Here is a 143,420-nt window from a genome sequence, read left to right as displayed (position 1 = left end):
TCTTCTGCAGACTAAATAATCCCAGTTCCCTCAGCCTCTACTCATAAGTCATGGTCTCCAGCCCCCTAATAATTTTTGTTGCCCTTTGCTGAACTCTTTCCAGTTTTTCCACATCCTTCTTGTAGTGTGGTGCCCAAAACTGGACACAGTACTTCAGATGAGGCCTCACCAATGTCGAATAGAGGGGAATGGTCACTCGATCTGCTGGCAATGCTCCTACTTATACAGCCCAAAATGTCATTAGTCTTCTTGGCAACAAGGGCACACTGTTGACTCATATCCAGCTTCTTGTCCATAGATTCATAGATACTAAGGTCAGAAGGGACCATTCTGATCATCAAGTCCGACCTCCTGCACAGCGCAGGCCACAGAATCTCACCCACCCACTCCTACAAAAAACCTCACCTATGTCTGAGCTATTGAAGTCCTTAAATCATGGTTTAAAGACTTCAAGGAGCAAAGAAGCCTCCCTCAAGTCAACCCATGCCCCATGCTACAGAGGAAGGCGAAAAACCTCCAGGGCCTCTCCAATCTGCCCTGGAGGAAAATTCCTTCCCGACCCCAAATATGGCAATCAGCTAAACCCTGAGCATATGGGTAAGATTCACCAGCCAGATACCCAGGAAAGAATTTTCTGTAGTAACTCAGATCCCATCCATCTAATATCCCATCTCAGGGGATTAGTCCTATTTACCCTGAATATTTAAAGGTCAATTACTTATCAAAATCCCATTATCCCATCATACCATCTCCTCCATAAACTTATCAAGTAGAATCTTAAAACCAGATCGATCTTTTGCCCCCACTGCTTCCCTTGGAAGGCTATTCCAAAACTTCACTCCTCTGATGGTTAGAAACCTTCATCTAATTTCAAGTCTAAAGTTCCTGGTGGCCAGTTTATACCCATTTGTTCTTGTGTCCACATTGGTGCTGAGCTTAAATAATTCCTCTCCCTCTCCTGTATTTATCCCTCTGATATATTTATAGAGAGCAATCATATCTCCCCTCAACCTTCTTTTAGTTAGGCTAAACAAGCCAAGCTCCTTAAGTCTCCTTTCATAAGACAAGTTTTCCATTCCTCGGATCATCCTAGTAGCCCTTCTCTGTACCTGCTCCAGTTTGAATTCATCCTTTTTAAACATGGGAGACCAGAACTGCACACAGTATTCTAGGTGAGGTCTCACCAGTGCCTTGTATAACGGTACTAAAACCTCCTTATCCCTACTGGAAATGCCTCTCCTGATGCATCCCAAGACCGCATTAGCTTTTTTCACAACCATATCACATTGGCAGCCCATAGTCATCCTATGATCAACCAATACTCCAAGGTCCTTCTCCTCTTCTGTTACTTCTAATTGATGTGTCCCCAACTTATAACTAAAATTCTTGTTATTAATCCCCAAATGCATAACCTTACACTTCTCACTATTAAATTTCATCCTATTACTATTACTCCAGTTTACAAGGTCATCCAGATCCTCCTGTATAATATCCCGATCTTTCTCTGAATTGGCAATACCTCCCAGCTTTGTATTATCTGCAAACTTTATTAGCACACTCCCACTTTTTGTGCCACGGTCAGTAATAAAAAGATTAAATAAGATTGGTCCCAAAACCGATCCCTGAGGAACTCCACTGGTAACCTCCCTCCAACCTGACAGTTCTCCTTTCAGTAGGACCCGTTGCAGTCTCCCCTTTCTTATCCACCTTTTGATGTTCATATTGATCCCCATCTTCTCCAATTTAACTAATAATTCCCCATGTGTCACGGTATCAAATGCCTTACTGAAATCTAGGTAAATTAGATCCACTGCATTTCCTTTGTCTAAAAAATCTATTACTTTTTCAAAAAAGGAGATTAGGTTGGTTTGGCACGATCTACCTTTTGTAAAACCATGTTGTATTTTGTCCCATTTACCATTGGCTTCAATGTCCTTAACTAATGTCTCCTTCAAAATTTTTTCCAGGACCTTGCATACTGCAGATGTCAAACTAACTGGCCTGTAGTTACCCGGATCACTTTTTTTTCCTTTCTTAAAAATAGGAACTATATTAGCAATTCTCCAATCATTCAGTACTACTCCTGAGTTTACAGATTCATTAAAAATTCTTGCTAATGGGCTTGCAATTTCAGGTGCCAATTCCTTTAATATTCTTGGATGAAGATTATCTGGGCCCCCCGATTTAGTCCCATTAAGCTGTTTCAGTTTCGCTTCTACCTCAGATATGGTAATATCTACCTCCATATCCTCATTCCCATTTGTCACGCTACCATTATCCCTAAGATCCTCTTTAGCCTTATTAAAGACTGAGGCAAAGTATTTGTTTAGATATTGGGCCATGCCTAGATTATCTTTAACCTCCACTCCATCCTCAGTGTTTAGCGGCCCCACTTCTTCTTTCTTAGTTTTCTTCTTATTTATATGGCTATAGAACCTTTTACTATTGGTTTTAATTCCCTTTGCAAGGTCCAACTCTACTCGACTTTTAGCCTCTCTCACTTTATCCCTACATGTTCTGACCTCAATTAGGTAGCTTTCCTTGCTGATCCCTCCCATCTTCCACTCCCTGTATGCTTTCTGCTTCTTCTTAATCACCTCTCTAAGATGCTTGCTCATCCAGCTTGGTCTACAACTCCTTCCTATGAATTTTTTCCCCTTTCTTGGGATACAGGCTTCCGATAGCTTCTGCAGCTTTGATTTAAAGTAATCCCATGCCTCCTCTACCTTTAGAGCCATAAGTTCTTCAGTCCAATCCACTTCCCTAACTAATTTCCTTAATTTTTGAAAGTCAGCCCTTTTGAAATCAAAAACTCCAGTTGCAGATTTATTTTTGTTAATCCTTCCATTTAGTTTGAACTGAATTAGCTCATGATCACTAGAGCCAAAATTGTCCCCTACAACCATTTCTTCTATGAGGTCCTTGCTACTCACCATAATTAAATCTAAAATGGCATCCCCTCTAGTCGGTTCAGCAACTACTTGATGAAGGAATCCATCAGCTATCGCATCTAGGAAAATCTGAGCCCTAGTATTATTATTACTAGCACTGGTCCTCCAGTCTATATCTGGAAAGTTAAAGTCTCCCATGATCACTCAGTTTCCATTAGTATTTACTTTATTAAAAACACTAAAAAGGGCTCTATCCATATCCAGATTAGATCCCGGAGGTCTACAGCACACCCCAAGCACTATCGTAGGAGAGGCTTTACTAGTTATCTTCCCCAATGTAATTTTTGCCCAGACGGACTCTGTCTTATCCATTGCATCGCTTCTTATTTCTTTACATTCTACCTCATCATTGATATACAATGCTACTCCACCACCTTTACCTTTGTTTCTGTCTTTCCTAAACAGCACATACCCTTCAATACCTGTAGTCCAGTCATGACTACTATTCCACCATGTTTCTGTTATCCCTATAATATCTGGTTTCACTTCCTGCACCAGTAGCTCTAGTTCCTCCATTTTGTTACCTAGGCTCCTCGCATTGGTGTACAAACATCTTAATTTTTGCTGTTTGGCCTCGCTCACATTTTGTACCCTATTAGGCACAGTCATTCTACAGCCAGTATAACCTATTACACTAGTATCCACACCGCCCTCGCTCCTTATATACATTCTCCTACCCACGGCTGTATCCTTTCTTACTTCGTCTTCTTCCCTCTCAATGCTAAAATCTGGCGTGGAGATTACATCTCCCAACCATCTCCCCCTAATTCCTAGTTTAAAGCTCTCTTTATCAGTTGTGCCAACCTTGATCCTAGAAGTCTATTTCCTTCCCTACTCAGATGAAGTCCATCCCGAGAGAACTGTCCTCTGTCGGTGAATACCTCCCAGTGGCCATACATCCCAAAGCCCTCCTTATAGCACCACTGCCTAAGCCATCTGTTGACAGTCATAATCTTGTCACACCTTTGTTGCCCTTCTCTAGGAACAGGCAGGATCCCACTAAAGATCACCACTGTAACCCCTAGGTCCTTTTCTGCAAAACTGCTGCCTAGCCTCTTGGTCCCTAGTCTGTAGCGGTGCATGGGATTCTTCCATCCTAAATGCAGGACTCTGCACTTGTCCTTGTTGAACCTCATCAGATTTCTTTTGGTCCAGTCGTCTAATTTGTCTAGGTCCCTCTGTATCCTGTCCCTACCTTCCAGTGTATCTACCACTCCTTCCAGTTTAGTGTCATCTGCAAATTTGCTGAGGGTGCAATCCTCCAGATTGTTAATAAAGATATTGAACAAAACCGGCCCCAGGACCGACCCTTGGGGCACTCCACTTGATACCAGCTGCCAACTAGACATGGAGCCATTGATCACTACCCATTGAGCCTGATGATTTAGCCAGCTTTCTATCTACCTTATAGTCCATTCATCCAGCCCATGCTTCTTTAACTTGCTGGCAAGAATACTGTGGGAGACCATATAAAAAGCTTTGCTAAAGTCCAGGAATAACACATCCACTGCTTTCCCCTCATCCACAGAGCCAGTTATCTCGTCATAGAAGGCAATTAGATTACTCAGGCATGACTTGCCCTTGGTGAATCCATGCTGACTGTTCCTGATCACTTTCCTCTTCTCTAAGTGCTTCAAAATTGATTCCTTGAGGATCCTGCTCCATGATTTTTCCAGGGACTGAGGTGAGGCTGACTGGCCTGTAGTTCCCTGGATCCTCCTTCTTCCCTTTTTTAAAGATGGGCATTACATTAGCCTTTTTCCAGTTGTCTGGGACTTCCCCCGATCGCCATGAGTTTTCAAAGATAATGGCCAATGGCTCTGCAATCACATCCGCCAACTCCTTTAGCACCCTCGGATGCACTGCATCCGGCCCCATGGACTTGTGCTCATCCAGCTTTTCTAAATAATCCCAAACCACTTCTTTCTCCACAGAGGGCTGGTCACCTCCTCCCCATGCTGTGCTGCCCAGTGCAGGAGTCTGGGAGCTGACCTTTGCATGGAGACAGAGGCAAAAAAAGCATTGAGTACATTAGCTTTTTCCACATCCTCTGTCACTAGGTTGCCTCCCTCATTCAGTAAGGGGCCACACTTTTCTTGACCTTCTTCTTGTTGCTAACATACCTGAAGAAACCCTTCTTGTTACTCTTAACATCCCTTGCTAGCTGCAACTCCAAGTGTGATTTGGCCTTCCTGATTTCACTCCTGCATGCCTGAGCACTATTTTGGTAACAGAGTTCCTATGGTATGGAGGGCTCTGCCTTGGGGTGAATCCTTAATTAATTGGATGGTTTTTTACAAACATGGTTAAAACTGTGCGTGATGTGCATCTAAAAGATGAACCAATTGGTATTTTCCTCTATATAATGTTGGGCCAGATCCTCACCCTGGGGTAATTCAATGGGTGCCAATTTACACCAGCCAGTGATCTGGCCTATGACATCATTATTTTTCCCCTACATTATACAGCCTATAATTAGACTTATAATGAAGATATAAAGGTGCTTAGTTATGACACTGCTGAGTATGCTCAAAAACTAAAAGCAAGAGGTCGGTAAATAGTTATTCAAACAGAAACATAGACTTTTACGTAACTCTTAAGCAAACATCTGGGATGTATTAGCAGGAGTGTTGTAAGCAGGACACGAGAAGTAATTCTTCTGCTCTAATGCACACTGATTAGGCCTGAACTGGAGTATTGTGTCCAGTTCTGGGTGCCACATGTCAGGAAGGATGTGGAGAAATTGGAGAGAGTCCAGAGAAGAGCAACAAAAATGATTCAAGGTCTAGAAAACATGACCTATGAGGGAAGATTGAAAAAAATTTGGTTTGTTTAATCTGGAGAAGAGCAGACAGAAGGGGGACCTGATAACAGTTATCAAGTACATAAAAGGTTGTTACAAGGAGGAGGGAGAACAATTATTCTCCTTAACCTCTGAGGATAGGACAATAAGCAATGGGCATAAATTGCAGCAAGGGCGGTTTAGGTTGGACATTAGGAAAAACTTCCCATCTGTCAGGGTGGTTAAGCCCTGGAATAAATTGCCCAGGGAGCTGGTGGAATCTCCATCACTGGGGATTTTTAAGAGCAGGTTGAACAAACACCGTCAAGGATGGTCTAGATAATACTTAGTGCTGCCATGAGTGCAGGGGAGTGGACTAGATGATCTCTCGAGGTTCCTTCCAGCCCTATGATCTTATGAGGAATGATATCTGAGGCTACACCAGATTTTTGTAATTATACGTTTTATTGATTTTGTAAAAAGGAAAATGATTTTCACAAAACAAACTGGAAAAAAATTATAAGAATAAAAGTTAACATTCAAAGTTTATGGTGTACTTTTACACCACCATTGAAAAGCCAATTAATAGCTCCTCTATAGAGGAAATAATTACTATAAAATTGTTTTCCCCCCTTTTATAAATAAAAAAAATTATAGGTTTAAAACAACATAGAAGTTATATAATAACTAAAAAAGTCAGTCACCTTCACCACTAATAATTATATTGCAAGTAATGTACATTCTTTTTAACAAGGACACTGTCATGTAGTTTAGGGCCAAAACTTAGGTGGGGGGAGTTGTTTGTTTACCAGACTTTCAACAAAAGCAAACATGAATAGTGTTTGTCAAAATGTTTTAGTTGAATTAAACTCATTTTTGTTCAGATTTAAACATTTCCCGGCAACGTTTCACTCTAAGCTGTACAGCACAGACCTACTGCAGGAGAACTAGAAAGCAAAACTGCTTAGCCTGTTTTCATTTGAGGGAAATGCAAAAAAATAAACAAACAGCATAAATTGCACTAAGAAGAAAAGTTCCAAGCCAGGAAGGTTCTTCTCCCCAAAGTCGGAGGGCGTTTGGTTACATTGTTTTGTTCTAGAAAAAGGGAATCAGATAATAACAATGACTGAGATTCTCAAAGCAGCCTAGGGCACATAAAACATATACCTTCCACTCAGATTAATGGAAGGTACTTGTCTAAATCCCCTAAACTGCTCTGACAATCTCCACCAATTATTTTCAGCTATTGTTGGTAGCACAATAAGCACGAACATTAATAGCACAAGCAATATTTTTAATAGTATGATGATTTCTTATGACAATGTCGTGCTTTAAGGAGTACCTAAGCTTAGAAAGAGAACAGTCAGTGAATTACAGCAATATGTCTTCCAAGTATGTGGCATGGCACATCCTGGGTGCTCCACTTATCTTTCCAGCCCTCTGCCTACTTGTCTCTGCAGCTGAAGTGGCTCTCCACATGCATTACCCCGACCCAGAGAGGAGTGTCTTCCCACCTCAAGTTAATTATAAGAAATTTTGAACCAGACACTGTACATGCGATGTGCAGCTGAAATGGCATTTTTGCTCAGACCATGCTCCTTTGAGATCAGGCACAGAGGTGAGGTGCCGGGATCCCTGTTTTTGAGCATGTGTTGCCTGAGGAAGGCATATTCCCCTGTTTTTGCAGAGACAGGTAATGCTGCTGTTTATTTTAGGTTTTCCCCTTCCCAAAGTTGCTGAGTTCAGCTGATGCTTTCAGCTTGACTCAGAACCAAACAAATGGCACTGGACAGGTAGAAAAATCTTCTTGCCATCAGCTGGGCTGCGCTTTGGCCACTGTGTAATAAAGGACATTTGCTGAATGTAAAACTGTCATTTTGGAGCATTCTATGGAACTACTCACAAGCGTGAAGTTAAGCACGTTTGTAAGTGCATTGCTGAATTGGTGCTAAATATCAGAGATTTGCTACACAAACTCATCACATAGCATGAAATTCACCCTGTGCACTGGCAGCACAAGATCTAAGCGCCATTTAAATCCCATCAAAATAGTATGTTAGCGGAATGTAAGTGATGCACAGACATTGTGTTCACCTTGTGCAGTTGGGTGAATTTCATCTCTAGTGCCTAATCTTTCTTCATGAGGAGGGAGAAAATATAGAGCGGGGCTAATCTGTAGAGTCAGTTGGAAAATTGTATTTACATTTTTCACAGAACAGTTTTCTGGTTTTTTTTACATGCAAAACTGGAAACCAATTTTTTTCTCAGATTTTCATCAAAAACTTGGACAGAAACAAAAATCTTCCACAAAATTTCTCATTTAGTAACAAGATTGTTTTTCCTTCAAACATTTTTTGAATGACAAATTTTAACCAGCTCTATTGATCAGCTTTTTCCATATTTTGAAAGGGTGGAATTGCCTAGATGCTACTTGATTGTTAACATTTCTAGTGTGTGCTAGATGAATTCCTGTTTTAGTCATGCAGATTACTACAAATGCTACCAGCAGGTTGTAAATTTTGATCATTGTAAGAATATGGGATGCAGTCTCAAAGTATAAAACACTTTTTAAACTAGCCTCATTGGTGAGGACAATGCAGTTATGCTGATTTACATGAGCTGAGGATCTGGCTCCTACTGTTCTTGATCTTAGAGATTACTGCAACCTGATATTCAAGGTTGAAAGCTTTGCAGCACAATTGTTCAATTTCATGGAACAAGGAGTGTATAAAATGCAGTGCTACCACATCATGGTAGATGCTTTGCAAAAAGAGATTTTGTGTTCTACATGCAAAATTATTTTGCACCATGTGGGCCACCAGCAATTTCCATTTGTACCAGGTGAAGACCTGGCTCTATACCTGTAAGGTTAACAGACCATCTTTTCTCCCATTTCTCTATGAAGACTTCACCTGAGGAATCTGATTAATAGGTTGCTCCACAGCAAGCTGGTTCTCAAACACACAGCACGATTTATAACTTCCCACAATTCTTGCGTGAAAATTTGCCTCATCCAACTTATGCCAAATATCTGTTTCAATGTACACATTGTATGGGTCATTTGAGTGCTCAAGCTTTTTGGAGCGGATGTTGCTAAGCATTGTTCCAAATGTGAAAAAGCCAAAGAAACCAAGCAACAAGAGCACATAGATGATTTCCAGATTGTCACTGGGTTTTCCAGCCTGAGAAGATGCAGAGTTATTTGTCTGGTCTACATATTCTTGTAATAATTTGGAGAGGAGTGAATTCAGTGCCGTATCATTAGACAGCGTTGCCATCTTCTTCCGTCACTCTTTCCTTTCTGAAGTGGTGATTTCTAGAAAAGCATAAAAACCAAGTACACTTTTAAAACCCAATGTGGCAATAATTCTGTACAATTTATAAATATTCTGTCTGTCTTCCTTTCTTAGAGAAGAAAACTATTTCATGGGAGAATGCTGAACTTAGAAACAAAATATTTCAAACCATATCATCGGCTGGTGTAAATTGGCATAAATCTATTAAATTCAGTGAAGATGTATTTAATTTCAATTTCCATTAGCTGAGGACCTGTCCCTTCATGTGTAAATTTATAGTAATGTTTATTATGTAAGTACAAACATCCTAAATAAATTACTACTGCACTCTCTGTCTGTTTCCCCACTGTGGAAACAGTAGGTGACAGAAGAGGCAGCAGCCTCCAGAGCAGGAGCTCCTAGGGGTTGGTGATGAAAAGTGCTTCCCTACCTCCAATAAAACAAAAACCTACCACCCTCCTGTATTTTCCACTAAATGCATCCGATGAAGTGAGCTGTAGCTCACGAAAGCTTATGCTCAAATAAATATGTTAGTCTCTAAGGGGCCACAAGTACTCCTTTCCTCCTGTAACTGATTCACAGAGCCCTTCTCAAAGAAAGCCACCATGCAGCTGTGAATTTTGCTGGATGGTTAAGCTGACCTCTGGTGGCATACCTGCAAATCAGGAATACTGCCATATAGAGTGCAATCAAATCACTTTGGCACCCGGAATCAAAGATTTTTGGTAATCAATTCTATTTTGATTGAGAGTTTTACACAAGAAGCTTAATGATCAATTTCCCCTTTAGAGTCTCAACACCAGACATCCTGTGCAGTAAATCCTTTCAGTGGATAAGAACAATGTACCAGGATTGCAATACCCAAGTCTCCCTAACCAGACAATATAACTGACATGTCACTTTAATCTTAGTACAATGCATAATTTAGCTTTTGTAATAAATTAAAACAAACATTCCCGATCGTATTATGCCCTTAGACTTTTTGAATAGCAGGTATTGTAGTTCAAGGTGACTTCACTGACAGTAATCTTGTAATAAGATAGGAGCTGTCAGTTCTTTATACAGTTTTAATGATATGAAAACAGAGTGGTTCATTTACACAGGCTCTTCTGATTTAAATGAGGTTTTTTTAACCATGTACTGTATTTTATTCACTTACATCAAGGGTAAAATTTGCTCCTGGGCAGAAGGCCAGCACAAGGTTTATGCAGGTCTTACATGCTACTTGAACTTTATTTTGAGGGCTTAAGTAGGACTTGCGTGATGCATAGATCTTGTGCTGGCCCTCTGCACGGGAGTGATTTTCACTCCAAACACTCAATTTAGGAGTAATGGCACTCAACTATGTGCTATCTTGTGAGGCTGGTTTAAATTTTCTGTTTCCAAATAGTTTATGACTAATGCTGGGCATATTTGTTGTGTGAAAGGTTGGGGTTTTTTTGGTGAAAACTGCAGATTCAGTGACACCAGAACCTTTGCAAATTCATGTCAATTTTGTCAAATTCTTTTGCCTGAAAAGAAAACCCAATTTTTTATTTTTTTGATCCAAAAAAACCCCAACACAAGTTATGATGTTTTTATTTGAAATGACTTCTACCCTCCACCCCCGCATTTTCCTTTAACTTAAAAAGGAAACAATCCAAAACAAAAAATGGTCAACACTGAAAGAAAACATTTGAAAACAGGTTGTTTGATTCAAAATGATTGTTTCAACTTTTTGATTCATGAAAAATTTCAAAACATTTCTTTTCAAATTGACCAAAACCATTTTTTTAATTGCCAGCAAACAGAAAAATCTGTTATTTACCCAGCTCTCTATATGACGTCTGTAAACAGAGATGCTATGGTGCCCTGGAAATGAAAAAAAAGAAATGGATCCTATGATTCTTTGTCCTTTATAAAAACCGCATTCATTTACCTGAAATATAATGCTATGAAAGTGAATGAAACGAAACACTAACACAAGAACAGTATGTTGGTTTCAGCACTAGAATTGTGTGAACCTTTTGCTATGAAACCCCAAACAGTGCAACATTTCCCCTGGGTTTGAATTCATTGGGTACTTGACACTCAACTCAAGTTTGTAAACATTTTGGAGAAAGCAGCCCCAGGAACTCCTGCACCTCACATTTTCTAGGAAAGATTAATGGTTTCGATCAAACCACAGGAAATTTGATGATTTCAAAACTGAAATCAGACAAAAATTGGCCGTTTGGGTTGCTGGGTGGTTCAGGTTGCTTCTGAAATTTGAAAGTATGGTTCAGTTGAGATGTGAACTGAAACAAAATGCTTACCATCAAATTTCACGTAGCAACAGTATCTTTCTACAGCATAGGAGCCCTCTGATTACCTTTTACAACACAGAGAAACTGAGTTTACCCTTTGTTTGACGAGGGTCCAAATTTTCTGCCCACAAGATGGAAAAATCTCCCTTACAAAATAATACCCAGATCCAAATTATTGCTTTAGACAAAGGATTCTGACAGGTCAAATTTACTTACAGAAAATTACGTCTTGGTAACTTGAGCTCAGCAGGCTAAAATACATTCACATTTCACAGCTGTGGACAGATTCTTTAAAAGCAAAAAAGAAAAGAAAAAAGGAAATTGAAGCCTTTCTTGGAGATAATTATTTCTACAAACTGGGTGGGAAGTGCATCAGCATTCTGAACACTGTAAAATGGAAAGTGCCACCCAATCAAATTAATTAAAAAACAAAACAAGAAATAATTTCCTTGAATCTCCCAGCTGACCATTCATTCTGGAGAGCTATTTAACTATTTGCTAATGTAAAATATTAACATACATGAGCAACCTTTAAGGACTGATCCGTTAACTTAAATGGGTTGGGAGCCCTCAGCTAATTTTCCTCCTACACATGACAATGCTTCCAAGATAACTGAACTTTCAAAGTAAACATAGTGATGGATTTGTAGAACATGTGTGTGAATTTTTAAAAATTGTGTGAGGTGTGTGTGAACTACTGCATATTACATTTGGACATTGTGTACACTTACTCCTGCTCCACTGATCTACAATGGATGGGCATAATGGACAGTTCAAAGATAGCTGTGCAAGTATAATTGTCAAAGATAAATTTGATGGACTACTTCCATTCTGGGTGGGTAAGAGATAAATGAGGAGTTTAGGAAACCCTTTAAGTCATTTATTATTGGTGTTTAAGTCATTTATTATTGGTTCTAAAATGCCAGCGGGATTTTGGATTCAGATAGAAAGACCGTTAAGAAGGGTCAGAGGGTGATACTATATTGAGACATAAGAATACAAGGCCTAATTCACTACTGCATCACTCCTGTTTAGCACTCGTGTAACTCCACTGAAACCAGTCAAGTTGCACCAGTGTAAAACTGGTGTAATGCAGTGGTGAATTAGGCCTACAGTTTCAATTCCTTGGTGGTCCTCACACAAGAATCAACCCTTGTATGTGGCAATAACTCTAGTGACTACTGTGGAGTTGCACCAAGGCTGAAATTGAACTTCTATTCTTTCATGCTCTGTTTATTCCCAATATGGGCGTCTTGTCACTTTTTCTCCAAATCCTGGCCTTACTGTGTAAGGAAATGAGGGATTCTCTCTGAACTTTCTCTTTGAATCAAGAGCTAAATTTCATTCCCTCAATTGCTGCTTGATGTAGGTACAAAAATATCCCTAGCTGCCACTTTGTTGACTTGATTTCCTCATGTGTGCAATCAGCTACATCTCCAATACCTTTCAAACATTTCAACCTCACTTCAATTAAACACAAATAAACTAGCACCCAAGCACCTGCTAGCTGTCATTCTGACAAGAGGTGTCATAGAGCAGGCCTTGCAGGAAGCTCATACAGCACTTCTGTCGGTGAGAAAAGCAGGAGAGTTTGAGGGCAGAGTTCCATCAGTTTCAGTGTGTTTTAAAATATTTATTTGTAAATGTAGCACTATTTAAAACAGAAGGAACCAGAGCCTCAGCTTCTATAAATCAGCGTAGCTCCATCTGACTTACATCAGCTGAGGGTTTGGCCCAATGTTTCCTTTCTCTATTTGTCTGCAGATATTGTTGGGGATGATTTAAATTGAAGGCTTTTCTACACTAGGATTTTTTAAACCAGTGTGCTGCACTGGTGCAAACTGTGACTTGCACTGGTACAAAACACCCTTGTGGACAAGGCTTTAGACAGTCAGTATCCCCTTTCCTTATTCAAATGTACACTGAACTATATTCACACTGCTCAGTTCTCCCTACTGCCCTCCAACAATCTCTTTATCTGCATGTACTACCTAATTATCACCCAATTAATTCTCTCTGGCCTAGACAAGAGCCCTGTCACCTGTGAAGCAAGAATGGGAGGAGATGGGAGAGGTATATTAATGGTGGAGAAAATTCTCCAGAAAACTAAAATTGCTAAATAAGCATCCAATGGCCACTTTGTTCTTGATTTGTATCTTCATCCTTTGGGGGCCTATTACCAAAGAGAAATTAGCCTGAAGTGGAAAATGACAGATATATGGGAAGGAAAATATCAGAGGCGGTTCTCTGCCTTTCAAACTAGTGCTTGAACAGTTCATGTAGCAAGCCAGAAAGTTGGTAAATAAAGCTTTCAAACCACCAGGATCCCTTTGTTTAAAAGTATATTGCTTTTCAGTGGAGTGATCACAAACAATCTCCTGTAGCCATGCAATTGCAGAATATGGGCGTTAGACGAACCAGATGAAAAGCCATTACCCACAAACACATGGAGCTCAGCACACTCTGCAACTTGATGGAGATCCAGATGAATTGTCCATGTGTGTCTCAGGGTTCCCACCTCCATGACAGGAGGCTGCTGAATGCTGGTTTGAAGACTGCCCATGAACACACCTGGTTCCAGGCCTTTCAAATGAAAGTTCAAGTACAACAGTACCATAATAAATTGTCTCTGATTTCTATCCGTCAGTTCATTACCAAATATAAGCATGTGTGACTATGAAGTGGCTGTGCTGAGAAATGAAAGACAGTCGAACCCTAATTCATCCCTAAAAGCATAGTTACAGCTATGTGAGATACACACAAGTACAATGTATACCACACAACTTGAAGGGTTCATTTCAACATGTCAGTATTCCTTTGCAGTGTATAGTCTAAATGTCTCATCTGGGTAGGTGATTCTGGCAGGCTCATGCCTGATCAGAAAGCATGCATTCCAAGGAACAAATGCTGAAAAATTCTGTGTGGCCCAATTCCCTTTTAGGGTTGTCACTCAAGGAGAGTGAGCCTATTATAATGGTCATAAAAGGACCTGATCTTGCACCTGTGATGTCCCGGGGCTATTGAAATTGGCCATAAAGTGGGCAGGATTGGGGCCAACATTTTTTTAAGGCTCCCTGTGCTTTCCTGTGCGTGCTGAGGTTAGAAAGATTTTCATAGTGTGTGTAATGTAGACACAGATGACTGTAGACACAAATGCCTGATCCTCAACTGGGTGTAAATTGATGCGAATCCCTTCAAGTCAATGGAACGAGGATGATTTACACCAGCTGAGGATCTGCCCATATCTTTCCTGCCGTAGGACCGTCAGCCATAGAAGCCTGCCCTGGAACTCTCTACAGAAGTATTTGTCTTCTGAAAATACAGCACTGTCGTAATCTTTTCATGGAGTGGTTGGGGGCTGAAAACCTGTGTGCCAATCCAACATATAGACGTTAGCACTGCCCTTTGTCCATAATCACGCCCATAAAATGTCTTGCCACAGTACTGTCCTCATCCGTTATACATAATTGTAACCAATTACATCAGAGTGAAAGTGGTTCTCTTTCCTGGCCGTTCACTCAGAGAGAATGCTAGGGTGAGCAGGTTTCTGGAGAGTGGATGTTCCACAACTGAGCCCCCATTTTTTTCATATGGCTTTTAGAAATGTATGCAACAATCTGGCATCCAGAGTGCCAAGATCCCACCAGAGACAGAACAGAAACAGGTAAAGTTTACTATGAACAAATGCTGGGCGTAGTTAGATATGTGTTTACATATCATGGTGTTGGGCACAAGAGAAACAGCCAAGATAGAGAGGGCACATCTACACAGCAGGGTTCTTTCAGCAGTGTGCGGTGTACACACACATTCAGCCCTCAGCAGAGGCATAAATAGCAGTGTAGACGGTAAAACACGGATTAAGCCAGTGGAGTAAAGACATCCTGAAGGGTGTGAGCATGTAGCTGGGGTACATACCCTACATGTTCTCTACTCACCTCCCGTCTACATTGCTATTTTTAACAATGTAGAGTTGCTCTGCTGCCCATTGATGGACCCTCTCCCCTCTACAGGGAAAGGCTCTGGCTATGGGGGGGACCACAGGGAAAGGCTGCTAGCTCCCCACTGCTGAATCCCCTCCCTGATGCAGGGAACAACTCCAGCGGGGGGAAAGGCTCTGGCAGGGGAATAGACAGCGGGGAAAAGGCTGAGCCTTTCCTTGCTGCAGTGAAAGGCTCTGAGAATGGGGAGCAGTTGATGCCTTTTCCCCACTGCCTCCCTATGCCAGAGCCTGTCACTGACTCGTGTAGCTGCACACCATGGTGTGCCTTTCACATAAACTACATAGCTACCTGTAAACTACACACGACCAGAAGTGGTGTGTAATGTAGACATAGCTTTAGGTAGGTTTATGCTTCCACTCCTGTGGAATCAGACTGTTTTCTTCAGCCACACAGATACAGAAGAGCTAGGCTAGTTGGCTTTTTCCTTTACAAAATATTATGTTCATATGATTACAAGATAGAAATTCAACTCCCACTTCACACATACGTTATGACAGCCTAAAATCATGTGCACAGTGTTTGTCCCTCCAGATCTAGCTACGCTGGGCTGATGTGCAACACATGGACTGCAAAGTGCCAGGCTGACCCCTGGCTCCATACAAATAAACAATAACAACATCAAGTTAAAGACCTTCTTCCTTTTTATTCACCTCCACAAATTGCTTTGTGGGAGGCGTATGTGAACTGTGGCTCCTGTGAGCATTATTATTTCCCCCACTCTCACTCCAGCCCCTTTGCACTGAACTTTATTTTGCAGTGCCAGCCTGTCTTAGCAAAATACAGTCAAGACTCAGGATTCCAGCTACTGCTGAGAAAAACAGAAGCAGAAACGAGTGAGCTCTGGAGACATCTAGGGCCAAATTCGTCCCCAACTTCACTGGGGTCAGAGCAGGGGAAAATTTGCTCCTAGTTCCTATGGGGGCCCTGCAAAAAAAAGTCCTGAGCAAGCACATCTGCCCAGCTGCTTGCTCTTCTCTTGATCTGTACAAAGGCTGAGAGGCAAACAGGAAAACATGCAAACTCACCAGGTTGTGCAGCTGGAAGAGGCAGGGAGCCTGTGGTCTGGGTGCTGTAAGATAGATCCTCTCACTATGAGCATGAGTGGGAGGCAACCTGAAGTCTGGGTGTTGGGAACCAGCCTCAGATTATGTATGTATGTGGGCGGGAACCTGCGATATGGGCACCTGGAGCCAACCTCAGACTGTGAGTACGGGGGACAGGGAGGCTGGGGACAGCTCTGTGCAAGAGCTGGGGGCTGGCTGGGCACGGAGGGCAGGTGCCCCAGAGACACAGCATCCCAGGGGACAGCAGATCTTCAGCAAATGAGTTGCCTCCTCTCACAAAGTAAGAACGGGGAGTGTAACTTGCACGTGGTACAACGCCCAGCACCTGGCCCTAAGAACACTCAGCCCTTGGCTCCCTTGCCTGTACCCAGGGTTCCCCTGCTCCTGGGTAAGCACCCCTAGGGCAGCCACACAATGACTCAGCCTCCTTCCTTTCATCCTATCTTCAGCACATTCTTCCCCACCCCACAGTCACCCACATGCCTGCTCTCCTGGCATTGTCCCCACGCCCGAAGACACACCAGACAACTGACTCCACAGGTCCTGCACACGCTGGTGCATCTATCAAAATTCCTTTTAACGTACTTCATCCTGCAGCCCTCACAGCCCGCTCCATTCCCCCTGCCCCACACCTCTTTGGAGTCTGAAGTAGGGAGAGAGGACAGAAGCTCAGAACAATCATTCTGATGCTCTCGGAATATGGCTCATTCTTCAGTTGCATTATAAAGTCTGTTACAGGTCGTTGCTTAGCTCTGCATTGATACACTGAATGAAACATTTTGGGAAATAAAAATCATCTGCAAAATGGCTGATATAAATGCTATGACTTTTATAGACATCTCGGTCCTGTGAGACCCCTAGAGTAGACATTGGCATTATCCTTCAGTCTTAAAGGGAGAGAGAGCCACTTCCAGCAATTGCTCCTTAAATCAAACAGACACATGCAGACTGTGGTGTGGAACACACTATTTACTTTTGCTCATTATGTGAAAAAGGTTTGCTATCCAGGACTGAGGCGTGTCTATTTCCACTGGATAAGCAGAGGGAACATTTGGCTGGCAGTCATTACTGCCTGAAAGGCTTCAGTGCCTATGTGAAATGAAGGGACGAGCTCAACTGGATAGCTTCCATGAGCCCTAAATTCACTTTTAAAATATGATTAAATGTGGCAGAACATGCCCTTCATACTCCCTAAATGCCCGTAACAGATACATCTGATAAGTCTCCCAGCATGTGCCAGCTGATAATAACTTTCTGTCCCCAAGAATTCTGATTAAAGGTAGTATAGGTTCCAAAACAGAAAATATTGCATTAATAATAAAATTACCAGCTCCTACTTCCTTTATGTAGTTGTGTTTGTTATTCATTGTACATATTCCTTCAAAATTGAGTGGTCCTTGTAGCACGATTGGACTACCGAAGAGTCTGGAACGTGACCAGTACTTAAAATGAAGGAATGAAGACTAACACATAAGCATCTTGAAATACTTCTCACACATCCTTGCCAGAAGAGTGGAGCACATTTTTCCCCCATGGGGTGGGAGTAGACACTAAAATATACCTCCTGTTGGACTATTGTATCCTGAAGATGAAGCAAGTTTTTCAAATGAAAAGAACAATAATTGCTTTAATGCACCACTTAGCATTCATATAATGCTCCCCATTAAGGGTCTGTAAAGCACTTTACAAACACTAGGTTTCAGAGTAGCAGCTGTGTTAGTCTGTATTCACAAAAAGAAAAGGAGTAATTGTGGCACCTTAGAGACTAACAAATTTATTTGAGCATAAGCTTTCATGAGCTACAGCTCACTTCATCGGATGCATTTGGACCCGATGAAGTGAGCTGTAGCTCACGAAAGCTTATGCTCAAATAAATTTGTTAGTTTCTAAGGTGCCACAAGTACTCCTTTTCTTTTTACAAACACTAGTTAGTTAAACCTTGCAGCATCCATGTGAAAGATAGGGATGGGATGTATTATTACCTCCATTATACCAATATGTGAATGGAGACTGAGGTGGGTAAGTGACTTGGCCAAGTGCAAAGAGTGAGTCAATGGTAGAGCTCGAAATATAAGAGAATCGGTCACACACTTCCCTACTGTAACTACACGACAACACTGCCTCTAGTCAAAGTAAGACGACTAAAAATGCTACAGAAGTATGTGGTAATGAATCACGTCCCTCATGTGTTGAGTTCTCTTCTGGATGAAGGTGAGTTACTTACAGCTAGAGCTGAGTGAAATGTTTTGACCAAACCTTTTTGGGGTGAAAAATGACAATTCAAGGCAACCGAAACATTTTGCATATTTATGTCAACTTCACTTAATTGTTTCAGTCAAAAAAACCCAACCAAAAAAAAAATTCTGAAAAAAAAAAGTTTTGTTTCAACATTTTCAAAATGTTTTGGTTTTTTGATTAGAAACTACTCTTGTTTTGAAATTTCCTTAAATTTTATTTTAATAAAAATAAATAAATAACTAATAATAATAAACCTTTTAAAAGTTTGAAATGGAAACAAACATTTCATTTGACTCAAAACAATTTTTTAAAATTGTTTTGGAATTGCCAGCAAACCAACAAGTCAGTTATTCACCCAGCTCTAGTTCCATCCCCTCAAAGTCAGAATCCTCTCCAGTAAGTTTAAGTGAATGCAGAGGAACTCAACGAAGAATGTTAAGGTGAACACTATGGCTCCTTAAGGAAGAAGTATGGTATTTGGTAACCAAGTCAGTAAATCTTCACTGACAACAGTACACAGATATAAAAAAATCAACGGGCTATGTAAACATGTACAGAAGGTGACAGCCTGGATTAGTAATCAGCTGCATCTGACTCTATATTATTAGACTGCTAGAGCAATGGTTCTCAGCTGGGGTACATGTACCCCTGGGGGTACGCAGAAGTCTTCTGGGGGTGGGGGTACATCAACTCATATAGATCAGTGTTTCTCAACCTGAGTGTTGTGACCTCCAGGGGGTTGCGGGACAGGTTTTTGGGGGGGGGTTGCAAATGCAGAGCCGGCGTTAGGGCATGGCAAGCAGAGCAATTGCCTGGGGCCCCGTGCCACCAGGGGCTCCAAGAAGTTAAGTTACATGCTTCAGCTCCAGGAGGCGGGGATCAGGCTTCCAACTCCTGAAAGGGGTACAGTAGTCTGGAAAGGTTGAGAACCACTGTATGCCAAAGGGAGAGTTGCAAGAAAAGAGATCAAAAGAGAATACAAAAGATTCAAGAACAAAGATGAGAAGTATTAAAGAAGAGTGTACCCAGGCAGATAGTGACAGAAGAGAGCAAAAGGACAGGCATTGTGCTAAGGCATGGCATGTGGGGGTTGAGAAGGTGGGGGGCAGTCATCTGTCATAAGGTGGATGCCACCAGAAGAAAGGTTGGGAAACAATGTAGTGGAAGTAGAACAGCTTGAATATCTGAGTGCAGTACAGGATTCTATTTATGTATCTTCCTTGTTGGATAAAATATTTGTGATACAAAGAGAAAAGAACGAAAACAGTTTGCGATGACTGTTTGCATCTCATGGCTAGAGATCTGTCTTCAGCTGCCTAACCTGACTAGGCACATTCTTTAAAAATGACTAGTCAGTTCTGAGGTGTTAGTTGATGTGGAGGAACTCATTTTCCTAAGTGACATATTGGAGACAGGACTCACAAACCACATGCCAATCTTTGGTGATAGAAAGATGCATTTTTCTGGTTAATCCAGTTAAATCCTGTCACTTGTACTATCTGGCAGACTGCCTTTCTGGCCTAGGTTTTTATCCAGTGTCTGTCACTTTACTAGGTAAATGCCACACAGCAATTAAAGACAGCATGAAGCATGCCCTAAATGTACGAAAAGGGCGCTAAAAGGAAGGTATTTCTCGGTATCTCTGTTGGAATCACTAAATCGTCAAGGCTTGTTTTTCTCATGCCCTCTCCAGTAGAAAGACCAATGTGTTCTGATATTTGCAATACTATTATTGAGATGAGTGAGGCACCTTGAGCCTTGACTACAGATGGGCCCATGAGCACTACAACAGGGACGTGATTTCTAAAGCATGGTGCACATGAATTGGTCCGTGTAGACCCTGTTGGTGTGCACTAAACGTTCCCTAGCGCCGATTAAAGCAGCACTGTTTCAAACATGCTGAGTGGAGAGTTGGCTAAGCTAGCCAACAGGAAATACTGAAGAGAAGTATGAGGCATAAGCCCTTCAAAGAGAGATTGGGGCCTTAAGTCTGAGCCGGAGGGAGGTACCTGTCTCCACTCAGGATTCACAGCTGTGAACCCTCTCCTGGAATTTTGCACCTAAGCCCTTTGTCGCTAAACTCTGAAGAGGAGGAGCCCTCCTCCCGCACCCCTTATCATCTTTAACTCAGTGCTTAAGGCACTCACCTAGGATGTGGGAGACCCTGGTTCAATCTCCTGCTCTGTCTGATGTGGGGAAGGGATTTGAACTTGGTTGCGAGGCTTATGTATTGTTCCAGGGTAGGCCTCTCGCAGTCTCACCTACTGAAGTGGTTTCTCTGGGTATAAATAATTAAAAATTGTTGGAGCAGGGGTATTGTGCAGCAGCAGCACCCGCACCTCCTCCTCCCCCCTTTGGCCTGTGCGGGGCCTGATCTGATAGGGAGCTTCTGAGCATGCCTACCAGGCTGGGCTCCCCAGGTGAATTAGGCAGGGGAATGCCTAGTTTGAAGAATTCCATTGTGGTTCAGGCATCAGCTCGCTGCCTGGGCACCTAGGCTAAGGTGGCTGTGTACATACTCTCTGGCAGGTTCTCAGGGGACTTTATCAGTGGAAATTTAAGCACCTAGGGACTTAAGGCACCTACAGGGTTAGGCAGCAACTGAGTGGGAGGTTCTAAATTTTGGAGTTAGGCACCTGACCTGGCAGTTAGGCACTTAACTCCCTTTGGGGATCTAGCTCAAAATCTCTATAACCTACTGGGTCTGCAAACAAGCAGTGTTTTCCTTTTCTTTAGTACACCCTATGCAGTAGTGACATGCTGAGCAATGGGATCCATCAGATCAGTCAGATGCTGCCTGTTTTAGAAGATTGGTCAGTAACATTGCACAAAAATCAAGGCTTTGCAGCTCTTTCAAAATTGCTTGCTGGGTTCTTGCAAACAAGGTCAAATTGGCCCTCGCTGTCACCCTCCTATAAGCAGCACTGAGCTGGTGTATGGAATAACAACTTATTGTTTGGGGCATTTTCAGTGTCTATCAGAAAGGTTAGTGAAGGACTTGCTCCAGTGGCTTTTGTTAGCAATGAAATAATGAATCATGTAGTTCATGAGATTGCTATCTTTGGCATAATTCCCATGCATCATATTATATTAAACCATTATTATCACTATAAAATCCTAGGAAAATCAGCTGGAAGTGATGCACCTCTTGCCTCTATTTATAATGCATATGTAGTGCAGGGCCCAGTGGCCAAGAACCTGAGTTGTAGCCCAGGATTTCTCAGTTTGGCTCTGGAAGCGGGGGAGAGGGGAGGGGAGAGGGTGAGACAAAACTAGTTCTAAGGCACCTTTGTACTATCTTGCTCCTGGACCGATCTGTACCAACCTAATCCTCCAGATCACACTCAGAGAAAATGGACTGGCCTGTTTGATCCTGAATCTTCTTGACTGGACAAAGTCCAGATATACTTCTCTCCGTCTCAGTCCTGCATTCATACATCAGGAGTACTTTTGTAAAGTGTGTTCAATTGCTGGTTCATATTAAATGCCAACCTCAGTGACCATAGCTTGAATCCCCCTCCTCCTTGCCAAATTGACCTAGATTATCACCTTCTCCACAAATATAAATCCAGTAACTCCAACAGCTGTCAAATCCTATGATACCCCAAGCTATTAGATCTTACCTTGATCCCATCCCAGTGACTATCTACAATCACTACTCCAATCTACCTGGGACAGGCCTGGTAGATTGGAGGTCTCGGAGGGAATCCAAACACCAGATAGATTGGAGGATACATGCAGGCATTCCCATCTTGGTGGTTTAATGAATTCTTAGAATTTAAAAGGATTACATTGCACACTAAGGAATTTAGTGTAGTTCACACCAATGAAGGGCTTGTAATAACTACATCGCTGGTGTGAATTAAATTTCTTAGGATGTGGGATTTGATCACTCACACACACTGCAACAGGCTCATTGGTATTTTGCTTGAGGCACTAGCACAAGAAAACTGAACTAAGTTATTTTATTCTCTTTTCATGTATTTAAAAGTAAAAGGAAATCAAATGCAAAAACCTAATGTTAATGAAACATTAATGCTAATAACTTAAACATATATCTCAAAGCATTTAAAAGCTACGATCCCCACAGAAACATCAACTCAGTAACATTGAACATACACTCGTATCAGAGATGGGCCAGAACAAAAGCCCCAGGTAAGGATAGTGTTTGCACCAGGACACACTCTCTCTCTCTCTAATGAATATGCATACCAAATCTGATCACACTGAAATTTAGGACAATTTGGATTAGAATTTTAATCCTCCCCCTACCACTAAATTTCACATTCCCAGTCTTTGATTCTCCCCGCTAGAGAGAGATCAAATATTGGTTTGGGCCCATCCCTAGCTAGTCATTTGAATTGCTTGTTCATTTCTCTTCTTCCCTTCAACCCTAACACTTACTGTAACATCTGTTTTACCAACATTGCCTCAAGCTTCTCTCCAACTTCATCCTGGCTTCTCTCCAATCTGGCTTCTGCCCATTTCACTCTGTTGAAACTGCTCTCACTAAGGTTTCCAACAATCTCTTCTTGGCAAAATCTCAGGGTCATAAGCTTCAACTTCAGTGCAAACATACAGAAGTGTCTGGTGGTTTTGAGTGATCAGCCTATGGCAGTTTAAAGAGACCTGATTTTTTGAAGGACCTTCACACCAGCCCTCTGAAAATCAAGATCCTTTAATTTGTCTCAAATTATAGAACCAAAAATAGAATCACTAAGAATCATGAAAATAACTGCTGAGATATTAATACACTTATTGACCTGCCAATATTCCAACATTAATGTATGCTCATCAGATTCATAACAACAAGGACACCAATCAATCAAATTCCTTCCCCATAATCCTAGGTCCTTGAGCCACATCCTCCTCTACCACACTACAGGCAGGGGTGGAAAGGGAGGGGATGGGGACAGGGGGAGGCGAGGGGGGAGGGACAGCTTGCTTGACTACAGAAACAAGTTAACTATCACAGGCCAGATCCTCAGCTGGTGTACATTGGTATAACTATATTGAAAAGCATGCTGATTTACACCAGCTGAGAATCTGCCTCAACCTTTGTAATGATTCACAGATTGAATCTCCAGCTTAGAATGGACTGTTTAATTTAAAATGTGTTTAAACCTGAGCAAATTGTACAATCTGTTTGTAGTAGCTTTCACTGTCCATAATGTGGGAACTGTAATTCCCTCTCCCCTAGATAAGCGTGCGTTTTAGATGCCAATAGAGACGTGCATGATAGAGCATTCAATTTTTATGAAGAGCCAGATGTGTCATCCAAATCAGTGATCATTTATTTAATGATGAGACAGAGAGAATCTGATTTAGAGGTGACTGATGTTACAGTTTATACTGCTGACAACTCATCCTTTAACTGGTGGGAAGACTGTGCCACTAACTAGAAATTAAAATGCATTCAGCAGATCACTTGAAAGCAAACTGCAGTTATTGGGTATTGCAGAGCATGTGCTGGAGATCCCCGTATTGAACCTTTGAAATACAGTTTCAAGCAGCTCTACAATACGAGCTCTTTGGGGCCTGGGCTGTCTTTTTACTCTGCTTGTATAGCGTAGGCCTGGAACCCAAGGATCCTTGATTCATTTTCCTCGGTACTACTGAAAATCCAGTTAATAATGGAATAAGAATAAATATAACTGAACTAAAACTCACACTGCGATGGAACTCTGAGACCACCATAAAGTTCTCAGACACATTTCTACACAGGAGCTGAGTCTTTTTGAGCAGTAGATTGCCTGATTCTGACCTCGGAATCTGTACTTTTTGCAACTGGGACAAGAAGATAGCAACCAAGTTGAATGGTCTTTGCTCCATTCTGAGTAGACAGGTAGCCATCTCACAATAACTACTGTTGTGACTGGCAGCTGCAACTGCAACTGGTCAGCTCAGCAGAGGTGCAAGGACCAAACGGGGCTAATTATTTGTACAAAATTAAAATTTTAAATGGTGCTTTCCCCCCCCCTCAAAGGAGTACAGACCGGCTCCTTAAAGAGAGCCCTTTTTAAAACACGCAACACATACCAACACATGTAGAGGACTTTTGGTTAAATTGGTAATGGTAACAGAGCCAATCCTGTCTCCTGACCAAGGTAAAATCCCAATAAAGCTGCTCGGATTTTTGCCTGAGGCGGTGTGCAGGAGGGAGTCCTCACTTCCGAGTATGCTGTTTTGGATGTGGAATTTCATCGTAGAGCAAATATTGTTTCTTCCCTCTCATCCCAGGAGGAACTCACTTTTTTCTGCAGCAGTGCCCCTGTCTCCTGGGAATGGGAGAATTCAAAGAGTAGACTAAGGAATTAGAGGACTACGGAAACAGACTAAGGACATACGTTTGTTTCACTGCCTGAAGGGTAGGTGGTGAAACACTGTAGAATTTCACTTTCTAAAATTAGACCAGTTTCTCTACTCATCCCAAACTCCACTCAGTGCAAAAACAGAATGGGGAAGGCAAATGCAGTTTTATACCACCTCACCTCCCATATTCTAAGCCCAGACCTCAGCTTAAGTAATAGCAGCCTCAATGTCCTAAAGGGACATTCCACTGCTAAATCCCCTTCTTCTCCTGACGCACCTCCAACACCTATGCTGGTGACCTTGGGAGCATATAGGCCACTCCATGTCACTCAGGGTATTCCTCAGATGCTGATTCCCACAACTAGACAGCTGCTTTATGCCACTGAAGCTGCTTAAATGGTACAAAATGGAATGTGAAACCTGTCCCATTCTGTTTTGTCATGACGGTGTTCATTTCCAATGAAACATGAATATATATTTGCTTATGTTAACAAATCTAATACACAGTAGAGTCCTCAAGGCAGAAATTTCTCAGTGCTGCAGGTCAGGGTGTCAGTACAATGGCATATAAGGTCAGGCCAGTCTGCACTGTGCTTTGGATTTGTTTGTTCAATCAACTGCTTGCCTTTCTGAGCATTAGAAAAACAAATTAAAAAATATCTAAGAAAAAAAAGATTGCTTCTCAGATCACCTCACATACACTCTCATTGTTATTTTAAGGAGATGACCAGAGCTGTACTCTTAATAATACACCACAGAGATCCCATCCAACTTCCTACACTCACACAGAAGATGCCTCAAGACTACAATTATCTCAGACCTTGTGCTAGCTGACACATAATGGCACATGCATCCAACCACCTCAACAACATTCATTCTGTTGAAATGTGCACAATACTCACATGTGCTAGACTAATTTGTTCCCCCTTACACCTATCCAGAAGATTTTAGGTGTGTAATTCCTCCCAAGAAACCATTCAACACAATCTCCTTCTTGGTGGTCTTGAGGTTAGGTTCCAAACAGGAACTGAGAAGAAGCGGGTTCAGTTCTTAGCTCTTACACAGACTTCCTGAGTGATCTTATTCATGTCACTGAATCACTCTGCCTCAGTTCCCATCTGTAAAATGGAGATTACACTTCCACATATCACAGAGGTTCTTGAAAGTTAAACACTTTCATATATATCAGTCGCTCAGGTACTACAGCAATGGGAGCCATATAAGACACTAGACTGACAAATAGATTTTAACATGGCTCCTCCCCTACTAATACCGAAAAACAAAATAGTTTGCTCGCACCTGTTACAATCTTAATATATTGAGAGTACAGCCACATTTTTCAGTTTGGTGCTTGAAGTAAGGTATCTAAATACCTACATAGATACTTTAACATGTGATCTGAGTTTCAGAAGTGCTGATCTCTCACTTCAGGAGGGGCTGTGGGGTGCTCTTCAATTCTGAAACTTGGGCAACTTATTAAGTGTAACATTTTCAAAAGTGTTTATGTGTCTCAGGAGCTGAAGTAACATTGAAAGGCAATGGGACAAGCTTCTAAATCCCTCAGGCATCTGGAGGAAAAAAATTAAAAAACGCTTAAGTAGAGATTTAGGTGCCTAACTTTGAAAACTTGGAGAAAAATATATATAGGTATCTTAAATTCAGCATGGCTAAAACAATGCCTCATATATTTACTTGGGAGGATTTAAAGCCACTCCCTGTGGATCTATCATAAACCAGCTGATCTTAAAAGACAAGACCTTTTAAATCAAAGTTGACACACTGACAGCTACTTTAGGTTTGTGGGGTAGAGCTCCATATTTTAAAACTGGGCTTCCAGTAACATTAGTTAACACAATGGAAAAAACAGCTTTGCAAAAAAACAAAAAACTTGAGCTCATTATGGAAAGATTTTTAAAAAAAACCCTCAGTTCATTGATTTAAATAAAGTCAGTAGAGCCATCAGATGCAAGCTGCAAAAAACAACAGATATAGAATTTGAGTATTTGGTCTATCGTCATGCAGCGTTTTGGCTCATTAAACCCCAGAGAAGTTATGATAGTGAAACAAAGACCTTGCCTTGGTTATATCTAACATCCCATCTGTAACTGAAGTATGCTACCCTAGAATGGGAAGGGCAATGAACTCCAGTTTCCATAGTGAACAAGCGGTGATCAGATATCACCCTCTATACAACAAAAGGGCAAAAATAATTTATTACATTCATAATGGAATCAGCAGGTTCTCAATGTCACTGACTCAAGGAAATTAAATTGTTTGTTATTCTTCCCACCACACAGTTTCAGTACATTAACACAAAAAATGGATCTCAGGGATTACGAATAAAACCGTGGCAGAAAGTTCCCAAAACAGAAAGGCCATCAGGGAGGAGGCTGTGGCGTATGGTCATAACCTCCCAGGGGGCAGGGCCATAGAGGATTGCATAGCTTGGAGAGTGGTGGTTCTGACTGGATAAGAAGTGTGGCCAGGGCAGGGGGATGAGGTGGCCTTCGTGAAATTCATTAGCCAGTTCAGACCACTAATTCTGGAGGTGGAGTAAGCCCTAAAGAAAATGAAGAGAAATAAGGGCATGAACATAGAAGAAACATCCAAAACATACTTGAATTTATGGCTATGATGTTAAAAAATGTATGCAATTATAACACCGGGAAAGGAAAGATGGGAACAGAATCAACGAGGCTTAGACACCCAAAGACTTCTTGGCATAGGAATTCCTTTTAGTGTTGATGATGGGCCCGATTCCATCAACTCCTATTGATTTCGATGGGAGCTGATGTGGCTCACCACCTCCGAGGAGATGCTCAGTTAATCATAGGAAAAGGCCCTATATTGTGGAAACTCCCACCAAAAATTACTAACTCTGTGTGGGGGGGGCAGGTCAGGGAGGAGATGGGGAGTGGTAGTGGTAGGGGAGGAATGTTCTGTGTTCTGTTCATACCATGCCAAATTGTGAAAGAGACATGGGGAAACTTGAATACAGTTGGAGAGGGATTTCACTTTTCATAAACCTGCTAAAAAGTCTCAGAGTCTCTGTATGATTTAACATATTTGATGTCGTGTATATTTAATTCAGTTTAGTGGCCACGTGCACCTTGAACGACAAGCTTAAGATGTACTTTCCAAGCTTTATATTTGTGACCTTTTATCTCTCTCCCCTTTTTGCAGGTTCCATTTCTCTTTTCTAATGGGAGCACTGCCAGACTCTCCTGAATGTTGGAATGCATGAAATGCAGATCCAAACATTAGGTCTTGGGCCAATCACTTCTTCCAATAACATTTGCTATCCCCACCCCTTCTCCCACACATCACATAATGAGCAGCTGTGTGGTAAAAAATCCAGGTGGCCAAAGTATTAGAAAAATGTTACTTCCGCAAAGTAAGTCCAATCAGAATAGATTCCACTGTATCCAGAAGTCTATAGCTGTGTAAAGGTGTGACCTCTTAAAAAAAAAAAAAAGCTACACCTGAAAATGTGTACAGACCAATATTTTTTCAATGAACCATGGAGAACTGTCATATCACCCTATAGGCGAGGAATTCAAAAACAATGACACTGCTATATTATGACTAAGGTGTGGGAGCTTTATTTTGTCACGCAGCTAATGTCAATAATACCAAGATCCTAGTAGGTTTTAACTGCTCACCTTTGTCAATATGTGCTTTGACTAATAAAAATATCTAGCATGTTATTTTCTCTTTATTTCACTAATACTGGATTTTTTGCCTTAACAGTATTAGTGAGGAAATTATTATAACGCTGATGGCCGAAACATTGTGGAAATCTTTGCACTTATATTTAATGCATTGTATTGTTTGTGTATTGTTGCTCAGTACATTCAAGTCTGCATTTAAATTGTGTTTTACTTGGCTCAGTGTCAGTAATATAATTGAAAATTGCCAAGTTAGAGACAGGGATGTAGTAAGACAAAAATACACTGATAGTCCTCCAGGAGAAAAATTCTTTGCCACATTTTTCAGTCCCTTCTAGAGGTGACTATTTATGATCTGAAGAGCTTGTTGAATTATTAATTATGAATAATAACCTTAGCCACTTTTTATGTAGCAAATGGTTTGTGAAGTGATCTTCATTTGTATTTATTATTCATAATTACCCACCAGATAGATTGAATGAACAATTTTCACCCAGTGGGTTTTGCAAAATGGTCACTTTGACTATTTATCATTAACTATTCGTGCTGTGTGGCCAATTAAGTCACATCATATTCCCTCTGTTTCCTGACTGGATAATTGAAACAATTTAAATAGTACAATAACAAATAAATCACTTCCTACATACATTCATAATTACATCTATGAAAACTGCTATATTTATGATTTTTTTCACAAATACTTGGCAGTTGTCTGACCACTCATAATGGCTAATAGAAGCTCTCAAATGATAGTGAGCCAAACAGTGCTTTCATTCACAATTTTTAAAATTATTCACCCAGTCCATAAAAGGAGCATTATGTGTGCATGTATCTCATAACTGATTTGATCTGTAGCACTACATGTTGCTGTAAGAGGGCAGGACAGAGTCCTAAGGACATTATTCTGCCAAAAATATTCCTTGGGTAGTACAAATCTGAGCACGTAATTCAGAAGAAAGTAGCACATATATAACTTTTTATCTAGTCCGTGTCAACGGTATTCAGTCACCAGGTTTTCTGTTTGTTTCTTTGCATCACAGAAATATATATATTCTAGTATCTATTGGGAAATCCACAAGCACAAAAAGGGATGCTATCAGAGTGAAGGAGAAGGGTCCTGTCCAGTTGTGCAAATTAATAAATGCAAAACTTTCCCCAACGAGTCAAATCAAAAGATGAAAGCTACCCTATACATGGCACTTTAACTTATGCAACTGGGAGGATGTGGTGCAGTAGGTAACCTGAGTTCTCATTGACCTTGACTTCATTATCACGGACGTCTTTAGAAAGGATGTACTGTTCTTTTTTAAAAAAACAAAACAAAACAAAACTTTCCAGTGAGGCAGAAGTATGCTTTTCTTCAGCAGCAGCCATGCATACCTTCCTGTTCCAACTACTTTTCTCTTGAACAAACATTTAATGTGAACAGTCCCAGAAAATTACTGCCCTTCTGAAATGTCTGAGATTCTCTCTATTTCTTATTCACTGTCCCACAGCAGTGATACAGAGCGGGATTTCCCACTCCGCTTTGAGTTTTCTGAACCAACTTTGTACGCCAGTAGCTTCTTCTTTGAGGCGTTGGAATTGATGTTCCCTACTTTAGCATACTCCAGGGGCCCTGATGTCCCTTTACACCAATTTTACACTGATCTAATCCCATTATCTTTAGTGGAGTTATTCCTGATTTACAATGCCGTAAGAAAGGAAAGACTTGGGTATAGGAGTGTTGCCTTGAGGTGTGGCCAGACTTTATGCAGACATAGCACCAACTAAACTGAGGAGGCAGATGATACCAGAAGTAACAGCAGCAGAGATGCTAGATACGTAAGCAGGTACAGACTGTCAAAGCAATTCATTTAATGTATTCTATAGGCTCAATCCTTAGCTGGTATACTTTGGGATTCTTAGAGACACAGAGAACCTCATAGTGTGTGGACTGTCTTATTCCTTGAATCCAGGGAAGATACTGCCACATATCAAAAGGGCAACACTAGTGAAAAACCATGCCTCAAGAGCTTGAAGTGGGTGTCCTTAGTCATCAGAATGATACAGTGCAATTCAGGAATAGCTCACATTTTGCTCTAGACCCAGGTAAGTGAATGGCTTGCAGTGCCTTTTTCCATGTATGGCTGGACAAGAGGTAGTGACCCTTCTTGCTGTGATCATCCATGTCTTTGTAACCTCTAGGACAATCTGCTGCAATGTGCTTTGCTGAGGTCTTCTCTTTAGGTCTACCCAGCATCTTCAGCCAGTGAAGAGTGCAGTTGCTGGCTCATGCTGTGATAAGCACACAACTCTGTGCTGACGCATTCACACTAGCTTTCTGTTTGCTTCTGGATACCATCTGAGGTGTTGGAGATAATCATTAAATCTTTGTTTGGGCTGAGATCAAGTGGCCTAACAGGGTGTCTCATGCTAGATCTGACCATGACAATTATTGTTGGGTGGGGGATATTCTTGCCTGCACTTCCTGTGATTGAACATTCCACTGCTGCTACCAAACACTCTCAGTGAAGGGTTAGTGCATTGGGAGCTCATTCCCCCGGGGGTTTGCAATAGCCATTTTTAATGGACCTCAGGGCACTCTGTAAAGTGCATTTACTTGGTTTGGCTTTTGGTTACACTTTTCAATGAGTGTCTGTAGTGGGTGCATCTTGATTCCTGACTCTTGGGTGCAGTGGTAATCCTCTGGCTACCCCCAATTGGATACCATTTGTGAAGTTGACTTTTAGTTTAATGTTGGCTTTAGTAACAAGTTGCTATAACAATAGTGTGTGTGTGTGTGTGTGTGTGTGTGTGTGTGTTTGGTGGGTGGGTGGGTGGGTGGGTGGGGGAAATGAAAAACAAAAATATCCATCACCCAATAAATAATTAATAACAACTTCTCAATTAGGCACAATTGAGTGATTTGTCCAGGCTCAGAGAATGGATATAATGTTGATTCCCTGGGGCTGAATCATGAGATAATCCCAGGAACTACAACATCTAAAATCTGACATTTGGCATTCCACCCCACTTCCTCTTTCTCAATAGGCCCTCATTCAGTTCATGCAAATGGAGGAAGAAGTTTGTGCAATCTGTAAAACAGGACAAATTGAAATCTAAAAACAAGATGTTGTAAAATTCATGCATTGTTTGCTGCTAAATCTTTCTATGGGAAATCTCATTGATTGGTTATAGTTCTTCTGAATAGCATAATGAAAACCATTTATGATAGGGCTGATAGCTACTGTCTCCAGCGATGGTCTAAAGGGACCTGGTAGCCCAATAAGGATGCAGCTGATTTAATCTTGATCACAGCAGACAGGAAATTGCACCTTCTCTAATTTTCTAAATCCCCTTTTTATGCCCAGCAGAGATCATGAACGGGCTGTTTATGGGATCTCCTGTACTGCAACTGCTCTTTGGAGAGATTTTTCAGTAAAGTGGAAAAATAATTGTTTGGGGCAATGCATTTTTTGGGGGGTGGGATGAGATGGGGGAGGACAAACACCTTCTCTTCCAGAAGATCCAGCACAAGGTTTTATGACACTTCTCCAGGGGATCAGCACATGTATGAACCTCCATGGAGAAAGCTTTAGATTTCTTTGGTAAAGACAAGTATTCCCTTGTAAAGAAGCCCAAAACACTGTAGCACAGATTCTCCATTGCTCCATGTGGCAGCAGTATTTTTGAGATGTCTAGGACTTTGCCTTCCCCTTGTGTAAGAGTCAGCCTAAGGATTGCTGTAATTTACACTCAAGCTGCAATGGCACCCTCTATGGGTCATCCCTCGGCTGAGAACATTACTCATGCTGGTGTAATATGTGCCTGATCTTGCCATTCACTGCTGAGGTTAACAGAACTAGGATCCATGTGAACCAAATATTTCTCAGGTCAGGTTTCATTCATTTTGGTCCACCTTTCTGCCGCAGAACCAATGGACATTTTTGTTTAATACTTCTTTGAGATGAAGTGCGTTGAGTGAGCTCATGTACTTGGCTCCTCTTTATTTGAGAATTAAATCTTGTTTTTGCAATTGTGAAAATCACACGTGCTCCTGTGCTGTAGGCAGAGCAAGTTTTTGCCAGGGCAAACTCTTATCTTAGGACAAGTAATGGATACTCAACTGTTCCAGGCTGATTTTTAAAGTGACTTTTTGTTCGTCAGAAGATGTTTAAGGCTCTCACCAAAGAGAAATATTTTAGTTACTATAAGTGTCCATCTTTGTTAACCCTGCAGCCAATCTAATTCAGGCTTGTCAGTTTTCATAAGATTTGCTCAGTGCTTGAGCGAGAGGCCCCATGTAAAATGGAGACAATCCAGGATCTAGTGTTGGTGAATCAGCAGCTGGCACTTCTCTCCAAATCAGAAAGAATATAATGCCTCAAGCAAGATGTTAAGGGGCTCTGTGCCCCTGGGAGGGCCATTTACTGGAAGGTTCTGTGAAACCAAGCTCTCCCCATAGGTGGTCATTTGAGACGCCTGACACTTCTCACACGAGTGCTAATCCCATGGCCAAATTTAAACAAGGGTAATTGCATTCTGCTTCTCTAAAATGCTTGCTGTAGTTTCACCAGAAATCATTCTTTACTTCCGCTACTAAACACTGTGGTGTAGTGTTTGTGAGGCAGAAAGGCTATAGGATACAAGTGGTAGGTAAGTGATCTCTCTCATGCACTAGACTGAAGTCTATAAAAACATTTTGTGCTTTGTCACGCTGAAAGGTGATACAGAATTTCTAAACCGCTGTAATTACCATTTTGCTTGCTTTGGTAAGTAGAATGATGATAATATTCTTAAAGCTATAGAACTATCAAAGTGTGTGTCCATCTATATATTAAAGATCAAAGCCAGCTACAGAGAAGTGAAACTTGAAGGCTTAGAGATGGACAGGTCAGAAAAAAATTTAGACCATATAAATTCTTTACATTTTTCAATTTAAATAAAAGATTGCTGATGAAGTAATCTCATGTGTACTGCCTATCTCTGCAGGTGGCCCAGGGCAAAGAAAGAAAAGAAATGGGGAAAAATCCTTAATTATACGGGTCTACTTTGCCAGTCTAGGCTGACTTGCAACTGCACTTAAGCAGTTTCCACATAGCCACCAAGGTCAAAGAGCATAACTCAGAGCTACAGGTTAACTCATTGGTAAAGAACATAAGAATGGCCATACTGGGTCAGACCAATGATCCATCTAGCCCAGTATCCTGTCTTCCGACAGTGGCCGGTGTCAGATGCTTCAGAGAAAACAAACAGAATGGGGCAATTTATCAATTGATCCATCCCGTCGTCCAACCCCAGCTTCTGGCAGTCAGAGGTTTAAGGACATCCAGAGTATGGAGTTGCATCCCTGGCCATCTTGGCTAATAGTCAATGCTGGACATATCCTCCATAAACTTATTCTTTATTCATAAACTTATTCTTTTTTAAACCCAGGTATACTTTTGGCCTTCACAACATCCACTAGCAATGAGTTCCACAGGTTTACTGCATTGTGTGAAGAAGTACTTCCTTATGTTTGCTTTAAACCTGGTGCCTATTAATTTCATTGGGTGACCCCTGGGCAAATAAATTATTCTTTGTTTCTGTGGCAGTTCTGGGAAAAAAATGGTTTCACGTCAAACTGAATTTGAAATTTTTCAGAGTTTTTGTTGACTTGCAAAAGTCTCTTTTGGGTCTGCTCCAGAGCAGGAATTTGAACCTGGCTCTTCCACATCCCATGTGAGTGCCCTAACCTCCAGGCTAATGGATATAAAGGGGAGGAGGGCAGCAGCATCACCACTTTCACCATCTCTTCTTCCCCCTCTGAACATTTTGTGAATGGCAGAAACAATTAATGTCATATTTGCAAACAATTACATGTCAGCCAAAACTGCATTTTTCATCCAATAAACGATTCATCCAAACACTTTTTTTACCCAGCTGTACTCACTAGTTCATGGGATGAGCAGCCCAGAATCATTTTACAGTCCATTATTTTTGAAAGCGGTGGAAGAGACAATTTAGACAGCTTAAGAACATTGGAGAAATGCTTCATGCCAACACAAACTGCAGCACGCTAGAGCACCCATTTCCTCCATAAAGCAACTAAAGTAGATAAGACCATCAAAGCCTGGATACGCTCTCCTAGTTACTGGGTAAACGACACCTGTGACCCCACTTGTGCTTTCTGGGCACACTCCATCGAGGTCCAGGCTCAGGCCATCTCCTGTCTCTTGGGATGAAATCATGTGATTTTCCCACTCTCAGATGGGCCCTAGGTTGCAGTCCCCTGTGATCAACCATGTTTGCCTCAGCAGGTCTGACATAGGCATAGACCCTGAAGTTCTGTTCCCTCTGGGGTAATGATTATGGGAACCATTGGCCAAGCATCCTCCTTCAAGCAAAGTATTTAGAACAAAAGCATTTCAAAAAAATAGGTCTTAAAATCACATAAATAGACTGTATGCAGGTTTACCTTTTCCCTAAGTTTTACTGTACCCTGGACCTTGGAAGGTCCAATTCTTTTAGACTCCTCCAGCCTGCTTGCCTAGACAGCTTTTGGCAAATGATCTCCCTAGCTCCCCTCAGAAGGGCTTCTTAACTGTCCTGTGTTCTTTTTGTCTCCAGGCTCCCATTCTGCCAAAATAACTGTGCCACTTCAGCCAGAAGCCTTGAAGTATAAGTCCCCCTCTTCCCTTCCCTCCCCTCCTCTCCCAACAATGTGCTGGGATGTTCTTATTTACCACACCATTGTGCTGCCTTCCTGTACAGTCCCAATGGAATTCAAGCATGATAGGCAAACAATAAACATTCCCTGACTGCCCCAGTTTAAGTTAGATCCATACAGTCATACAGGAAATTCTAATGCCCACTGCAGTAATACAGTAACTTTACCTCACTGGCCAGGCCTCTGATCATACTCGTACCATTCTTACATGTTATATATCAGGGTATATCAACTCCACGTCTGTCACAAAGACTTCCATGCAAACATGTAGAAAAAACAGATTTTGTGGATTGCCACATGCATTAGAGACTGACTTATGTTCAGACCCCTAGATAATAAGGCCCCTCTGACTAAAGCAGTGAAGGATATCACTGTGCAAAAGCGCATATGGTAAAATAGTTAGAAATGGCAAAAAGAGGTCAGGCAACAAGAGACTGGAAGCACTTACAAAGAGAGACTTCCAAGTGAAGAGGTACAATGTGTGGGTGAGGCAGACAGACAGAGGGAGGTGTGAATGGGGGTGGACAGTATGAAGAGAACCATACCCGAGGAATGGCAAACCAGTGCACAAGTGCAATGAAACCCAACTGGCCAAAAGAGGCATGAGAAGGAATTGCAGGAAGGTAGGTCAGTGGGAACATGCCTGGTACACCAAAACCACAGCTAAACTGGTTGTTGCCCATTGGGTCTTTCTGAGGGACTCAAGTGCATGGTGAAGCTGAAAAAGTTTAACTGTTTTATTAAAATTTATAATAAAAATAGGAGCAACTCGCATCACAGAGGAAACATTCACAAAATGAGTAGAGTCTTCCCCTGAGACAGAGAAAACTCTAGTTATAATCAACTGCATAGATGGCAGAAAAAATTACAGAGACTTATCTGTGGCTCGCTCCACCTTTAAGGGCATACCCTACACAGGCATATGTAGCTTTTATAATCAGTAGGTCTTCTGTATATAACTTGTTAGGTCAGACAGCAGCCAGAACAATAGATCTTGTAAGAGGAATGTATGGAGCTTGTGGCATATTTGGCAAGAACCTGTTAAAAGAACTTTTAAAACAAGCAGGTAAGATCTTACACTCCCCGAATGACCTACCGAAGAAAGATATAGCAGGGTTAATGAGGACAGAAACAAATGAGAGAGTAGTGAAAAACGGAATGGTACACACCTATGATGCCACTTCTGAATCTTGGAACAGGAGAGGTGGCACAGCTTAGAGGAATGACTATGGAACTAGGAATCAGGAAAGTAAATGAGGCAATCTTCTGCATGACATTGCTTCAAAGCTGACAGGGCACAACAGTGTTTTCATTCCTGGTCACAGCCAGGGGTTTCTGGAAGGTTCCTCTATACTCCTACACAGCTCTTGAAATATAAAGCAAAAGGGTGTGGTCTGACCCAGAAAAAGTGAAGGTAAATACAGGAACTCTCACCACCAATAATACCTCCAAGATGAAATGGATGCTAAGGATGATAGATTATTTCAAGTGATATTTGTCAGAACTACCTATTATTAGACAACTCCCCTATACCGGATCAAATAATTAAAAGAATTGAATTGAACTGGATTAAAATTCAAGATCAAATGGAGTCATTTTTAAATGGAAAATGGAAGCATTTTTTCTTTACAGATAAATATTGCTATAAGAAGATGGTTGAAAAATAATAAATATTACTGAAGAGAATAACTGTTGGAAGTTTCATCTTTCCTATGGCCATGGATGACTCTGACCTACATGGAAGCTGCTACTTCCAGAAAGTGAGAGCAATAAGGATGTGCAGAAACTTATTCTGCATAAAATTCAGTGAGAGAAGGTGACCACTTTGAACAATGTTTATAAGACCCGTTTCAATCTATAATTTCTTTTAAACAAAGGTTTATTTTAAATTAACTTGGTTTTGTTCACTTTATAGGCAGATGGCTCTGGTGATGATCGGTGAGGTTAGATAATCAGCACCTTCCCATACCCCTGGAATACTTCTTTCTTCCTTCCCTGATTCTTTGGCAATTCATCCGTCTTCCCATCATCCCCCAACCCAACTTTGGCCTCTATGAGACTCATTCAGTAAAGTCGTACTGTAAATACCATAGATGAGATTAGTTTATGGACTTGGTTCTCCACTCCATAACACCAGTATATACTCCAGTAAAGTCAGTCTAGTTACACTGGTGGAATGGAATGGAAAGGCAGGCCATATTATGTGATGATGGATGAGTTTAAGAGCAAACAGGAAGAGGAAGGAAATCAGAGAAACACCAATTCTCAGGAGGAAAGGAGGAGGCAGTAAGTAGATTAGGTTAATCTTTAGCACCCAGACCCCATATCTGCGTGCAAAGCAATGAAACATTTTTTAAAATGTTAAGAAACAAAAAAGACATTTGCCAATGTATTTTTTGTAACTATCTATTGAAACTTGCCTTTAAAACAGCATGCAAGGTGTCTTGCCTTTTCCCCACTAAATTCTGAGCAGAGTGATTTTCACATCACCACCCCTCCTCAATTGTCCTCATTGTCTGGAAAGATAGTCTCCATAGACATATTTATTGATGATTACATTTTTAAATGTCTATGCTGTTGTTTTGGATAGAATTCTATTCTATTGCATATAGGTCCAAGCATACATTAAGCAACATGATTAACATCTGTCATGTATCTGTTCTCTCGTCATCTCCTTAGGAGAAAAGGTGTGCACAGTGGAGTGTTGTTTTGGAATTCTTTAAATAAATGCACACATACACATACACACAGAGCTGTGTGTTTATGTTAGAGAAGGATAAGGTCCCAGAATGCTACTTTTACTTAGAGTGAAAGGTAGTGACGTTTGTGATGGTTTCCTTTAAGTATATGAAGACCACTTTCCTGATACTCTTATTCACACAAGCAGCCCTATTGAAGTCGATGGAACTACTTGTGTAAGTACTATGAACCATGGGTATGTGGGGCAGAATCAAGCCACAAAAAAGCTGGGGTGAAGTGCTGGCCATTGACTTCAGTGGTGCCAAGCTTTTATCCCTATAACCACTTGGTACCAGCATAGCATGATATCCACAAAACAAAATTCATGCCAAACCTCACAGTTCAGCCTCGTTGTTTTTCAATGCATCCCACACCTCTTCTGTCATCTGTGTGTGTTGTCTATTTAGATTGTAAGTTCTTCAGGGCAGGGACTTGTCTTACTTATCTATAAAACCTCTCACACACTTTGGGCTTTATATAAATAGAGGTAATGTGAATAATTAATTGATTTAAGGTACAATAAATCTTTAATACTTTTAATAAACAGGACACAGAGTTTCTATGAAGTGCCACAGGCTGCAGCTCTGCCTAATGACATTGTAAAATGTCCAGACATGCTGTGAGAAAGATTGTGGCAGATACTCTACCAGAAGTCCACTGGGATGTTTTACTGCCAACCATCTAGAGACAAAGTCCAGGCCTATGTTGGTGTTCTTGAAAGAGACAGACCAGCTCCCCTGCAAAGCTGGAACAAATATGAGCAGTATAAATGGCAAAGAAGAATGGCTAGCCCATAAGTAACATCCAAGCATAGCCCAAGAATTTTATGCCAGCTCACTAAACTAAATGGCCTGATGGCAATTCACATACTGCAAATTATTCTCAAAACCCACCTCTCAGCATATTGGCCTGGCACTGGTGCAGACATAAAAGAAGAGGTGGAAACCTATTAGGAATGCAGGTTCAGCAGAGGGTCTGAGAAAAAGGAACCATTCCTTTCAGCTCAATTGCTGGAAGGCCTATGGCAGAGAAGTGCCATTACACACCTACAGAACCTACTGATTATTTTCTGAGATTTATTGAAATACAGTTACTATAAACCATCAATGAGAAGGTAAAAGGCACCTTTGGTTATTCTATCATGCTTAAAGAAGCTATCACTGGAGATGGTCAAAAATGGGAATGGCCATCCCAGGGGAAATTCCAATAATTCAAAATGTGTGTGTTAAAGCAGAATGAAAAGTTGAAATAGCCAACATTTTTGTGAAATGGAAAGTTCTGAAAACTTTCACTTCATAAAATGTCCAAATGTTTTGTTTCAATATTTTTGGTTAAAACAAAATGTTTTGACAACTTTGAATCAAAACGTTTTTGGTCTTGAGTAAGTTCAGTGGTAACTGGTGTCCTCCTCAGATCTGCTCTATTGTCTCTTGGTAGTTCTAGCCTGAATGCCTCATGCCCCTGTTCTCTGTAAACCAGACTCCCTGGCTGGATTTTGGCTTTGTGTGCGTGCGCAGGTGCACACACACACACACACACACACAATTTCCTTTACCATAAGCAAATTCATGTCTAAGCAAAATGTGAACCTAAGAACATTTAAGTCAAATTTTTGACTCCCAAATCAAAATGGCCTTGAAATTAAACAAAACAGATCTGTCCACCCCTAAATCAGACTATACACACTCTTCTCTCTGGACACTTAAATAAAAGGCTGTTGCTGAACTAGTTTAATATGTCCTACCCCTATACATTACAAAAATAAGGGTGGGGCATATTCTGTTTCCTAAATGGTGATTATAGCAGGTGGCTGGCAGTCACATCCTCTAGACCAGAGGTGGGCAAACTATGGCCCGCGGGACCATCCTGTCCGGCCCCTGAGCTCCCAGCCGGGGAGACTAGCCCCCAGCCCCTCCCCCGCAGCCATGCCACTGCGCGGGCAGCGCTCTGGCCCGCCTCTCCAGCCGGGCAGCGCGGCTTGCGCCCGCCCATCTCCCAGGCTTTCCAATAAACCTGTCCTGCTGCTCTAAGTGGCATGATAAAGGGGCAGGGAATCCTGGGGGGCAGTCAGGGGACAGGGAGCAGGGAGCGGTTGGATGGGATGGAGGTTCTGGCAGGGGGGACGGTCAGGGGATGGGGAACAGGGGGGTTGGATAGGCAGGGGAGTCCCGAGGGGCCTGTCAGGGGGCGGGGGTGTGGATAGGGGGCGGGGCACTCAGGGGACAGGGAGTGGGGCGGGGGAAATTGGATGGGGGTAGAGTCCTGGGGGGGCAGTTAGGGACGGGGGTCCCGGGAGGGGATGGTCAGGGGACAAATAGCCGTGGGAGCTGGATGGGTTGGAGGTTCTGACGGGGGCAGTCAGGGGTGGGAAGTAGGAGGGGCCGGGGGCCAGGCTGTTTGGGGAGGCATAGCCTTCCCTACCCAGCCCTTCATACCATTTTGCAACCCTGAGGTGGGCCTCAGGCTAGAAAGTTTGCCCACCTCTGCTCTAGACTCTCCAGCATTGATTTACTGTGTAACATTGGGCAAGTCATGGTTTTTGGCTTAGTTTCCTGCCCCCCTCTCTCTCTCTCTCTCTCTCTCTCTCACACACACACACACACCCCACCACCACCACCCTCATGTGCAAAATGGGGATAATAATACCTCAGTCTGAAGGGTGATAGGAAGATTAAATTGTTGTGACTGAGATTGATGCATGAAAGGTGCTGTGACCAAACAGTTTGTAACTTGTTTCTTGTGGGTTTAGCATTTCCAGGTAGCATACACATATACTACGTTAATAAAAGTAACCATCCTCAGGGAATATTGCACCTTTAAATGGAAGAGTTGAAATTAAAAATGATCATTTAAAGTTACAGATTTCCAGTGCAAGATATTTTACTCTGGAATGCACACACATATATTATAAGTAAAGTTGGTCAACATTTTTAAAATGAAAGATTTTCCCAGTGGAAAATGAGGTTTCATCAAAATCCAATTTTCTGCAGGCACAGATTTTGACAAAGAAAATTGATGGGAAAATATCAAAACTGTTGAAACATTTCAGTTGTGTGTTTCATTTCAATTTCTGGAGCCAAAACATTTCAGTTTTCCAAACTTGGCTTCCTTTTTACCTTTTCTCTCTTTCTTCTACTGGAAAAAAGCAGGGGACGTTTAAAAGAAAGGTGTGATGAAGTGGATTTTCTCCATATTTACATCACCACTTATATGTCCAATTAATTTGGCCATTGCATCTCTGGAAGGACACCATGAAATGATATCACTCAGCACATAGATTCTATCTCATTCCAATACTCAGCTTCTAGCAATTTCCCTCAGGTATCTTTACAATCACACTCTATCAGTGTCTAGAATCTTCCGGTTACTGAATCCTACTGGCCCTCTCTATCTCAACCTCCAGCTGTATATAGGTGAAGGTTGTTAACTTTCTAGCTGGATGTCCAAATAGCAGGTCCATCTTTATTATGGTAACGTCCATATGCTAACTACCAGGCAAGTTATTTAAAACCTGTATATTAGCTTTGAAACCGTTTTCCATGAGCAGTGGCATTAGGATAGTGTGACATTCACAATGCACTGACTAACAGGGACCTACTAATTTTAAGCCTACTTTGTTTGTCCTGTATGAGGAAATGGAAAAAGTGAATGCCTGTGGTTCAGCTACTGAGCCAGATATATTACACATTATTCCTTTTGTTTGGAAAGTTCTGTTTCCAAACACTTTCCAATACCCAAACTGTATTAACGAAACACATTTACCATCCAAATAGTTTCCAGGAGATCAACAGGATCTTTCCCCTGGTATGCTGAATGAGTGAGTTTGAAAGAGCTCTAGTTGGTGTCCTCTTTTATTCTGAGTGCTTATTAAGAAATAACTAGAAAGTCTCTAAAGGTTGGGAGTTTTAATTTGGTTCAAATGAGCATCCAAGAGTTCAGGTACTCCTACACAATGGGTTATTTCAGATGAGCTACCCAAACCTCCAATCCTGCCACCTCTCCCTCCTCACACAGACCCCTGTGGCACCACAACCTTCATTCTTTCTCCAGTAGGCAGCTTGGTTCCATTGCATTTTCATGAGAGAATCTCAGCAGCCTGGTACTCCTTCTAGCATAGGTACAGGCAGCCCCATTGACTCCCAAATCCACTGACGTCGTCTTCAAGTCTTACCAGGCAGCCTAATATCCAATTCTAGAATAGCAGGAGCCAGTAACTTCTCTGTTGGGACCCATGGCTCTGGCACTAATGTTTAAAAGCATTCTGGATGTTCTGGCTCTGAGAGCACTGTATTAATCCCTAGTCTTGTACAATCCCTTCTTCCCGCCATTCCCACAAGAATAATTAATCCTGCAGTAATTAAGACAGTGTCTGCACCACAAAGCGTATTTACATTTTAAAAAGCCAGAGCAGAGGATCCAACAGACTTACTAGCTTATGCTGATTCAGATCCTCCAGTCATTCCCCAGCAGTGGGATGAAGCAGAGGGAGGGACAGGAGATTGCCCATGAAGACACTTGAAGGGAGTATGGGCCTCAAAACCAAATGCTTATTGAGTTAAAAGTGTGTGTGTTGGTGGGGTTGGGGGGAAATTAGCTAAACTTTTAGACACAATTTGAAGTTACTCTTTTTGAAAAAGTAACTTAATATTTTCTGTTCAATGCTGTTGACAATATAGCAAGAAAAGCCCAACTGGCAGAATATCCACAGTTGCTTAACAGTGAGAGCTTCTGAAAGCTGAGGAGAATCACAGGAAGGGTCACGCAAACAACCAAGTCTCAAAATGTTTTGACCTGGAACTGAGGCTTGCTGGTGTGTTTTGTTTTTTTGTTAATAGTTCTTTGATGTCCTCATACAGAACTTGATCCAATGTATATTGAAGTAAAAAGATATCAGCTCTTCAGACTGAAGTCCCCTATTTATCCACCTAGCTGGTGAAGTGTTAGCAGTGCAAGTTTTCCCATTGATCAACTCCCATTGATTTTAGTGGTGGAGGATCAGGGACATATTCCCTTAATCCCCCTCTTAAAGGCCCCAGAGAGGCTCATTTTATATTTCTAATTGAGGATTGCCTGGTACAGCTCCCAACAGTGACCATTAGTGTTAGCCCTGGGTTGGCCGGAGGGATTGTTTGGGCCAATGTGAGGTGACCCGCTCCTACCTATGGACTGAGCACATAGCTCTTAAAACCCCAGCAAGAAAATGACCCTAAATTATTTTAGCGCTTTGGAAAATATGGTAGCCCCTTGGTCCGAGTTTTTAGCCAATATTTGGTGCCTTGCTTTGTTTCTGCTAGGAGGAGAAACTGTTGATAAGAGTCAGGGTTGTGTATGTGTGCAATCCTGTTTATTTACAAAGAATGTACATCAAGTCCTGTTTCCCTGACCACATTAGAACAAACAATAGAAGATAGTTTCCTTACTCACAATTTCCAGCCTGCCTATCTGGCCATCACTCTACCCAAAAGAAGCTCTCTCTTTCCCTCTGGGTCTCACTCGCACTGAGTCTCTCACTGTCTGCTCACTTTATGATTCCTTTCACACACATTCAAACAGCTGAAACCAAATCAACACCACAGCCCCTGTGTTTACAATCAGTCTCCAAGGAAACCTCTTGGGCCACATGCCTCAACTTCTATTCAGGCCTTGCCATGCTGGTCCGTGTCCTGGGCAGTGGCTTCTGGTGTTTCAGCTATCACTAAACAAAAGGGAATTTAATTGCTGAATGAAAGGTGGCTAGCATGTCCTTCAGCTTCAGCGAGGTCTGCGATTGCCCACAGATCAAAGACACAATTTCTGGAAGCCATCGGTACCTTCCAGCTTAACAATATTTTAAAAAATCATTGACTCAATACGATCATTGAGCATTGTTGACTCAGTACTACCTCTCATCTTCCCTCTCTGTGACTCCTAGTAACTGTCTGAATTACAATGCCTCTATATGGAGATGGATACAGAGCGCACACACAATTTGCTATCTATCCATTAAGCACTGACAGCAGAATGCTTTTCATTTTGATGTAGGACTGTCCCAAAAGTACTCATTTTTAGAGATTACTTTTAGATGGAAAACCATTAACCAGCTGGTTTTACTTAACCCATGTCTGAAAGAAAAAGCAGGTTGGATGAAAACCAACATACGTGTAGGAGTATTTAAATATAAGGGACAGCATGAATAATGTATTTCAGCAATTTAGGGAACTCTATTCACGTCAGAGAGCAGTCCCTTAAAATGAGATGGCCTTTTGGCTCTAACAATGTGATCTACTAAAATGAACAAAGATCTTGTCACTGGAGACGAGGAAGCTCACGATTGCTAAAGGAGCAGTGAACTTTGGCTCAATTCAGCAGTGAGTGACCAAAATTGATTGCCACCAGTGTCTGTTTGCTGTACTCTGTGAAACGAAATGAGTTTGAATTCTCAATCCACTTTTCAGTGGCTGGATGTCCTCATCGTAACTGACACCTTTAGCAGCAGCATCAACCAAAAAGTCAAAGAATGGATGGATAGGGGAGATTGAACTACCTACTCATTGCTACTGGTCAGGGCTGAGTCAGGCAGGATGGGAAAGCCAGCTCACCTGATGCCCATGCTGTAACTGCTTTGTGACTAAGCAGAGGAAAACACATGACTACTGAGCTATCATATTTTATAGACACTAATAGTCGCATCATTTGTTTTCATTTTTAAAATCTTGCAATTAACTGCTGACTATATAAATGACCAGCTGAAGTTCTATAGTTAAATCTTTTAAATAGAAAACTTGAACGTTAGGATCACTATAATGGTTTATAACTCTGCTCTAGCAGATCTGGACATGACCTTAACTTTTCACCACCAAAATGCTTCTCTCTCATCCTTCACAAGATGTAATAATGAGCTTGATGGCAAATACATTAAATACGTTGACAGCCATGACCCAGCCACTGTGGATGGAGCAAAGTATTGAAAGTCAAAAATACAGCATGCTGTAAAAAAGTTTTCCATATAAAGCAATAAAGTACATTTGTTCGCTGTAGTATCATACTAGTTTAATTTTAAAGGGACGTTGCCAAGTCAAATTTGGCCCTAGTTCTGGGCTGTGTGAAAACAAGGTCTTACAAAAGCTAAGAACAATACAAATGTTTCCAAGTGATTGTGCACATATACAGTCCACTTTAGATATGCATGTGCCCAATGCACTCGTGTTGGAGACTTTTGCCAGCAGTACCACTAGGAGACACATGTGCCACTGCTCTCCTTGTGCATTGAGCCAAAGTCAGAAAAAGGGCGTGTCTGCTGTCTCCATCTCTGTTCCTTCTTGCCACTTGTGCAGTTAGTGTCCCAACCAGCGGGAAAAGTAAGAGGGTCACAGAATGTATATGTGCACACCTCTCGAAGACCAACAGTAACTGTGGATAAATAATCACTTTTCTCCTTCACTTGATTGTGCACATTTATGTTTCACTGCAGGTGATTATGTGGCAATTCCCTTGCAGGTGGTGGGGGACTTCATATTATCTGAACAGAGACTGCAATACTGATCTGCCGAAGTTGGTATCGTTCCGAAAGACCTGAGAGAAGTCACAATGTCTGGAAAAGGTATGTATAGACAGCCATGTTGCTGCTTTGCAGATGTCTGTTATGGGAACGTTTCTCAAAAAAGCTGAGGAATTGGACTGAGCTGTTATTTTTGGTGGAGGAGAGACTTTGGCAAAATTGTAACAAAAAGTTTGATGCAGTCAGAAATCATGTGTGAGATATGCTGAGCTGCCACTGGTTGCCTTTGACTCTCTTGGCCTAGGCTACAAAGAGCCTGGGAGAGGCTCTGAATGATTTGGTGCGGCTAAGGAAGAACACCAATGTTCTGCAGACATCGAAGTGCTGGTGCAGCTGCCGGTGTCAGTGAACACATCCTGAGAGAATGGAATTATGCTGTCAAAGCTTCTGATGATGCTGGTCACACTGACTGCATTAACGATGCCAGCAGTGCCGAGCACACTGAGGGCACCAATTGCACTGATAGTGCAGACCAGATTAATAGTGCTGACTGTACACCAGCAGTTCCAGGTGTGTTGATTGCCTGGAAGATGCTGGCAAAGCCAGTGGAGCTGGATATACTGATGGTGTCCAAGAAGCTGGAATCTACAATACCAGAACCAGGTGTAGCGGGGGGTTTGGTGCAGGTAAACAAATCAAACCTCTCCAAGATAGAAAAGTCTGCAGAGTTGAAGGCACCGAGACAGGTAGGTGCTTAAGTGACAGGGCCTGCAGCAGCAGCAATGTGGACAGTGCCAAGACTGTCTGGACCAGCTGAACTGATGGCGGCAGCCCTGGTATTGATGAAGGCACTGGACTCAACAGTCCTGGAGGAGCAGGAGTCAGCAGTGCTGCTTCAAATGGAGCCAATGAGCACATATGTGCACGATGTTTTGAACCAGTTCTGGAGAACTTACTGGAGGGAAAACGTAGCTTTAGAGCATTTGTCAGCATGAGAACGCTCCGAGCACTTGGAAGAGGACAGGGGAAAGGACGACAAATGAAGTTTGTCATCTGACTTGTGTTTAGAGTCCCAAAGAGGTGGCGAGGCACTCCTTGTGGACTCAGCATCTGCTGATTCATAGTCTGAATAGCTGAAGACTGGGGAGAGGCTGACATGGTGAACTCAACCAGCTTGTTCTCCTACAAGGTTCAGCAGCTGCACATGTGAGTCTCTGGTCTCTTGATTTGGTTCCTTCTCCGTCTCCAGGTGGTGGGGCCACATAGGGCTGTCCTGGGAGAGTTGGAGAGGGCAGCAGGAGAGGTCAGCCTATCTCTCTTCTTCCTTCTGCTCTGGCACATAAAAGTCTACATATGCAACTGCATGTATAGGTACTGGTGAACAATGTAGAACTGTAGGGGAAGATTTTTCAAAGGCACATTGACAGGTGTCTAATTGCTATTGGTTTTAAATAGAGCCGGGCATCACTGCATTTTGTGCCTATGAAAATATCCCTCTTGATTCTTTCTTAATCCTAGAGCAACAGAATAGCACTAGAATCAGCTCACCTCAATGCCTCAAGAAAAAAAAACATTTTTTGCCTTTGAAAAAATATCACCATGTCAACATTGCAAAATTTCACAAGCCGTGGGGAAAAAACAGATTTCCATGACTTTTACACACTTGGTCAAAGGCAAATGTTTGCTTTTATTAAAAAAACCCGTTTTCTTCATGTCAATAAGTAAATAAACGTATTTAAAAATACATTAAGTTCAGCGTTTAAAATTTTCACATGTTGCATGGAAAACAACAACATTAAATGACACCACAAAGTGCCTTGAGAGCATCATAAAATCTTGGGCCCTGATTCTGTAAAGACCTGTGAAGGCCAAGACTATAGCAGGGTTTAAAGTAGAAATAGATACATTCATGGAGGATAGGTCCATCAGTGGCTATTAGCCAGGATGGGCAGGGTGGTGTCCCTAGCCTCTGTTTGCCAGAAGCTGGGAATGGGCAACATGGGATGGATCACTTGATGATTACCTGTTCTGTTCATCCCCTCTGAAGCACCTGGCATTGGCCACTGTCAGAAGACAGGATACTGGGCTAGATGGACCTTTGGTCTGACCCAGTATGGCCATTCTTGTGTTCTTATGACTTACACTCATGCTTAACTTTGCACACATCAACTTCAACAAGACTATTCATATTATGCAAGGTTAAGCATCTGTGTAAAATCTTTGCCAGACTGGAGCCTTGATTTTTCCCTGGTGGTATAAATTGTTTTCCACTGATTCATTCTGTCGCCAGCTTTCTCTCTTCTTCACACACCTTTGATTAGTATCAGCCTTGTGGGGCTTCTTTCTGAACCATTGATGCCCTCTCACTCACCTTTTGTGTGTGTGTGCAGTTTCCTCAGGGTAAGTATTTCTGTTGATACTACAGCAAATTGTGTAATGTTCTGCCCCTCTTCCAATAGTAAACAACTGATCCAAATTGATGGATCTTGTGATCAGGAGAGGGATAGACTAATAACATAAATAACTCTTTTAAAAAGTGTTTATTTGTCTTGCTGTGGTTTTTAAAAAAATAATAGTGGCGACTTGGAAATTTAGTCCTCAATTGCTCGGAGCCTAGGATGATTTTGGCTGATGAAAAGGCCTGTATCCCATCATCAAACACACAAACCCTACAATCTCTTTATGAAAATGCTTTTTTAATGTTAAAGATAGTTTAGAGTGCTGTAAAGAATCTCATATTTCAATGTTTTCTCTTTAAAGATGAAGTCAGGTAAGTAGAACCTCAGAGTTACGAACACCTCGGGAATGGAGGTTGTTCTTAACTCAACTCTGAACAAAATGTGATGGCTATTCTTTCAAAAGTTTACAGCTGAACATTGACTTAATACAGCTTTGAAACTTTACTATGAAGAAAAATGCTGCTTTCCCTTATTTTAGTAGTTTATGTTTAACATGGTGCTGTACTGTGTTTGCTTTTTGATTTAGTGTCTCTGCTGCTGCCTGATTGTGTACTGCCAGTTCCAAATGCGGGGTGTGGTAGCCTGGTCAGTTCATCACTCTAAGGTTCTACTATAATTAGGGTTGCCAATCCTCCAGGATTGTCCGGGAGTCTTCAGGAACTAAAGATGAATCTTTAATTAAAGATTATGTCATGTGATGAAACCTCCAGGAATATATACAACCCACACTGGCAACGCTAACTGTAATACACATTAGTTTCAGAAATGAGAAGATTCACATATAACAGTAATGCCATTCCAACCCTAACATTTCCATATGACTTAGTTTTTAGGATTAAGGACTTGCTTCCTGACACAGTTTAAACACAAACAGATTTTAAAAGCGAAAAGTCTAAACGATAGTTTTCAAAAGGAGCTTTTTTATGATTTGTTGCATCCAACACAGGCCTTGTCTTGGAAAATTCCAGGGTGCCCCAGAATCAAAACATGTAAGGCCAGTTTTCAATACTTGAAAAAATTTAGTCAGCAGCTATGAAGGGTGGCTGTTAGTTATGAGAGTTTCATGTGTACCCTGCTAAGAGTGCTATTAAAATAACCTTGTGCTTCACCCACTTTGAGGAATACAAAATCCTGAATAGGTTTGTGGATCTCTCAACATGAGAAAGTGTTCTGTTGCATCCGATGAAGTGAGCTGTAGCTCATGAAAGCTTATGCTCAAATAAATTTGTTAGTCTCTAAGGTGCCACAAGTACTCCTTTTCTTTTTGTGAATACAGACTAACACGGCTGCTACTCTGAAACCTGTTTTCCAGCAGGGTGTTAATTTAAATAAAAATCTGAGATCAAATGTTTGCGCTCTGAGAAGCCATCTGCTGTCACATGTACAGCTTCGCAGATGCACAACATGGGCATCTAATCAACTAATGAAGGAAATGAGCAAAATAGCTTGGATTTTAGTATACCTGAGAACTTGGACATCTACCAACTGAAAGTTGGCTGAAGCTGGAATCATTTAATTGCATTGCCAGAAGCCAGTCATTGCTCAGATCAATCCACAGTAGACCTGCATTGGTCTCTAATACAGCCAAATTTGCAACATGTTTATGGAGCTCCTGTAAAACATTCACATGTTACTATCAGGGCTGGAGTCAGGGGAAGACGACTGGACAGCCTAATCGAAATCTGAAAATGGGGCTCTCCACAAAGGTGCAGATTTGAGTCTATTTCTGTTATGGAATATATTTTAATAGGACCTCCCTTTGGAATTGTCTCCTCCTGAGAAAAATCAGGATTTTCCATAGCACAATGGATGATACCTCAGAAAATCCACCGGGGGTGGGAGAACACAGATAAGCTAAAAAATTTTGTCAGTGGTGTTTATGTGTACTTATATTTTAGTATATGGGTGGGAACAAGTGGCACATAAGCAGATCCCAAGCTTAGCTGTACTACAAATTCCTCAAAGACCTCTTGTTTGAAGACAGTTTCTAGAATCTGTTTCCGTTTGATTTTGAAGTTGGTACAGCCCATCTGGTGCAATATCATAAGACGTAGTCCAGGGAAATTGAGTTTGGAACAAAATACTTAGCAGCTGCAGCTAGTAAGAGGCATGCACATCAGCCAAGCTGCAGTGCAAGCAGCAGTAATCTGCCAATACTTTAAGATGTATTTACAGGAATTCCAGCACCAGCCATACAGCCTTGCTGATCCTGCAATGTAACATGGGAAGTACTGTTTTTGGGGGGCCAGCACTGCCGTTCAGATTGGCCCTGGATAGCAAAATGATAACCCCAGCTCTAGTCATCCTAGCAAATGGATGATTTTTATGCTGTTCACAGAAGTGAACCCTTGTGACTGAAGCGAGTCATACAGTAGTGCCCATGAGCTCCTTTCAGGTTCAGGGTTCATTGTGATAGGTACTGCGCAAACACATACAAAGATAGGATCCCTGTCCCAAACAACGTACAATCTCAGGGCCCAAGTCACTTGAGCACATCCCCCTTGAGTCCATCCCCATTCAGGACAGCACTTAATAGACACCTATTAGGCTTGAATAGAGACTGGGAATGGATGAGTCATTACACAAAGTAAAACTATTTCCCCATGGTATTTCTCCCTCCCACCCCACCCCCCACTGTTCCTCTGATATTCTTGTTAACTGCTGGAACTAGCCTACCTTGCTTGTCACCATCAAAGGTTTTCCTCCTCTCCCCCCCCCCCCCGCTGCTGGTGATGGCTTATCTTAAGTGATCACTCTCCTTACAGTGTGTATGATAAACCCATTTTTTCATGTTCTCTGTGTGTGTGTATATAAATCTCTCCTCTGTTTTTTCCACCAAATGCATCCAATGAAGTGAGCTGTAGCTCACGAAAGCTTATGCTCTAATAAATTTGTTAGTCTCTAAGGTGCCACAAGTACTCCTTTTCTTTTTGCGAATACAGACTAACACGGCTGCTACTCTGAAACCTAAGTCCCTTTGATCTCAATGGGACATGAGCATTTAAATGTATACTTTCCTCAATAGGACGAGAATCAGATTCTAAGAATTGTCCCAAAGTTTGAGAGAGTTTGGATCCTGAGTTCTTGATTGGGTCCATCTCTATTTAAAAGCTGATTTATTCATTTAGCCTTCTTCTTTGGTCTCTCCAGTGCAGTTTGCTCACATGGCTGGATCTGATCCCTAATTGCCTGTATTGTAGCTTAAGTTGCTTGAGGCTGAGACCTCAGTTTTGTAAAGCACATGTGCTGTGACAGGGTAATTGTATGTGAATAGCAAATAATAGCTTTTAGTGCCACAAGTACTCCTTTTCTTTTAACCTGAGTGAGTCTTCCCTCCCCCATTCCCACAGGCAGTCCACACATCCACTGAGACTCATCAGATATCATCAGCACCTTTGAGAGTAACATAGGCAAAACAATGAGTGAGGCACACCTTGCTTTCTTGTTAGCACTCTCTGAGCTACAACCTGGGGCCACATGCTGACATGTGCAATGAAACCCGCAAAGGACTGGTGTAATCTGGCTGGAGTGCTGGGGTAAGTACAGTAGTACCTTGATGATGGTGCTTATCAGGAAATGCGGTCAAAGGGCAGCTGGATTATGAGGGTGGAAGTGACTTAAGTTACTGAGCAGTTATCTTATATTGAATAAAAAGTTCAGTTATTACCATCCAGCACAACATACATGAACCATGCTCCTGAAATTAATGCTGCCCCCTCTCTAGGCTCCAGGCAGTGTTAAAGGAAGACAAGCTCTTTGCTAAACTCCTTTTCTACATAATGCGATTTGGCTAAGGGATCAGTAGCATCATGCCCATACGGCCCTTTAAATCTGTTATGTACAAATTTAGACTGACTTAAAAGTACTCTCCTTAATTAGCAACTGGACAAGTAAGCCACTCTACTGTGAGCACTTATTATATATTACACCACAAGATTACAGGGCTAGGATTGGAAAGCTTTCTTACTGACCTACATACCGTAGCTATACTATAACAGCACTAGTCTATCATTTAGGCTGTGTCAAAGTTTCCATTGTACAAACCAGCCATAGAATCATAGATTTTTTTTTTTTTTTTTTTTTTTTTGGAGTTAGAAGGGACCCACACTACTCAAGTGTTAGGGTTTTGGTTTAGTTCAGCTAAGCCTCCAAAATGTGAATGCTTACCAGAAAGCTTAGCCAAATTTTCCTAGGAGCCCAACACCATGTAGAGTAACTCTCCATTCCTGAAAGCCCTCTCAAAGTGGGACACAGCCTACAATAGCTTCAAACTTTCCCATCATCACTTTACCTTGAGTTGTCTTCTGAGAGCAGGGAGGCTTTAACCTATCCATAAGAAATGGTTACCTTTCTGTAACTGTTGTTCTTCAAGATGTTTTCCACATGTCCATTCCATTGTAGGTGAGTGCACCCTAAGCACATGGTTATTGGAGATTCCCCCTCCCCCCCAGTGGTACCTGTCAGGACAGCTTGAGCGCCCTCTGCTGCTTGCACACCACTATGTGCAGGTATAATTGGTGAAGCCACCCCCCAAACTCCCCTCAGTTTCTTCATATTGGATAGTGTCCGACAGAGAGAGGAAGGAGGGTGCGTCAAGGAATGGACATGTGCAATACCTCTCTAAGAACAGTAGTTATGGAAAGATAAGTAAGTGTTTCTTCTACTTCTGGTGATTGCACATGTCCATTCCACTGTTGGTGACACAAAGTAGATCAGTCTGGAAGTGGGCTCAGAATCTATTTGAACAGTGATTGTAGAATACCATGTCTGAATCTGGCATTGTTCTTGGATTGATGGGCTAGAGTCATGAGAAGCAAACTCGTGCACTGATGACCAAGTTGCCACTTAGCAAATGTCAAGAATAGGTACTTGTGCCAGGAAAGCAGCTGAGGCTGCGCAATCTCTAGTTGAATGGGTCAACACTCTAGCTGGAGGAGTTACATTAGTCAACTAGTAGCAAAAACAAATACAGGAAGAAGTCCTGGGGGAGATTCTGAGAGGATACTGTGTGACCCTTCACTCTGTTGGCCACTGTGACAAACAGCAGTGATGAGACCTAAATGGCTTCTTTTCCATGAGTATGAGATTGTGGAAGAAAAGTTGGAAGATGGTTTGCCTACTTAACATGAAATTTGGAGACTACTTTTGTCAGGAACATATGGTGAAGGAGAAGGTAAATCTTGTCCTTACAGAAAACCATACAGGGAAGCTTTGATACCAGTGCTCTCAACTCACCCACTCTCCTTGCCGAGATAACTGCAAATAAAAACACCACTTTAATAGAAATGACAAGTTGTAAGTAGTTCAAAGGATGGCCCCATTAACTTTGCTAGTGCCAAGTTTGGAACCCACTGGGAAAGAGGCTCTTTCATTTGTCCCTTCAGAAACCTGACAGCTATGGGTTGGGGAAAAGATCTACTATCCACTGATGGATGGAAAACTGAGATATCTGCCAAATGGACCTTGATAGCGCTAAATGCTTTGATGTGTTAGGTAAGGAAGATGGATGGGAAACACACTTCCATTTAGGCAGATAAGTCCTTCTGGTGGAAGGTTTTCTGCTTTGAAGGGTACCCTCTGTATGTCTTTAGAAGAATCCCTTTCCAGTGGTTGTAACCATGAGCATCCATGTTGTCAAGTTGAAGGCTTGCAGGCTAGGATGAAGCACGCACCTTGGTCCTGGGAAATCGTTCCTGGATCCAACAGGAGAGACAGTGGAGGCCTGACTGACAAAATTAGGAGGATCCAGTACCAGGGTGGCAGAAACCACACTGGCGCTATAAATATAATGCAAGTGTGGTCTTGCTTGGCCTTGGACAAGACTTTGAAAAGTAATGGAATTGGAGGCAGGGCATAGAGTAGAGAGCTCTTCCAGGGTGGCAGAAACCCAACTATCAGTGACCCAGAATTGATGGCACTTTCTGTAGGTCCTTGTTGCAAACAGGTCCACTTGAGGAGTCCCCCACAGCTGGAAAATGGTTCTGGCAATGTCCAGACATAGTGACCGCTTGTAGTGACCAGAGAAGGACCTGCTCATCTGATCTGCCCAAGTATTCAGCACCCATGGAAGGTAAGCAGCTCTGAGATTAAATGAATTGGCTATGCAGAACTCCTCCCTGCCTGTTTACAGAAAACGTAGTTGTGCATTGTCTGTCAGCATCAGCAGATTCTCTCCCACCATATGGGGCCGGAAGACTGAATGAGCTAGACTGACAGCTCACAATTCCCTGACGTTTATGAGAGTCTTCAGATCTTGAGAAGACCACAGACCTTGAGTCTGCAAGGTCCCCATGTATTCCCACACAATCCAGGGATGACACATCTGTGATTAAAGTGAAAGTTAGTTGCGGGAGAATGAAGGGAATCCCTATACAAACTCTCAGAGGGTCTGTCTACCAGTCCAGAGAAGACAAAACTAATGTTAGTACGTAAACTGTCCTGTCCTGACAGATGAGGACTCCAGGTATACACTGATGCTAGCCATCCTTGAAGTTTTCTGAGGCATAGTCTGGTGTGTTGCACCACATGGGTACGTGCTGCCATGTGCCCCAGGAATCTATGGCAAATGTGCACTGTGGTGACAGGATGTGCTTTTAGTTTTATGATTAAGCACTGCAGCTTTTGGAACCTTGACTGCAATAGAAATGCTCTGGCTTTCATAGAGTCCAGGACCACTCTGATAAATTCTATTCTTTGCACCTGTTTCAGATGGATTTGTCCAGGTTAAGCAAGAGCCCCGGGGCATAGAAGGTGGACTAGATGATGATCATGCTGGACAGCACTTGCAACTCATACTAGCCAGTCATCTAGGCAAGGGAATCCATGGACCCATAATTTCCAAAGATACACAGCTACCGCTGCCATGCATTTTGTGAAAACATGAGGGGCAGCTGACAGGCTGAATGGAAGTTAGGGCTGCCACCTTTCTAATGACTGGTCACTGGACCCCCGAGGCATAGGTGCCAACTCCCTAGCTTAGCAGCTACCGGCAGCCTCAGTGCCTCCCATCTGCCGGAGGCCCCACCAATCAACTCCTCTCCCTCCCTCCCAGTGCCTCCCGCTCACTGCAATCAGCTGTTCCGTGGTGTGTAGGAGGTGCTAGGAGGAGGGGGAGGAGCAGGCAGAACTGGGTGTAAGAGGCAAGGCAGGGGTGGGAAGAGATGGGGCAAGGACTTGGGAGAAGGGGTTGGGTGGGAGCGGGACCTGGAGTGGAGCAGGGCGTTGAGCACCCCTGGGGCCCAATGAAGCTGGCACCTGTGCCCTGAGGCACTCCCCCCTGCTCCACCTGTTCCCCCAAGACTCCCCGCCCCCCCCGCAGACAAAAGAAACGGACATTAGACTTGTCAAATGGCACCCCGCCACACAAGCCAAAACCTGGCCTGTCCAGGTGAAAACTGGACTGGTGGCAACCCTAATGGAAGTACTGTGAATTGGTAACGAGTCCCCCTTACCATGAACCTGAGAAATTTCAGTGATTGTGGTGGATCATCAAGTGAAAGTAAGCGTCCTTCAAATAAAGAGCAGCATATCAGTCCCCTTGTTCTTGGGAAGGAATAATAGAAACCAGTGGAACCCTGCCAAATTTTATTTCCTTCTGGTATTTGTTTAACTCTCTTGAATCTAAAACAGGCTTGAGACTGCCTCTTGCTTTAGGGAGAAAGTAGTGGGAGTAAAACGCTCCCTCCGCAAAACAGAGGAACTTCTTCTATGGCCTCCACCTAAAGGACAGCCTGTTGGGGCGGGAAAGTGGGGATAGGAACAAACTGAGGGAGTATCCCACTTCCACAGTGCTTAAGACCCACTGATCTGATGTGATGAAAGTCCAAGCACATAGGAAGTAGGATAGATGATTGGCAAACATTGGGGTAGGAACAGATGGTACCATGGGGGAGTGTCACTCACTGCCCCTACAGCCTGATCTGATGAGGAAGAGGATGCAGCAGGATGCTGAGTCAGAGCTCTATCTATCTCCTGTGATGGCAGAACTGCTAGAGTGGCTTCTGCTTGCTTGGTACTGGTCCAGTTGTGACTATCAGCGGATATTACTTGTGGTGCTGATGCTCATGGTGAGATCTCAAGGAGACCAACTGAGGTGGGTGAGGGAATGTCCTGGCAGGAGGAAGGAAACCCTACAGGATCTAAGAAGGCCATTGACAGTCTTGGAACCCATTCTTGTGTGGACCATTAGCCCTTAACAGATGACCATTGCTGAGTCTGCTGTGAGTTCCATGGCCCACAAGAGGCTGATGGAGGATGTATGTCCTATCCAGTTTGAGACACATATTACCCAGTCTCTGACACAGAGAAAAATGATGACTCCAACTGCTCTGATAACAGGGCAACAGACCCTGTCAGTACCATAGAAAGACAGCCAGAGCCCAGAGATGGTGGAACCAGCCAGACCATCGACAGTTTCTCTCTCAACCATACCATCTTCTGAGGTAGGGAAAGTGTAGATGGCATTGGTACTGCATGCTCCAGAAGAACAGAAGTAGGAGCCTTAGGTATGAGTATTGGCTGGAAACCTTCCTGCTCCGCAGGGGACATCAGTACCAAGAGGTTAAGTAGCTCCTTAGAGGCTGCAAGTATCTCCAGGGTTGTTGGTACCAATGGTCATTCATGTTTTTGAGACTTTTCCATAGGCACTTCAGATGACTGTCTCGATGGACCTGGCAGAGGTTTCTTCTTCTTAGACAACTCGATGAACTTGCTGAACAGGACAAAGTCTTTTGAAGCCTTGTGCTGCCTTTTTGGCACTGGTGACAGGGAACATGCTGCCAACTCAGGCAGTGCACTCTGGACAGAAGCCATGGTACCTGGAGCCCGCTCCGAACGTGGCCACCTCTATCAGAAGACATTTAAGTCTGGGTACTCTGTCCTTTTTGGAGTGGGGTTTAAACCCATTGCAAATGTGACACTTGTCACTTACACGGGATTTTCCAAAGAATTTCAAGCAAGTGTGCTGCGAGCTGCTTACCAGCATTGGTCTACTACATGACCAACAGGTCTTAAACCCTGGAGAGTGAGATTCGGTACTGGTCCTAGTACCGAAATTCAAATTTGGTGAGAATAAGGACCTAATTTAAACTGAAATATATAGATAACTGTCTATAATATAACTAGCTAACTGACTACTAAATCTAAGAAAAACAGGTTCTTTACAAAGATATGAGGGAAGAACTTGCAGTAGTAAGACTGAAATCACTCCAACTGCAACGGTGGTAAGAAGGAATTGTTGTGGGGGGTGGTGGTTCAGGGTTGGCTCCACATTTTATATGTAAACACAGAGCCATGTGGCAGCAGAGAGCTCTCAAGCCACCCCTGAAGGAAAAAAAATATCTCCGACAACTGTGGATTAGGTGCACACTCACCTATAGTGGAATGGACATGTGCAATCACTCAAAGAACAACATAATTACCTTCTTCTGTGGCATACAGAGGGGCAAGTCAACTGACTTGTTATATAGTAAACGAGTTGCACTTAAAGATGCATTCCACCCTCCAGTCATGTCTTTGAGGTTCTGTCTGTGTTCAATTTGATTGGGTTTTTCAGATAATCACTGGAACATAGAACGTGTCTGTATGGGTATATCAGTCTTAATTGCGAATATTCCTTGTAACTAAACTAATTAGTACATTGATGGCTCCTCTCCTCCATTCTACTCCTCAGTTCTCCAACTAGCTGCACTGCTGCAGGTTTTAAAGTCCTTGCTGAGGCCTGGATCTAGCCTGTACCCAGACCCCGTTCCAACTTTGGTGCCTACTGCTGGGCACAATGATGGCTGCTATACACTCAACATCTCCCTCCACACTTCCCCACAGTCTCCTGTTTCCCATTTGTCACCTCAAATCCTTTGCCTCCCTATTTCCCTTGTCTCTTATCTATCACATTGTCTTTCTGCCACACCACACGCTCCTGGCATACTCTGCTCAATCTGCCTACTGCTCCCCATGCTCCGCCTGCACCCTCTTCAAAAACTCAACACTGGTTTGAAGTATCAGAGGGGTAGCCGTGTTTGCCGCTTTTACAGATCCAGACTAAAAGTCCTGTGGCACCTTATAGACTAACAGACGTATTGGAGCATAAGCTTTCGTGGGTGAATAACCACTTCGTCGGATGCATGCATTCACCCACGAAAGCTTATGCTCCAATACGTCTGTTAGTCTATAAGGTGCCAAAGGACTCTTTGCCAACATTGGTTTGGTAATTTTATGAGAAGTATTGTACACAGTGATTCAGCTCACTTTGTATAAACTTGCCTGTGAAACTGAATGGCTCAATAAATAAAGTGCCATGAATGGCAAAGGAAGCAAGGTACATTTCAAACAATTCTTCTTTCTGTAATGTATCCAAAAACAACATAACTGCTTGAGAACTGGACATTAAAATAACCAGGGCAATCACCATGTTTCAAAAGTAGCCACTTTATGCTGAATGGATAAAACAATTACAAGCAAGAGAGGCACCAGTTTTCCCACAGCAAAATTTCTATTTACAAAAATAGTTTTTTCTCTCTAATCATTCTTCAGCACAAAAAAACCTATATTCTTTCAACTGGAATATTTTACATTGTAACATTTTTAAAATAGCACTGACCTTTTCAGTATCAAAATGACAAAGAATGCATTACAATTCCATTTTGCAACAAAACATTTTATTCCTTTTATATATGGTCTTGCCCTGAAACTATACATATAGTAGGAGCTAATTGACTTGGGTTCTCAATTTTTCTTTTGTTGTTTTTTTTTTAAAGGTATTTGGCTGAAGAATATATTCATAAAGCTTTTAGTTTAAAGGCAATCATTCACTGGCTGTTCATTTCTGCAATATCAGCGATGAGGAACAACTTTTTCAAGTGTATCCTAGCATGAGAAATAAATTACATGTAGGTAATGGAGAAGATCTAATACATTGAAGGATATGTAAATTCTTAGAGAACATAAATAGATAGGCACACAAAGCCATTGTCCATAATGGACTTGTTATACACTATTTGTCTGCTAATTGCCCAATAATTCCAGATTCAATTTATTCATTTTGTTTTTCAGGAATATTACGACATCATAGCTCAGTATGGGCTCAATCCTACAAGGTATTGAACACCCTGGCCTGATACAGCTAAACACATTAATATTTCCCTACTGACTTCAAAGTTAAGCAAGTGCTTAGGTGCTTTGCTGGTTCACGCCAAAGTGCTCCACACCTTGTGGGATCAAGCCCTACATAAGAATAATATAGGTTGGTTTATCAAATGTGCCTCCTAACAAATCAAGAATAAGTTCAGTCTCAAGGCTAGACTGCACTGTTACTCATGCCAAATAGTACTTTTCTCTATGAATAGCCCCAGTGGCGTCAATACCTTAAATAAAATAAATAAATTGCTTAAATACCCCATTACAGGCCCAAGCCAGCACCCACTGAAAAACTTCCATTGACTTCAAAGTTGGATACTGCTGCAAAATCCACAATGGTATCTAGACATTAAATGCTGCATTTTTTGAAGTTGCTTCCATTGTTCACTCCTGTTATGAAATGCTTTTGGCTGAACCAGGGCCTAACTTTTTAATATATTTACATTCCATACTGCTTCTAATCTTGCAACATTAAGTTATTATTTAAAAGGGCATGAATTAATATCAGACATTTTTAATAATTTAAAAAGTGTTCACATAGGACAGGATTATATCTTAATTTGCAAAATAAATATATTTATTTTTTCTCAGAATAATTATCTACACATTCATTTACAAGTGAATTAACCATGCTAAAAAGATCATTTTAGATAGCTGAAATGTTTTAAAAAGCAGATTAAAAATCCAACATCCAGAATCCTGTTTTTATAAACAGTTGTGATAATTCCAGAATTGGAATATCTAAACTATGATATTTTTGAACAAAAAGTCTCTATGGCATATAGATTTTCATGACTTTTGTATATATATGCACAATACAACTGATCAGAGGCAACACAACTATTAGAAACTATACTGAAGTTCATGCTCAGGGCTAGATTGCTAACGTTACTGCACCACAAACAACATAAAACTTGAAGTTTTTCTCTTCTAACATATAATCCCCCTTTTTTTAATATGTAGCTTAGTTTTTGGGTTATATGTGCTCTGAAATAGCCATCAAACCTGGGATTTAGAACAACAGTAGTCTGAAATTTTGCAATACATAGATTTTTTTAAAAAGTAGAAGCATTAGTTACTACTGTATACCAACTTCTAATGCATGCAAGTCTTGGTATACCTTGCTTTTCACATGTACCATGTAACCTTCATGTACTGCTTTTGTCACCCATTAACCCCCACAAGAACCACCTCACACTACAGGTGAATTTCACCCAAGTGTTGAGGACCTACACAAGATGTTCTGTCCTGTACCACTTAAGCTCCGTATGTTAGAGACTCTGCAGAAATAGCATAGTTGTGCAAAAACTCTAGTCTTTGCGTAGATGTAGCCAAAGGACTGTGTTGCAGCCCTGTGGCTTGTCCACAGATTGAAGATGTGAATTCTGTTCCCTGACCTAACTCCCCACTGAGTTTCCTGCACCCTGGTTCCACTTATGAGTGGAAGTCCATTACTTTAGGCCCTCATCCTATTCAATGGGACTACTCAGGGGAGAATGGTTTCCCATCTGAAGTCACATTGTGCTTAAGTGCTCCCAGGGCTGGGGCCTAAGATGGCAATTACAATTTGTACATTATAAGTTTAGAATTTTCATCACTAAAAAGAGAATATCATTACATGGTGTTCACTAAAAGCCCATTATATAGTTTATATTTTAATCAGCCATATTCAAAAGGAACAGAGGCTCTGTGATGGCCGCATCTTTCTCTTCTACAGTGGTCTTTCTATTGTGAGTTGAAAGGTGATCAGCAGCTTGCAGGTTTGGGCCTTTATTTTGGCTAAATGGTAAGCAGTTTGACATTGCTGATACTTAACTCCACCTACTGGGCACCTACATATACTATTACTTTATAACTATAGGCAGTGGGACTAAACTATTATTTATACTTTAGGGCCTGATCCTGCAAGTTTTCTACACAGGCAGATGTAGAGGCCTGCTTAGAGCAACATGCAAAATCAGGGTGTACTTTTAAAACATTTTTGGCCCAAAAAGCATGTTTTGGGACAGTTTTCATTGTAAATAAACTAGAAAAAAGCTAGAAAGCATTCAATAATAAAAGCCATTATATTTTGTAGATCTTTAAAATGAAGCATGAAAAAGAAAAGATTTTCAGTGTCTCTTTAGACTGCTTTGGGTTGGCAGCAGAACCATTTAAATTTTGCTTTCAAAAATGGGTTGGGAGCTTTTGTTTGACATTTCAGATAGAGAGACTGAGCTGCACAGCCAGTAAGAACTCTTTGTAAAACTTCTAATTCCCTCCCCACCCCATTTTATTTTGGCCCACATGAAACAAATTATTACAGTGATGGTTGGTTTGAAATCTATGTTCCAAGTTTGGATACCTCTTAACTTTTCAAAGATTTTGACAATTCAAAAATCTAATCTGATATGGATTAAAGTGAAAATCTGAAAATTCTGTAAATTGTAGTTTATACACTACTGCACAAAACAGAGTATAAAAAGCCTAAGCTACACTTATTTTCATGGAACAGTTTTTTTGTTTTTTAAAAAAATCTTTCAATCAAAGAGCATGGATAAAAATACATCTAGAAATGGTCAGGTTTTCTATCAAGCTGGGTCCCTGTTTTTCATTAGATTTTCCAACACCAAATCTTACTTCAGTGAAAGCTCAAGCTTTCATTAGCTATTCTTGTGAATGCAGAGGTCACAACCACTAGAAAATATTGGAAAGGCAAGATCTCCAAAAATAGTTATTCTGCTCAGTTTTCTGAATTAAAAATCAACAACGTTAAGGAGATCTGAAAGTCTTGTGACGAAAATGATTAAGTGTAATAGATGGATAGTGAAAAGTATCAGGCAAAAATTAAAATCTATTTAAATTTCAGTCAGGCTTGAAAGATGAACCCAACCGTTTTAAGAGAACTAGCAGAGGAAATCTTGGAACTTCTCAAAATAATGTTAAGAAAAATATCACTGGAGTCGGAAGAAGTGATTTGATGATGGGAACCCCCCCCCCAAGCTTTAGTGATGGCCCTTAAATAGCAACTATTTGCCCATCAAAACAAGGGCATAGAATGAAGAGCTTCAAAAGTGCAGAGGACATAGCATAAATAGAACTAAACAGAGGTTCCAGCACAGGTATATATATACCTGAGTGTAATAGCTATATTTTCTACAGTCCATAAAAAAAAACCATTTCATTGAGTGACTCCAGATCAGGTACTCCTTGGGCTCTTCCTGAATTACTCCTAGAGTAGAGGTCCTTCCTTTGTAGCATTGTCAAGAGCTTGAACCAACCATGGAAAAAACTCCAGACACTTTGCTAATAGGGTGGAAGTTCGGTCAGAGAGGTGAAAGAAGGCATCTCAGATACTGTGGTGAGACAGATCTATACCTAAACTAGAAAATGTTCCAGAATATATATTAAGAAGTTCCACAATGTTTCAGTGAACCCCATTCACTGACTGTGCCTTAAACTGAAGCTTGTCTGATGTGCTATGAAACAGAGCCCTGGAATAGGAGACCTGGAAATAATGAAGAATCGGAATAGAGCTTTAATTACCTGTGGAGGGGTGCTGAATACCACAACCACAGTGCCTGCTCTAAAGCACTCATATTTAGAGATTCCCTGCCTACTGTGGTATTTCCAAGAACTCAGGCTTAAAAAAGAAAAGGGAACAGAGTAGGGGGATTACCAAGGAATTACAAATAAAACTAATGCCTGTGCTTTAAGCTTCCTGTACATTCATTTACCTTAAGAAAGACTTTTCCTTGGACTGAAAGTTCAACTTCCAGGCCTGTAGTCTAAAGGAAATGTCTTGTTGTCAATTGTCTGATGGGAAGCAGGGATGACAGGGTGAATGTGTCCAGTGATGTATCACAGGACCAAAAATAAATAAATAAATAAAGATAAGCAACTAGGAAGATATCCTGGTTTTCCCAAACTATTTAGCAACTTTGGGAGCTGTTGGGAGCCAGAAGGCCTAAAGAAGCAGGAGAGGAATGGAACAATGGGAGATAGCAGGGCAATGGAGAGCCGTGTCTCAGGAACAAAGTCCATGGTACATCATCCAATGACTGTAGACCAAGTGCTATGGTAACTCACAGCCCTCCCTCATGTGCTGAAGCACCTTCTCTCTTCTTCCTAGTAGCAGGGATTCAATAAGAGGGAAGAGCTCAGGTTGCCCAACTTAAGACACCTACTGATGAACAGGTGAATGAGGCAAACATGAGAGGAAGCACTAAGATGCTTAAGATATTATGGGTTTACTCCCCAAGTTGACCTTTAAAGGCCCAACTGAAGAACTGCACATGGACTGGGATAAAATTGGAATGATGGCTTCTGTTGCAGTTATGTAGGTCTATACTGTGGCCCATATTAACCAACATACCTGCTGTCGCCAGCCCCTGCTTGCAGAGAGGTGAAGAGCAATTGCCCTGGTGGCAGAAAGGGTAAATGAGCCCTGTCACTATCGGAAACATCCCAGCCATGCAGGCTGAACACAGCCTCTATTTCACAATCACCAGGTTTTGAAAGCAGAACACCTATCTGCAAGTCTGAAATGGGCAAAGGTAGAAATTGGTCTGAGTGGGAAGACTCCTCCTGAGAAGGGCAGGATTAAAAAGGTTTGGTCTACCCAAGTTAGATGAGAAGTTAGAGCGGCTCAGACTTAGGGAGACTTTGGCAGGAAATTTCTGCCAATGAACATAACATCTGTCCCAAGCAGAATATTCATGTGTATTATTACAGGGGGGGAAATTGGAAGAGATGTTTAAGACTATATAAAAAAAAGGTTTATTAGAAAGAGCATGTGAAAAATCTAGTGGCCTTAGTGACTGCTAATTTGTAAGGTACATATGTTGCCCCATTTCCATTGTATCTGAGTGTCTCATTCTTTCAGGTTTCAGAGTAGCAGCCGTATTAGCCTGTATCCGCAAAAAGAAAAGGAGGACTTGTGGCACCTTAGAGACTAACAAATTTATTTGAGCATAAGCTTTCGTGAGCTACAGCTCACTTCATCGGATGCATTCTTTCATGTATTATCCTCAAAATACCCCTATGGAGGCAAGGAACTACCACCAAGAGACTATCACTGGACCAAGATCATGCAAAAGTCTCTGGCAGAGTAGGAAAATGAACTCGGATATAAAGTCCAGTGCTAATACCCTAACCTCTGAAACATCCTTCCATCTAAAAAATAAAGTTAAAGGGAAGGCTGGATGGAGCATGTTAAATTTGCAACAAGACATTCAGTATAGAACCACTGAATAAGTTTGAAACCACTATATCAGACTACAAATTTAGCACGTGTCTGAAAATTAGCCGTTATAAAGAGTGCTCATTGACAGTTAAAGCTCCAGGCATGCGACCCATACCATTTAATACATTAATATATGGTATAGGAAGGTGTATGATTATCAAGGTCCGAAGTTGTAGATTACTATCCCTTGAATTTTGGACAAAGAAGAGTGTGGATTGTGTTCAACAAGATCATGTTCATTACTAAGAAGTTTAAAGTTACGCAGCTAGTGAGAAGAAAGGATCAAAAGACTGTACATCTGGAAAAGTCACCTGTTTGACAGAAATCCAGAGATGACAGGGGCAAATGGACAAATCATGCATAGCTGTTGCAAAATGAAAAAAGAAGGTGGCGGCACGTATGTGTGTTTGCAAGGAGAATTCAGTGTAATACCAAAAGTAGTAATAGCTCTGTTGCAACCGGACGTGGTAGACGGTATGCAGAGGGTGCCACCATTTTGGGACAAAAAGAAAATACAAGGAACAGCCAACTATATGGCAGAAAGACTGAGGGATAAAACATAAGGAACAAATTAGGGAGCTATATTTTTATAGGTTAGAAAAGTAGACAGAAGGGCAAGTGACAAATATCTTCAAAGTAATCGGAAAAGTTAAAAAATGTAATTATTCACGGGGTCAGAATTTGCTAGCACAAAAAAGCCATGGGATGAAGACAAGGACTGAAGAGTTTTGACTAGATATAAAAAAAAGTTTATACTTTTTTTTACTGCTCCTCCATGCTATCCTGCCTATATACAAACTCAAAAGAGGAAGTGCTAGAACATTAAAATATCATGGTTTAGAAGCCATGGATATCAAGCTATCATGTCTTTTGTGGGGGAAGAGAGGAGCTTCAGGTCTTAAAGAGTGACAAGGGGAGTGTCTCCCAAACTTCATGGAGTCTCAGTCTGCTGGAGCATCTCCAGAGAGCCGCAGGGAAAGCATTCTATGGAAAATAGCTGCTTCCTGAGTCCCCCACTACCAGCCAGTGGAGACAAGCATGGGGACTGTAACAGCCAGGTAGTTAGACCAACAGAGGTGGTAGGGCTCCATTATTTTAGATACTTAGATACCGATTAGAGGAGACAAGTAAATGACGTAGGCCCCAATGCTGTAGTCATTGTTCAAGCAAGGGGAGTTTTGTGAGTAAAGAGATTGCAGGACTGGGGTTTTAAGTAAAACATCCTGCAAAATACAGGTGATTAGACTGGATGATGCGAAACATCCTTCTGGCTCCGCTACCCATTAGCATGATATACAACATTCTGTATTTTATTTTCAGTGTTAATATGGGTCAATGACTTGCACTTTTACAAACAATACATGAATTATACTAAATATAATTTATGTGATCATTTAAAAATGATTGTCAACAATTTTGGAGCACTGGAGCTAATACAAGATTGTAGTAAAATTGGGAGATGAAACGTAAGCCCAAAACCCGAATATTTTGATACTCAGTTCTGCATTAATAAAGTAGGATTCTACCTATTACTTTATTATTTTGATTATTTGGGGCTCCAAGGTGCAACTGGAATACAAACAAATTATAGGTAGAGAGCTTCAACTTTAACAGAACTTGTTTTGCTAAGACATTCCTTCTAGCACAATGCAGAATATAGTTTAACTATGCAGGCAAGTACTGTAGCTGGGATTTTTTTTTTTTTAAAAGGACATGAGAAATTCATTGGTAGTTCGGCACCTTACTTCTTCAGGCTTCTTTGACAATGCCAGCCTAAAGAATTAGAACCCAAAATAGTTAAGTACTTCTTGATGACTAGAAATAACAGCCTGCTTAAAAATAATTTTTGCCCTATGCATTTTTGGACTTGTCTTGACTATGAGTAAGGGCCATATTCTGTTAACACTTATGGCACTGCACACAGCTCATCTGTACCAATTTCATAAGAATGAACACACATTGGTAACCATTCTTATATGCATGTGATTTCTTGAATGGCAGAATATCATTTTCATTTTGCTGGAGTTTCATGAGAGTGAGTGAGACTCTTATTAAAAAAAAAAACAACCCAAAAACAAAAACCAGACAATAAGCAAAACAGAGTGGAACTAGCCAGACACAGCAACTTCCATGTATTTGTTTCTAAAAAGTGAAACAACTTAAGGAGGTGTGCTAGTTAAAGCACACTGGTCCAATTAATCCTGTAGTTTTAGTTATATTGTCTTATCAAGAGCCAAATTATTCCCACTGATGTGTAAATGGTTTCCATTGAATTCAATTGGAGATGCTTGTCTATATTAGAGGCAGAATGTTGCTACTCACAATAAATGTAAATAATGCCAATTGTAAGATACTGATACATCACAGAGTTTCTATGCAGAAGGCAATGTAAAAGACTAACTGACATCAAAAACTCCTTTCTCCACATTTTTATTTTAGAATAAAAGAATTCTTACCCTGGGTTAAGAGGTGGCCCTTTAATGTATTTTGCATGCCTCGTAATGTTTTGTAATGACTAGGCTTGCTGGCTACGTATATGAAACTATTCAAATGTTGACACTATGAAAAATATTTTTGAAGAGATTAAATAATGTTGTAAAAGACTATCAAACTGGATTCTCCCCCCCAATAATTAATATTAAATTTGGCTGGCAAGGATGTGAGCCTACTAAATAAGCGGGGACAAAGTCCTTATCCTGACGTAAGTATATTTTTGGATGCTTGAAGTTTAAACATTTTTACACCAAAATCTTTAACTATTGCTTCATGCATAAACAACACGACATTTATAAGTAGACAATCCAAATATTTTAATTTAAATATGTCCCATACTATACAATCTTATAAAATACCAGTTTGTCTTAACAGAACAGCTGTTATTTTCATACAGAAACAGAGTGATCCATACACCACATTGGTGCTAAGAGAACAGACACAGGCCAAGATACACAAACTGGGGGTGGACAGCAAGATGGGCAGTTACCGTCCAGCAATCCATGTTCACAAACATAGTTGGGAGTGGCAGAAACTGCAGCCAGCCCAAATCATTCATAGTTCTGAACCTGAATGACTACCTTCAACCTCCATGATGCAGAATGTCTCAATGTGTACGAACATTCAAAATCATGTCACTGTTTGTTTTACATTCTCTTTTCTATTGAAGATAACTGATGCATCTTGGCAGTCCCATAGAAGCAACAGTAACAGCACCCTGTGTCCAGGATCTATGCTGGCAGTGGAAGAGGAGGTGGAGGAGAATGCTACAGAAATTAGCCCAAAGGTTTTGTGCTGAATGAAGGGCAAATATAAAACATCTGCATCAAATCTAGCAGCAGTGTCTTTGGCTACATGGGAAGCCTTAGAAAGCTATACTAGAGACATTTGTGTGCTTCGATGTTTCTCTAGTTTGGTCATTGTATCCTGCACTTAAAAATAAAAAGAACAAAGAATGTCATGCATTGCAGTCTGATGTTTACACTTCACTAAACACAAAAGTAGCTCATGTGCCCCTAAATTTATATACTGTATGAAATCAGCAGTAAAACACAGCCTGACCTAAAGCTATGCTGGGTGACATTCTACACCTGCAAACTTTGTATCAAACAGCATAGCATACACAGGGAGAGCATCTCTCTCTCTCCGTCACAGATAGGAACCAAAACTCAGCATCAGTCTGTGTGCATGCATGCTTACTGTAAATCTAATCCATCAGAATAGGGCCCTACAACTCCAGACTATTACTGAGGTTTAACAGGTTTCTGTTCTCTTTGGTCACAATAACATTGTGCGTCTTGGTCAGCACAATCGTAGGCTTTTAGTGGTGTGGAGTTTATACTGTATTATCAGTTGGAATGATTGTACAAATTCATCAGTACACACAGTATTGTACTCTTTATAACATTTGTCTATTTTTACCCAAAAGCGTATTATGTTGGGCCTCCAAGTCAACATTAACTACAAATGGCACATCATAATGCATTTCATTTTAATGCAACAACAGCTACAATGCTGATCCCAACCCTAGTCTTGCTACTAATGAAGCTAATGGCAAAGTTGCCACTGACTTCAAAAAGAGGACCAGGGTCTTTATTTCTAAAAACATGTCTGAACCCCCCAAATACCTCTCCTTCTAAAAGAGAAACATGTCCTCCCCCAACAGTATATTTTGTTAATATATTAGTATATTTTTAAAAAGTATTAAAATATTTCAAAGTCAGAATCTCCGTTTTAAAAGCAGATTCTTGGAAACACTTGAACTGGTATAGCATGTATTTGTTTGTTATGTAAACATGACAGAAAACTTGTACATCATTCGCCACTGTCCTTAAAACAGTACTCAAGCCAAACAGAATGAAAGCTTGTCTGTTCCCACAGCAAGCCATCACCTGAACTGATAAAGCATGCATTATTACTTGGTACTAAGCATTTCTAAATGCCAGCCTGTTTTGGAAACAAAGCCAAAAGAGAATACATATTGGACGGACATGGCCATTAGATAAAATACAAGTGTTCAGCTAGTATAACAATCCCATCACAAATTAATGGGGAAAAGGCACTCCATCCCTCTCAAACATACCACACATCTGTCATCTATTTCACATCATGTGTGTTGAATCTCTGTTAAAATGTAACTGCACCAGCTACAATGTACAAGTTAATGTAAAAAGTAATACAGCTCAGGTTTTCTTCCTCTGCCATACTGCTCACTGAAAACTGTACACTGCTGTGAATATATAGTACTAGCTTTATTTACATGTTTAAGAATTTTGTTTTTCAAAAAGGAGAAAATCAAAATAATTGAACCAGCATTACTTAAAAACGTATAACTTAAAGTTTAAATAACTTAAAATCCACTTACTTGAACAATTTTCCTATTGCACAGTTTTTTCCATAACTTTGCTAGACAAAACCCCACATAAGCATTTATCAACAGATTAAAATTTTAAAAGCACAAATTATATTGCACCAAAATAAGGTGCTACATAAATTGTATGTCCACTGGAAACTGGGTACCAATAAAACATACATACAGTAAGAAACCCAGGATGCTGAGAGATAAGCATTGAAGACAACTTCCCAGATTTCAAAAAGCGTGAAGTGAGAAACTATATAGAAAATAACGCAAAGTTATTTTTGAACATCAGTAAACAACATGCACAAAACAACCTAAAGAAAAATGTTTACAATTCCCATATCTTTAAACCATCTCAGTATCACATGTACTTCACATATGTCTAGCCTATGAATTAGAGGCGTATTGTGTGAGATAGAACAAAGAAAGCTTTCCCCATCTGTTTTATAATGAAGCAACGTAGGAATCCTTAAAAAGGAAGGTTTCTCAAAATGCCTTTTTCTGATCACCCTAACTCTGATCTGGAAGTTTATTTTAGTTCCATACATATTAACCAACGTGCAGCATTAAAAACAATGAGGAAACTTCCAGTGTTTTCTGAGTTAAATTACATTGGAATATCTCCTACTATTGCTGCAGCCACTGCCACCAAAACTGTGACCTGACACTTCCATAGTAAGCATTTTTCTTGTATACGTCTACTTGAAACCCTTGAAAGTTAGAACCACTTCAACTTAAATGAGTAGGAGTATACTCCGGCCTTCTTGTCTGAATAATTTTTGGTTTGGGTTTCTTCATGCCTTCCTCTTCCTCCTCCACTTCATTTTCCTGGTCACTCTCACATACGTGGACAACAACACTGGGAGTAGTGTCAGTTGCAGCATGGAGTTCATACTTTTCTCCTGAAAGTTAGAACATTAGCAAAACTGGTCAAAAAAGCTCCATTCTACACAGTAAGCACAGAACAAACAGTCTACATTTAAAAAACTACAACAACAAAGAGTCCTTGTGGCATCTTGGAGACTAACAAATTTGTTTGAGCATAAGCTTTCATGGGCTAAAACCCACTTCATCAGATGCCTGGAGTGAAAAATACAGAAAGCAGTATAAATATTACAGCACATGAAAAGATGGGAGTTGCCTTACCAAGTGGGGGGATCAGTGCTAACGAGGCTAAATCAATTAAGGTGGAAGTGCCCTATTCTCAATAGTTGACAAGAAGGGGTGAATATCAAAGGAGGAAAACTACTTTTGTAGTGCTAATGAGGCGAACGCAATCAAAGTAGATGTTGCCCATTTCCAACAATTGACAAGAAGGTGTGAGTATCATTGTCCTACTGTTCTTACAGTGAGGAAGTATTTCCTGAGATTTAATCAAAAATCTTCTATGCTCTCTGATTTCAAAAAAACCTCTATCAAATGGATACAACACAATGTCACAGTGGTGTGAGACTTAGTATGTGCAACGTCTGCAAATCCTCTGATGAAAGTGGCTAGAGCTATATCAGTTATTAATTTACTGTCAGATTATTGAACAACAGCAACGGTGTTTAAGTAGTAGCTATATAGTTAAAATATAAATATTTTACAAGTGCCATTTTATTTCTGGGGAAACTTATGTTAGAGTTACAATTTTATTTTAAATTTTATAATCTTATCATTCATGTTGTATAACAACTCAGCAAGAGTGTTTTGTTCTGGCAAGGATATTCCTTTGGAAATTTTTATCTTTTTGATACAAAAAGGTGATTTCAGAAAACAATCCTTGACATAAAAAACTTCAGAGTGTTTTCTGTAGATAGTAATTTAATTGATAATGAACAAATATTTTGGAGGAAAAATCTTTTGGAATTATTACTAGTATTCCAAGTCATTTTTTACTCAAACTCAAGTATTAAAACTTTAAGCTCAGAATCCTTCTTACCTGGCCCTAACTTGGAGATAGCATAAAGAAGGTCATAGTTAATGACTGGCGTAGCATCTTCTACTTGTTTCCAACCAACAGGAGGAGAGGCTGGAGGTGAAATCAAAAACTGTTTGTCTGGTTTTGGTGGAGCCAAATGCGAGCTTCCAATGTGCAAAGTCTGGGAGAATAAAACAAATGATTAACGGAAAATTAAATGTCATTTGCATGGAATTTAAAGTTTGAACAGATATACTACAACAAGCACTCAAGGTGGCAGTATGTAACAATGTGTGATAACGTATCAAACATACAAATTCAAAACCACCTTGCTGACAATGCTGTCAAAACATGCAGTGAAATGTGCATATCTGCTTTTTTTTCATTTTTATTTTAATATATAGTTATTTCATCAGAGAAAAATCTGCTCCCAGAAGACCAAAATAGAGGGAAATTAAAAAGGGGCTGTAAGGTCTAATGATAAATGGTGTTGAAACTTATTATCACAAGTGGTGAAAATTCCAGAAGGTATATAAATAAACTGGCTCCTTCAGGATTGTCCCTGAGGACATTTGAAACAAACACAAAGGATACCAAAATGAAAGGAACACTCAGATTGATTTTCCCATGAAAAGTTAAAAAAGGGGTGCCTAATGATAGCAGCTGAAAGTGCACACATTTTCAGAGCTGAGGTACAGTTCGAAATCTCCTTGGTATTACCTACACTCAGGAATCCAGCATTCAGTAACCCACTGATGACCCATATAGATGCACTGGTGAAAACCCTTAAGTGTAAATAAGAGTATGCAGGGGTTTGCACCAACTAGTGCAACCATTCAGGATTTAGAAATGTGACAGGGTCGGGCCAGATGGCTATAGGAGAGTAATAGAAGGCAGATATATTAGCCCCAGGCTAAGTAGGTCCCTTTTCCCTGGGTAAGGTAACCGGGAAGGTTCCAGAACAATCAGGAACCTTCTGGAGACAATTAAGACAGGCTGATTAGAACACCTGCAGCCAATCAAGAAGCTGCTAGAATCAATTAAGGCAGGCTAATCAGGGCACCTGGGTTTTTAGAAAAGGAGCTCACTTCAGTTTGTGGTGTGTGTGAGGAGCTGGGAGCAAGAGGAACTAGGAGCTGAGAGTGAGAACGTGGACTGTTGGAGGACTAAGATGTACAAGCATTATCAGACACCAGGAGGAAGGTCCTATGGTGAGGATAAAGAAGGCGTTGGGAGGAGGCCATGGGAAAGTAGCCCAGAGAGTTGTCGCACAGCTGTTTTAGAAGGCACTCTAGACAGCTGCTTTCCACAGAGCCCTGGACTGGAACCCGGAGTAGAGGGCGGGCCCGGGTTCACCCCAAATCCTCCCAACTCCTTGTCAGACACTGGAGGAGTTGACCTGGACTGTGGGTTGAGAAAAATGGCCAAGCTGAGGGCTGCCGTGAAGCTCCAAGGTGAGGAAATCCGCCAATAAGCGCAAGACCCCAAGGTAGAGCAGGAACTTTGTCACAGAAAGTATTGACCAGAAATCAGTATAGCTCTATATAACGATACAGACCCCTGCACACTCTTGTCTATATTTAGGAATCACTGCCAATACAGCTCTACAGGCCAACCCTGTCTGCTGAATCAAGGGCTATTTCTGAGACTGGAAAAGATCTAACTTCCAAGCCAGTGTTATATGCATCTCTGTATAACAATCAGAGCAGTGTTTTCTTTGCAACTCCATAGGCATCAGGTTTGCTGAGAACCCACTTCATGCTATAAGAACTATGCTCAAGAATGTAAGCTTTGACTGAAGAAAAATTACATTTCTAACTGTTATGATTGCAGAGAGCATCAAACATTAACCAAGCGTAAACTATGCAGGTAAGTAAGCGTAAGAGTTTGTGCATAGCCAAAATAATTGGTCATCTCAAAGGGGAGTTAACTTATCAAATGATTACCTTATCTAATTACAAAATAATTCCCCAATATCATTTACTATTTAGTTACTTTATGTAGTGTAGTTGGGTCCCAGGATATTAAAGATAAGGTGGGTGGGGTAATATCTTTTATTGGACCAACTTATGTTGGTGAGAGAGACAAGCTTTCGAGCCATACAGCGCTCTTCTTCAGGTCTAGGAAAGGTACTGCAAGCACCGCAGCTAAATGCAAGGTGGAACTGATTGTTTAGTATAGGTTGTTAGCACATATTCTATTCCAAGGGACCATTCAAGGTAGAGTGGCCCACTAACAGTCCTTTGCAGTCATAGGACGAAAAGAGGATTTAGTTGGTTACAGATCATTGTAATAAGCCATGGTTCTAAAGTTTTGGTCCAGTAAAAGATATTACTTCATCCACCTTGTCTCTCTATTTAGTTGCTTATCATTTTGGCAGAAATCTCTAGCTAATGCATTTATCCAACATAATTCCCACACCTTTCCCCAGGTCCCAAAGCTAACTGTCACTACTCAAGCTGCCAACTATGTTGTCAGTACAAATCCATATAGCATCTTAAAAAATATAAACGTATATATTAAACATCTCAAACTAAACTTATTACCACAAGGGATACAATACTAGTACAGTAAAAACTTTTTAAATCTGGCATGTTGGGGATAATGGGGGGGTGCCAGCAAGTGAAAAATGCCAGTTAAAGAGAGTTTGGGTGTGGGTTCCCATTGGTTCCCAGCCAATGGCAGCTGTTGAGCAAGGGGCAGCGTGCAGAGCCATCTGACGGGTCTCCACCTAGGAGTAGCTGGAACAAGTCACTGCTTGTGAGGAGCCTCCTGAGGTAAGCACTCCCCCAGATCCCGCACCCAAACTCCCTCTCAGAGCCCATGCCCGCACCCCCTCCTGCGCCCCATCCCCCACTCTCGCACCCCCTTCTGTACTCCGAACCCCTTGTGGCCATTCTCTGCGTAGGAGCAGCGGCTTCTGGGGAGCCATGCAGAGCCAGGTACGGAGCCTGCTGGCTCCACACCAACTGGACGGACTATAAACTGGACTTTCTATCAAGATCAGAAAAGCCGGTTTATAGAGCTTTCCAGATGGTACAGGGCCAGATAATACAGCTTTTACTGTACTAGTTATTGAAATTTAATTCAATAAAGCCTTCCATTCCAGTGAATAAATGTATCTGAAGCTGCAACAGAATCTTCTGTTGCTGCACTATAAAATGCAGAATATCCAGGGAGTGTTGCTAACAATTTGGCAAAGAGTAGACATGCTTTCAGTGATGTATTTCCCCCCCCCCCCGCAAGTGAAATTTGACAGTTATTTTGTTTAAAACCATCTTTGTTTTATGACCCTGGATATCTTTAAGTATCTTATTAGGAGTTCTGGGGTTACTAGATTTTCAATTAAAGCTAGCTGAAAAGTGTCAAAATTTCTTCAACAGAAAAAGAAGTTCCAATAAAATGGAAGTTTTTGCAACAATATTTAATTTTGATTGAAACTGCTGAAAAATTTCAGAATATTATGAAAGAAGAAATTAGGAAGAGATGAACACTCCCCTCTATCAGTAGAAAAAAATTAAAGCAGTGAGAGAAAATGGTTTTTATATTCAATAAAATCAAGTGTTCTGAATATTCCCAAAAGTTGTTTGAAATTTTACAAAATATACTCCTTCCCGTTTACTCAACCAGCTCTTGGTATGATAGTGTTGAGTACTAGATATCTTCCCCCTTATCCCAAGACAGCGCAAACAATACACAAGCAGGCAGAAACCCAACATATTCATTAGCCTCCAAACACTCCTAAGTTTGGAGGTACCTACCTGATGTTTTCTCCAATCAATTTGGTCACTAATGAATGCTACAAATTTTCACAGGTCTTCAAAAAAAAAATTGTGAACTACAACAGCATAAGACTCAATGGCAAAATGATTACATTTACACAGAAATGCTTGGTAAAACATACCTGAGCAAAATACAGTTTTATTTCCTTTCCAAGAAATTCTGTCTTATGTAGCTGGATTCTAGCATCTGCGGCTGATAAAGGGTTGCTGAAGTTTATTCGTACTCTTTTGAAGCTCTTAAAATACTGAAAGGTGATATCTTTGTCATATGTTCTAAAGAGAGATTCAAATTTGGCCTGTAAAAAATATATAAATTTTTATATATATATATATATATATATATATATATATATATATTTTTTTTTTTAAAACAAAAGAAGCCATGTACATGCCACAACCCTTTTTTCTTCTAATTTATTCTCATTCCCTCAAGGACAACTGCTGATTACGATGGACTGCCGTTAACAGTGGCATGCTAAAATATTTTATTAGAGAATATGGTAAGCCATTCAAAATAAATCAATCATCATTTATTTACAACATAGCAGCTGCTTTTTTTCTTGCTGAAATAATAGTGCTTTCAAGGTAGAAGAAAAGATTACAAATGAGTAAAATATATTGCATGTCTACTGGCTTCTGTCTCAATTTTGTGGCATGCTAAAAAAAAGTACTATTCACAAGTGATGAAGATCGTGGAGTTTTAATTGCTTAGTTTACTTTATATAGAAATATCTATAAAAAAGCAGGCAAAGTAAATTGAGGGCCAAAAGTCCTTACTCAAGTAAAACTCCTGTTCGGTAGACATGAAAACTGAATATTGTTCAGTGCTAAACTAAAATGTGCTTGTTTTTAAGGTAACCAGACACCTCAGTAATGTTATGACATAAGAAAACTATTTTTTGTACTTATTTTTAATTTAGGGAAATGAAGTGTCCTTAAGGAAATTTTAGTTATAACAACACACAGTAATTCTATAACACCCTCCATCTATGGATCTCAAAGAACTTTACAAACGAAGACTCAATTCCTTTAGTAAAGAAAGTATTGTTCTAATTACACAGACATGGAAACAGAAATGAGGGTCTTGCCCAACGTTAAAACAGTACATTTGTTGCAGAGTGGGCACAGAACCCAGCCCTTCTGACTCCAAAACCTTGTATTTTTATCGGTGTGAACCAATGACTTAGCCATCCTATCTGGATGGCAGTATGAAACTAAATCCATCAAAAGTTGGCAGTCTTCATTGACTATTTGAGTAACTAATGTTTGAGCTTTTAGAGCACATGGGCAGCTATCCAAACCAAACTCAGCTTTTTACATTATTTATGAAGAATGTTTCCATTTTTACTTCAGGGTGCTGAGGGGAGGGGAAGGGAAAGAGAGTCTATGGCTGGCATGCTTGCTGTTTCAGACTTATTTTAAGCACAATGACCCGCTATGTACAGCCCTTAGTAGTAAGTGATGTTTTAGGTATTGACATTTTGTATTTTACTATTTCACAGAATCTTACTGATCAGAATGTTCTGATTTCATGTTCATCTTTCAACTGCATTCAGTTTAATCACTGATTTTGGATAAGGCTACATAGAAGGGTATAACAAAATAGCATAATATATATTTTTCTTGAACACTTAATTTCCTTATTCTCTTATATAAACCTTTTGGTTATAGTTTTTTATTTAAGCTAAGCGTGGTTCTAACTCTCAACAACTTGCTACTGCTATCCCAAGACTCTAAGTAACAAATATATATTAGACAAAAGCCAAATATTTCATGTATGCATGTTAACTCAAAACTATCCTGTCTCTTAGTGTTCTAATAAAAGCGAGCTGTATGTAAACTCCAAGTAGTTTTAATACAATTCTCAAGAATAGAACCCTTAGCACAGGAATTACTTGTTATTGTTAGCTTTTTACACTGGAAAGAAAACTGCTTTGTATTTCTGAAATCTAAGCCTATATATAGAAAAAAGATAAATTACACTACTTGGTGCACCAATATCTCATTCATACCTATTCAGAAAAACAGATTGGTCTATAATTCAGAATTCATATTCACCACTAAACCTTTGGAGACCGTCTAGATGATTAATGAAATGTATGGAATCTTCAATTTTATGTTAGCCAAAAAGAAAAGTCTGTAGTATTATAAAATACTCACCTCACAGATCAAACTTCCAGATGAAATCAGATGTTAGCATCACAGTGTCTACTAATAAAATCTAATTGTTCTGTGCCTGACAGATGTCTTAACACTGCTAATCAATAATTCACTGCTGTAAGTCCAACATTTGCGTGTTTGTTACTCCTTCATTCTCATCAGTTAGATAACTGGAGTGACTATGTTATGTAGCATTCCAACACTACAGCAGTATCACCAGTCTTAACAATTACAGTGCTACACCAACAATGTAATTTAAACATCTTCATATATTCTGATATAAACGAACCTGTTAGCAACATTCTAAATCTAAACATAATTGAAAATGCCTTCAAATGAAGTTTTTTCAACTCATACTCACAATTACATGCATATATACACATTATTTTTATGGACAGACAAGTATTTGAAAAAGCCAAAGATAAATATCTTAAATTCCATATGATACATTAAGACTGAAACATAATACACAAAATACACATTTGCAGACTACAACCCGTTAACCTCTTAAATAGTTCTTCCCTACTTCTTAAGCATTATCTGTTTAATGTTTTAAACAGCACAGTATTTTTCAACTATTTTAGAACAGCACCTATCTTTCAGCATTTAAGAAATTCACAGAACTAAAACTCAACTTTAAAAAAGCCATACCCTCGTTTCAATTTGATTGAAGACATCGCTGTCTGCCACACAGGCAATTAGGGAACCAAAACTGTAGTTAAGGTTCCTGAAATGCATTTTGTGCTTCACTAAAGCAACGACAGCAGTTCAACACAAATCCAAGGCAATTACTTTTAAGGAGGCTGTTGGTTCTGTAGACAGTGTTTATAAAGGAAAAAGTCCAACCCCCTCAAAAAAGCTTTCAGTGCATCCCATAAGTGACAGCAAATTCCTGAACAAAGTCCTGCATGCTTTAAGGCAGTCAGGGACAAAATGTAAGCGACTACTGGAAAGAGGTGACATCAGCACATTAGTCAGCTTTCCTATGCTAATTAACTTTGCTTTGGAAGATGGAAAAAACAGCTGAGGTTTGCACAGCAGCTGCTTTATCAACTCCTCTTGCAGCATAGTTTCCATTGGTAGTAATTCCATTCAGCACTCAGACAACATGCTCTTCACTTGAATGGGCCAGCCCATCTTAAGATGGAAAATGTTACTGCTAACAGCTCAATGTCTACAGTAATAAGCAGTAATTAGCCAGCAGGGAAATTTCAAGACTTTGGAAATCAGAAAACAAATCCCTTAGTAAATTTAGTCCTTGTACTTTCTGAAAACGTACAAGAAGTTTTAAGTTAGGGATTAGAGGAAATCTATTTTGAAAAATATGTTTTTCAATGAAATACTTTATAGTGGAAATTCATTTTGAAATACCTTTTCCAATTAAACTTTACAGAGTAATTTCCTGCTTCCACTTTATTTGATTCTCTTATGGTCTCAAGGCCCTGTAATATGAAATCATACAAGAGCTCAATTAGTAGTTTATTATTAGGATTTTAATACAAAACCCTAATTCTCATTGGTGTAAGACTGTAAAGCCTACACTTATATCCCCTGTTCAATGAATTCAGAGTGTTGTTTGGAGAAAGTTTCCAGAGAATAAAGCAAGATGGAGAGATTTAAATCAAGGCTATTTAAGTCACTGATTTAAAATATTTATATCAGATCAGATGGAGCCTTTGGAAAGCTAATTTGAAAATCTGTGCTATTGCAACTATACATTTTAATCTAATGAACAAAATTACAAATGCTTTTTTTAAGTTAGTTTATTTTAGTATAAAATCTACTACAGTTAAGATATCTTATTTGAATTTTACAAAGCAGCTACAGGCAAAAAAACAAAACAAAACACAGACGATTAAGCGTTTGGAGGACAAGGACTAAAACCAGCATGTAACTTTACTCAAATGAATGACGTCAGTGGTACTACTCATCTGCTTAATTAAGCATGTGGATAAGTATTTGCAGCATCAGAGGCTAAAAGTTTTTAATATTTGTGTACAAAATCTTTGCCAATTCAAAACAAAATTTCTTCTTCGTTAAGAAGTTTATACTTTCAATATATTAAATTATTGTAAACTATTTTGTACACAGGCCAAAAAGTTTTCAAAACTATGAACCTAAAATTAGTCTCTCAGGCCCATATTTAGGCACTTAAAGGTAGAATTTTCAAAAGCACAAGTTACACTGAGTTCATCTGAGAACAGCCTAGCTCCATCCTCTTTGGAACCCCCTTTCAGGTAGTTGAAGGCTGCTATCAAATCCCCCCCCCACACTCTTCTTTCTGGAGACTAAATAAGCCCAGTTCCCTCAGCCTCTCCTCATAATACATGGGCCCCAGTCCCCTAATAGTTTTCATTGCCGTCTGCTGGACTCTGTCCAATTTGTCCACATCCTTTCTATAGTGGGGGCCCAAAACTGGACGCAATACTCCAGATGTGGCCTCACCCGTGCCGAACAGAGGGGAATAATCACTTCCCTCGATCTGCGGGCAATGCTCCTGCTAATGCAGCCCAATATGCCGTTAGCCTTCTTCGCAACAAGGGCACACTGTTGACTCGTATCCAGCTTCTCATCCTCTGTAATCCCCAGGTCCTTTTCTGAAGAACTGCTGCTTAGCCAGTCAGTCCCCAGCCTGTAGCAGTGCATGGGATTCTTCTGTCCTAAGTGCAGGACTCTGCACTTGTCCTTATTGAACCTCAGATTTCTTTTAGCCCAATCCTCCAATTTCTCTAGGTCACCCCCGCACCCCCTCCCAAACTCTGAACCCCTTGTGGCTGTTCCTCCACTTAGGAGCAGCAGGGACATGTCGCCGCTTCCGGGGAGCCATGCGGAGCCAGGTAAGGAGCCTGCCACCAACCGGACTACAAACAAGACTTTCAGTGAAGATCAGAAATGCTGGTTTACAAAGCTTTCTGGTTGGTAAAGTGCCGGATAACACAGCTTTTACTGTAAAAACCTTCCAAGACAGGAAAACACTAAATGCTCTGATTTGTTGCCTAATTGCAAGTTGTATAAAAATATTAATGGCAGCATTTTCTTTGCCAGTAATGCCTGCCATTTTCATCATATGGAGTGAACAGAAGTATTTTAAGAACTCTAAAAGCAAGAATACCTCTTTGAATATACATATATATCCCAAACCCCACTTCAAAAATGGAAGACTAATTAAAAAATTTCTCTATACTGATACACCCAGAAATCCAGCTTTCAGCAATGAACTGAACAAGTCAACTTAAATCACAACGGTGATATCACAGCATTAACTGACCACATACTTAGTCAAGTTATTCTAGTTCTTGTTGCAGAGTTCTATATTCAGTTTATTTCTACTCAGAAGCCTTTTATTCCTGAACATCACCTTCATGGTACAGTAAGTGTATTACTAGCCTGCCCAAAGCATGATGTTGTATTTGAATGTGGGGGTTCAACTAAGAGACAAGATTTTTTGACCATGTAACAACAATTCTAGATACATAGTTTTAGGGCCTAATCCTGCTCCCACTGTCAATGGGTAGCATTCCTCTCGGGACTTTAATGGAAACAGGATTGGACCTTAATTTGCTATGGAAAACACACACGGCATTTTCTCACAAAAGCAGTTTCCATAAGAGGTAATGGAACTAAGGAGAACTTAGTTCTATGGGAAATGAGGCATAACAAAACCTATCAGTCTTCCTGTGCTAATGTTCCTCTTCCTGTCACTGAGGCCCAAACAGGATGACTTCATGTTTCTTCCTGATGGCACAGTCACCCACATTCTGGAGACTACTTTTGAGGCTCAAAACCTGAGTGAGGCTTCTGGGTTACTGTAATACAAGTAGACAAAATCACCAAATATAACTCTGCCAAAAATAAATAAACATAAAATTGTCCTGCTCCAAAACTTCCCATATAATGTATCAACCAGGGAACAAAATGTTTTGGCTTCAATCTGAAAAGTGAAGTTTGGAAAGAGATTAGTTTAAAACATAGTCTAACCCCTTGGTGCTGTATTTTGATTAAAAGAAACAAACAGTCTACATGCTCGGAGATACTCTTAAAAATAAAACAGTATGTATTATAACAAAAAATAGTTAAACTAAAGAACTTGCTGTGTCTTTATACAAGAAAATAAATGTACACTGCCAACTATTCTGTTTTATCTAATAATGTGTTAGTAATTAAAGCAGTACTCTACCTTGAAGAACTGAATATCTATTTTAGAAGCAATCAGACGTTACAACAAAATAACTATTACAACTTCCTGATGTTGTGTGACAACTCGGTGGCAATGCTGTTTTTTGGCATTTGATATCACCACACAAATGACACATCCTGAAAGAAACATTGAAAAACAAACAAATAGAATTTCCCAGAATCTGTCTCTGGCTGCTCTAATGCAATATCACCTTTCCTTCTTCCTCACCCTTGACTACTAGGGACATGCACAATTTGATGTTTTGCCTCCATGTTGGCCTGGTGCACCAGCAGGGGGAGAAGAAAGGGGAGCCAGAGAGGGACCCTGCCTGCCTAAATTGAGGTGCATGTGGAGCCCCCGGTCCCCCCAGGGGCCGCAGGGACATGCCAGTTGCTTGCGGGAGCGGCACGAGGTAAGCACCACATGGCCAGAGCCTGCACCCCAACCCTGAGCCCCCTCCTGCACCCCAACTCCTTCCCAGACCCTATAACCCCTCTTGCACCCCAACCCTCTGCCCCAGCCCTGAGCCCCCTCCTGGAACCCACGCTCCATGCCCCCTGCACTCTAAACTCCTCCCCCAGTCCTGAGTCCCCTCTAGCACCCAAACTCCCTCCCAGAGCTTGCACCCCCACCCCATCCCAGGCACAGCCTGGAGCCCCCTCCCACACTCTGAACCCCTCATCCCCAACCATGGCAGGGGTGTTTGGGTTTGTGTGATTAGACAGTTGGCAACCTTACACTCTAGCTGGATGCAAAAAGAACCTGCTGAACATGCGACAGGGTATCAAACACATAAGTAGCACACGAGATAAGAGAAACATGGCAGCTCTGCTTTCTTAATGTTTTCATTTCCAGCCAAAGCCTCAGGGATTGTGACTGATGAAGCCCAAGTTTCTAGAAGCTGATTTCTGCCACTAAATTGCTGTGTGAGTTGAGAAGAAGGTGGCTGGAGACTACAGTCCCCTATTCTTATACCCTCTAACTACTCCTCCATTATGCTAAGTTGGTAGCAGTCTCAGGGCACAAAAGCAGACCTGAGTGGAAGCCCAAGCAGCAGGGTTTTTTTGGGAGGGTTGGGGGAGAGAGATGATGGATCACAGATAGGCGACAAGAGGATAGTGGAAATATGAATGGACAAGTGGGATAGTGGGAACATGAAGGGGAATAAGGAGACACTGAAAGCCATAGATGGTGTATAAAAGGATATCAGGAATTCCAGGGGACACATGCAAGACAAATATGAAGGGGGCACAAAAAAGAGGAAAGCCACAAACATCACCTTTTTTTAAAAAAAAGAAAAGCAGTACTTGTGGCACCTTAGAGACTAACAAATTTATTAGAGCATAAGCTTTCGTGAGATAGAGCTCACTTCATCGGATGCATTTGGCGGAAAAAACAGAGGAGAGATTTATATACACACACAAAGAACATGAAACAATGGGTTTATGCTATCACTGACTGGGAGACCAAGGAGGAAAATTTATGCAATATTAGACATTACATAATTGACAATGCTGTTAAAGAAATGGTTTGTCCTACAAGCAAAAAAACCAGAATTTCATAATCCAGCTGGGGCCTTCTTACACTTGGTGAATGTTTACACCAAACCTCAAAGGTTTCAATTCATAACCCAAACACTCCCACCTTATTATACAGTTATTGATTTTCTGTGTCTATATACTGTTTTCATTCCTGTTTTTATGTACTACATAAAGTTTAAGATAATAAAGGTTAAACACTATCCTGGAATGAACTTTCCTAATAGCATTGATAGGTTTCGTTTTTCAAAGTCAGGGAAACAAGATTATCTATACATGTCTGGTTGTATATTTTTTGCGCATGTGTGAAAATTAAAGTCAACCTCTTATCCAGATCCCAATAAAGGAACAGGAATTCATAAGTGTGTGAAAGGCATTCTAAAGAACAGGATGTGAAACACAGCCTGCATTCCTGTTTTGCACTCTGGATAAGAGGTTATTTTTAAAGGCACACTCTGCAAAAAGAACTGAAGAAATTACTCGAGGGAGAAAAAAAAAAGAGGCAAACTCAAGTTACACAAACATACAAGCAGTCATCCAAAACACACTCTACTACTCTGTACCTGTGTAAATGGGTTTCTTGAATTCTCAAACCAAATTATCAATGTTTGAGTCATACAAGAAACCTCTTTGAGCATCTCTAATTTTCCAGTCAGTGGGAGCAAGAAACTTTCCTGTAAGGAGAGAAACTAATTTAACAAGAGGCTGCTGTCTTTACATCTTTGTCAGCTGGCTGATCCACAAAAGAGTAGTAAGGACAGGGAGCTAGAGAACTTTCTTACCTCCATATAGTGAAAGTCTATGCTGGCAGTTATCAGTAAATGGGGCTTAAAAAAAGTAATATGCTAGAAAAATAGGAGAAATGCATATAAAGAGGGAGATTCTGCAATACTTTTAACAGTCAAATGTTTTGGGTTTTGGGGGTTTTTTTTATTTTTTTTATTTGGATGTTTTTGTTTTTTTATGCCTCTTTTTGGCAAGTCTAACAGGACTTACCTGTTAAAAACAATTGGCAATTCTGCCTAACATTAGACTATGTGTGGGCACCTGACAGCCTTGATCTTTCTCCTTTAGCAAGGAAAACAGTGCAAAGTAGATGCATCTTCTTCTGCAGCCATGCAAATATACAACACTCCTGCAGCTACTTTAAGTAAAGCTGTCAGTCCCTGCAGTGGCATGCAAAACCATACATGAAAGAAGTTAGGCAGTGGTTTTGCAGTTGTTCTCAATCAACACCATAATAGAGGATAAAACAAAGTATATCCCAAATAAAAAATAAGATGACCAAAAAGCAACATCACGACTAAACAGCAGAGTAAAAGATGGTTAGAAGCAAAAAGGCATCCTTTAAAAATTGGAAGTCAAATCCTAGTGAGAAAAATAGAAAGGAGCATAAACTCTGGCAAGTCAAGTGTAAATGTACAATCAGGCAGGCCAAAAAAGAATTTGAAGAGCAATTAGCTAAGCACGGAAACACTAACAGCATTTTTTTTTTCAAGTGCATCAGAAGCAGGAAATCTGCCGAAGAGTCAGTGGGGTCACTGGGCGATCAAGGTGTTAAAATAGCACTCAAGGAAGACAAGGCCACTGTGAAGAAGCTAAATGAATTCTTTACATTGTACTGAAGAAGATATGAGGGAGATTTCCAAACCTGAGATGACAGATCTGAGGAACAGTCCCATATTGGAGGGTCAATAGAGGAGGCTTTAGAGCAAATCAATAAATTAAACAGTAATAAGTCACTAGGACCAGATAGTATTCACCCAAGAGTTCTGAAGAAATTCAAATATGAAATTGGTATGTAACTTATAGCTTAAATCAGCCTCTGTACCAGATGACTGGAGAATAACTAATATAGTGCCTATTTTTAAAAAAGGCCCCAGCAACAATTCTGGCAATTACAGGCTGGTAAGCCTAATTTCAGTACCAGGCAAATTTGTTCAAACTATAGTAAACAAAATCATCAGAGATATATAGATAAACACGATATATTGTGGAAGAGTCAACACAGCTTTTATAAAGGGAAATCATGCCTCACTGATTTACTAGAATTCTTTGAGTCGATAAAAATGTGGACAACAGTGATCCAGTTGATACAGAGTACTTAGGCTTTCAGAAAGCTGTTGACAAGCAAATTATGCAGTCATGGATATGAGGGAAGGTCCTCTCATTGATCAGTTACTCATTTAACCAGTTTAACTGGTTAAAAGACAGGAAACAAAGGATAGGTCTAAATGATCAGTTTTCAAGAGGAAAAGAGGTAAATAGCAGGGTCCCCCAAGGATCTATACTGGGACCCATGTTGTACAACCTATTCATAAATGATCTGGACAAGGGAGTGAACAGCGAAGTGACAAAATTTGCTGACAATTACAAAATTACTCAAAATAGTTAAGTCCAAAGTTAAGTGAAGAGCTACAAAAAGGTATCTCACACAACTAGGCAACAAAATGGTAGATGAAATTCAATGCTGGTAAGGACAAACTAATGCACACTGGAAAGCATAATCCCAACTATACATACAATATGATGGGGTCTAAATTAACTTATCACTCAAGAAAAATCGTGGAGTCATCTTAGAGTGAACAATCCTCTGAAAACATCCATTCAATGTGCAACATCAGTCAAAAAAGCTAACAATGTTAGGAACCATTAGGAAAGGGATAGATAATAAAACAGAAAATATCATAATGCCACTATATAAACCCATGTTATGCCCGTAGCTTGAATACTGCATGCAGTTCTGGTTGCCCCATCTCAGAAAAGATACATTAGTGGGGAAAGTGCACAGAAGAGTAACAAAAATGATTAGGAGTATAGAACAGCTTCCAGACAAGGAGATATTAGAGACTAGGACTGTACAGCTTAGAAAAGAAACGACTGAGGGGGTGAAATGATAGTGATCTATAAAATCATGAACGGCGTAGAGAAAATTAAAAGGAAGGGGTCATTTGCCCCTTAACATACCAAAAACCAGGGGTCACCCAATGACATTAATAGGCAGAAGGTTTAAAAACAAACATAAGGAAGTACTTCTTCACACAATGCAGAATCAACCTCAATGCCTGGGGATATTGTGAAGGCCAAAAGGATAATTAACTGGGTTCAAAAAAGAATTAGATAATTCATGGAGGAGTTAGGGATATTCAGACTCTTATGCAACACAGGTGAGCCAATCAAACATGCTTTTTCCTTAGAGGATTTATTACACTTCCCATATTTTATACATTTATTTCAGCCTGGAAACTGACCTTTAAAAAGTATTTAAATATCAATTGATTAATATTTACCACAGAATTAATGATGGCAAAAGCAGCATGTGTGTTTAAATGGAGGAAATTGTGAAACCACAAGTCCTTTGTAGTAAGTTATACGCTGGGTTTTGTTCTTCTGGGGTCACAAGTGAGTCATAAGGGAATTATAGAATCTTTTTCCCAGAGATACAACAGCTTTTTAAATAAATAAAGGAAACATCCTACAGGGAAACACGTAGCCAGACCAAATGGATAGAAATACTTGGAAAAGAAAATCCAGTGACACTAAAGGATGATTCTGTAGTTTTTTTCTTTAGAAAATGAGAGCGTAACACTTTTGTCTTGAAACAATGCGTGTCACCACGATGAGGAAATTTAAGAGGCTGGTAATGTGAAAAGTGATTTTCTGGATTTGTAGGCCTCTTTAGAATCAGCTCTCCTCCTCTGTGGTAGAGGGAAAAATATCTCAAGAGAAGTTTAAAAAAAAAAAAAAAAAGGCAACAAACCCATCTATTTAGTAGCACATTTAAAGAGTGTAAGAATTTTTAACATAAAATAGCAATAAGGAAATTCTTGTTAAGAAATAAACTTAAATAAATAAAATAAAGAAAGAATTTCACTGGAGATAAAAGTATCTGCAAGACTACATATAGAAGAATAGAAATAAGTAATAAGTAATGTTTTTTCCTAAAGATATACACCATACATAAAAATACATTTAAAACTTCAGGGGTGAATTTATTACTCTGCTGTGGAATACAGGAAGCATCAGATATTCTTCCCACTACTATACCTAGGAAAAAATGAAAGCCGCTTGAAAACAGAGTTTTAGAGGGTATTAGTTTGAACATGAGGTCTGGGGAAAAGCTAGACAAAATTAACAACAAATAATAGGTATTTAAGCCAAATTAACTATTAGAAAGAAAAAAGGGGCACATGGTATAAAACAGGAACTAAACCAAAAAGTGGTCCATTAGAAATTTGAGTGAGGTTGTGCACATAGCATATGAAGAATACTTTATAGCTGTTTATCCCTTACAAAACAGTTATTTAGAAAGAGGTACAATCTGTATGGCTGAATTATTCTGTAGTGTATCACAGTAACATCTAGAGCCCTATTGTGCCCAGTGCTGCATGAACTCAGAATGGAGCCATATTCCTTGCCCCAAGGGCTTACAATTCAAATTTGGACCAGATAGAACCGATTCTCCATCTTACCAGAGCTCTGTTTGGCTAAGGATTAGGGGTAGGTGGTCAAGATGACGGGGAGAAATGGGGGAGGCGGAGGAAGGTGGCTTCATGCCACCTTTACACTTCTTCATATCTACACTTCACACAGCTGGAGTGCAGCCACACTCTAGCCCTTCCCCAGTACAACTCCTATGCCAGGGGCTGGTGAGAAGTGTAGGGTCATGTCTACATCACCTGAGGAAATCCCTATGCTAGGCTTGTATCCTGGCAAGGGAAACATGCTGTCATTAAGCTACTGGAGCAGCATAAAGGGTATTTATCACAAAGGGATATTAATCACAAAGAATTGGCCCCCAGTAGTTCAGTATTGGTGAAATTAACGTTTAAATAAGTGGCGAGGTATCTAGGATCCATCTTAGACAGGTACAGACATGTACCTGGATGGAGGATGGAGAGAAGAGGTAAGAAGTGGAAAGGCAGATTTGAGAGTCCTGGCATAAAGATGCTAGAGCCACATGAGCTGATGAAAACTCCCAAAGTAAGGGTGCAGAATGACAGAGGGAGGCAAAGCAGCTATGTGGAAACCCAAGGTGATGGAAGGGGAAAGAGTATTGGCAGTGGATCCATACTGTTCTGTATTTGATAGTCAACTCTAAGCCCCAATACCTAACCTGCCTTACTCCTCAAAACCCTCTGATGCTATTACAGAATGAGCCCAAGTCGAGTGATGCTCCACAGTGCACAGGAATATTCAAACTAGACCTTTAATTGTCTGGCATCCCCTTGCATAGTAGGCCCAAAAGAGCTGTGCTGCGTTTTGAGTCCTATGTCTTTCATGGCAATTTGGGCTCAATGTTACTTAAAATGTAGTTTGCTCATTTATTCCGATGTGTATTTTTTTTTAATTACACTTTATAAAAATACTTCCCAGAAATCTATTAAAGAAAACAGGAGGGATATATGAAATCTAGACTGAATGGGGAGGGGGGGAGGAAGAGTAATAGCCCAGGCTCTCAAATTTTAACTTTACATGGATAAAAAGAAAAAGGAGTACTTGTGGCACCTTAGAGAACAACAAATTTATTTGAGCATAAGCTTTTGTGAGCTACAGCGGATCCGATCGGATGCATCCGATGAAGTGAGCTGTAGCTCACAAAAGCTTATGCTCAAATAAATTTGTTAGTCTCTAAGGTGCCACAAGTACTCCTTTTTTCTTTTTGCGAATACAGACTAACACGGCTGCTACTCTGAAACTTTACATGGATAGTGTTATGTAATTAAAAGATTTGAAAAGTGTACTGTAGTAAATTGAATAAACTAAGTCTCAATGTCAACCTTGAGAGAGCATTCTGTTCTATTAAATATTTGCTGAGAAATTAGGAAAATTGTTGGGGTTTGTGGATTTGTTAAGCATTATACTGGGACTTTAAAACATTAAAATGCTGATGTCGGTCAAATATTCCAATGTTGTATGCAGTGTTGTTGCAGTAGTGTTGGTCCCAGGATATTAGAGAGACTGAGTGGATGGCAATATCTTTTATTGGACAACTTCTGTTGTTGAGACAAGCTGTTGAGATTATACAAAGACCTGAAGATAAGCTCTGTTTTACCTCACCCACCTTGTCTCCCAAATATTCCAACATCAGTTAATGCCTTCTGGAAAAATCATATGCAAAAAAGCCAAGAAATTCTTATCTCAAAAATTATTTTTCATTCTAAAAGATAAATGGAAGAGATAGCATGTAAGTTCAATATGAGGTAGAATGAATGGAAAGAATGAATCAGTAATGTCACTGTGTTTACCTAGACTTGCAACTCAAAATCTAAGAGAGTTACCATAAAAGCACTGATCATTATATTGCAGACACTCAGATACACATTAACCAAAATAATGATTTTTTCCCCCTCTATTAACATAGTCTGTATACATTTTGAATCTTGGGTTTGACTCAATATTGACAAGATGAATTGCCTTTTATTGTTTCTGTTTAGTATTCACCTTTGCTTTCACTGGGTGAAGGACCTTTCTGGAGGGTCTTCAGTCTCCTTTGGAAGACCAAGCTACTATCAGACTTCTATAAAGGAAGAATGCTCTGAAGCCATTGTTGGAGAAACCTTGTTCTAAATGCATGCCCCTCAAGGGTAGAGAAAAAAAAGCAGAGAGGAACTTGCACAGCTGAAGGAGAAAGGCAAGATGTTATTTATTTTTTAAACATAAGAGCAAGGTGCTGACTTAACTCAAAATAGTACTCTTGAGGCCCTCACCCAAGACTCCATCTCTTGACAATGGCACTCTAAATGTTTCCCTTTGGGATTATGAGAAATCTTTGGTGTCACCTGAAGTCCATCGACATTTTGCAAGTGTCATTGTCTGGATGATCTCCAAGTGATGGAATATGGTCAGGTGTCCTTGATTCCTTAAGATTTGTTATCATTCTTTGTGGGTTGTGTTAAGGTGATCTCTGGCTGGTTTGGACAGGATTGTTTTGGAGGGGTTCTGTTTTTTCTTCTCTGAAAGGATGTAGAGGGTGGTTTGAGGCAGTTGCTCATTGTGCCCCAAATAATCTCTTTTGCAGGGGTATGCAATACTGTTTCATTATCACTCCTTAATGTGTGTGTGACACCATGTAGATTGTGAAGCAGTTTTGTCTATGGTGTCATCAATAACCCCTGAAGTCCCATATCTCTTTTCTCCCTTTACTGAAAGATTAAAGGATTCTATTAAAAGCACATGAACTGCAAAACCACTTGGCTCTAGTAAATGCTTACCCAATTGCCAAATGCTTTTTTTAAACCCAGATTCAAAAGTTTGTCAAAAGATTGACAAAAAAATTCCCATAAAATGCTGCCTACCTCTATTTCTAATATTTTCAAAAACATCAAGAACAATCCTCCAAAAGCACAGTTTTTAATAAATCACGTTTACTTTAATAGTGTATTGGGGAGTGTATGATACAAGGAGTCCAAATTTTGACTGCAAATCCAAGTGTGCCTTAGCTATAGATATCAATGGGACTCATGTATCCAAGGGCAGAATTTGGTCCTTGTTCTGCACAGAACTACTGTATAACTATTTTCCTTGTAGTCAATCCAGTGAGGGGGTAAAAGAATCATAACAAGTGCTCTGACCATGCTTTAAATTTCCTTTTTTGAATGCACTGAATTAAGTTCTTTCCTTCCTGGAAACAGTGCTGCAGGTTTTTTTTAAACTTGTTATACTGAATAGGTTCTCATTAAAGGAAATATTACTACAATAAAACATAATATATTTTTATACTTTATTATGTAGTTTTCATGTGTCCAAACAGAGTGTAAAAAGCTGTGCTTTTTCATAGAAAGGCTATTTACAGATTGGCTGACCATTAGCTGGAAAATTGTAACACGTTCAACTGGCAGAAAATAATACCTTCAGTGCTTAATTCCTTCCTTGGAAAAATCCATGACTTACTTACTTACATTTCCAAGCATTAAACATTAAATTCCTGTTCACTGACTGGTAATATTAGAGTGGTAATTTGGAAATTCCACTGCAGAAAATGTTTGCGTAACCAGCTAGACACATTTACTAAACTGTTTTTTTAATGTGGCATATATCTTTATAAATTAAAAAGTTTCTTCAATGATGTATTTCCCCTTTTATGAAAAGTATTTCCTTAAAATACACACATGGAGCTACATGGAGCAAATATTTTAATGTATGCGTGTAACGGTATTTTAATAAGTATTCTTCATATGCTATATTTACTGGAAAATCCATGATTACCTATATTTCCAAGCATTCAACATTACATTCCTGTTCATGCTGTCAAATAGAACTGCAGTTTCTAGTGGAAAAAATATCTAGAATTTATGTATTAGCAGTGACTTCCTCAACAGACGCACACAACTTTTATATTTTTCTACGCTGAAATGTAAGTGAGCATTAGAACAGAGAAACAACTGCAGTTGGGGTATCAAAACTAATTATATCCACTGTAGTATTAAGTGTTTTTAAAAAGTCGATATTCCAAGTGAACAAGGTCAGTGTAACTACAGATCGGGTCCAAGTATCACTGTACATACATTAAAGTAAGATTATTCCGGGAACAGAAGCTATACAAATGCTTTGTACAACTCTACCAGCACTAGTGACTAACTCCACATCTCCTAGTAAGTGCATTTAGAAAACTACACATTGTGCCTTAGCAGATCTGTCCTTAGGAAGCCTTACTTCCCAGCTCAGGAAGTGGCAGTGCTTTCGGTAAAATAGATCTTGACCACCACTACATAAGGCTGATTCTAAACACTCAAGCATCACTGATCCACTCTGATATGTGAACAAACTCATCAGCACCAAAATTCCCTTCTATCTGTGTAAAAATTCCAAACTCTGATATCTGAGTTATGGAGGCACCAATTAATCTCAGGAGAGAACTATTAGAGGGAAGACAGATATTCTGGATCTGATGGAAATGTGGGGACTGAACAAACTAAAGAGTACTGATGAAAACTTTGTTCTTCTGAGGAAATATAGAAGAAAGTCTAAGCCAGGGCTGCTAACTCCTAGTCAAGGCAAGTAGAGACAATTGCCATTAGAGAAAAAAAAAAAAAAAAGGAGTTAAGGGTTAAGAATTTCAAAGGAATACCCTGCATAGGTTTGAAGGGAGAATTATTAAGAGCTTGTATACTAGATTCACCCTCCATTTGGGCTTAAACCTAAAAAGGATTATAAAAATGCTATGAAAAAAAGGTGTTGTCTTCTAGTGTACTTTTCAATTGTACCCCCATGATCAAACACCTCCCCAAAAGCAAAGGCCGCTAAGGATCTGATTGCACCAGCTTTGTCAATTCCATTGGGATTTTTTTTTAATACTACTGATACATTTTGTAGGCTAAAGTTTTTTAAAAAATTTAGTCAATGGCAGCTACTATAGGAAAAGAAAGCATAAAAATTTTGTATTTAAAGAGTCTGCAGTGATTGTCAGATTCTCTCCCCCAGCCACCCCAAGTCAACTCCAAACAAGGGAGAAAGAGAAACAACTCTTACATGCCAAGCTGTTAGGATCTTGAGAGACAAATCAAGGACTAGTGCCAGAAAAATGCAAAACCAGATACAAAGGAGCCTTCTTTCTAGGGACAAATGGACTAGGTCCTTGACACAAGGCCTTGGCCAAGGAAGAGTCACAAAAGTGGTGCCAGCTTTGAGTCTTGCCACTCAGAAAAGGGGATTATAAAAACTATGCATAAAAGATCCTTGGAACCAAAGATTAAGAAGGCACCCAGTTGGTGGAGCAGAGTTTGCTTGTATGTGGAGGAATCCCAGGAAGTATATAATTTACCAGAAACACACTAAAACAATGCTAATGCAATAGTGAAGATTCAGGCACTTGATAATGGGAAGTTATTTGCTACAAGGTTGCTTGTTTTTGTGTCTTTTAGAAGGGGGGAGAATGGAGTTCTGCCACTAATATTCAACCATAGCAAAGGCTTGATCACTTGCTGGTCTAAAGCATAACAATCGGATCTCTAAAAAGCGTTTTATGTGAGTGCAAGACGTCCAGCAGGATTGATGGGCAAAGATCTAAAAACAGTCAGGCCCCACTATGCTAAGGGCTCTAAAAATGACCGTTTCCATCAAAAGAAGAAAAAAATAAAAAGAACAAACCCCCTCAGTTAGCCAATATCAAAAAAGCCATGATATGATCATGCGTACTCAAGCCAGTGCGTTGACATACTTCTCTTTTGTGAACATGATGCAAGCAATTGAAAATAATAATATGGAACAATAATTGATCCACAGGGACATGGCATATGTTGCTGTTATAAGGATGCCAAAGGATTTAAAAAAAAAATTAGGTACAAATCCTTTAAAGGAACAGTAATATTTTCTTTCTTTCCAAGGTACATTTCTTGAAAAATTCTTACCGATGGCAATTAGTTTAAATTGAAAAATGGAATCAGCAGTTATGCTTTCCTAAGTCAGGGTCTGAATGAATCACTAAATTTCAAATCAGAGGCTATGCTTAAGGTTTATCATCTTGAGGTAGACTATAGCAGTCACATACCACAGAAAAAGAAAAGGAGTACTTGTGGCACCTTAGAGACTAACAAATTTATTAGAGCATAAGCTTTCGTGAGCTACAGCTCACTTCATCGGATGCATCCGATGAAGTGAGCTGTAGCTCACGAAAGTTTATGCTCTAATAAATTTGTTACTCTAAGGTGCCACAAGTACTCCTTTTCTTTTTGCGAATACAGACTAACACGGCTGCTACTCTTACTCTGATACCACAGAAATACATTTTTTTTTAAAGTGAACTAGTGATCATGAAAAATAATTAGAATATATGCCCAGCAATTTGACCATATAGCCCATGAAGATGCATTTCCATTGGCTGAAATGTGATATGTAAATTAACTGAATAAGCAGCTACCATCCCTGTGATATGCATCTCACTATTCAAAATAAGCAGTTGTTTCCCCAAGTATCAACCAGTAAAGTTAACACTACCTGGTAAATATGAAAGTCATAGAATTAGGGAATTGCAATATTATTGCTTCTTTCTCCTCCTCCACTCCTCTCCCAATGGCGGGATCTTCACAAGTAACCACCATATTAAACAGCACACTGAGTGGAAACAGAGTACCAATGGGTGACTGGTTTGAATGGATGGGAGTTAAAGGGAACAGATATGAGAGATGATCAGGTTACTTTTTTTTTCCCCTCTTGTAATATATATCTTGCCAGCTGAAACTACGTTTCTCCTTTTCATTCAAGATGATCTGAAGACAGAGTCCGACATCAAATCATAAGATCTCCACAATTTTAACAAAGTAGACTAATGGGGCAGTTTTAAAATTGATCATAACCCCATCCTTGAGAAATCTCCTTTATATTTATTATTTGCTTAAAAAAAAAACTGTGGTATTTTTGGTAGATATTTAAATTAAAAAGCCTTTTTCCTGAATCACACTTTCCCAGTAGTCAACTTTATTTCATACCCTCACATACCACATAACCTCACGTAACACATACTCTCTTAAATTTCACTATCAAAGTGAAACTGAGTAGAATGGATTCACTTTCATTTCAATAAACATTTACCATTAAATCCAGATTTTAATTTCAAAAGCCTCTTTGGTAAATATTGGTTTAAACTAGGGTTGTCGATTAATCACAATTAATTCATGTTATTAACTCAAAATTAAGCATGATTAAAAAATTAATCGTGATTAATCGCAGTTTTAATTGCACTGTTTAATAAATTTCAATCGGTATTCTATTGTTTAATATTTTGGTTGTTCTACATTTTCATATATATTGATTTCAAGTATAAACGATAATACAAAGCGTACAGTGCTCGCTTTATATTATTTTTATTACAAATATTTGCACTGTAAAATTGATGAATAGTATTTTTCAATTCACCTCATACAAGTATCATAGTGCAATCTCTATCATGAAAGCACAACTTACAAATGGAGATTTTTTTTTGTTACATAACTGCACTCAAAAACAAAACAATGGAAAACTTTAGAGCCTGCAAGTCCACTCAGTTTTACTTCTTGTTCAGCCAATCACTGAGAGAAACAAGTTTGTTTACATTTACAGAAAATAATACTGCCCGCTTCTTATTTACGTCCCCTGAAAGTGAGAATAGATGTTTGCCTGGCACTTTTGTAGCTGGCATTGCAACGTATTTACTTGCCAGATAACCTACACATATGTATGCCCCTTCATGCTTTGGCCACTATTCCAGAGGACATACTTCCATGCTGATTAGGCTCGTTAAAGATAATTCATTAATGAAATTTGTGAATGAACTCCTTGGGGAAGAACTGCATGTATCCTGCTCTGTGTTTTACCTGTATTCTGCCATATATTTCATGTTACAGCAGACCCAGCATGTTGTTCATTTTAAGAACACTTACACTGAAGAGATGACAAAACGCAAATAAGATACCAATGTGAGATTTCTAAAGATAGCTACAGCACTCAACCCAAGATTTAAGAATCTGAAGTGCCTTCCAAAGTCTGACTGGGACAAGGTAGAGAGCATGCTTTCAGGAATCTTAAAAGAGCAACACTCCGATGTGGAAACTACAGAACCTGAACCACCAAAAAAGAAAAACAACCTTCTGCTGGTGACATCTGACTCAGATAATGAAAATGAACATGCGTCAGTCTGCACTGGTTTGGATAGTTATCGAGCAGAACCCATCATCAGCATGGACGCATGTCCTCTGGAATGGTGGTTGAAGCATGAAGGGACATATGAATCTTTAGCACATCTGGCATATAAATATCTTACAACACTGGCAAATACCTGTTCTCACTTTCAGGTGACATTGTAAACAAGCAGCAGTATCTCCTGCAAATGTAAACAACCTTGTTTGTCCGAGCGATTGGCTGAACAAGAAATAGGATCGAGTGCACTTGTAGGCTCTAAAGTTTACATTAGAGTTTTACATGTACTTTAGTTTTGAATGCAGTTATTTTTGTACATAATTCTACATTTGTAAATTCAACTTTCATGATAAAGAGATTGCACTACAGTACTTTTATTAAGGGAATTGAAAAACACTTAATTTTGTTTTTACAGTGCAAATCTTGATACAAAAAATAAAGTGAGCACTGTACATTTTGTATTCTGTGTTGTAATTAAAATCAATATATTTGAAAATGTGGAAAACATCAACAAATATTTATATAAGTAGTATTCTTATTATTGTTTAACAGCGGGATTAATCGAGATTAATTTTTTTAATTCCTTGACAGCCCTAGTTTAAACTGAACACTCTAATCACAAAGATCCACATGATTTATAAAAATATAAAATCAGAAACAAAACATTATTATGAGGTAGCACAGTTAAAAGCAAAGATATGCAAAGCTAAGGCTGCCACAGCAACGTTAAACATTGCACATGTAATGTTTTCTATTGCTGTTCTTCTCTTAAATATGTAGATTAGAAGTGGTACTAACCTGAAAAGTGAAATAAGGAGGTCATATTATTTGCTTAATCTGTTGCATGTGAAGATGCTATTTTTACAATTACTTCTCGAAACAAACTCAGTTTCTACATATAATGTTAAATGTGTATCAAAAATACACAGGTATAGAAAGTTGATACAGAAGCCTTAAAACTTTTGCAGTTTTGGTAATTTCAACTATACAGCCTTAGGACTAAATTTTGGCCTGAAGGATGAAGTACAGATGTGGAACAGAAAGAAAAGGCAGCTAAACCCATATATTTGAAGTTTACACCTCCGTAAAGGAATACATTCCGTATATTCCTATTAGGCTAGAGACAGTTTTCTACAATTCTATGTTAATATGGCAGCAGTGAATCCATTTATTTTGTGATATTCTTGGTAAATGGAATCAAGGTGGGCGACGTAATATCTTTTATTGCACCAATATCTGTTGAGGAAAGAGACAAGCTTTCAAACTTTCACCTGAGGGAGAGGTCTGTGTAAATTTGAAAGCTTGTCTCTTTCACCAACAGAAGTTGGTCCAATGAAAGATATTGCCTCACCCACCCACCCTCTCTAAAATCCTGGGACTGACACAGCTACACCACCACCACAAACAACACTGGCAAATAGAGACATTTCTTTTTCTGAGAATAATCTGAGAACTGAGGAACATACCTGAACACTAGTGGAGACAACACAGATCTCAGGATCCACAATATAGAATACATATCCATTACTGATCCTGATCTGGATTTCAAAGGAAGATTTGAGAAATATGCTTGGTGGGTTTTCAATGAAACATGTACTATCTCCCACATAGACTGTCCTAGGATTAGCTAGAGAGCAACAGCCTGTTCAGCTGGGAACACACACTACAATTTCATAAAAAGATGGATTTCAGAGTAGCAGCCGTGTTAGTCTGTATTCGCAAAAAGAAAAGGAGTATTTGTGGCACCTTAGAGACTAACAAATTTATTTGAGCATAAGCTTTCGTGAGCTACAGCTCACGAAAGCTTATGCTGAAATAAATTTGTTAGTCTCTAAGGTGCCACAAATACTCCTTTTCTTTTTTATAAAAAGATGGAGGCATCATTACTAAGACTGCATGTCTGTCACGGATTCCTTGACTTTCCATAACCTCTGCAGCATCCAGTGCTGGGTCAGGGGGCTTCCAGAGCCAGGCAGCCCCTGGGCCAGCAGCAACAGTTTGGGTGTGTGGGAGGATGCGGGACGGTGCTTATCTCAGGGGGTAAAGGGGGGTCCCTAGTTCCCATTGCAGCTCCTAGGCGGAGGGGTCAGTGGGCTCTGCGCGCTGCCCGCACCTGCAGGTGCTGCCCCCGCAGCTCCCATTGGCTGTAGTTCCTGGCCAATGGGAGCTGCGGAGATGGTGCTTGTGGTAGGAGAAGCGCATGGAACCTCCTGGCCACTCCTCCCGGTAAAAGCTGCAGAGATATGCTCGTCAGAACCGGGAAGGGAGTTTGCCAGCCCTGCCAACCCCCCCCTCCCCCCGAGCACCCGCGGCCCCCTGGCGCAAGTTTTAGTTAGGGGTATATAGTACAAGTCATGGACAGGTCACGGGCTGTGAATTTTTGTTTACTGCCCATGACCTGTCAATTACTTTTACTAAAAATACCCATGACTAAAACGTAGCCTTAATCATTACATTTTGCCAACAATCAGATGCCCACTGAACATGTTCTACCCCTGGGGGAATTCTGTGCCAAAAAAATGTGCAACAAAAATTAAAATTCTGCAAAAATTCAACATTTTATTTGTCAAAACAACAATATAAATCACAACAGTTTCAATTATTTTTGTAATTTATTTCAAAATACCTGTCAGCAACTGTGCACAAAAAAGATTCAGAAAACGTTTTTTGACAAAGATTCCTTACTAGGCATTAATACAGATTTCTGAGTAATAATTCATTTAAACTACAATAAAGAAATGTATTTTCCACACACCTCAGAAGCAACGCAAAGGCTTGCAAGAGTCAGGGGTAAGGGAGGAGGTGAGGGAGAGGGAAGTAATTGCTGGGAAGGAGCCGGGGTATGAACCTGGAGGGTTGCTGGGTGTGGGTGGGAGAAAAATGGAACATGTTTTTGGGGGTGAGGAGGGATTACTAGGGAGCCTCCACCATGCAGACCAGGGCTGACCCCTAGCCTCCCTCATTGTCAGCCACATCTGCCCCTGTCCCCATGTTTCCCTGCACCCCCCATCCCCATGTGTCCTTGCACCCAATTCAGCCACCCCTCCTCCCACATCCCCATGATTCCCTGCTTCCCCTCCCCGTGACCCTGTTCCATCACCCTGTGTCCCTGCACCCTCTCCCCGTGTGTCCTTGTACCCCCACTCAAACACCCATCCTCCCTGTCCCCATGTGTCCCTGGAACCCCTCACCATCCAGCCCCCCCCGCACTAGCCCTTCTGAACCCCAGTCTGTGATTCCCCCAGCAGCCCCATATGCCCCATGCTGTCTGTCCGCCCCATACCCCATGCCTCCTGACCTGGTCCCACAGCCAGGGTGCTGTGAGGAAGGCAGCTTCTTTCTCTTCCCTATCTGCAGGTAGGGCTGCTCCCGCCTGGGAGCAGCTGCTTTCTGTTCTGGTGCCATAGCGGCCCATGGTGGGCGAAAGGAGTAACTATAGCACCTTTCCAGCAGAATATATTTTCGGGGTGGGGGCGGAATTCTGCATGGCACATGAATTGTGTGCGTGCAGTGGCACAGAATTCCTCCAGGAGTAATGTTTAGAAAAAATTTTTCCACTCCTTCAGAGTGCAGCCATTAAATTTGGCCACTCGCATAATCCAAAAATGCCCTTTTTTGTCCTTAAACAAAACAAAAAAAAAAACCACACCCCAAACAACCACAACAGCAATAAAAAACAAAAAACAAACAAAAAATCCTCACATTTCAGCTGAGATTAAACATGGAAATTCATTCCAAATGAGTATTTTTGTAAAGTTAAGATTGTAACTGCTTGCAACCTTACCAGCAAGCTTTTCTTATTATGCCATATGATTTTAATAAAACCATGGAAAGTCACAGTATTTCCTGATAGCAGAAGCTGGGGTGGGTCACTCAAATACCTCTTCTGACTAATCCATTCCATCGTGTTTTCCATAAATGATTCACAGTTGTATTCTAGTTTCCGGACTACCTGGAAAACTTTTTCACAAAGTCTGTAAATTATGTAAAGCAGAACACATTTTTTGGTTAAAGAAAAGGAGTACTTGTGGCACCTTAGAGACTAACAAATTTGTTTCGTTTCTGACTGCAACTTCTGAAGACATTGTTTTCTCTCTAAAAGCAAACTGAGAAGTGTTCTTTAAACAATTTATTCTAGTAAATATTCTTACAGTTTCATGAAGTAAAGTACCTGTCTGAAATAAATTCTGCTATGGAAAACCAAACCAAACCATTTTTTTTTGTAAATGAAAATTTCACTATGTTCTTGCAAAATTAGTTACATTTCTCACACAGTTCTATTCAGTTATATATCTTATGTACGTCAACCCTTTTAAAATATTTATTCTATTCTTACATGTCATCTCCTGGTGTAAGGTCATTACTTTTTATTTATGGCCTAATCTTGCTCCTGTTTAAAATCAGCACAATAAATTTGCCACGTAAGTGGAAGCAAGCTCAAGCCCTTAATCATAAACTCCTCTGGACAAGGACCTGTCATTGTTTAGAAATCTGTAAAGCTATGCTGCCCTATAAGCAGAAAAACTTGAAACTGATTATATTAACTTCTTGCAGATTTACAAGTTGCCTTCTTTTTAAAGACACTACCTAGATAAGCACATGAAAGGTTGTGAAGTATGTAATACTTAATGTTTAAGGATAAAATTATTCTTGAAACTCTAAGCAGTAATTCAGCTCAAAATATGGAGCTCAAACAGTGTAATTTAGAGGTTTTGTAGCTTTCTCTCACCTAAATTACACTACAAAAGTGAATTTGGTTTTCCAGCATTTCATTGTGATTTCCTCAGATATAACTATGTTTCTCAATTTTTTTCCAGTTAAATTTTCCATTACACTGCTGTTCAAAAACAAGCTGGGTAATTAGATCTGTGTCACAGTTTGAGGGGGTAGGGTGTCACACTGTGAACTCCAGTTTTGTTTTAGGAGTGCCACTTTTGATTGTAAACTTTATTGTGACCTTCATTATGTATTGTAACCATGTTGATTAAGACATCAAGTTTGCGCTAAAAAGTGCCTAGTCATGACAATGCCAGTCTTTTCTAGACATGGTATTGCTCATTATGAGGGGCGGGACTCTTCAGAGAAGGCTAACAGAAACATCAATATTTAATGACTCTTCCCTACTGTAACAATGACTTTTCTATTCCAGGAAAAGAGACTTTGAATAACTCCAAGGGAGCTGGAAGGGAGCACTGACAATGCTGGAGCCTGGTATTCCTCCATCTGAAGCACATGGTACGCTTACACTGAAGCTGGAAGGAAATCTTCCTACCTATATAGACAGACTCATGCTAGAGGGCTAGCACTAATGCGCTAAAAACAACAGCGTGGACATCCCAACTCAGGATCTCAAACATACCTGATCCCCTTAGCTTCAAAGCCTGAGCTGGAACATCCAATTTGCTATTTTTAGTATATTTGTTTGTGCCACACTAGTGCAAGTCTGCTACTCAGGCTGAGAGGCCCACTCCCAACTGCAGCACAGACATACTCATAGGAAACAAGGACAGAATTTTAAAAGACGACTGCTTCTCTGGTCTTGGCACCAGTCCATCAACACAGTGGAAGATCAGATTAAGGAGAGAGAAAGCAGGAGAGTCAGCTTCGCCTATGAATGCTGACCCAAACCTCAGTCTCATAGCAGGAATCCTTTCCTAAGCCTGTATTCTTTGCCTATCTGCTATGTTGTCGATGAAGCAATTAACAGAGAAATTCAAAGCAACTACAGCAAGGTGAAACTCTGAGGGAGTTTGTGTAAATTCAGAGGAGCTGAGACACCAGGCTGAAAAACTCACATGTCCAGGAAGAGGTACAAACATGAGACCTGCACCTGGAATGTGCCTTAGAGACCCAACAGAAGGAACAGTGACCTTGATTCTACCAAGACATAGTTGGTTTAGGAGCAGGTTGGGACAACTCAACAGACTGGTGTCCACCTAGAGAGGGTTGTGACTCCCTGCTTCTGCTTACATCCAAAATCACAGAAGTAGGGGGCTCTTATGGCTAAGGCAGGATGTTATCCATTGTTGTTTAGGACTACTACAGCTTGACAGGTGGAAGAGCAGTTAAGGGCCGAAAAAGAAGGCTCAGAAACAAATTCTCATCATGACAAAAATATTTTCAAAAAATTTAATATACCTCCAAATTGGCATATAACTTGTCTAGACAAAGTATTGCTTGGACACCAATCAGGGATTGAACAGGGAATTTCAAACAAGAAAATTCTAAGATTATACTGTGCATAGTTAAAAGCCCCTTAAAAGCAGGATTCTCAATATGAACCTGATAATGTGTACTAGTAGCAAAAAAATGCTTCTGACATGCTCTTTTTGACAGAGAATTGAACTGTTTCAGAAGTAAGTAAGTATGATTTAATCACATTATTGCAAAAAATCTGAGATAATTCCAAAATATTAAATAAACGTTAAAAATGCAACATAAAGTGCAACATCAACATTTCAAACATCAAGTTAAAAAAGTGAGCATTATGAAAGTGGATAATGTCAACACCTATTTTTCAGGAGTACATCTGTGCATAAGTTCCTAGTGCACATCTAAATTCATTCAGATACTCTGTTAACAGTAACAGTTAGAGAGACATTTAATTTTACTTGTTTACCTTGGACTAGGACATTAAATTCACGTACTTCAAACGTCTTTATTACTTACTTAGCTAAAAGGCATGACATTCTTCAGTATCCAAATAGGTATGGTAAAATTAGGTATTAAAAAAAAGTGTTTCACATCAGAACTGATACATCTGAGTGTGTATGGCTGAATTTTCTTGAATGCTTCTGACAGTGCAGACCCTTACAGAGTCCTCAAAGGTAGATTTCCACACAGGGACATGGAGGCACTTGGCTCTTGCAAGCTCCTCTCAATTGGGGTACCCTTCGGTGGGGGTGGTCACTAGTGAGGTTTTGCCACATAAGAGGAAGCACTGATTCACATCCATGGCAACCTTGAATGGCAGATGCTTATGCCATCCCTGACATACTTAAGATGCCCTTACTGGTAGAACTCTCAAGGGAAGGCAACACTGGCAGTAGAAACAATACCTTCCTTCCCCTGGCACTGAATGTCCCTTTTCCCTCTAAGCAAAGCAGCCTTTGCTGGCATAGAAGGTGTACCAGTAGGGATCAATCTACTTAGACCCCAATCCTGCAAAGACTTGTGCATGTAAACCCACTGCACTCCTTGAAGGATCAAGTCTTAATAATTAGTTTGTTCTATATGCTCTTTAATGGATAGTTTCAGTTACAGGCCTTAATCACACATATAAAACTCTTAAAACTTCAAATACTTCTTTCAACGTTAAATGTCATGTGTGGTCGCTTACAGTGGAGAATTTTTTTTTGGAAAGTGATGGACAAGCAGATTGTGGTTAGATGTTGTGCTGCGTGTGCGTGTGCATGTGCTGCCCCAGCCCTGTGCAGACAGCTGGCACAGCAGACCTTGAGTGAACTGCCCAATGACCACAAGATTAGTTAAGGGACAAAGGCACCCAGCCAGGTTCATTGTTGACGAAGCATGGTACTAGTACCCCACAGACTTTACTGGACCATTAATTCATGTATGCCCATAACAATGGACTAGCTCAGTGAACGGCAGGACTTTCTGTTCCTCCCTAGGCCAGACAAAGATACTCCCTTTGAGATACAACTTTATACCCCGATACAAACAAGTTAGTACTGCCTCTCTGACATAGTTAGTTACTGCCCCCGACATGGCTAGTTATTATCCATCACCTTATACATGTTGGTTCGATTAAAACATTATTACATACTGTTATCCTGACCTTATCTTTTAGGAAGGGTCAGTGTGTTCCTGTTATCCTTGGGGAATGTTTTTGTACCATCTTTGATACTGGGATATTCTGGTACCACTTGATATCGCGATGGATTTGCATGAGTACTTTGTGACTAGCACTTTTTAGGAATGTGTATTTTTGCAAGATCAGCCCTTGCCCGATTTTGTAAGCAGGTTCAGCCTCATGCCAGGTCTCTGATATAGGGGCTTACGTTTCAGGTTCTCTTCCTACTACATTTCCCCACTTTTTGTCTTTTTATGGGGAGGATGTTTACCCACTGTCCCAGAAAGGCATAATGCATAGACTGAAGATGGCATAGTGAGCTAAACACTGTTATACGTCCACCTTACTTTGAGAGTCTTAGGAGAAAGAGGAAAGGAAAAGGAAGAGGAGGTTTATCGCATTTCAAAACACCTATTTTTTTTTTTTTTGAAGATGGGCCTCAGCTTGGTCTTTCAAAAAGGTGTGTATATGTTTATTTTATTTTTTTATATTTATTTATACACACCACACACACACAGTGTGTTTTACAATATTTATTAAAATATTCCAACTTTATTTGTCCTGGTCAAATTTTGTTATCTAGGAATACTAATGAAAGGTCTACAGAAATTATCCAGTAAGCTTTTTTTATTCTAATAAGTCTTTTGTTTATTCTTCTCTTGATACATGTTGCAACTCTGACCAGAGTGTGTCCACCTAATGAAAGGAGAACCAACTAATTACATGTATTTTGGCTATTCCCAAGAATAGTTTCCACACTATGTTGGAAAACCTTGCCTGGCATAAGTCTTTAGAGTAATTTGAAGTCAATTAAATGCTAAACAGCATGTCATCTGACCCTATGTCTCTCAAGTGACCACTTCCGCTGAATGTATTCAGATGAGTCAAGTTACACAAAGGTCTAGTTATCTCTCTACTAGCATACAGTAGTAATGAAAGCAGAGAACTTGAGTTTGATTTTTAAGTGATATATGAATACAAATGATGCTACAAAAGACTAGCCTTTTTTGTCAGTTCTGTAAAGTTGTCTAAATGTGCCTTAAAAATGAAAAGAAAAAAGTGCAACTACGACAGATCAAACATATTAACATTGATATAATTTCCCAAGTTTTGGGATATTTCAGTTTCTACTTCCGATTGATATACAATTTTTTCGTCCATTTCATAGCCATAAAAATCCTTTTAATGGCAGCTATAATCATGAAACATTCTCTCAGGTTAAGAAGGAAAAATATGAAACTTCTTTCAGATTACTACTCAAAGTTAACTGTAATTTGTCTACTATTAATGCCACTCTCTAGTGTATTTCTCGGAGGAGTTTTATTAAATTACTGCAATGAAAACATCTTGTTCAGGGAAAAGACTACCACTATATATACACAGTATACGTACAGTGATTAAAATAACCAAAGAGTTGAATACGGAGGGCCTGCTCCCCCCCTTACCCAGGAGAGCAAATTTAACTGGAAAAAGTGATCAGCTTCTTGTGCATCTAGACATAAAATTAGATCAGAAAGGCAACAGTGTAATAACCAGAATCAACATTAATATAGAAACATGTTAAAAGAATGATGAATGTTAATGGAATATGTAGAAAGATAGGGAGGGGAGAAGAAAAAGAAAAGGAAGACTAATAGTACTATTCTGCCCCCACCCCGTAACAGACAGTGATCTGGAGAACTCACAAGAAAAGCTTCTTAGTTAACTATTAAGAAAGAGAGCCAACTGTCTATTTTGCTACTCAGTAACTGACAATTATGCTAAAAATAAATCAACTTGGTTACTGTTGTACAAGAGATACAAAAAAAAAGGAGTACTTGTGGCACCTTAGAGACTAACATTTATTTGAGCATAAGCTTTCGTGAGCTACAGCTCACGAAAGCTTATGCTCAAATAAATTTGTTAGTCTCTAAGGTGCCACAAGTACTCCTTTTCTTTTTGTGAATACAGACTAACATGGCTGCTACTATGAAACAAGAGATACAGTTATGCCTGTATCAGGAAGCGGTAAAACTGGGCGTCTATTTTTGATTACTTTTTTTTGGGGGGGTGGGGGGAGGAGGCAATAAAACGCCTTTGACAGTTTCTCTTATCAGGTGTTAAGCTTCAGCTGGTGCAGGATTGTGCTGGACATTAATTTGGCCAGATCCCACTCTCGCTTACATATCATTTTAATATACAATGAAGTCTAGCTCTTTTGGGATTACTTTTTTATTCCCTTGCCCCAAGCCTATATGTGACCAGCTCATTGAGCTCTGTTTAGTTTGCTTTGTGCTATTTAAGTGTCTATAAATCCATCAACTATATTTCTTTTACACTAAAATTCTAATTCTTCATCGTCACACACAGAAGGAAGAGTACATGTGAATGTGAGTGGGGAAAAAGTGTTTGATTTATCACCTAAAATCCTTGCTGGTGGTTGTGTTTTTTTGTTACTGAAGGTCACCAAAAACAGAATACACAGCCAATAGTGACTTGCTCAAGGTAACCTACCTCACCTACTTTGTCTTGCTTAAGGGTAACAGTCAGCTGCAGGGATGCAAATAAAGCCTAATTCTTTGCACTATGTTGTGTCCACTAGACACCCCTCCCCCTTCAGCTTATTCTTGGTTTTCTGCGCTTTCATAATGGAAACCATTAAGACAGACATTAAGCAATAGGTCTTATAAAGCTGAAATCTTTGCTTGTTCTGGTCTTAAGGTTTTTCCTTAGTAGAGAAGACTTAAAGAGCATTAGTAATCACTATGAAATTTAAAGTTTTATCCAAAGTCCTGTTTAGAACATACTCCTCTCGGGGGAATTCTGCGCCACTCCATACCCAAACCCCACCTCCCTCAACCTCAAACTCTGCATCTGGAGCCCCCTGCACCCAGACACCCTGCCTCCAGGCGACCTCCCACTGAGTTCCCTGCACTCAAACCCTAACTCTGACAAGCCCCATCCCCCTGCACCACCCTGAGCCCCAACATCCAGACCCCAACACCAGTGACCCCTATTTAGCTGCACCCAGACCCCCACCCCACCAAGCCCCACTCCCCCAGCACCCAGACCCTTCTGCTGAGCCCCAACCACCTTCACCTGGAAGCCCCTGCAGAGTCCCATTGCCCCTGCACCTGGAACCCACTCAACGAGCCTGTGCATCCAGCTCCCCCCCACACTGAGCTGTCTGCACCCAGACTGTCCCACACAGAATCCTTTTACCTCACATCTGGATTCCCCCACACTTGGATCCTGCCTGCCCCACCCTTGGTGCGCCTGACACAGAGAAGCAGGGCCCCAGGGTGTTTCTGGGGCAGACTCAGGCCTTGTACTGTTGTGAGGGTCAGATGCAACCTCACCACTGTGTTCGTGTCCCAGGAGTGGGGGCAGCAGGGTGATCTCCCACCTTCGTGCAGCCAGTGACCTATGCTCTCCACTGCCATGTGAAGCCTCTGCATTTATTGACAAAAAAAACTTGCAGAATTTTAAAATATTGTGTACAGAATTTTTAAATTTTTGGAGCAGAATGTCCTCAGGAGTAACATACAGTTTTCAGAAGCTGGTCCTTTAAAAACAACCACAATGAAATAGTCTGTAGGACTGGAAACAGACTTTTCTGATATGCTGACAAACTCTAAGCATTTTTGGAACCAAACTGAACTTTTCAGATTTTTTGATTTGTTAACCAAAATGAAAAACAATTATTTGTGCAGCTCTAGTTATAAACTTGACAAGAATTAGATTTTACACTGTGTCCAAAGCACACATATGAATCACAAAATTGCAGATGTATGTAAGCCCTGAGGTAATATATCCACTTGATGAACAAAGGCCAGCATTAGCAGCTTCTAATATTAGGGTCATGGGGGCTATAAGCAAGCCACAGCTATTGCGGTTGCTTCTTCCTGTCTGTCTTGTGTACCAGTAGACTTGGAGGAAGTGCAGACGCATCTTTTGGAGGTTCTGTTGTTTCTTCTTTGAGCTTACTCCTTCAACTGCCTTCTCAAAAAGCTCCCAAAGAGCTCTGAGTTACTTCCAGGGACATTCTGTGCCAAAAGTTAAAAATTCTGCACACAATATTTTAAAATTCTGCAAATTTGTCAAAGCAACACTACATAACCATGCCAGTTTCAACTATTTTAGAAATTTCAAAATACCCATCAATAAGTATGTCTAACAATACAGACACACACAAAAATTCCCCCAGGAGTAGAGAGTTAAAGAAACCCCTATGACAACCCAGTTCCTATTTCTCTGCCCCCTTCCTCCCCAGAGCCCAGCTGCAACCCCCCCCCCAGCCCAGATACCCTCCTCTGAGCCCAGCCGCGGGTCCCTCCCCAGCCCAGTCATCCAACCCCTTCCCCATAGAGCCCAGCTGCGGGCTCCCCCTTGCCCAGATACCCAACCTCCTTTCCCCGCCCCCAGAGCCCAGCCATGGCCCCCTCACTACTCAGAGCCCAGGGCTCCAGAAAGAGAAACAGCTTGATGCTGGATCTTGAGTCTGTTTGGCATTTCCTGAGCACTGCCATCTCCTTCCCTCAGGACGTGCAGGGAACTGCAGCTACCAGAAACCTTCTAGCTTCTTCCCCTTCCCCCAGTAGTGTCTTCTATGTGTAAGCTGGGCTGGGCTGTGCTGCGCCAGCAGCCCCTACTAGCAGCCAGCACTACTGCAGCCCATTTCTGTGCAGGAAAGGAAATTCTGTGCATATGTTAATTTCTGCAAAATTCTGCGTTGCGCAGTGGTGCAGAATTCCCCCACGAGTATTTAGTGCATCTAGAATCTGCCATAAACTATTAACCTGGATATCTGCTTTCCACTATTTTAGCTACAAATGTCATATAGTTACCATATGTATCTGAACTTTACTGGTGAACTTCAGTGGGTTCTGTGAACTCCTAATAGAAAGATTTTCTCATTAACAAAATGCTGCACTAGGTCAAGTTTGGGATTTGGGACACCAAAGAATTTTACATCCTGCAGACTTTGACACACGATTTGTCTTTTTTCTGTGCAGAGATGAAGGGTGGCAGAAAGCAAGCACAGTTTCTATTATTTTCCTTCATTTGTTTGGCCATCAATCTGGGCGCCTCTATGAGAGGCTACTGCTGTCTATATGGAAGGGAAACTCTTTCTTAAAGGCAAAAATCCCTTCTAAAATGCAAGCTTGGTTTCAACTTCCAAACAAAACAAAAAAAAACCCACAAGTAAAATACGCTGAAAATTGAGGGGGGAAACTTCCTAATACACCCGTGCCAATACTGCACTTCCTCCTTGGTAGAAGTCTAAAGTAGGCAGAACTGAACCGAGCTGCCATAGAGTGTACAACCAAGTCCTATCCTGACGACTGACTGAAAATGGGACCAGACCAATCTTATTCACAGAGGGAAAAAGGAGTTATCAAAATAAGCCGAGATGTGAAGAACAGAAACTCACCTTTGCCATAAATAAAATCCTGTCATTATGAGATTTTCTAATGGAAGTTTACTAACTTGATTTCTTAATATCTGAAGAGGGAGGAGGAAACGGGACAATGCCTGGTATACTGTATAATGTCATTTGTTATGAGGGGATCCATTTCCATTATTTATACATATAGCACAATCATTAAGCGCACAATACAAGCAGTACCCAACTTCTTTAGAAGATGAGCTTCCACACTAGGCTTGGTCTCCTCCTTTCCTGGAGTGGTAATTCTGAGGTTGCTTTATGACCCTGGATCACAGGTGACAGTGCAGAATGCTGCAAGCCCACAAACCATATTGCCTAGTTGCTTATATCAGCTTTTTTCCAGGGGGCAGAGAAAGGAAGAAAAAAGGAAAGATTACATTTGATTTTTTATATATAAAGCTAGCAAAAACATCTGGCAGTACAAAAAATAAAAATGTGCTTGTGGAATATTGGTTTGGAAGTTGTTTTTTTTTTTTAAAGTGAGAATGAGTTCAAATCTAAAACAACTAGCAACATCATTCTCCCAATTTTCTGAAGTTTGCTTCAGAAGGGAAATTCTCTGAAAGGGAAGTCTCTTGCAATATTTCCTGTTCTTAGGATTCTTGGCACTTCAGCCATGTCACTGCAGTCTGATAGCAAACAGATCTGTCCTAATGGAAATAGTGATTGCTCCATGGAGATACTTGAAACAGCTGCTGTTGCAAGCAATGGAAAGTATGAATAACTCCTGCCTGGGGTTGCATAACAAAGAATAATCAGATCAGAGTTTATGTTAAGTTATCATTACTCTTGACTATTAAACTCACTATTAGCCCATGTGTTTTCATGTCTCAAAACATACAATGATTTAAAAGTTTCAACAGACACTAAAAATAACTGGAGAAAGCCATCAGAGTTCGGGAATCAGACAGACATTTTCCTCTTAAGAAGGGAGAAAAGAAAATTTAGTCTGCTGAGATAATTGTATCCTTTTAAGCAGTTCAAAAGTCGTTTCAGTTTTTTTCCTGTTTCTGATCACACTCCAGGCAAAGACTAAATGCAGTATTAGAAACATAGCCAACAAGAGAATGCAAATCTTCAGTGTAGCATTTCAATGCAGGGATTTTATGACAGACTGTTCCCAATTGCTCCCACTCACAAAAGATGCAGCTATGTCTCTTTGCTGACTTACCAAGGGAGTAAAAAAAACTACTGATCTTATCAATATGATAATGCAATAGTAAAGTTTTGAAGCTCCACTGTAAAAGACTGCCAAACAAAAGACAAGATTCAAAAGCAGCAAAAAGGTGGAGAGAATGAAATGAGTATTCACCTCTGGTCTTATGTAATATTGACTAAAGCTTATGTTTAAAATTGAAAAAACTGTTGCCTTGCCAGTTGAAAAAGCTATGATAGCGGAGGCATTATTTCCTATTAGTGATCACTTTTTCAACTTAAAGACCACCACTTTTCCCTATAAACCATTAAGTGATTTTTTTAAAACATGTCCTAAAACTTAAATGCATACTTATTTAAATGCTACACTGTCACAAACAAACAAACAAACTTTTCCTGCTAGGACATTATAACACTGGAATTACTCTACACTGAGGCTTTTCTATTTAGATCATAGGGTCATATGACCCGTCTCGTTCTATTTTTAGATGCCCAGAAATGCCATCAAAAGTTAACCAAGTACTGTACTGTCAGATCATTGGTGAAACAGAAGGGTTAAGTAGTAATATTAGTAAATTAGAGATACAATGTGTCACATATTCTCTGAACAAGAGCTACTTGCAATTAGAATTACAAAAAAAATCAAGACCACAGAATCTTAGTGTCCATTAAGATATTTACCTTTTTTGGGCTTCTGCCATCATTAGTGTTAAAAAAAAATTTCTCAATATACAATAATTGCACCTGGAAAAATACAATTACTTCTTGAAATTAATGTTTTGTCTGTTTTGCTACTATCCAAAAATGTTCCACTTCAAAATATATTTTAAACCAACTCATTGTTCTTCCTCAACTGACTTCAGTGGAAAATTTCATTTGATGGAGGCTACAGAAATATAATCCTGCCATTTTTAATACCTATTGTGGTTCTCTGAAGATTACTAGAGCAGACAGTAATTTTTTCCTTGACTATTCTTAATTACAGAGGATGCAGAGGAAGACTGGTCAACAGAAGATAGATATAAAAAAGTTTAACAAATTTATTAGAGCATAAGCTTTCGTGAGCTACAGCTCAAGTGAGCTGTAGCTCACGAAAGCTTATGCTCTAATAAATTTGTTAGTCTCTAAGGTGCCACAAGTACTCCTTTTCTTTTAGCGAATACAGACTAACACGGCTGCTACTCTGAAACATAAAAAAGTTTGTAACTTGTATTTAGCTGTTATCCCATGTCTATCTTTAAATCTTCCAGTCATACAAGCCAATACAGTACCTGCTTTTGTAACAAAAAATGAATCTGCAAGACATTTTAAATCAAACCTTAATCCAAGCAGTAGTCAGATTTAAAAACCAAAAATCTTGTCTTTATGTAGGACAGAGAATCAGGCACCAATTATAGACTACTTTAGAATAAAATCAGTTAACTGCAGAAGTATGCCTTAGAAAGTTTATTTAATCATACAGGTGACTTAAATAATTTCTTGGTGTGTTTTGGGGTGGTTATTGGATCTATGAAGTTACGAGTTCCTGGCAGTACCTACCACAGAATATGCTCCAAGGAGAACGTCCAGGATATACACCTTAACACACTCAAAACCACCTTCACCAAACAAAGACAAAGACAATCCTCCAGAAAAGTAAATCGCATCATGGAATGGACCATCCAAATACCCCGAGAGAACCTGCATCAATACAGAAAACGCCTTCTGACCACCCACCTGTACTTGTCACCTATCACCCCACACTGGAACCTATATGTATCAAACAACTACAACCCATACTGGATGGGGACCCCCATCATGAAAGAAATCTTTCCTGAACCTCCTCTTTTGACCTTTAAACCTATATGGGTGAAACCAGACAACCACTACACTTGAATGAACTCACAGGAAAACTATAAAAGACAAAAATCCCACATCACCTGTGAGTGAATACTTTTCACAAAGTGATTGCTCTATATCTGACCTCTCAGACCTCATCCTCAAAAGGAAACCTGCACAACACTTTCAAAAGACAAACCTGGGAGCTTAAATTCATAAAAATCATGGAATGAAGAGACACACTGGATATAGTAAAAGCTGTTTTATCCAGCACTTCACCAACCGGAAAGTTCTGTAAACCAGCATTTCTGATCTTCATTGAAATTCCGGTTTATAGTCTGATTGGCACAGGGCTGGCAGGGGGTTGGAGAGCAGGATCTGGAAGGGAGTTTGGGTGCGGGAGGGGGCTCGGGGCAGTGGGCTGGAGCCAGGGGCCATTCACCTCTGGCATCTCTTCACAAGCAGTGACCTGTCCTGGCTGCTCCTAAGCAGAGGCGCGGCAGGTGACTCCGCTCACTGCCCCCGCCCCGAGTGCTAGCTCTGCAGCTCCCATTGGCTGGGACTGTGACCAATAGGGGCTGTGAAAGCGGCACGCAGGACAGGTTGCCACTTGCGGGGGAACCGCCCAAGGTGAGCATCCCCCAGATCCAACACCCCCTCTCATGCCCCAACCTGCTGCCCTGAGACCCCTCCCGCACACAAACTCCCTCCCTCCTGGTTAACTGGCATTTTTCACTTACTGGAACCCCTCATTCCCCGAACATGCCAGATAAAACAGCTTTTACTGTATATGGCTTATTAAAACAATCTATAACCCATTAGCAACCCCTAGTTGCCTTCCCCCTCCTTCTTTCATGCCCCTCTCCCCCATGATTGGAGGGCTGTTAATGGGCCACTTCACCTCGAATAGTCCCCTGAAATGAGCTAACTACTTATGCTAAACAATCTATTCTATCTTGTATTTAGCTGTGACACACTAAGTACATTTCCCAGACCTTAGGAAGAGCTTCGTATAAGCTCTAAAGTTTGACTATGTCTACATTACAGACCTTACAGCAGCACAGCTATACCACTGCAGCTGCACCGCTCTAAGGTCTCCTGTGTAGCCGCTCTGTGCCGGCAGGAGAGAGCTCTCCCACGGCATAATTAAACTATCTCCAATGAGCGGCGATAGCTATGTTGGCGGGCGATGCTCTCCTGCCAACATGTTTCAGAGTAGCAGCCGTGTTAGTCTGTATTCGCAAAAAGAAAAGGAGTACTTGTGGCACCTTAGAGACTAACAAATTTATTTGAGCATAAGCTTTCGTGAGCTACAGCTCACTTCATCGGATGCCAACATAGCGCTGCCCACATGGGTGCTTTAGTCAGTGAAACTTAGGTCTATCAGAGGGGTGTTTTTTCACACCCCTGACCATCAAAAGTTTTGCAGAGAAAAGTGCAAGTGTAGACATAGCCTTTGTCCCTCACCAACAGAAGTTGGTCCAATAAAAGCTATTACCTCATGCACTTTGTCCCTCTGAAATCCTGAGACTGACACAGCTACCAAAACATTGCATACCTCCACATATGGGCATTCCATCCGCATGCCCACTGAGTCCCTGGTCCCTCTGCTAAGAATGCCAGTAACGCTGCCAAATGCGACAGCAATTCTGAGTTGTGAAAGCATGTCCACTATAGACTAGACTGAAGTCACCTACTACTTTTGTAGGGGTTATTAAGATAATAGCTTCCGGGCCCTGCTAGTCTGGATTTGAACCTGTGACCTCACAATAAAACACATCTCCTATAATAATCCTGTAAATCCCCCAGTCCCACAAAAAGCTGATTTATTCTATGTGCAAGGTTTGAAAAATTTACTCGCTTACTAGCCAGCATGAAAACTACCTCCACCACCACACAACCCTAAAGCCATCCAATCTGCAATTCAATGTCCCAATCATACAAAGACTTATGCAATTACTTAATTGTATGTATTGTGATATGCCCATAAAGTTAAGCACTTGGATAAATTTCTGTAGATCCAGATCCAAAAGATTACAATAGTCACATGCTGTCTGAACAAGTTGTCAAGCTACTTCCTATTTAAAAGTCCTTTTTTAAAAAGTGTAGATTACGAGAACTGTTTTTTTTTCTGTAAACATCTATTGATGCTATTTGAGAACGTAAGACAAATTGTTATCAAGGGGACAAATGAACGAACTAAGCAGGGACCACTGAAGGTACACCTTGCAAATTATAACTTTTTGGCACAGATTTCTTTCCCAGTTGACGTGTCTATTTAATGTGTTCCCATATGACACATCTAGAATCTAAGGGACTAGGGTTAACACTCTCAGAATAGTTTCTCATTTGTCTTTGAATGAGACAATTTGCTTCACTATGTTCTGAGGGCGTGTTTCAAATACTCAGTTTTTACTCAACTAGTGGGTAAGTGAAATTTACTTACTTTGGAATTCTATGACCTTTTCATTCCAAGGTCTCCGAGCCCAAAACAGAACTTCAGGAAGCAAAGGTCAGGAGTAGTGAATAGGAACACAATCTGCTCCCTTATATCAACTTTAAAAACTGCCCTTGGAACCTTCCAGCAAAGTTCCAGATTTGAGCAAGCAGCAAAGGCTCCTCTCAGAAACACAGCCAACAACAAAACAAAAATGACTACAAAAATCAATAGGTCAAAAGGCAAAAAATAAGCATCAAAGAGTAAGATACATTAACATTTAGCTCTGAATGATCATCTGAAGACAGACTCTCCAACAGATCTTCTGAAACAGAGTTCAGATGCAAATTTTTCTCAATCAGTATGGCAGTGTAAAGACTAGGCATTTTTGATGAAAAAAATAAACATTCACTGTTGCTACCACCACTGGAACTGAACTAACAGTACTGTGTAGCAGTAATTTGTCTAGTTCACCTTTATTGGTGGTAGCAAAATAGCTTAATTCAGGTTTTTCTGCAAGTGTGTTCTCCTTTCCTATTAGGTATATAGGGAGTAGGAACATCCTGTGGGATAGAGGTCACTCCCATATCTGCAAAGACATCCAGAAACATGAATCGCACCCAATGCCTTCCTACCTATTTACATAAAACATGATGAACAATCAGCCCACTGGAACCTCTTCAGATATCAGGTCTCAAAATCCTTAGTGCATACGGGACTATCATTTGCACAGCATTGATGTTCAGCTGTTGTGTCTAAAGAGATTGAGTTTCCTGGTTGTGGGGTATATCCATATGCAATTCCCATCGTAAAATGGATGCATTCATGATCATTACAATTTGAATGAGTGGCATTTGGAAGTCCATTCCTAACTGCATATTGTCCCTGAACTTCTACCAGGCCAGAGATGTCCAGAGGTCATCTGTCATACAGACAGTATTAAGTCCCTGTGAGCTTGCTTTCACTGGGATGTAAAGGTGCACTGTGGTGGTCTTATGTGGTACAGGTACATCTCCTATATACATCTATTTTCAGTGTCTAGTAAAATGTGACCCCAATCTCAGGCCTCTAGATGCTACTGTAATAACAAAAAAGTTGCAGCCAAGAGATCAAGGATTCATAGCATGTTTAAAGTTTCCCTCTACTATCTCTTGCATAACCTTTGTTCTAGATTAGTAGCTAAAAAATCCTCCAGGATCCAAGACTAGGTAAGTCTAGTAGAGCTCCCAGGTATTCCAATTATCTACTAGAAAAAAGCTGAGAGTTTGCATGGCTGTCGCGAAGCTTAGTAATTCCTATACCCTGGTGGTGCCAGAGGCTAACTGACACCATCCAAACTGGATCATGCTCTTGTCCAAGAAGTGGTGCACTCATTGCTTGTTTCAGGACTCCAAGATAACTCAATTTTTCATAAAAACATGCAGTATTGACACCAGCCCACGAGGCAAGATATAAAGTACATAGTCCTATATTTCCCTACAACAAATCCAAGTACTCTCTATACACATAACATACGGAGTCCCTACCCAGTCAACTCTCTCTCGTAGGGACATTATAGCTTCCACAGTGGCCATCTTTAATATTTCTTTGACCAAATATTGACTCAGGTCCCCAACATCCAAAATGGTCTGGAGTCCACCTGCCTTTTTGACTATCAGGAAGTATCTCAAATAACCCCTTCCTCCTCCATCTGGTGGCATGGAATTGGTGGCTCATTTCACAGAGAAATTTATTTCATGTTGCATTTTCTAACATAGGAGCCAAGAGCATTCTTAAAAAGATCTACCATACATTCCCACTGAACACTAATGAGGATCTGTGTCCAGGGTCCCTGAAAAACATGCCTCCACTGAGTCTCCCTGGAGCTCAACAGAAAGACTCCTCGGAAGTGCCAAGGATGCCGAATTGTAGGGCTTGTCTACACGGCACAGCAATGCACAGCAGAGGGATGCGATTTCTAAAGCGTACCAATGTATTGCACACTAACTGTCCCATGTAGGTCCTGTCGGTATGAACCTAAAATTCCCTAGTTCACATTAACATAGTACTGTTTCCAGACTACAGAAATTTTAGTTCATGCCAGCCGGGTTTGCATTGGCAAGTTCCTGCACAACACTTTGGTGTGCTTTAGAAATCACACCCTCTACTGCGCATTGCTGTTCCATGTAGACAAGCCCTAAACTTGTCTAAAAAGAGCTGAAACTCTTACACAAGTTCCTCCATTATCTCCTCTGCAGTCTCTGGAGGCCAATACATCACTGGTACTCATTGCAGCTGGACTGGGAGCAAGAGGAAAAAAAACAATTCAACGGTAAAGGAAAGAAAGTGGATCTGACTAGAAGGCAGGGACTTGATGCAGTTGAGGCTGTATGGGATGAGTAAGAGCTGGAACAGAAGTTAAAAGAGCTTAACTCCTGCAGAGAACTCTTCACTGCATGCAGTAAGAGTAGTTTTTAAGCTCAGTGTTAGTGCAGACCCATCACTGAGAGAGAGAGACAGACAGACAGACATGGGTGGAGTCATCTTTCCTGTCGCTGTTATCCACAGAGGCCAAAAACCTTATTAGCTTGGAGCATTTGCCTGTCTCACTCCAGAGTTTTTTTGTTCTCAAAGCAACTAACATTTATAGAAAATTAGTACAAAAAAAAAAATGTAGAGAAACCGTAATTTTGTTACAAGAGGAAATATGAGCTATTTTGCTTCCCATGCAGCAATGTCTTCCATCAATGCATCCAATAATAAATAGAAATGCTACAGGCATTTAATTATATAGCCATCTTCACAGGTGGGGAAAATATACTGATTGACATCAGATAAAGCTATAATGAGACCTTCAAGAGGTGGCCCAAAAGGAAACTGAAGTGATTTAGTTATGATTTGATATTCAACTTATATCTGCTTAGCAAGAAGTACTTAAAATTGGTTTTCAAAATAGTTAAAAATACCTGTCATTATTTCACAAGTCCCATATCTGTGAACTGTGCTCGTCCCTCCCTTTCAATGGGAGCTACCACGATGCTAATATTTTGGTTTGGACTTTCTGCTAAAAGTAGATTAAGACATAGGAAATTATCAGTATAGGTGGAAAAATCAAAGAATCTTAGCAATGTAGGGCTGGAGACCAGAAGTCATCCAGTCCATCTGCCAGCTGAAGCAGGATCAAGTATGCCTATGCCATCCCTGACAGGTATTTGTCTAATCAGTTTTTAAAAGCCTCCAAAGACATTCTACAACCTCCTTAGGTAACCTTCCTCATAAAGGTTTTCCTAATCTCTAACTTAAATCTTTCTTGCTGCAAACCAACCTAATTAATTATTGTCCTACCCCCAGCGGTCATGGAGAACAACTGATTGCTGTCCTTGCATTCAAATCTATTTTAAGACTTTTTTTTTTAAACACACAATTTCATTTTGTTTTAAAGATATGCTTTCAAAGAGCTATCACAAGCTAATCTTTAGTAAGCTTTCATCTATTGCAAGTTTTTTTAATAGTGCAATGCTACTTGAAAAGATGCATACACCCAGTACTGTATTTCACAGCTCTTTTAGGAGCATACGTAACAAGATATCGGCAATGTATTGGGGTAAGGTGTCATTGTCATTTAGGAAAAGAATTGTTAATTTGCATATTAATATAATCCAGATTTACTTTTTTAGAAAAAGGCATGTTTGATTTTGACTGACTTTCCACTTCAGAGTAGTTTCTATGGTTGCAAAATTTCTGGATAAGATAAATCTCATACGGAAGAAGGACATAACTTGCATACTATTATTAAATATAACTTTTTTCTCTAAAGTATAGAAAGTCCCATTAAGTCAGCAATGGTCAGCATAAGTAAACTGTTCTGTTTCCACATTCAGGTTAGTCTCCCCAAATTACCTGCTTCAAAATGATTATTAATCCAATCAAAACGCCAGAGTCTAGTCCAGTCTACTACTAATTGTGAATACTGAAAGACTAAATTAAAAGAAGAAAAAAAAATCTCCCAGGCATAAAGGGAAACAAAGCAAAAAATAAAAGCACAACATTCCTTCTTTGTGAATGCGGGGGGGGGGGGAATCTTTCCCCTCAAGATCTACCCTAGTCTTCATATATAAGGACTTGTCTACACTACAGTTTTGTCAACAAAAAGGGAGCTTTTGTCGACAAAACAGTGAATATTGCAATGTGACTTCTGGCGGCAAAAACGCCTTTTTTGTGACAAAATAAAACCACTCTGATTAAAAACATAAGGCTTTTTGCACAAAGTTTTCTGTCGACAAAAGGCCAGTGTAGACAGCATGCTTGATTTGAATCACTTTAATTGGCCTCCAGGAGGTGTCCCACAATGCTCATCCTGACCCCTTTGGTCAGCAGTTTGAACTCCAACTGCCCTGCAGCCAGATAAACTAACATCCGCCCCTCCCACTTAGAAGCCCTGGGAATTTTTGAAATTCCATTTCCTGTTGGCTCAGCATGGAGAAGTCTCATTGCATCTTCCCAGGTGACCATGGTGGCTTATCGCACCAAATGCTCCCCTACTTGGATCACTGCTAAGCTGCTTGATCTGCTCACTACATGGGGAGAGGAGGCTGCGCAGTCCCAGCTGCACCTGAGCTATAGGAATTTTGATACATACGGGCAGATTTCCTGAGGCTTCTGCAAAAAGGGCTATGACCAGGACACGCCACAGTGCAGAGCAAAAAAAAAAAAAAAAAAAAAAGAGCTGAGGCAGGCGTACCACAAGGTGAGGGAGGCAAACTGTCGCTCCGGTGCTGCACTTAAGACCTGCCAGTTCTATAAGGAGCTGGACGCTATCCTTGGTGGCGACTCCACCTCCACCATCAAGAGCCCCATGGATACTTCAGCAGGCCTGAAGGCAGTGGAAAGAGGACCTAACCCAGAGGATGAAGTCGTTGATGAAGAGGGAGTTAGACAATGATGTGGAGCTCCCGGTGGGGCAGGCCCAAGAGCTGCTCACTACTCCAGGTGTCTAGCTAGTCTCAGCAGTTGCTCTCCAGTGAGCAAGAAGCAGGAGGCCATGCACATCCGGCAACATGTATTCAGGTGCCCCTCTCCCTGCTTTTTACAGCCACATTGCTCCTGCAGCTGCTCCCGGGACCCTCCTACTGGCTGTGCAGAGCAGGAGGGGAGGGGATTAATGTCAGGGTGTCCCCCTCCTCTGTACCCCTTCTCCACAGAGCAGGGAGAGCCTCTGTGGTCTGAATCAGCCTTCCGGGTGAGTGAGTGCCATATTATATATCACACACACAGTCTCTCCCCCTCTCCGCTGCCCATGTACCCCATCTCCGCAGAGCAAGAGAGGGGAGACAGGGCTCAGATGCATGAGAGGTTTCAGTAAGTGCCTTAAAAAGAGAGAGTGCACAGCACCTCTCAGAAACTTCCCCAGGAGCCAGCACATGTGCACATACAGTCTTTCACACTCACCTCCCAACACATACTTGTATTGTTGTTGTTACTTCTTGGTACTTCCTGCAATGCACATATATTCCCTGTAATTGTATTCTTTCAAAAGTGTGTTATTGTAGTTTGACTAGTCTATGCATTTTTCATAATTTTTATTTCTCTCTTACACTTGCATTTAATTCTTTGAGTAGTGAGTTCTAAAATGCCTAAACTGTCCTGGATGGCGCTCCCTCTCCCCAGTCAACACTCACCATGCTTTGGGCATTCGCTGAGATGTGTGCTTGTCAAGGGTAAGTGAGAAAGTGATTGTTACCTAACCAAGGTATAATTTTACTGAAATGTTTAAATGCTGTTCATGAACTTATGCTTCTGTGCCTTGTTCCTTGTGCTTTGGCAGATGTGGCCTTGAGGAACACCCCACACGCTCCAGCTGAGCATCTCCGCCAGATAAGAAAGCACCCAAGACGAAGCAAAGATGAAATGTTCCACGAGGTGCTGCATTTCTCCAAAGTAGAGAAAAGGGAGCGCAAGGAGAGGAGGGAAGCCGAAAGACAGGACAAAAGAAAAATCAGGAGTTTGTGAAGGATGCTACTGAGCGGATGATTATATAGTCCTGGAGACGCTAACACAGATGCTGAAGTCCTTAACAATGCTGTAGACTGAGCAGATGCAAGCCCACCTTCCCCTGCAGCACATTCAGAACTCTTTTCTGTGTCCCTCCCAAACTCCATCCCCACAATTCTTTCCACTTTCCAGGACTGCTTGGTTTTCCCTTCACTTCACTCCCTCGGAGAGCTTTCAAAATGATAGCTGGACCGATATACAGCTCTGAAAGTCTGCCCTTCCCTGGTACCTCCTTTCCCACCAAGCATCTTTGTATAGGTATTGTTTCTTGTGCAATAAAAGCAAAGTTTTTGAATAGTAACATCTTTATTTGTTTTCTATAAATTGAGGTAGCAGGCACTACCAATACATATAGGCAGTTTAATCATTTGACTACTGGAATGTAAGGCTCCAAATTTTACCATTGCTTCCTAGGAAAACTACATGTAATGTACCAATGCAGCACCAATCACAGAGATATACATTACTGGTTCTCGTTTTCAGAAAGCGTTGCCTCAAAGCCTCTCTGATTCAAACTGCCCCCGCTCGCGGCCCCTCTGATAGCCTGGTATCTGGCTGCTCAAAATCAGCAGCCAAGCATTCTGGCTCAACACTCCACCCTTGAGCAAATCTCTCACCCTTAGCTTCACAAAGATTACACAACGTACAAGACACAGCTATGACCAATTATCCTCATTGAGATCTAACCTGCCATAAAGGCACTGCTAATGCAACTTTAATCTGCCAAAGGCACATTCTATTGTCATCCGGCACCTGCTTAGCCTGTTGAACTATTCCTCACTGCTGTCCAGGTTTCCTGTGTAAGGTTTCATGAGCCACAGCTGTAAGGGGTACACCGGGTCTCCCAGGATCACTATGGGCATTTCAACATCCCCCAATGTAATCTTCAGGTCTGGAAAGAAAGTCCCTGCTTGTAGCTTTCTCTACAGGCTGGTGTTCCTGAAAATGCGTACGTCATGCACCTTCCCAGACCACCCTGCGTTGATGTCAGTGAAACGCCCACGGTGAGCCACAAGGGCCTGCAACACCACGAAGAAGTACCCTTTCAGCTTCCCTCCACTCCTTGCACTCCCTTTTCTCTGCATTGGAGAAGTGCAGTACCTCCAGGAGTACTCCTATTGATGTGCTGAGCTTGTATTTGTCGGTCTGTCTTTGTTTGTTTGTTTCAAGGACAGTATGCTGTGGCGGGCAATTGGAAGCTGTGAGCTTCTAAACAAGGTTTGAAATCTAGAACTTTTGTTCATTGGCTGAGCCTTAGTCAGGGGGCAGGGCTATCAAGAAGGCCAGGGCTTTATAAAGTAGTGAGCAAGCGACCAGGGACTGCTAACAGGGATTTTCAAGAGGGAGATAGGAAGGGGAGTGGAAAGGGGATGAGGGACACTTGCCACTCTTTAAAACCTTTAAACTAAACTATAATCAACACTTCTTGATTTAAACCAAAGCCCTATCATTAACCTAGGTAGCTGTAGGAGAGAATGCAGGCAGAAGCCCAGCAGCAGAGTGGGGGCTATCCTGTTTATTGCACTCAGTGTAGCATATATGATAACCTACCCTGTGGGCGAGTGGCGTATGTGTGCATTCGGTACAAGGAGCCCCTGGTCCTCAGAGACCGTGTATGGGCTTTGGAGGCCAGGGTGGCGGAACTGGAAGAGTTAAGGGAGGCAGAGAGGTATGTTGATGAGGCTTTCTTGGACACTAGATTTGTCCCACCTCTGGTCAGACAGCCCCTACGCAGTTAAGGAAGATGAAAGCCCCAGGGAAGGAGAGTAGTCAACGGGAGCAGAGGGAAACCTTCCCATAGTTGGGACCCTCCTTCCAGATGATGCTGGGGTATCCTCTCGCACTGAGGTTACCTCTCCAGGGGAGGGAACTCCAGTCATTAGGAAAAGACAGGTGTTAGTAATGGGAGATATGATCATTAGAAACATAGATAGTTGGGTTTGTGATGACCAGGAGAACCGTATAGTGACTTGCCTGCCTGATGCAAAGGTTGCAGATCTCTCGAGGCATCTAGATAGACTTATGTGTAGTGCTGGGGAGGAGCCGGTGGTTGTGGTACATATAGGTACCAATGACATAGGGAAGGGTAGGAGAGATGTCCTGGAGGCCAAATTTAGGCTGCTAGGAAAGAGACTGAAATCCAGGACCTCTATGGTGGCATTCTCAGAAATGCTTCCAGTTCCACGCACAGGGCCAGGTAGGCAGGCAGAGCTTCAGAATCTCAATGCGTGGATGAGATGATAGTGTAGAGAGGAGAGGTTTAGATTTATTAGCAACTGGGGAAACTTTTGGGATGGGGGGAGCCTATACAGGAAGGATGGGTTCCACCTAAACCGAAGTGGATCCAGATTGCTAGCACTTAACATTAAAAAGGTTGCAGAGCAGTTTTTAAACTAAGATGGGGGAAAGCCGATTGCTGCAGAGGCACATGTGGATTGGACAGAGACTTCTCTTAGAGGAGAGTCTATTGATAGAGATTCTCTAGGGTTTAGTCAGGAGGAGAGGATGGAAAAGGATAAAGCATGGGCCAGATCAGAAGAGAAACATTCACATAAAAAAGAATCTGACATCAGAAAAGGGCAGACAAACAAACAGTGAAAAGTTTTTAAAGTGCTTGTACACAAATGCTAGAAGTCTAAATAATAAGATGGGTGAACTAAAGTGCCTCGTGTTAAAGGCGGATATTGATATAATAAAAAGAAAAGGAGTACTTGTGGCACCTTAGAGACTAACGGTGCCACAAGTACTCCTTTTCTTTTTGCGAATACAGACTAACACGGCTGCTACTCTGAAACCTATTGATATAATAGGCATCACAGAAACCTGGTGGAGTGAGGACAATCAATGGGACAATCATTCTGGGGTACAAAATATATTGGAAGGACAGAACAGGTCGTGCGGGGGGTGGGGAGGGGGAGTGGCACTACATGTGAAAGAAAATGTAGAATCAAACAAAATAAAAATCTTAAATGAATCCACATGTTCCCCAGAATCTCTATGGATAGCAATTTCATGCTCTAATAAGAGCATAACAGTAGGGATTTATTATCGACCACCTGACCGGGACAGTAATAGTGACGATGAAATGCTAAGGGAGATGAGAGAGGCTATCAAAATAAAGAACTCAATAATAGTGGGGGATTTCAATTATCCCCATACTGACTGGATACGTCACCTCAGGACGAAATGCAGAGACAAAATTTCTTGATACTTTAAATGACTGCTTCTTGGAGCAGCTGGCACAGGAACCCACAAGGGGAGAGGCAACTCTCTATTTAGTCCTGAGTGGAGAGCAGGATCTGGTCCAAGAGGTAAGTATAATAGGACTGCTCGGAAATAGAGACCACAATATAACAACATTTAACATTCCTGTGGTGGGACCACCTCCTCAACAGCCCAACACTGTGGCATTTAATTTCAGAAAGGGGAACTATGCAAAAATGAAGAGGTTAGTTAAACAGAAATTAAAAGGTACAGTGACGAGAGTGAAATCTCCGCAAGCTGCATGGACATTTTTCAAAGACACCATAATAGAGGCTCAACTAAAATGTATACCTCAAATTGCCTACTAAACAACCAATGGGGCCCCTGGAAGATCGAGATACAAAAGGAGCACTTAAAGACGATAAAGTCATTGCGGAGAAACTAAATGAATTCTTTGCTTCAGTCTTCATGGCTGAGGATGTTAGGGAGATTCCCAAACCTGAGCAGTCTTTGGTAGGTGACAAATCTGAGGAATTGTTACAGATTGAAGTGTCACTGGATGACGTTTTGGAATTAATTGAGAAACTTAACAGTAACAAGTCACCAGGACCAGATGGCATTCACCCAAGAGTTCTGAAAGAACTCAACTGTGAAATTGTGGAACTATTAACTATGGTTTGTAACCTGTCCTTTAAATCAGCTTCTGTACCCAATGACTGGAAGATAGCTAATGTAATGCCAACATTTAAGAAGGGCTCTAGAGGTGATCCTGGCAATTACAGACCGGTAAGTCTAACATCAGTACTGGACAAATTAGTTGAAACAATAGTAAAGAATAAAATTGTCAGACACATAGAAGAACATAACTTGTTGCACAAAAGTCAACACAGTTTCTATAAAGGGAGATCATGTCTTACTAATCTATTAGAGTTCTTTGAAGAGGTCTAACAAACATGTGGACATAGTGTGCTTAGATTTCCAGAAAGCCTTTGACAAGGTCCTTCACCAAAGGCTCTTACATAAATTAAGTTGTCATGGGATAAGAAGGAAGATCCTTTAATGGATTAATAACTGGTTAAAAGACAGGGAACAAAGGGTAGAAATAAATGGTAAATTTTCAGAATGGAGAGGGGTAACTAGTGGTGTTCCCCAAGGGTCAGTCCCAGGACCAATCCTATTCAACTTATTCATAAATGATCTGGAGAAAGGGGTAAACAGTGAGGTGGCAGTTTGTAGATGATACTAAACTGCTCAAGATAGTTAAGACCAAAGCAGACTGAAGAACTTCAAAAAGATCTCACAAAACTAAGTGATTGGGCAACAAAATGGCAAATGAAATTTAATGTGGATAAATGTAAAGTGATGCACATTGGAAAAAATAACCCCAACTATACATACAATATGATGGGGGCTAATTTAGCTTCAACTAATCAGGAGAAAGATCTTGGAGTCATCGTGGATAGCTCTCTGAAGACATCCACGCAGTGTGCAGCGGCAGTCAAAAAAGCAACGGGATGTTAGGAATCATCAAAAAAAGGGACAGAAAATAAGACTGACTATCTTATTGCCCTTATATAAATCCATGGTAGACCCACATCTTGAATACTGTGTACAGATGTGGTCCCCTCATCTCAAAAAAGATATCCTGGCATTAGAAAAGATTCAAAAAAGGGCAACTAAAATGATTAGGGGTTTGGAATAGGTCCCATATGAGGAGAAATTAAAGAGGCTTGGACTTTTCAGCTTGGAAAAGAGGAGGGATATGATAGAGGTATATAAAATCTTGAGTGGTGTGGAGAAAGTGAATAAGGAAAAGTTATTTACTTGTTCCCATAATGTAAGAACAAGGGGGCACCAAATGAAATTAATGGACAGCAGGTTTAAAACAAATAAAAGGAAGTTCTTCACACAGTGCGCGCACTGTCAACCTGTGGAACTCCTTGCCTGAGGAGGTTGTGAAGGCTAGGACTATAACAGCCGGTCAGCCTCACCTCAGTCCCTGGAAAAATCATGGAGCAGGTCCTCAAAGAATCAATCCTGAAGCACTTAGAGGAGAGGAAAGTGATCAGGAACAGTCAGCATGGATTCACCAAGGGAAGGTCATGCCTGACTAATCTAATCGCCTTTTATGATGAGATTACTGGTTCTGTGGATGAAGGGAAAGCAGTGGATGTATTGTTTCTTGACTTAGCAAAGCTTTTGACACGGTCTCCCACAGCATTCTTGTCAGCAAGTTAAGGAAGTATGGGCTGGATGAATGCACTATAAGGTGGGTAGAAAGCTGGCTAGATTGTCGGGCTCAACGGGTAGTGATCAATGGCTCCATGTCTAGTTGGCAGCCGGTGTCAAGTGGAGTGCCCCAGGGGTCGGTCCTGGGGTCCGTTTTGTTCAATATCTTCATAAATGATCTGGAGGATGGTGTGGATTGCACTCTCAGCAAATTTGCGGATGATACTAAACTGGGAGGAGTGGTAGATACGCTGGAGGGGAGGGATAGGATACAGAAGGACCTAGACAAATTGGAAGATTGGGCCAAAAGAAATCTAATGAGGTTCAATAAGGATAAGTGCAGGGTCCTGCACTTAGGATGGAAGAATCCAATGCACCGCTACAGACTAGGGACCGAATGGCTCGGCAGCAGTTCTGCGGAAAAGGACCTAGGGGTGACAGTGGACGAGAAGCTGGATATGAGTCAGCAGTGTGCCCTTGTTGCCAAGAAGGCCAATGGCATTTTGGGATGTATAAGTAGGGGCATAGCGAGCAGATCGAGGGACGTGATCGTTCCCCTCTATTCGACACTGGTGAGGCCTCATCTGGAGTACTGTGTCCAGTTTTGGGCCCCACACTACAAGAAGGATGTGGATAAATTGGAAAGAGTACAGCGAAGGGCAACAAAAATGATTAGGGGTCTAGAGCACATGACTTATGAGGAGAGGCTGAGGGAGCTGGGATTGTTTAGTCTGCAGAAGAGAAGAATGAGGGGGGATTTGATAGCTGCTTTCAACTACCTGAAAGGGGGTTTCAAAGAGGATGGCTCTCGACTGTTCTCAATGGTAGCAGATGACAGAACGAGGAGTAATGGTCTCAAGTTGCAATGGGGGAGGTTTAGATTGGATATTAGGAAAAACTTTTTCACTAAGAGGGTGGTGAAACACTGGAATGCGTTACCTAGGGAGGTGGTAGAATCTCCTTCCTTAGAGGTTTTTAAGGTCAGGCTTGACAAAGCCCTGGCTAGGATGATTTAACTGGGACTTGGTCCTGCTTTGAGCAGGGGGTTGGACTAGATGACCTTCTGGGGTCCCTTCCAACCCTGATATTCTATGATTCTATGATTCTATGAACAGGGTTTAAAAGAGAACTGGATAATTTCATGGAGGTTAAGTCCATTAATGGCTATTAGCCAGGATGGGTAAGGAATGGTGACCCTTGCCTCTGTCTGTCAGAGGGTGGAGATGGATGGCAGGAGAGAGATCACTTGATCATTGCCTGTTAAGTGCCCCAGAGGGAGTGAACCTGGCATTGGCCACTGTCGGCAGACAGGATACTGGGCTGGATGGACCTTTGGTCTGACCCAGTATGGCCATTCTTATGTTCTTATGTACTCCATCACAAGGTGGTCTGGTGCCAAAATTATAATGTGGGCACCATCTATTGCCCCTCCACAGTTAGGGAAACCCATTTCTGCAAAGCCATCCACTATTTCATGCACATTTCCCAGTCACGGTCCTTTGTAGCAGGACGCGATTAATTGCCCTGCACACTTGCATTAACGCAGCCCTAATAGTCAACTTATCGACTCCAAATTGATTTGCGACTGACCGGTAGCAGTCTGGAGTCGCCAGGTTCCGCACAGCTATTGCCACACACTTCTCTACCGACAGGGCAGCTCTCATTCTGGTCTGGTGGTCTTGTGCCACAGTACTGGGGCAAGCTCTGCACACAGTTCCAGGAAGGTGGCTTTCTGCATCCGAAACTTCTGTAGCCACTGCTAGTCATCCCAGACCTGCATGACAATACGATCCCACCATTCAGTGCTTGTTTCTTGAGCCGAAAAGCAACAGTCCACCATCTGCAGCTGCTCCGTGAATGCCAAAAGCAATATAAAGTTGCTCCTATCCATACCACACAGCATGTCAGGCAACTGGCTGTCTTCTTCAGTTCAGAACTTTGTGATCAACTGCACTGCAATCCGCGATGCCTTAATGACAGTTATCAGAGCACAGGAGAGCAGTGCAGGATCCATCCCTTCTCACAGAGATGCTGGGGTGCACCCCAAACAAGGGCCTTTGAAAAATGCTATGAAAGAAAGCTGGAAGCCCATGGCATGCTGGGACAGAAAACAATGCATCATGGGACATTGAGCTCGGTCCCAAGATGCAGTGTGATCCACTCCGCCTTCTCACAAGACCTAGCGGCAGCAGGTGTTGAGCTGGATTGTGGAATAGGTACCCACAGGGCATTGCTCACATTGTCAAATGAGAGTGCGTCAACTATGGACGTGCTCTGACGACAAAGGGAGCAAGCGTGAACATGCAATTCTGATTTTTTATGATAGCACTTCGAGTGTCAACTTTTGTCTACACTACCGAGTTTTGTTGACAAGGCCTAAGGTTATCTCTACATTACCATTTGTGTCAGTACTACTGAGGTCACTCGGGGGTGTGAAAAAGCCACCTCCCTGAGCGACATAAGTTACACAGACCCAATCACTGGTGTGGACAGTGCTATATCGGTGGAAGAAGCTCTCCTGCCAACATAGCTACCACAGCTCACGGGGGCTGGAGTAATTAAGCCGACAGGAGAGCTTTCTCCCATTCGCTTAAAGCGGCTACATAAGAGAGCTTACAGAGGCGGAGTTGAACCCCTGTAAGCTCACTAGTGTAGCCATAGCCTAAAAGTCACTGTTTTGTCTTTTGAGAGCTTCCCACATTCCAGTACACATATCACTTGTGTATCATTTCAGAAAAACAACAGATTCAGGTAACAAAACCATACAGACACCCTTTTCAATACTGTAGTTTCTAAGGGGAAAACTGTAGAAATGGCAAAGCGGGCTGCAATACACAGCATAAAGGTCATTCAAAGGTGACAGTTGCCTTAGCTTTTCTGTGTTCCTGCACAGCACAGCTAAAACCGAAACCTTCTTATGAAATCTAAATGTTAATTTAGCATACAGCACAGGATCTGGATCAGAAAGTAAATATTCACATGTAGAATCAGAACCTCGCCTGGTGTAAGTCAGCACAACTCCTTTTACATCAGTGCTGTAATACTAGCTGATGATCTGGCCCTCCCGGGTGCGATCACATTTTTCCATAAATATTAACAGGGAAAATAGTATTGAGTTAACAGATTATATATAGCTATAAAATGTGATACCTGTGTAGATTCTTTCCCCCTTATTAGATGCATATGTATGCATATTCTTCTAGAATTGCCAACTTATATGCAAGAAGAGAAACAGGATGCATGCAATGAAAGCAGCAAACTTAAGTATTAATAAACTAATTCACTGATCCCACTCTATGGGCTGGACAGTGTGGGCGCATATGCATGTGTACATAGTTTATTTTTCAGTGTCTCTCTTGCCACACACTTAGATTACAATTACTCCAATGCTGGAGAACAACAAATCATTTGATTTAATATCATCCATCTGAACAAAATTATGTTGAAAATTCTAAATATTCAAAAGCTAGGGGTACTAAAGACTCCTCTCTACTTCTTCCTCACAAGAACCCAATTCCCTCTTCAACGTATCATATTAACAAAATTATGCATTTTTCCCCTATGGCTATGAACTCCAGAAATGTTTTTCCATCCTTGATAGTTGCCTGCCTATTAAAATGCCAGTAGCTTTTATAAGTTTATGTATGACAGACTACTTTTATTAAAGTAATTCTTTTTCCCATTGCCCCTACTTTTAAGCCCTTTTAGTAAATGCCTATTTAAAGAAATGTACCCACTATTTATTTTATACAGTACATTATATTCACATATCAAAGCTATTTGGCCAAGACATTAAAATAAAGGTATTTTCTGTTTATCTTTCTGGACTGTCTAGGTAAAGAGGATCATTTGAGCATTTCTGAAATGAGTAAGAGCCCTAGGATTTTGAACAGTGCTAGTAATCATTTGCCAGAAATAGACTAAAAATGGAAGTGGAATCCTCTATCTATCATGAGACGTTCAAGAGCTTAGCTATACAACTAACACAGATGCTGAAAAACATGTCCTCTCAAAACAGATTCTTTCCAATCTTTAAAGCTCCAAGAGTAAGGTATTCATGATGCCCTGGTCAAACACTTAAGTTATACAACCTATTTAAACCTTTCTATTCCAGACTTCTTTTACTAGGAAGGTAAGCTACGTCCAGAAAAAAAAAAAAAAAAAAAAAAGCTATTAAGAGTAAGTGGGAAGCCTCTCCTGAATTGGGGAGCCAGAAAAAGACATGAACAAAAGCATTTAAAATGTGAATACTCCCATATTTTAGGGACACCAACCCCTGATAAACAGAGACCCCCAAAACCTAACACAATAGTTAAGTATTGGGGTCTTTCTATTTAAAAATTTAAATTAAGGGGGGGAAATAGCATTTTTAAACACCTAATTCCATTTCCTGACAGATTGTTAGAGAAACTCCTTTGCACCCTATGAGGGAGAAACAGCAGAGCAGTGCCCCCTGAACAAATTCTGTATACACACACACACATACATGGACTGATGCTCTTGTGTTCAAAATGCCTAAAAAATTATGGTTTTCAATGCTTCATCTCTTTCTTTTACTGCTTAAAATTCTCAGCAAGTATATATGCACAGTATAGAGGGGATCTATACTGCATTAGGCTCATAATTCACGTGGTTCTGTATTATAAATTTTATTAGAATTATGAATAATTATAGAAAAACATTAAGGATAAAGTTTCCCAAAGCATGAATGACTTAAGAATTTAAGCCCCAATGACTTTCAATAAGACTTTGAATCCTGAGTGCCTAAATAATTTTTGAAAATTTTACTCAAGGCCTCAGTCTTCCAATTAGATTAAAAGACTTTTGCAGTAAACTCACTGTTTAAATTATTACAAGAAAAGCAGTTGTGTACTTTTGATTTATGAAAACTCCTAACATGATCTCAATTGCCAGAACTCAGTGTCAATTCATGAATGAGTAGCAAAGGGAGAATTACGTGAATGGGTGTGGTAACGAAGTGTATATGGGAGACTTAAATATATTTTGAGATTTTTTTAATATACTTGACTGTGAAATACATGTATGTACACATGTATTCTATTGAATAAAACACTTGAATTGTAAATTCAAATTGCAACAGAATCTCTCTCTTAAAAATTAGTATTTTGGCCAAATTAAAGAAACCAATGGTTTGTGATGCTTATAAAGTGTACCTCTTTAAATACTTTTTAAACACAAAGGGTTTAAATGTAATTCATGACATAAGATTATTGTACATGTGAGAGGGATTAACTGAACATGTGAGACACAGGAAAACCCAAGTACAATTTTCTAAAGAAAGTTTTGTAAACACTTGAATAAAAAAAAATAAAAATAAAAAAAGATATCCTGTAAATGTAAGATTAGCTTTATGGAGAAATTCTGTAAATATTTAATGAAAGACACAAAATAATGAAAGCTTCTGTTAAATAGGTCATATGATATTTAGTAGGCTGTAGATCACAAGAGTTTTAGTAAGCTTAAATCACTTCAATAATGACTTAGCATTTAAAGATCAATTCATAAACGTCTTTTTCAACATTAACCTTTTACACTGCAGACAGTTTTAGAATTTTAACATTATATGACAGTCAATAATAATATACTGTATATTTGCCATTAAGAACCCTTGCCTACATTACTTCAAACTTGCAACAGGTCAGATCTAATTTCTGAACACATGGCTGCTACTCTGAAACCTAAACACAAATTGTGATCCTTTATGGTTTTAACAGGGACACTTTTTTTTTAAATATACAAAGATAGTTCTGTCTGCAACTGCCATGGAAGGTCATTTGAAGGGATAGGCTTTGTGAGAGATTGTTTCCACTCTCCAACCCTTACCACTCCAGCAATTGGGGGAAGGGTTCTATGCACCTAAAAAAAAGCTCTTTTCTTTTTCAAGATAATTTTGGTAAAAACTGGGTTATTCTCCAGAGTTTGTGGAGAAAATTGTCTTATCTTCTAGCTAAAATCCTGTCTTAACCAAGAGGGATAGCTCTGATTGTAATGGTAATTATTTAAGACAGATCTAGCACTACATTCATTAATTTGTTTTAATATGCAACAAGATTTACAAGTCTACAGCAAACTTAAATCCTTTAAGCTAATTTAAGATACCTGTACTTAAATGACAGAAGCTAGCTGGATCATACAATCTTTCACTGTACCTGATCTGCTAGATTCAGAACTACATTTACTGCTCTGACACAGAATTTCTTCCATTGGAGTGCACAACACATGTATTAGACCCATATTCATTTTAAAACCCAAACCATGAGGAAAACATTTAAGTGACAAACCTGTCCATAACTAACCTGAAACAGAAGCTTCACACTCAAATTCTTTGAGATCTTAAATATGAAGAACGGAGCCTACTTTGCAGGAGCCTAATAAAGCATAAATGAAGTTACTTAGCCCCCTTGTGGCTTCACCCAGTATTATTTTTTAAAGTCATTAAAGTTTGTTGGTGCAATATTCTAGGATATATAAAGGAGAGTACAAAGCACCAATCTACTGTACTTATGCAACAGTAAATTCTATAAAATCAAAGACCTCTCCTAAATCAAAAATACCATTGAAAATGCCAAATGGAGAACAAGTTGGGGAGGCAAGGAGAGGGAGCCATTATGCTACAGCAAAACATTTAATGTTTTTTTGTTAATTGAGTCCTGCCACATATATTGCATGGGAACACAGAACTAATAGGATTACAAACCTTATCATGAGTTGCGATGCTTTCCTAAGAAATTCTACTTCTCTATAAACACACCATTACTCGCCCATCTACATGGCTGATGTTACAGCTGCTAGAAAAGTTACTTTAGAGAAGGCAATTTCAGAGGGTCAGAACAGAAAAGTGTTTCAAAGAAGACAATCTTTGAAACCCAGGGAAAGGGGCTTAGGAGGAAACCATGAACCTGAAATGCAGAAACAGAACCACTTTTTAGTAACCTGGAACTTAAGAAGAGGGGAAGCAGAATCTACAGTGATTCTTCTAATCAGGCATCTGAAAACCCTTGGAGATGAACATTCAGGTTTTCTTAGGAAGGTTAGCTGTAGACCATTCTAGAATCCAAGTTGAAATTTTAATAAGTCAGGGATTTTTTTTTGTTCCTTGATCAGCTATTATTACGCCTGGTAAGGAAAAAAACAGACTAATGAGGATACTTTTACTCAAATTGATAGTCCTGTCTTTTAAGAGCCTTATAATCACAAAACAGGCTAAGAGAATTATTACTCCTGGGTTGAAATACAGTATTGACCCCAGATGTAGCAGTTCTATAAGACAGAGAGCAGCATGTGTGCCACCTCCATGTCTCAGCGGGTTTCTAAATAATGTATTCATTATTCTAATCCTATCAATACGAAAAGGATCCAATGTCTTGTTTATTTCAGCACTTTCCAGAAAGCTGATCAGTTTAGGCCAAATTCTTAGCCACTGTAAATCAGTGTAGTTCTACTGACTTTAGTTAAAGTATGCCATTTTACACTGGTTGAAAATCCAGCCCTTTTCTCTTTCTAGACTGCACTTTCCTGGTTGGATTTCCTCATTGCTTAGCCTGCCTGTCAACCTGGTTGTCCTGGAACATGAAGGAGTGGTGGACTGAAAGTAACTCTTGACTTGAAAAGAATTACTACTCTGAAAGGTTTTAATCTTGGCCTGCTGACCGTGATATGATACTGGAGTTACATTATCTGTCCTGATTGGTATATGTTGCTGAGCACAGGATTTTTTCCATGAGGAACAGTGATTGCTTCACTTCTGAAAGTTGCAGTATACTGGCATATAGTGACAGGTCCCCTACAAGACCATTCTCCCTGTGCAGAAGCTTCAGTAGATTGGCTCCTTTTGGCTATCTGTACTAATACAGTCTTGGTACATCTGAAAGCAGACATCTGAAAGCAGACGCCTTTTAGGGACGTTCCTATCCATCTACTAGAGCAAGGACAACATTAGTTTTGCTAAGACAGATGGCCTGACATCTAGATTCCCTCCTGCAATTCTGAGGGTTGATCATAAAAGTCACTAGAGTGCTGTATGAGTTTGGCATACCTAAGACATTAAACAGCATATGACACAATGGTCTCCATCAGATATATGCAGTTTGTGGCCATTACTTTTGTCAAGACTTGCATAGGGGTCAGTCTGATTACCTCTTCCAACAGGAAGAAAACTTCCTCTGGGAAAAGTATTTCCCCTCCACCCTCATGGGTTCATCAGTGACTTGGAAGAATTGTGTTCCTCACTCAGGACCCTATTCAAAGCCTAGTGATGTCATTCATGTCTTCCCACTCACTCCAGTGGCACATTGGATTAGGCCCCACGTGAATTCCAAAGAGACAGAATAAGATTAAGGCCATGAATAGCATTTGCCAAATTGGCCTCTGTACATAGGTGCTGACTTTTGGTTTTGCTGGAGGGTGCCCCATCCTAGCTCCGCCCCCTCCCCCAAGGCCCCGGCCCCACTCCACCTCTTCCTGCCGCACCCCCGGAACGCCTCCTGCCTGCCGACCCCCCTCCCCTAAATGCCTCCCACCTGCCGCTCACTCCTTTCTTCCCCCTCCTGTCTTAAGGACGAAGTGTGTGTGCTGGAGGGGTGCTCCACCAGTTTTGAGGGGAGGCTATTTTCAGCATATTTACACACTTTCATTCTAGTTACTGAATGTATATCTATCATTGGTATCTCCCCTTCCTGATGTTTCCCACTTCTTGCTCTCCACCCATGTCTCTTTTCCCCATCTCTCTCTGCTCCCCACCTCCCGGTGGTTCTGTCTCGCGCCCGCTCCCACCTCCACACTCAAAGCAGCTCTGTCTCCCCCAAACGCCAACAGCCAGCCCAGAAACTACCCACCCTGACACAAAGAAATTGAATTCAACAGCCCAGCATAGAAATGTCCCATTCATTCATCCTGCTGTGTGGCTGCTGTGTCGCTCCAGCTCCTCCCTGTCCCCAGGGCTGCAGCCCATCCCATTTGAAGTTCACTCGCTGACTCCCTCACAACTCTGCAACTTTTATGGGAAGGGAGCCTCTGGTGGGACCATGGCCAAAGGCGGGGGGGGGGGGAGGAGAGAAAAACTTCTTCTCTTGGAGGAAAAGCCCCTCAGGCAGGCTCGAGTGGGGGCAGGGAGGGGGCAAAGAGAGAGAAGAGAACAGCTTTGAGGTGGGCAAGCGTTACGTCGCCAAGCATGAGAGCCAGTCATGGAGAAGAGCCCGCAGAGAGGATGTGGCTAGAACTACTGGTGGTGTGTTCCCCCTCCTGTCCCCCAATGCACGGGGGGAAAGGATGCGGAGCCCTTGGACCTGAATCAGAACCGTAGGGGTTGGGAGCTCCCAGAGCCCGTGAGGGAGGGGTCCAGCTACTCATTTGCGACTGGGGCTGCAATGAAGCCCCTCTCACCTTTGGCCGCGCGCACCCGACTGGCTGGATGGAGCATGGGGAGGGGACGAGCTGCTGGCCCCAGCCAAGTTCACTCATCAGACACAAGGGCAAACTTTTCTTAAAGGAGCCATGTCCTTTGGTTTGTCTCCCTGCCCAGCACTAAGGGGGTCTGCAGCTGGTTTCTCCTGGCTAGAGGGAGGCACAAGTCCTGGGGGAGACACCAAAGTGGGCAGAGAATAGCTGACTCGGTCCTCGAGAAACCCCCCCCCAGCCCATACACCCCCCAGCAGTCCCATGTGGCCAGCCAAGAAGCTGCCTGCCTGTCTCTCCCCAAATCCCTGCCAAGAAGCTGCCTACACACTGTCTCCCCCACCTCCACAGCTAGCACAGAAGCTGCTGTACCCTGGCTGCTTGTCCCCCTAGCCCAGCTCCCTTTGCCCTGAAAATTAAAAGGACTCACACCTGCCTGCAGTGAAGTGGAAGCCTGCTGGGAGCTTCAGCGGCTGCCGGGGAAACAGCTGATAGGTGAGGACTTTGAGCTAAACAGCTGACTGGCTGCAGCCAGCCACAGAGCCGATGAGGGCTGTCGCACATGCTAAATAGCTGACTGGCAGTTGCCAACAGCTGATCTCCCCCAGTGGGTGCTAAGCATCCACTAATTTTTTTCTGTGGGTCCTCCAGCCCCTGAGCACCCACGGAGTCTATGCCTGTGCCTCTGTACATTTACTGGGATCACAGCAAGTTATTAGGGATAACAGGCAATGTACATCAACCTAATTAGGTCAGCGTACATACTACAGCCTTGCTCCCACCAATGTAAGTACCCTACTACACCAACATAATTCTACCTCCATGAGAGGCTTAGGGCTTATGTCAGTGTAGTTAGGGCAACACAGTGTCCATGTAGACACTCCTTGCTGGAGCTGTGAAACTGACAAAAAAGCCAGGCAATCACCCCAGGATGGGCTGGGAGCAGGAGAAGGAGGAGCCAGGCTCCATGGAGAACTATGCCAAGGTAAGAGCCCAGCCATAATTGCCCCACACTGCCCCAAAAATATTCCTGCTTTGGGCCTCCAGTGGACTAGCACCAGCACTGATGGAGACTGGAAATTCATTAAATTCCTTTTCCTGATTGTCTGGCTTAGGGAAGACACCTAGCACCTCTCCATTGTTGAATGCAACTGCCCAGGTGACCATGCTGGTTACGCACTCCAGATGTGCACCTGCCTAAAGTAGACAGGAGATATTGGATCTCATGGGCCTTGGGGAAAAGAGGCTGTGCAAGCACAGGTCCAAGCCACCCAAAGAAAAGTCGACATGTACAAGAAGATTGCTCAGGTAATGCAGGAGAAGGGGTACAACATAGACTAGCTGCAGTGCCACATGAAAGCCGAGGAGCTGAGGCAGGAATGCCAGAAGGCCAACAATCGACCAGATGCTAAGATGCAGATCTGTCACTTTTACAAAGAGCTGCATGCCACATGTGGCGGACACCCCACCTGCACAAACACAGGAGTCACAGGCCCCTGCTCTCAACAGCGAGGAGGTAGTGGAGGATATGGGACAGGCGACTGGTGCGAATCCAGCTACACAGTGAACCAGGACCTGTTTTGACTCCAATAAAGTCGAGTGTGGGTGAGCCCGATGCAGGGGAATAAACCTCGGGTAAGTGTGCAGATAAACTTTCACTACAGGAATGGTATCCCCAAAGTCACAAAACACATCTTTGGCTTTTCTTAATTTACCCATGCTACAAGAGGTAGCGGTATAACCAAGAACGGTAGAGTTATCTGCTTTTCATTCCCCTCTAGAATAGGTGGTGGGGAGGGTGTGGAGAACAGCATGAGGAGTAGTTTATGCATACAGGGATGTCCGTTGAATCCTCCTGAGAGACCTTGATGAAACTTCCATGGAAGTACTCTGCAACCCTCTGCCAAAGATTTGTATGGAGGGTTGCCTTATTTCTTCCTCCAAGGTAGGACACTTTCCCACATCACTCAACAATAACTTCAGCAAGCATAATTGCAATACACAGGCTGTGCACCACATGGGCGTGGGTAACGTCAGGATATCAGCCACAGCTGTGCTCTCTCTACTGTTGTTACCCTGAGGAATGAGATATCAGCTAAAATCACCACCTCCTGTGGAAAATAATGCCAGTATTTGGTGCCAGTGCCCTCTTCTACTAGAATCAATTGCAACCAAGCAATTCCCTCCTCCTTTCCCCAAGCCACAGAGGGCCATATTCACCATGGCTGGTGCTGTGACTGGTGTGGAGCACAAGCAGAAGTGAGAAGAGTGAAAGGGTAGCGCTTAAAATTTTTGGGTAGCAAGGGGAGTGAGCTCAGCATCTTAAGTTATGCTTTCTGTAGGAAATTATGCTGACACGGTACCTCTATGTTTTATCTGGAGGTGCTGCCATTACAGCCTTCAGAGTCTCCCTCTCCACACTCACAGAAATGCCTGAGCCAGATAAGGAGGAGAAGACGACGACTTGGGATGATATGTTCATGAATCCTGCAGGCTAGTGCTGCATGGGACCATGAACACAAGGCCTGGAGGATGGACATTGTGAACAGCCTGGAGAAGGAGAGAGTGAAGAATATAAAGGCCCAAGAGTCCCAGCAGTAAAAGGAGAGGCAAATGCACCAGGACATAATGGGGCTACTTAGGCAGTAAAACACACATGCTGCAGACTCTGGTAGACCTGCAGGTTCAACAATCCTATTTTTATTAGTTCAGAATATATGCAGCTGAGTGTTTCAGCAGTTCTGAAAGCAAACCAATTACCTTTACTGCAGTGGTCACACCCATAAGATCATTCACAAACAAAATTAATACGTGCATTGAAAATGTTATATTCCCCATATACAGTAATCACCACACGATTCCCATCAGGCCACAAAAGAGCAGGGCCAGGTAGAGCACTCTATTCAGGCTCATAGTTAAAATAGTCTTTCAAAGCCTCCAAGCCATACAGTTCCACAATGAGCTCTTTTAATAGCCATTTTATCTGACTACTATTCAGCAGACAGCCGCTTCACCTCTGCCCTCTATCCTGGCAGAGACTTTTCCCCCTTTGCTTCACAGATATTATGCAGGACATATCAGGCAGCTGTGACCATTGAGGTATTTTTCTCACTGAGGTCCAATTTTGTGAGTAAACTACGCCAACATCCATTCAAATGACCAAAAGCACATTCAACGGTCATTTTGCACCTGATGAGCCAATAGTTGATGTCATGGGCACACAGATTCAGTGCTCTAGAAACAGCTTTGAATTAATCTTAGGCAGGACCCTTGTCATGTGGCACTACCTCAGGTCACACACTCACTAGGGAAAAACCTCCTCAGCTTTAGCACCTCCAGGGACTGACCTCGGAGTTTTCAGCACCCCCGTTCCACGCCATGATCTCCCCACAGTAGGTTCATCTGAACGGGACACCTGGGGAAGCCTTACGCACTCAAATGGTGCATGCTTCTGCAATCAGCAGTGAGTCTCAGACAGAGCTGTAAAAGAGAAGGGTTTATTAGTTGTCTGGAACACAGCGTAAGAAAGTTCTTCATTAGCACAGAAAGCAGGGAGTCCCAGCAAAGTCCAGCTTGGTTGGGTCCCGAGCCTGGGCTCCCTCTCCAAAACCCACAAGAAGGAGATTGTCCTGTTTCCAGCAGCCCACACTCAGTCATGATCATTTGTCCCTCTGTCCTTTGTTGTGTTTCCCAGGAAAAACCTGGTCACCTGGCCTCCACCTCCTTTGATCTTCAACTTGACGCAGCCGCTGGCTTCTTGCAGAGGATGTGCCCCCCGGCCATCAGTTTCTAAGTTACAAAATGTCTAGCCATTGTCTGGGCCCAGGCAGCTAGACAATCACCACCTCCTCCTCTAGGAGTCTTTGCAAAGATCAAAACACATCTCACCACGTAGTTAAGCATGCAACACATAGGGGAAACTGAGGCACACTGTATTCATTCAGAATCTAAGAAATGCCACATTTCGTCACAACTGATCATTCCTTGGTGCTGTCCAGGTAGCTGGTGTACAGCTTCATGAGCAATGGGTAGGCTGGATCGCCCAAAATTACTATTAATCACAATTGAGAAAGAAAGTCCTGCGTGAGACTTTCTGAAGAGTTCTGTATTCTTTAAAGATGCGAGCAATTCATCCTCCAAGGAACAGCCAAGGTTCCCCACTCATTTTGTTCTTTTTGTAGCTCTCCAAATACTCCAGGATTATGCACTCTGTGTTTGTAATGCTCATAACAGTGCAGAGCTCTGCAGGCTCTATGATGTCAGACAGCGAGGAGGGTCATGCAGGTTTGTGGGATTTTGGGGGAAAAAAAAAAAAAAAGCATGAAAATTATGGGATACAGATAACACCACGGGATGGAGACAGTTGCAATAAAAGTTGACCCCATGGTCCCAGACACCCCTGCCTGACTCATTTGGGCCCCTCACACAGTGCCAGAACTTCTCAAAAGACAGTGTGCTGGATGGTGGCAAGTTGCACAGTGGGATACCTACCTCTGGTGCATCACACACTTCACTGATACAAGCTTTGCTGTGAATACACACACTGCTGCCACAAGGAGTCAAACTATCTCTTAGTGGTAGTGGCTACATGCTGATGTGACTTGAGTCAACATATATTTGTAGTGTAGACATTGCCTAAAAGTGAGTGGAAGTTCTTCATTCCTTTCTTCAGGGGTATTGTGTAACATTCATACCATTTTATAAAACATCATTTGGTTGACATGCTACATTAAAATGTATTTCTTAAATTCAATGCTCCCTCACAATCTGACACATTGCACTATAAAAATTTTACTTTTTCAATAGAAAAGAAGTTTTATCTTCATCATCTCTATTATTGCATTAACTAAGATTGTAAATTCCAGATGTTTTTAATGGCTATTGATCTCAGTATTGGCAAAACTGAAACCTGTTCTTCATTCTCATATTTAAATCTCATCTTCATCTACATAACACTTATAATACAGGGTGGCAACATGCCTACAGCGCTTAGGAAAAGTGAGTCTTGAAAATAGTATGTACACTAAGAAGTCTATTTTTCCTCTGACACATGCATAACTTATCAGTGGCAGTGACACACTAACAGGATACTAGGCCTTAAGTGATCAATAAAGTTTTAACTTTTCATGTAACTACATAGTCTTTTAAAGCGAATACAACCTTAAACGTAAACATTGAAATCAGCAGTTAATACTGTTGCCAGTTTTTAAAAATGTAAACTCTCATCTTTAATGAATTGTAATTATCTGGAAGCTCAGAGACTTACTACTGGTCTACTGCCATGACAACCAGTAGCTGTACTTTAAAAAATAAAATAAATAAAATAAAATAATAAAAAAAAAAAAAAGACACTGTCAAATTTGGTCTCTAAATCTGAATATTATAAAAACATGCTTTTGCAAAAGCTAAAAACCAGTACAAATATTTCCTCGAGTTTTTAATTCAGCAAAAACAGTTGATTTAAAAACTAAACAATCCCTTGCAGCGTTTGAAAGGCAGACATTACAAGTAATAAGACCATAAAAGCAAAATGAAACAACCGATTTTCATCTTTCTACACTTTTAATGATCCAAGCGTTATTAGTAACATAGGCAAAGAGATCTCTTTACAACAGAAGGCCCTGATCCTGCAAACATGTACTCACCCACTTGCTTAAATTTACTTGTGTGAGTAGTACCATCAACTCCAAAGAGATTACTCAAACAAGTGAAGTAAAGCATGTAAGGCTCGGTCTATGCTAGGAATTTATGGTGGTATAACTGCGTCGCTCAGGGGGACGGAAAATCTACATCCCCAAGCAACAGAGTTATACCAACCTAACTCCCGCTGTAGACAGCGCTACGTTGACCAGAGGGCTTCTCCCATGGACAAAGCTACCACTTCTTGGGGAGGTGGAGTACCCAGACCACCAGGAGAAGCCCTCCCATCTACGCAGGTCCCATCTTCACTGAAGTGCTACAACAGTGCTGCTGCAGCATTTTAAGTGTAAACAAGCCCTGAGCATATGCAGGGTCTGAGTTTAGTATATTAAGATGTCAATGTCTGCTTGTAATCGTTTCTTTAAAAAATGATTATTTCTTTAGAACTAAATCCTCAGGTTAGGGACCCTCGCCACAAACCTGAAGACACTTAACTAAGCACAGGCTATCTTCACCCAGAGGAGCAGGCGAACTTGTGGCACCTTAGAGACGAACACATTTATTTGAGCGTAAGCTTTCGTGAGCTACAGCTCACTTCATCTGAAGTGAGCTGTAGCTCACGAAAGCTTACGCTCAAATAAATGTGTTCGTCTCTAAGGTGCCACAAGTCCTCCTTTTCTTTTTGCAAATACAGACAAACACGGCTGCTACTCTGAAACCTGTCAGAGGAGTAGCTATCCAAAAATATATACATATCAAAATCATGACCTGCATATATTTGTTTAAGTTCCAGAATTATTCCTCTTAAGGTCATGTAGGTTAAAATATAGCCTATCATCGGGCACAGCCAACAATGGCCATTGGTTTAACGCAAGTGGGCTGCAACAGGGGGCCATGTCAGGAAGCCTGTGACAGGGGCCCCCCCCCAGCGGGGCCGCTGGGATGCGGGGGGTCACCGGCCTTTGCTCTCGAGCGGCGCTTGGCAGCGGACCCGGGGGGCGGGGGCAGGGTCCCGGCACGTGCTGCAAGCGCTTCACCGCCGGGCCTCCGAGGGCTCCCAGCCGCCCGGCCCCCACCGGATGACCGGCCCCTCACCCACTGCCTTCCCAACGGCCGCCCAACCGCCCCACGCCCGGGCCCCGGCCCGCCCGCGAGGCGCCACGCGCGCCGCCGGCTCCAGGCTGTGCGGCAGCCCCCCCGCGCGCCGGCCTCCCCGGCCAGTGCCCGAGCACTAGCGGTCTGCCAGGCGGGGAGCGAGGGGCACCGCCGGGGCAGGGCCAGCTGCTGCTCCGGCTCTCCCTGCCCTTCCCGGGGCCGGGCGGCGAGCTCTCCTCCGACAGCCCGGCTAGCGGGGAGCCGGAGCGCCCTTCGCCGCCTCCCCCCCCCCCCGTGCAGCGCCCGGCGCCCGGCAGCCGCCGCCCCGACGGCAGGGAAGGGAAAGGCCACTCAGTGACCGAGCCGCCACGGCACCAGCGGCGGCGGGACTCGCGGCAGCGCCCCGGGGCCCCAAGCCGCGCTCACCCGGCACAGGCTGTCCTGGAAGAGGCGCGGGTCGAGGTTGCAGGCGATGGTGGCGGCGGGCAGGTCCCGCAGCGCCACCGCCTCCATCTCGCAGTCGATGAAGCTCCAGTCGGACTCGGCCTGCGGCGGCGGCGGCGGCGGCTGCGGCTCCCGCTCGCCGCCCGCCGCGCCGGGCAAGCGGCTGCAGCCCTCGCCCTCGCCCTCGCCCTCGCTCTCCATGGGGCCCCTGTCCCGGCCCAGCCGGGCGGCAGCGCGGCTGGCTCCTCCTCGCTTGTCGGCGCCGCCTCCGCCCGCGGCCCCGGCGTTAACCCCTTCCCCGCCGCGCCGGCACCGCGGCCCGGGGCAGCCGGAGCCAATGAGGCGCCGCGCTGCCTCCGGCTCAACAGGTGACCGGCCCGCCCGGCCCCCCCCCCTTGTGAGCCCCGCCGCCATCTGGGTGAGGGCAGCGGCCCCGCTTCTCCCCCAGCCCAGCAACGGGCACCCACCGCCTCCTGCTGCGCGGCACGCGGAAGCTCCCTAGGGCGTAGCGCCCCCAGCATGGGCCAGCCGCCCTCGTGGCTGTCCCCGGCCGGGGAGAAGTAGAAAATATCAGCCCCTGGGCCGGCCCGCTAGCTCGGTGTATTAGCGGGAAACGGCAAAGACATTGCCCCGCCTGTGGGGGGCACGCCCGCCCCCAGCAGGCCACCCCTGCTGAGGCTTCACGTAGACAGCGGCTGTGACAGGGGCCGATGCGTAAAGGCCAGCACCCCAGCACGCTTTAGGGGCGGTGCGGCCACCGCCATACACAAGGCCGGGCTCCGCCCCTGTAATTGGTTAGGCAGCAGGTTTGGTACAAACAAGAGGAAGTGTCCACTTTCCCCCCACTGCGCAAGGAACCTGTGGAACTCACTGCCATACACGTGCTGGTTGATGGCCAAAAGTACAACCAGTTTAAAAAAAGAACTGGATACCTTCATGGAAAATCGGTCCAGCTACGGCTGTTAGCCAAGATTGCCCCAAACATGGGCTGGCCTACCTGAAACCTCTCCCTACAAAAAAGCTGCGGATGAAAGACGGGTGGATCATGCCCTAATGGCTCTTTTCTGTACACTCCCACGGGAGCGCTACTGTGCACAAAGAAGAAAAGGAGGACTTGTGGCACCTTAGAGACTAACAAATTTATTAGAGCATAAGCTTTCGTGAGCTACAGCTCACTTCATCGGATGCATTGGGTGGAAAAAACAGAGGGGAGATTTATATACACACACACACAGAACATGAAACAATGGGTTTATCATACACACTGTAAGGAGAGTGATCACTTAAGATAAGTCATCACCAACAGCAGGGGGGGGAAGGAGGAAAACCTTTCATGGTGACAAGCAGGTAGGCTAATTCCAGCAGTTAA

General features: G+C 41.4%; 2 protein-coding genes across 7 annotated transcripts; both read right to left on the bottom strand.

Moving 5' to 3' along the window:
* Positions 1–6,190: 6,190 nt before the first annotated feature.
* KCNE1 (potassium voltage-gated channel subfamily E regulatory subunit 1) lies at positions 6,191–11,752 on the bottom strand. Its single transcript, XM_038371452.2, has 2 exons — positions 11,531–11,752; positions 6,191–9,049 (listed from the first exon to the last, which is right to left on the bottom strand). The coding sequence occupies exon 2, from the start codon at positions 9,009–9,011 to the stop codon at positions 8,631–8,633; it is 381 nt and encodes a 126-aa protein (XP_038227380.1). The 5' UTR covers positions 9,012–9,049; positions 11,531–11,752; the 3' UTR covers positions 6,191–8,630.
* A 57,294-nt stretch (positions 11,753–69,046) lies between these two features.
* On the bottom strand, positions 69,047–142,766 carry RCAN1 (regulator of calcineurin 1). Of its 6 annotated transcripts, none has more exons than XM_043507752.1 (5): positions 142,034–142,766; positions 83,296–83,406; positions 74,980–75,153; positions 71,097–71,256; positions 69,047–70,074 (listed from the first exon to the last, which is right to left on the bottom strand). In XM_043507752.1, the coding sequence occupies exons 1-5, from the start codon at positions 142,463–142,465 to the stop codon at positions 69,902–69,904; spliced, it is 1,050 nt and encodes a 349-aa protein (XP_043363687.1). In that variant the 5' UTR covers positions 142,466–142,766; the 3' UTR covers positions 69,047–69,901. The 6 variants fall into 6 exon arrangements, with proteins under 6 accessions (XP_043363687.1, XP_038258841.1, XP_038258845.1 ...); XM_038402913.2 differs by lacking the exon at positions 83,296–83,406 and adding an exon at positions 138,220–138,352 and having other exon boundaries at positions 142,034–142,172; XM_038402917.2 differs by lacking the exon at positions 83,296–83,406 and adding an exon at positions 138,220–139,123 and having other exon boundaries at positions 142,034–142,164.
* Between the last annotated feature and the right edge of the window lie 654 nt (positions 142,767–143,420).

This window comes from Dermochelys coriacea, chromosome 1, assembly GCF_009764565.3.
Source record: "Dermochelys coriacea isolate rDerCor1 chromosome 1, rDerCor1.pri.v4, whole genome shotgun sequence".
NCBI classification, from domain to species: Eukaryota; Metazoa; Chordata; order Testudines; family Dermochelyidae; genus Dermochelys; species Dermochelys coriacea.
Note: the sequence above shows the minus strand (reverse complement) of the source record. Positions and strands in the feature narration are given on the sequence as shown.

Coding starts and splice junctions, on each gene's coding strand:
- KCNE1 (XM_038371452.2), bottom strand. CDS start 9,011: ATGGCAACGCTGTCTAATGATACGGCACTGAATTCACTCCTCTCCAAA.
- RCAN1 (XM_043507752.1), bottom strand. CDS start 142,465: ATGGCGGCGGGGCTCACAAGGGGGGGGGGCCGGGCGGGCCGGTCACCT. Junction 75,154..83,295: donor CAAGAAACCCATTTACACAG/GTACAGAGTAGT, acceptor TATTTTTTACAG/GCCAAATTTGAATCTCTCTT. Junction 71,257..74,979: donor TAAAACTGTATTTTGCTCAG/GTATGTTTTACC, acceptor TTATTCTCCCAG/ACTTTGCACATTGGAAGCTC.